Source organism: Myotis yumanensis, unplaced genomic scaffold, assembly GCF_028538775.1.
Source record: "Myotis yumanensis isolate MYYU_CA2020_CCGP unplaced genomic scaffold, mMyoYum1.0.hap1 SCAF_5, whole genome shotgun sequence".
Taxonomy (NCBI): domain Eukaryota; kingdom Metazoa; phylum Chordata; class Mammalia; order Chiroptera; family Vespertilionidae; genus Myotis; species Myotis yumanensis.
This window is the reverse complement of record NW_027223756.1, coordinates 80449413-80572243: the sequence shown is the minus strand read 5'-3', so window position 1 is coordinate 80572243 and position 122831 is coordinate 80449413. Positions and strand designations below refer to the sequence as shown.

General features: G+C 48.9%; 2 protein-coding genes across 5 annotated transcripts; both read left to right on the top strand.

The window, feature by feature from the left end:
• Positions 1 to 1386: 1386 nt before the first annotated feature.
• ACER1 (alkaline ceramidase 1) lies at positions 1387 to 22732 on the top strand. The gene is made up of 6 exons (XM_070413897.1): positions 1387 to 1479; positions 15742 to 15856; positions 15938 to 16079; positions 16788 to 16925; positions 21153 to 21290; positions 21551 to 22732. The coding sequence occupies exons 1-6, from the start codon at positions 1387 to 1389 to the stop codon at positions 21717 to 21719; spliced, it is 795 nt and encodes a 264-aa protein (XP_070269998.1). The 3' UTR covers positions 21720 to 22732.
• Positions 22733 to 29687: 6955 nt separating this feature from the next.
• Positions 29688 to 119370, top strand: MLLT1 (MLLT1 super elongation complex subunit). 4 transcript variants are annotated; one of them, XM_070415932.1, is made up of 12 exons: positions 29688 to 29816; positions 38863 to 39043; positions 47592 to 47674; positions 98075 to 98218; positions 101974 to 102099; positions 105907 to 106458; positions 110822 to 110909; positions 112716 to 112824; positions 115680 to 115779; positions 116071 to 116142; positions 116338 to 116409; positions 116652 to 119370. In XM_070415932.1, exons 1-12 carry the CDS (start codon positions 29805 to 29807, stop codon positions 116778 to 116780), a joined length of 1668 nt encoding a protein of 555 aa, XP_070272033.1. In that variant the 5' UTR covers positions 29688 to 29804; the 3' UTR covers positions 116781 to 119370. The 4 variants fall into 4 exon arrangements, with proteins under 4 accessions (XP_070272033.1, XP_070272034.1, XP_070272035.1 ...); XM_070415933.1 differs by having other exon boundaries at positions 116338 to 116456; positions 116652 to 116738; XM_070415934.1 differs by lacking the exon at positions 101974 to 102099.
• The last annotated feature ends 3461 nt before the right edge of the window (positions 119371 to 122831 follow it).

The following is a 122831-nucleotide window of genomic DNA, read 5'->3' as shown; positions in this document are numbered from 1 at the left end:
GAAAAGAGCCTGGCCCTGGTAAGTAGTTGGTAAAAGTGTGCCCTTATTATTATTATTCTGTAAGGTTGCCTTAAAGTTTAAAGCCAGCTACAATAAGAAAACTTATTACCATTTATCGTGAGGCAAGCTCCAAGCCAGGCAGTGAGCTAAGCCCTTAACCTGTTTTAGTTCTGTGACCTTTGTAATTGTTGGGTCTATCACTATCCTTCCCATATTACAGACCAGCAAACTGAGGCACAGAGAGGTGAATTCAATTACCCAAGGTCACACAGCTTAAGAACTCAGAATTCAAACTCTGGTCTTGTCTGACTCTAAAACCATAGCTTTCCACAGCCACTGGAAGCCAGGACCAAGGACCCCCAAACCTGGTATGCCCAGAACGGAGGGGTCTCCTGGGACACGGGGCTTACAGTGCTGAAACCAGGATAGTCCCCAGCAAACGAGGATGACTGGGGTTTTGAAGGTGGCCCCTGGTGGAATTTGTGACACTGTAGGCATATGAGGTCTTGACTGCCCAAGAAAAGTGACTTCAATCCAGCCCAACCTCAGCCTGGCCAGAGTGGCTCAGTGGTTGAGCGTTGAGCAATGAACAGGGAGGTAATGGTTTGATTCCAGGTCAGGACACATGCGGGCTCGATCCCCAGTGTGGAGTGTGCAGGAGGCAGCCAATCAATGATTCTCATCTCTCTCTCTCTCTCTCTCTCTCTCTCCCTCCCTCCCTCTCTGAAATCAATAAAAATATATAAAAAATCCAGCCCAACCTCTGATGGCACAGACAGGAAAACTGAGGCTCCCAAAGGAGAAATGGTTGGGCAAGGCCACATACGGCAAGGCAGCTGGGCTGGGCGTGCAGCTGTTTGCCTCTGATGCGGGAAACAGCAGCAAGGAGCTTTGATGGCGTGAGGTAGTAAAACCTGATGGTTAAGAGCCTGGGCTCTGGACTCAGCCAGCCTGTTTTCACATCTCGGCGTTACCACCTCGCGTGCCCTCGACAAGTGACTTTGCTCTCTCTGCCTCAGTTTGCTTCTCTGTACAGTGGGGTTAGCAAAGGCACTCATCTCAATGGACTCATGATGATGATGATGATTTTAAATTACGGTTGGGTAAAAACACAGTCCCCACTCTCATTCCAAGGAGGGGCCTGCCATCCCACCCACTCCCTCCCTGCCTAGACGGTGCCAGCCCCTCTGCTTATGCCCAGGGCAGCCGCCACCGCACTGCCAGGCGGCCCTGGTGCAACTGGGGAGCGGCTCAGCAGGTTTTTCCTCCCAGCGTGCTGTGGAGCACCAGGCTGTCCTCTCCCCGCCTCACCTGAGCCCAGCCCTACTAGGCTCGCAGGCTCCTCTCTGCCAGACACAGCCAGCGGGCAGCGGGCGCTGCGTCACCATGCCCAGCATCTTCGCCTACCAGAGCTCCGAGGTGGATTGGTGTGAGAGCAACTTCCAGCATTCGGAGCTGGTGGCTGAGTTCTACAACACGGTGAGGGCCAGTTGGGCAGCAGCACTGGGGGTGGTGTTGGGGGCAGGCAGAGTCTCACCAGACCGGGGTTCAAAGCCTGGCGCCTCCACGTCCTCGCTGGGGAATCCTGTCTGAGCGGTTCGCCTCTCTGGGCCTCGGTTTGCTCCTGTGCCAGGCGGGGAGCACTGGCTGTCATTCATGACTTGCCTTTATTTGGCGTCGGGCTCTGTGGTAGGCTTTGGAAAGGCAGCAGTGACCCAGAAAAGAGGGACTCCAGGCATTCACAGCCCGGGGTGATGGTGCTGTCATGGGGGACACACGGGCAGCTTCCAGGGGTGGGTGCCCAGAGGTGGCCCCTAAAGCCAGCAGGGACAGGAGGGTCAGGGAGAGCTGCCCGAAGGAGGTGACTATGGCTGCTTTATTCTCAGCTGCATCCCCAGCCCAGGGTGACCAACTCATCCTAGTGTGCTGGGGACTGTCCTGGCTTCAGCATTGGAAGTCCCCTGTCCCAGGAGACCTCTCAGTTGCGGGCAGCCCCACACCGGAAGGGCCCCCACATCTTGGATGGTAATGGCATTTGACCAAAGCCTGAAAGATGTGAGCAGCCAAGGAGACGTGCGTCTGTGCTGTCCTTGTGTGGAGTGCTGCGGACAACACAGTGAACGAGGCAGGGTGCTTGCCTTCCTAGAGCTCCTGGGATGGTGGGTAACACATAGTAGGTGGTCACTGAATGGTGAGCAAGGCAATGGCCTTTATCAAGTGCTTCCTGGGTGCCAGGCATCGTATTAAACATTGGACAGGCAGACTCATTTAATCTCCACAGTGACCTGGGAGTTCAGCACCATGTATCGTATAGGGAGTTAATCCCATTCTCCAGGCGAGGAAACGGGCCTTCGGGGAGGTTGAGGATACACCCAGGGCCACCCTGGCTCTTAGAGCCAGATCAGAACTTGGCGGGACTAGGAGAGTTTCTTTGGCAGGTGGGGGAGGGGCGCTCAGCCCCAGGATGGTCACGTTGCTCTGACTCTGTTAGCTTTGACCTCCTTGCTTCTCAGGGCTGGGAGACGGGAGTTTGAGATTCCAGGGTCTTCTGGGTTCTTGTTCCTCCTGGTCAGAGACTCTGCCCTGTCTGGCACTCCGTACCCTCACCTGGAAAATGGGAGGGGCTGACCTTGCTGATCCCTGCAGACGGGAGGAGGGTTTGGGCTTCTGGAACCCTCCTCTCTGCATTCCCTGGCAGTCCCTGCAGCCCAGACTGTTCCCTGGGGAGCCCACCCCACAGAAGGCACCGGAGAGGGCTGGCTGGGTGTGGGCTGCGCCTGGGTCCAGCCGTGCTCTCGTGCAAACGTCTCCTCACGGCATCCTCCTTTAGCCCGTCTCTAAATGCAGAACATTGAGCAACCCGTGGGTACTCGCCGAGGCTGCAGGTCTCAAACGCATTCTGCTCATGACATATCCGAGGAGATTTCTACACCAATATCACCCGGGACTGGCATTTCCAGATTCTTATCAAACAGAAACAGATGTTTCACAAAGCAGTGCTCACCTTTCCCTGGTGGGAGCACACTTGGGTTTTTTACTTCTCTCAGCCAGCCTCTGGCCCTAGCCGGTTTGGCTCAGTGGATAGAGCACAAGCCTGTGGACCGAAGGGTCCCGGGTTCGATTCCAGTCAAGGGCACATACCTCAGTGGCAGGCTCCTCCCCAACCCGAGGCCCTGGTCGGGGCTCTTGCAGGAGACAACCAATCGATATTTTTCTCTCACATCAATATTTTTCTCTGTTTCTCCCTCTCTCTTCCACTCTCTCTAAAAAATCAACGGAAAAATATCCTTGAGTAAGGATTGAAAAAAAAAAGGCTCTGGCAGAAAGGGTAGGGCAGGAGGAACTGAGTTTTATTCTAAAGGGTTTCCCCAAACCTGAGATTCTCAAACCCGTCACTATAGCTAATAAATCAAATAGTTCAGGGGTGAGCAAACTTCTGTTGTAAAGCTGGCTTGTCGATAATTGTGGCTGTGGGGGCCACGTGATCTCTGTAGAAATGACTCAACTCAACCACTGTGGCTGGGAAGCAGCTCCAGGCCAGAGGTTAACAAGTGAGTGTGGCTGCGTGCCCATAAAAGTTTATTTGTGGACGCCCAGATGTGAATTTCATATAATTCTTTTAATTTTTTTACCTTTTAAAAATGTCATTATTATTATGATTATTATTAGCTCATTGACCACACAAGACAAGACAGTGGGCTGAACTTGGCACAGGGGCTGTAGTTCTCCAACCTCTGATATCTATATATATAAAAAGCCAGTGGCCAGAATGACCAAACAACCGGTCACCAGGAGGTGCATTGATGGATCCCACCCGCTGCAGCGCAGTGGAGTCTGGGGTACTGCCCGTGGTGGCATGGCGGAGCCTGGGGTCCCACCGGTGCGGCAGAATCTGGGTCCTGCGGCTTGGGGGCGGGGGCGGGTCTGGGTCCCACGGTGCAGGGGGTCTGGGTCTTGTGCAATTTCGTGCGCTGGCCTCTAGTAGTTACATAAACAACAAACAAACAAAAAACCCCAGTCAAAGAGAGAACAAGATACTTTTCGGTTTTGGCCTCTCAAAAAAAATGAGTTCATTTCACAGTGAGCGTGGCACACTCATCTTTCGCAGCTTCCTGGGGGAAACTAACAACTAACTGTGTTGGGACATGAATTTACAAACAGCCCCCACCCCCCTTGATGCCGACATCGGACCTCTAGGAACTTTAGCCAAAGAGACAACTTGGTGGTGAGATTTGCGTACCAAGTCATCGCTGAGTCATCGTAATTGCAATGAGCAAATGGATACATAAAAAGGGAGCCATAATATTCTCACCACTCTGTGCAGGGCTGAATACATTCTGCCGAAATACTGCGCAACTGTTTGAAAGCATGTTTTTGAGCGAGGTATGTAAATTAAAGACAAAATATGCAGCAGAAATTTTCAAAAATGTGGTCACATGGACTCCACCATGTTCCACTCACGAGTCAGAACGCATAGTTGGAAAACAGTGATCCCTGAAGAATCTTTTGCTTTCTCGCTGCTCTGCTTACAAGGAGCTTTGAGCCCAGCCCCCAGGGCCAGGGTGTGGAAGAAGGAAGCACCGGAGGACTCAGTCCAAGTGCTGGGAGGCTTCAGCGAGGAGGGCACCGAAGAGTTGGGTTTTGAAAGATGAATAGGAGCTTGCCAAGTTGGGTAGGAGCCAGGAATAAGAGAACAGAAGAAAGGAAATGGGTGGACTAGTCCTGGAAGTAAAAGAGGGGCCGGCCAGTTTGGGAAAGGGAAAAGTATGTTTCTGTGGCTAGAATATGGGCAGAGATGAAGATGACTGTTTTGAATACTGGGTTGGAATGTTTGAAATATATTTGTATTCACTGATGGAGTCACTCATTCATTCAACAAAAATGCTGTAAACCACCCTAGCCGGTGTGTTCACAGTGGTTAGAGCCTTGGCCCAAGCACCAAAGTGTTGTGGATTCGATTCCCGGTCAAGGGCATATACCTGGTTGCAGGTTCAATCCACAGCCCAGTGGGGGTGCGTGCAGGAGGCAACCAATTAATGTGTTTCTCTCACATCAGTGTTTCTCTCCATCTCTCTCCCTCCCTCCCTTCCTCCCTCCCTCCCTCCCTCCTTCCTTCCCTCCCCTCCACTCTCTCTCGAAAAAATAAAAAAAATAAAAAATCAATGGAAAAATATTCTCGGATGAGGATTAACAACAACAAACAGCTCTGAACCAACCTGTGCTGGGTGATCCTGGGGTCCTAGAGCGGCTCAATGTCCCAGGATGTGGCAGGGGATTCAGAATTAGAAATGAGTCCCCAGCCCCATGGTTAGTTTGTGGCAAAGGGAGCCATGGGGATGGGGATGAGGCCTCCACTTGCTGAATGGGGAGGGAACCTCAATGCTTAAAGAATGAACCCGGCTGGTGTGGTTCAGTGATGGAGCATCAACCTAATGAACCAGGAGGCCATGGTTCGATTCCCAGTCAGGGCACATGCCTGGGTTGCAGGCTCAATCCTCAGTGGAGGGCGTGCAGAAGGCAGATCATCCATGATTCTCTCTCATCATTGATGTTTCTATATTTCTTTCCCTCTTCCTTCCTCTCTGAAATCAATAAAAATATATTTTAAAAAAAGTGAGTAAATGCTCTCAAGGCATATGGAGCAAAGGGAACAGCATCTGAAAAGGTCTTGAGGTGAGAGAACAGCGGTGGCTTGAACCAGAGCCCAGGCTGCCTGTGGGGGAGGGACGAAGGATGAGAGAAAGGGCTGGTGAAGTTTCCAGGGCTCGCTCAAGAAGGCCTGGCAGAGGAGTGTGTGTTCTGTTGTGAGGACACTGGGCAGCCATGGGTGGCTTTCGGGCATGGGAGAGGCCGTGATGTGGGGCGGCAGGGCACCTGGTCGATTTCACAGACAGCCAGGAGAGCCATAAAGTATATGTAACAGGAACGGGTCAGGAGTGTAGGAGGGGCTGGGGCAGTAGTCAAGGTGTAGGCTGCTCCAGTTTGCACCTGCTTGTTTGGGTTTGGCGGCCTCCAGATGTGGCCTCCTTCTGGGCTGCTGACATCTTAGGAGAGTTTCAAGTAAAGTGGGAAGAAGTTTCAAGGCCTCCCGGCTCCCAGAGGCGGCTGTGCTGCTGAAGTTTTCCTTAGGATCCTGCCAACGCTCCGGAAGCTCTGAATCTCATCCTCTCCTTTCTGAAGGGATCTCCAGAAAACTCCTTCTCAGATGCTTGGATATAAAACAAAGGGTGGTGTGGCTGGTGAGGGACCTGCATAGGCAAAGGCAGGGAGCTGGGAGTGAGTAGGACTGTGGGAGTGGGTGTCAAAGAGAAGGGGGATCAGAGCAGGAAGGGAGTGTAGGGGGGTGTAGACTGCAGTGCCTGCACCCCCAACAGCCGTCCCACCTCCTCTCCCCTGCTGCTGGCCTCTGCCATGTGGTGATTCCAGTCCCTGTCTTCCCTGAATGCTGTGTGACTCAGGCAGGAGACTTGCCCCCTCTCTGAGCCGCTGGCTGTGACTAGGAGGTCCCATGAGCTCTAAACCACACCCGCCCCCCCCTTCTCTGCCTTTTTCCTCATTAACATTCACAACAAAAGCAATTAATTTTGGGCACCTCCGGTCTGCCAGGCCCAGCTTAAACCCACAAGGGCATGGTCCCTGCCCTCAGGGAGGACAGACGCCATTAATTGAATAATTACACACACGAAACTGGTACTCATGCTCATGACACATCCAGGGCCCAGACTTGATAGTTCCCTCTGGACCTCTTCTGTCCTTCCGAAAAACAGGCATTTGTGATCCCCACCCTGCTGGCCTCCTGCGGGGAGGGATCTGATTCAAGGGGACAACAGCCCCTTATATTGCTCATCGTTCAACAATAACTGATTGAGCCAGGCACTGTTTCGGGCTCTGGGGACACAGCGGTGATCAAAGCAGACAATGATGCCTGCCCTCCTGGGGCTGCAGAGCTGGGGGAAGGAGGAGACAGACAATAAACAGAAGTTAAGGGTTCAGAATGGTGGTATGTGCTAGGGAAGGAAAACGCATTCATTCATTTACTCAGCAAATGTTCACTTGGGCACATCTTCAAAGAAGAGACCACGGTGGGGTGCCGACCGTACTTAACTCATGCAACCATGGAGAGGATGAAGCAGGCACTAGACAACCCAGATGTCCATCAGCTCAACTTGGGTAAATGCAATGTGGTCTATCCATGCCACAGACTGTGACTCAGCCATGGAAAGGAGGGACGCGCTGACACTCACTACAATGTGCTGGCCCTTGAACACACGATGCTCAGTGAGAGAAGCCAGACACAAAGGCCACACAGTGTGTGATTCCATTCATGTGACATGCCCAGAACAGGCACATCCAGAGACAGGAAGTGGGTCAGTGGGTGTCAGGGGCTGGGGGAGGAGGATGGGAGTGACTGCTAATGGGAATGGGTATTCTTTTTTTTTTTTTTTTTTTTTTTTAAAATATATTTTATTGATTTTTTTACAGAGAGGAAGGGAGAGAGATAGAGAGTTAGAAACATCGATGGGAGAGAAACATCGATCAGCTGCCTCCTGCACATCCCCCACTGGGGATGTGCCCGCAACCCAGGTACATGCCCTTGACCGGAATCAAACCTGGGACCTTTCAGTCCGCAGGCCGATGCTCTATCCACTGAGCAAAACCGGCTTCGGCGGGAATGGGTATTCTTTTGGGGGGTGATGCAGTGTTCTGAAATTAGATAGTGATAATAACAATCTTGTGAATAGACTAAGGCCCACTGGCTTTACACTTTAAAAGAATGAATTTGATAGTATGTGAATAATAGCTCAATTTAAAAACAGAGATTAAAAAACCTCACAGTCTCTGGTGCATCCTAATTACTAAATAAATCGAAGCTATTATTATTTCAGGTAAACATAATGAATGCAGAGATGCAAAAGTATTGATGTGTTAATTATATCGGATGTTTCTTAATTTTTTAAAAATATATTTTTATTGATTTCAGAGAGGAAGGGAGAGGGCAAGAGAAATAGAAACATCAATGATGAGAGAATCATTGATCGGATGCCTCCTGCACGCCCCCTACTGGGGATCTAGCACACAATCCGGGCATGTGCCCTTGACTGGAATCAAACCTGGGACCGACCCTTAAGTCCACAGGCCAGTGCTCTATCTACTGAGCAAACTGGCTAGGGCTTAATTTTTTAAAAAAATCCTCATCGGAGGATATGTTTTTATTGATTTTTAGAGAGAGAGAAAGAGAGAAACATTGATGTGAAAGAGAAACATGGGTCAGTTGTCTCCTCTATGTACACCAAGCAGGAATCGAACACACAACCTTTTTTGGTGTATGTGACAATACTCCAACCAACTGAGCCACCCAGCCAGCGCTGATGTTTATTAATTTTATTTAATCATCATAATTCCATGAAGTAGGTACTCTTATTCTCCTATTTGGCAGATGGATAAATAAAGGCTCAGAGAGGTTATGTTTCCTTCCCAGGGTTGCACAGCATGAATTGCCAGTGCACGAAAGTTGCAAATGCTAGAAGTCCCATTGTGAAACCCAGGCCACCTGGTCCCAGAGTCTCTCACTTAACCACAGCTCTGCAAGGCCACCCAGTTACTGAGTCATTAACAATTAATTGTGTGCATCTGAATTCCTGCGAGTAAGTCCCAGGCTGGGAGGGATTGTGGCTCGGCTGGTGCTATTGCTCCGGCCCCACCCAGCACCAACATTTGTGCGCACCTGTTAAATGGATGTAGACAGGGTTCTGGACAGGTGACAGTGCCAGGTGGGGGTGGCAGGAGTCTGGCTGTGGCAGGTTAGGACAAGTGGGCGATCTTGGCCACGTTCATTGATTTGATTGATTCAACAAAATTTTCTTGAGTGTCTATTGGGTGCCCAGCGTGCGAGGTGTTGGGAACACAGCTGAGGATAAAACGTGTTTCTTGTCCTCACAGAAGTCACAGTCCAGTGTGTGTGTGGCACAGACAATGAAGGTGATAAGAATGAATCATGGGCTCCTCCAGGGAAACAGTGATTTGCAGAGAAGCTGTTAGTGGGGATGGGGGAGGACAGGGTGGTTGTAGGGGCTGCGGGCTCAGCCCAGGGTGGTTGGGGTAAATGAGAAAGGGGTTCCCCCTCTAAGTTTTCCTGATGCTGAGGCAGGGAGTCAATTCAGGTCAAGCTCTCCCTTCCTCCTTCTCTTCCTTTCCTTCCTGTCCTTTTCCCTCTCTTATTCTCCCACTTCTTTCTTCCTCTCTTCCTTCTTTTCCTCCCTCCCTCCCTTGACCTCTCCTTTCCTTCTTCCATGCCTAAGGTAACCGGCCACATCTATTTACCAGACACCCTGCTGGGGACTGGGTGTCTGGTAAATAAAAGAGCAAACACGCTAGAATACACGCTAGCAACACATTGTGCACAACAGTTACAGCACCCGTGCCAGGCACATGTAGGCATTATTCACATGTATCTTGGCATGTGTTATTATCGAAGTATAGCTCTTTCTCTGCTAGGGGCTGTACCCCCATGTACGCCGGGTATGGGAAGAAGATATGAGTAGTCATAGGCATATAGGAGAGACCAAGCGTGTCAAACTCTCTGCGGGTGGGTGTAGACTAAGTAGCCATTACTAACAAGGAGCCATCAGAGAAAACAGTTCTTCAGAGTAGCCCTAAAAAGCAGCCGTGCACCGGCTGGTCAACAATACATTTTTATACGAACTTAGACAAAAGAGGCTTCTTGCCAAAGAATGATATCAATATTTGGGCTATAGAAAGGTGCGCCTGCGCAGTGCATACAGTAAAACTGCTGTGTTATTTTCCTTTGGCAAGTTGGCCTTGACCATCCGGGGTACCCTGATTGGGGTTCCCACAATTATCATCTACAGACATTTACTGAGCACCTCCTAGGTGTGCCAGGCACTATTCTAGACACTGGAGAAGGGGCGTTGGGGATGGGAGGAGGCATGTCAAAGCAGTGAACAAAACAGCCAAATTCCGGTGGCACTCGGCTGCCTAATCCTCACCGCAGCACTCAGAGGGAGAGGAGGAAGTTGGAGCACAGAATGGCCTTCAAACCCTGACTGGATACCCATTGTGAAGGCAGGGCCTTCGTTTTCAGATACTGCTAAGGTCCTTGAGCACATAGTAGGTACTGGAGGAATAGTTGTTGAGCAAATGGATGGATGGATGGATGGGTGGATGGATGGATGGATGGATGGATGGATGAATGAATGAGAAAGCAACTGCTGGGCCTGGGACCCAGGGAGTTCAGCTCAGGTGTGTCCAGAGCTGAGGGCGGGGCTGGCCCTGGGCACAATCCCAGATTGGTGCCTCTCCTGCCTTGCCGAGTCTGGGTGGGGCCAGTGGTTGGGAAACATGGGGACCCAGCCCCAGAGGGCAGGGAGGAGACCCTGGCATCTGCGATGCTATCAGCGGTTCCAGAGCCAGCTGTCGCTTATTAGTCAGAGGCTCCACCTCATTCCGCACACTGGGCAGCATTTAAAACTCCTGCCTCAGTTCTGCCGGCCTCGGAGTGTGGAGCAGCTACACCACCAATTACCTTGTTATTATCATCTCCCGCAACAACAATAGCAGCGGCCCTTGCTATTTCTTAATAGCAAGGGGAGCCCCCTCTTTATCACCCCACCTGCCTCGTCCTCTTGTCTTGCAAGGCAGGGGCCAATCAAGTTTCAGAGTCTTCTGGAGCTGTGCAACCTCAGGGAAGTCTCTGAGATTTGGTTTTCTCATTGCCAAAGAAGAACTAGAATGCTGGACTTTGGGGTGTGTGCAAGGATTCAAAACAATTTCTGCAAAGGCGTGTGGTCAAACAATGAGAAAGTAACAGTCCTAGCGCCTTCTATCCAGAACTTTCAGATGCAAGACCCTCTGTCAAGTGTTTTCATGCATATGATGGTGATCCACCTGAATCTATCTTGAGGTCTGGTCAACAAGAAATACTGATTGAGTACCTACTACGTCCTGGTCCCTGAGGTTACAATGGGGAGTAGAGATAGAGAAGACACAGACTGTGTAATCAAAGCCAGGCTTAGCAGAAGAGCCAGACAGTTCCAGGGCAGCTGGACAAGTGTTAGGAAGTGGGACAGCAATGAGCACAAAGGAAGGCCACCTAATCCTGCCTTGAGGTGGCAGTCTGCCTACAGGTGGGAAGTCTGTAGGAGAAAGTGATACCCAGGCGACAAATGAAGTAGAAGTTGGCCTGGCAAGGGGTGGTGGTGAGTGGAGAGCAAAGTGTTCCAGGCAGTGGGAACAGCACATGCAAACTCCTGGAGGTGAGAGGTAAGAGTAAGTATGGCTCAGTCGAAGGAACTGAGTTATTCCTTCCACCAGGATTATAAAGTTGAAGGTGGAACAAATAAATGAGTAATGGAGAGAGTTTATAAGCCAAGTTTAAAAGCTTGGATTTTAATTATGGGAGTCACAGATGTGTTTTATTTATTTTATTTTTAGAGTTTAAAGTGACAGATGTATTTTATTTTTTAAAATATATTTTATTGATTTTTTACAGAGAGGAAGGGAGAGGGATAGAGAGTTAGAAACATCGATGAGAGAGAAACATCAATCAGCTGCCTCCTGCACACCTCCTACTGGGGATGTGGCTGAAATCAAGGTACATGCCCTTGACCAGAATCAAACCTGGGACCTTTCAGTCCACAGGCTGATGCTCTATCCACTGAGCCAAACCAGTCAGGGCTGTATTTATTTTTAATTTATCTTAGAGAGAGGAAGAAAGGGGAGGGGAGAGAGAGAGAGAGAGAGAGAGAGAGAGAAACATCACTGTGAGAGAGAAACATAAATGACAGATGTGTTTTAAATGGAGGCTTTAAAATTTCCCGTTTGATATCCATGGCCCCATTTCCCCTTAGACAACCAGCTGCTCCTCCCCTACTGCTTATGGTCTCGATGGATGGTCCATCAAGGTCCTCCCTCTCCCCTGGCCAAGGGTGGGATGTGGCCCAGGCTACACTCTCCAGAATTTGAATCTTGGGCTTGGACATAAGGACTGAACATAATTGTTTTCATTCATGCCCAAAGGTGCCCCCTGAGGAGATTGTCCATTCAAGGGTCAGAGCTGTTCTGGTTTCTGGTTATTCTTGTCTCTGCAATTCCTTTGATTACTGAGCTCCACATAATAAATGAATGAATGAATCAATTAAGTAGGTAATTATACACTCCCCACACACCCACACCCACACACATGTATTTTTTATAATGTAAGTTTACCAGAATCATTTTCTGTTGCTTGCTACCAAAGAAGCCTAGCTAATATACTAATGGTGATAGTTCTGTTGGATGCAAGCAATAGAAAGCTAGCTTAAGCAAAAAACAAAACCAAAGAATCAAACAAACAAACAAAAAAGAGAGAATGCATTGGAAAAATACTGCGATATTTTAGAAAATGGACAGATGAGTTGCTTGGGCGGGCTGGGGCCTAGTGCAGGACGGAAGGATCCAGCAGAAGGGGAAATACTACCCTTGTGTGTTTGTTTTTATTCTCCGCCTCATCTCCTCCTGGTAGCAAGATGGCTCCCATATCTTAAACATCATGACAATATCCCAAGGCCTTGCTAAAGCTGTCAACTGTGCGACTCAATTTTGGTACCTCCCAGGCTCTGTGTCTGCCTCAGGTTTTAAATTCCCAAAAGAGAAAATCTGATTGGCCCTGTTTGGGATAGGTGTCGGCTGCAGTGGGGTGGGATGTCATGACACAGACAAGGCAGGTGTGTATCTGTTCTAGGGTTGCCCTTGTGAACCAGTGTCTGCCCCAGAGGTGTGTGGGACCTTGTCCGTTCATAGGCACAAGAGACCTTGGCATAGAAAACAAGCATGTGGGTGGGACCAAGGGCTTGGAAACCAGTTTGCCAACGCTGGGTCCTCCACTCGTGACCTTTGAGCTGGCTCCACCAAGACCCAAGGAGAGCCGTGGGCTTCCCAGGAATCAGGAGGACGCCTCCCTTGGGAACCTTTATAGGCTCCCAGGCCCTAGGCTCATAGATGGTGACATTGTATCAGGTGAATGAGTTCCCCCCACCCACCACTGTGCTCTGTATTCTTGAGTCATCATCCTCAAGACCAGAGTTCTGAAAAAATAACAGAGCACCCTAGTTAACAGGGCACAGCTCCCTCACTAATATGGGACACAGACGACGGAGAAGACCTTTACAAGAGGAAGAGTTTACCAGGGAGGCAAGGGTGTAGTTGAGCAAGCTAGATGGCTGACCTCAAATTGGCGGGTCAAGAAAACCACAAGAATACTTGTTTCTGAGCTCATGTGAGATACTCACTGTGGCCCCAATCTACCTGGGGGAGACTTTTGAAGTCCTGTGTCAGACTTAGGGATTTTTGAGCCATTGAAATTCTGGTGCAAATATTCTTGTGACCTTAATTGTACTCATAGGCTAGTGCAGTGGTTGGCAAACTGCGGCCCCTTGAGTGTGGCTCTTCCACAAAATACCACGTGCGGGCGCACATGTACAGTGCAATTGAAACTTCGTAGCCACACTCAAGGGGCCAAAGAGCCGCATGTGGCTCGCGAGCCGCAGTTTGCCGACCACTGGGCTAGTGGGGACATTTGGATCAACAGCATGAAGAGGCAGGTGACATTGTGAATATGTCACAGATCCTATATAATAAAAACCTAATATGCTAAGTGTCTGGTTGTCCGGCCATCCAATCAATCAAAGCATAATATGCTAATGACATGCTAAGGCCATGCAACCAGTCGCTATGACATGCACTGACCACCAGGGGGCAGATGTTCAACGCAGGAGCTGCCTCCTGGTGGTCAGTGCACTCCCACAAGGGGAGCGCTGCTCTGCCAGAAGCCAGGCTCATGGCTGCTGAGTGCAGTGGCAATGGCGGAAGCCTCTCCCACCTCCGTGGAAGCGATGAGGATGTCTGATTGCTGGCTCCCCATGGAGAGCGAGCCTAAAGCCATCAGACATCCCCCAAGGGCTGAGGGCCCCCCCCCCCCCCCGCAAGTGCATGAATTTCATGCACTAGGCTTCTAGTGTAGAGATAAAGGGCTAGGGCATTGAAGTTGCATTCTCAAGGCCCCACAATTAGTGAGGTAGCATGAATCCAATTCCATGTTACTTCAATCCTAAAGCCCATGAACTGGAAAGCTTTGGTTTCAAATGAAACACCCAATTAAAAGCAGCTTAAACAGAAAGAACAATATCTTCTTCTTATTATTTAAAGAGAAGTTCTGATGTAAATGGTTCTGGAATAGCTTAACTCAGCAGCTCAACATCATCAGGCCTCTTGGGTCTTTTCATCTTTCTGCTCTGATATCTCTAGAGAAGTGTTGCTCAAAATATTGTCTGGGGACTCCCTGGGGTCCCGCACGCCCTTTCAGAAATTCCTTGAAGTCTAAATTATTTTCATAATAATGTGGAGATATTATTTGCTTTCTTTTCACTTTGATGATCTCACAAAGGATACAATGGAATCTTTCAGTGGCCACATGATGTATGATGGCATCATCTCTCTGATGGCCAAGGGAATGTAGGCTTGTGTAGTAAGATATTTTGAAATATTCTTGGATTCAATTTCTAATATAGTCAGTCTTTTTTAAAAAAAATATATTTTATTGATTTTTTTACAGAGAGGAGGGGAGAGGGATAGAGAGTTAGAAACATCAATGAGAGAGAAATATCAATCAGCTGCCTCTTGCACGCCCCCTGCTGGGGATGTGCCCGCAACCAAGGTGCATGCCCTTGACTGGAATCGAACCTGGGACCTTGAGTCCGCAGGCCGACGCTCTATCCGCTGAGCCAAACCGGATATAGTCAGAGCTAATATAGTCAGTCTTGATAGATGTAACTCCCATAAGCAGAAGGCCTTTGAGGTCCTCAATAATGTTTAAGAATGTAAGAGGGTCTTGAGACCAAAAGGTTTGAGAACTACTCTTCTCAAGTATCTGTTTTTGCTTTCAGCCTAGTTTCCTCATGGTTGCAAAGGAGCTGCCACATCTTAAACATCACAATAACATCCCAAGTCCTTTTCCCTGGGCCTGATTTCAGTAAAGAGGATTTTCCCAGAAGTCCCTCATCAGAACTTCCATCATGTTTCATGGCCAGAATTATATCATACATTTATTCCTCAATAAATACCATTGGCAAGCAATGGGAGTGATCCATTCCTTGGGGCCAAATCCTGCTTCCCTGAAAGCTTGTCCTCCAGATGCTTGAACATAATTCAGGTTTATTTAGCAAGGAAGAAAGGGGGTGCACATAACTTAAGACACAGGTTCAGATGCATTTTGGTCGACAGGAAGTGGAATGCAAGCCTTTAGCTGCTTAATAAGAACTGACCTGAAAGTAATAGATTCATTTACATTCCCATCTCATTTGCCACACCAGGTCACAAGGGCACCGTGTATTGCAAGGAAGCCTGGGAAATGTAGTCTTGAGCTGAGTAGCTGTGTGCCTAGCTAAACTTGGGATACTATTCTTAAAAGGAAAAGGGGGGAGAATGTAGGTAGAATGTTAGTAGATAGCCTTTGCCACACCCATTGAATGAACAAATGAATCCACGGGATAATGGATGGAGTTCTGGATCTACTGATGACCCATTGACTGTAAAGATGAGCTGAAAGACTTGACAAACTCTGGGTTGATTCATTGCCTGAAAGGAGATAGGTGACCAACTGGCTAATGACTGAGGGTTTTAACAGAGGGCCAGTCCTCCTCTGCCTCCTTGTCTGACACCCCCTCCCCATGTCCTCCTCTTCTCCAGTTCAGCAATGTCACCTTCTTCATCTTTGGGCCTCTCATGATGTTCCTGATGCACCCCTATGCCCAGAAACGCTCCCGCTCCATTTATGCCCTCTGTGTCCTCTTCATGGTCATAGGTAGGTGGGGCCTGTGACAGTGGGGCCAGGGGAGTGGGAAGGAACACCTCCTTGACCACCTGCCTTTGTCTCTTGCTCCAGGCCTGTTCTCCATGTACTTCCACATGACGCTCAGCTTCCTGGGCCAACTGCTGGACGAGATCTCTATTCTGTGGTTGCTGGCTGGTGGCTACAGCATATGGATGCCCCGCTGCTACTTTCCCACCTTCCTAGGGGAAAACAGGTGGGATGGGGGCTGGCCCTCTGGTGATTCTGTTAGAGCCCACCTGGGCTCTTGTGTCCTCTCCCTGAGCCCTGTGGTGGCCCTCGAAATCCCTCCCCTGACTACACCAGAACTTTGTCCTGACCCTGCCTGACTTAACTGGGCTCCCAAGCCACCCCTCTAAGTGTACTTGGAACTCTTAGAATTCCTCCCCAGATAGTCTGGGACCTTCTCTAGACCCTATCTGAGCTCACCTGGGGGCGGGGGGTGTCTTAGGACCCATCCCTAAGCTTACCTGGGCCCCTGGGAACTATCCCCTGAGTCTATCAACTGGGTTCCCTGAAATGTTATATAGGATCCTCCCTCTTGACCTGAGATCCCTCTGAAATTCTCTCCTGACCCTACTTGACTCTTCTGAGCCTTCTAAGACCCCTCAGGTGATAGCTTCTGAGACCCTGCATTTATTTCCTTAATCCCACCTGGGCCCTCCCTGAATTCCTTGCCTGACCTCACCTGGGCCCTGGCACCCTTCACTGACTCACCTGGGCCCTGAGATCCTCTGCTGAGCCCACCTGGGAGTTCCAAGACCTGTCTCTGAGCTCAGTTGGGCTCCTTGGAACCCCTCCCCTTTTCTCACCCACCTCTGCCACAAGATCTCCGTGTGACCTGCCGAACCCCCTCCCAAGGACCCTTTCCAGCCACCTCACAGCTGAGCTCTTCTCCCTCCAGGCCCAAGTTTAGCTGCCTGGTTGTCATCGCCACCATGGTCAGCACCTTCCTGTCCTTCCTGAGGCCTACGGTGAACGCCTATGCCCTCAACAGCATCGCCGTGCATATCCTCTACATCGTGTTCCAGGAGTACAAGAAGTGGGTGGTAACTGCAGGCCCCCAGGAGGGTGGCTCCCATCCCCCCTCCAGAGCCACCCTCTCACCCCTCACCCATCTCCCTCCCACCCCCCGCCCCTCACGACCACACACACATACACACTTACAAGGCATAAAGTTCTTTTTGTTGGTGTTTTTTTTTTTTTGGTTAATCCTTATCCAAGGATATTTTTTTCCATTAATTTTTAGACAGAGTGGAAGAGAGGGAGGGAGGGAGGGAGATGGGGAGAAAAACATCTATGTGAGAGAGACACATCAGTTGTTGCCTCCCGTACTCACCCCGAACCTGCCACCCAGATACATGCCCTTGACCAGGAATTGAACCCATGACTCTTCGGTGTTTGATCCAACACTCTAGCCACTGAGCAACACCAGCCAGGGGTAGGCACTGAGTTCTTGTTGACTCCATGTTCAAGATCATCCACAAAGAGGGGGCAGGGCCAGGATTTGGACCTAAGGTTGTCTGACTGCAGAGCTTGTCCTTTTTTCTTATGAATCCCTCAACATGTGTATAACTGGAGATGTTGCATCATAAACCTCCATGTGCCCACTAACCAGCCCCAACAACCATCAACATTTTGCCAACCTGTGTAGTATATTCCCCATCAGATTTCATATCGGGGCACTCATTGACTTTTCAGGATTTCACTCTCCCAAGAAAGAATGATTACTTTTTAAAAAAATGTATTTTTATTGATTTCAGAAAGGAAGGGAGAGGAAGAGATAGAAACATCAATGATGAGAGAGAATCATCCACCAGCTACTTCCTGCACGCCCCCTCCTGGGGATTGAGCCCGCAACCCCTTCATGTGTCCTGACCAGGAGTCAAACCGTGACCTCCTGTTTCATAGGTTGACGCTCAACCACTGAACCACATCGGCTGTGCAAGAATTCTTACTTTTTACACCATACTATGTCTTACTAGGACAGAGAAGCAACTCTCAAATGGGGCCATTTGAGGAGACTTGAATGAAAGGGTAATTTACAAAGGAGAGGGCAGGGTGAAGGGAAATCACTAGGAATCATTTAAAACCCCTGTGCTAATAAGAGTGAGATTCTATGACCATCAGGAGATCTGGGGCGAGGGGTCATGGGAGGGGCTGATGGCAAGAATCTGGAAGGAGAGAGCCCGCAAGGTCTCCTTGGCCAGAGCTGTGACTTCCAGTTGCCGGCTGCAGCCAGCCTGAGCCAACCCCACAGAGAGGGAGCTCTGAAAATAAACCTAACAGGACCCTCCCTCACCCTTTGGTTTCTTGCTGGGGCTCCCTATTGGCCAACCCAACTGGAAGCCCACAGATAAGGAAACTCTGGATTTGGTCCACACAACCCGGCACTGCCCCCTCCAGTCTCCAGGTCATAGGGCAGAGTGAGGAAGGGTCGGGAAATTCTAGAGCAGGGGTCCTCAAACTACGGCCCGCGGGCCACATGCAAATACAAATATTGTATTTGTTCCCATTTTGTTCTTTTACTTCAAAATAAGATATATGCAGTGTGCATAAGAATTTGTTCATAGTTTTTTTTAAACTATAGTCCGGCCCTCCAACGGTCTGAGGGACAGTGAACTGGCCCCCTGTTTAAAAAGTTTGAGGACCCCTGTTCTAGAGGGACAAATGGAGATATGGCACACACCCTTCTAACAAAGTTAATGAGACTTCCTTAAAATAGTATCCAGTACCCAGTTCTCATCGACGTTTGCTCAGTTTCTCAAAGATGCTTCTTACACCTGGTTTTCTTTAAGTCAGGATCCAAACCTTTGGTCTTTATTTCATATCAGTCCCCCACCTCTCCTTTTGCTCATGTCTATTAATAACACCCCTCGGTCATTTGCCTATAGAACATCCACATTCTGGATTTGACTGACTGCTTCCTATGGCATCTTTCAATGTGTTTCCTTATCTTTTGTATTTCCTGCAAATTAATAGTTAGATCTAGATTCAGGTTAACATTTTTCATTTATTGATTTTAGGGAGAGAGAGAAAAACATCGATTTGTTGTTCCACTTATTTATTCATTCATTGGTTGATACTTTTTAAAAAAATATATATTTTGTTGATTTTTAGAGAGAGAGGAAGGAAGAGGGAGAGAGAGAGACATTGATATGAGAGTGAAATATCAATCGGCTGCCTCCTGCACACCCCCTACCTGGGATCGAGCCTGCAACTCAGGCATGTGGTCTGTGCATGGGAGAGACCCAACCAATGGAGGCACACCAGTTAGGGCCGAGGGTTGATTCTTGTATGTGCCCTGACCGGGATTGAACCCACAATCTCAGCCCTCGGGACGATGGTCTAACCAACTGAGCTCCCACTCAGGGCTCAGGTTTACATTTAAAAAAAAAAATTTTATTGATTTTTTACAGAGAGGAAGGGAGAGGGATAGAAAGTTAGAAACATCAATGAGAGAGAACATCAATCAGCTGCCTCCTGCACACTCCCTACTGGGGATGTGCCCACAACCCAGGTACATGCCCCTGACCGGAATCGAACCTGGGACCCGTGAGTCCGCAGGCCGACGCTCTATCCACTGAGCCAAACTGGTCAGGGCAGGTTTACATTTTTTAGGCCAGGATATTTCATGTGCAATGCTGGGTGCTCCTTGTTCCCTCCCATTAGGACTGCCGAATGAGTGGGTACCGCACATTTAGTGCTGTTAAGGTGGATTAGGGGATTTGAATGATGCCACCTGTATTAGAAAGTTTTCCACTGACATGTCACCCAATGACTTCAGCAGCCACTGATGCCCCTGCTTCCATCCGTGATCTCATTAGGGGGTGCAAAAGGGTGGTTTGCAGATTCTATTACTCCCTCTGCATTGATTAGCTGGAGTTCTTCCATCAGAGGCTTTCACGCATCAACCTTGAAATAGAGAGTTTGAACAGAGAAGGCAGGAGAGACCATTGATCCTTTCCCATTATTTCTGAGAGTGATGATTCGGTGCCTTAGCCCTAAGTCTATAGCAGGGCCCAATGAAGTTGGTTTTGTTTCTAAGTTTTGTTGTTATGAAATTAAGGATGTTTACATTTCTGAAGTGTTTTAACCCATTTGGGTCACTTTGCTACATTTTTTACTTTTTATTTGGAAACAATTATGGACTCATAGTGAGTTGCAAAAACAGTACAGAGTCCTATGTACCCTTCCTCCAGCTTCTTCCAGCCCCCGACCCCCCCACCCCCCCTCCACCCTCCGCCGCCAGTGGCAGCATCTTATGTGACCTCAGTACAACTTCCAAAGGAGGAAATTGACAATGGGACAATACTCTTATTGAGATCATGGACTTTATTCAGATCTCACCAGTTCTTACTCATTATGCTTTTCTGTTGTTCAAACTGTCTCATTTTAGGCCAGCGGGCAGGGCCTGTGATTTTAACCACAAAGGAGTTTCTGCCTTATTAATCCCCGATACGCTCTTTGCTAAGGGACACTGGGTTAGCGCTGCCATCAGGGAAACAGATTCTCTTCCTGAGTTGTCCCAGGACATGGCCGTCAGAGAATCACCCTCCCATTCACGGACACACATTCTCACAGCCACCCAGACAAGAATTTTCAAGCACTGACTCACAGATGCACACACACACACACACCCCACACACAAACGCACAAACACAGAAAGACTTGTTGGTTAAGAATTCTGCAATCAGCCTGGCTGGCGTGGCTCAGTGGTTGAGTGCCAACCCATGAACCAGGAGGTCACAGTTTGATTCCTGGTCAGGGCACATGCCTGGGTTTCGGGCTCGATCCCCAGGAGAGGGTGTGCAGGAGGCAGCCAATTGATGATTCGCTCTCATCATTGATGTTTATCTCTCTCTCTTTCTTCCTCTCTCTGAAATTAATAAAAAACATATCTTAAAAAAAGAATATTTCTGCAATCTGACAACCTTGGTTCAGACCCCAGCTCTGCCCCTAGTAACCGTGGGGTGGGGTTGGGGCATAACTTAATCTCATGGGTCTCAGTTTTCTCACCATTCTACGAGATGAGAATATTAGCATTGTTGTGAGGACTAAGTTTCTACCCAAAGGACTTGTTGACTGCACTTGACATCCTGTAAGTGCTCTGCAAACGTTAGTCATAAACACAGATGAGGCCCCTCCCCTTGGCACCCTGGATCTTTCCCTCTTCCCAGCCTCACCTCCTTGGTGGAGGAATTTCCCATCAGCCCCTGCAGACTCCACTCGGAGTCAGGCTCTCTTATCTCCCTTCCGCCCTTCCTAGGACCAATAATAAGGAGCTTCGACATCTCATTGAGGTCTCCGTGGTTTTGTGGGCTTTTGCATTGACCAGCTGGATCAGTGACCGCTTCCTTTGCAGTTTCTGGCAGCAGATTAATTTCTCCTACATGCACAGCATCTGGTAAGCACCTACCCTGTGGGCCGGGGCCCCAGAACCAGAAAAATCTCAGATATCAGAGCGTGGGGCATCAGCCTGGGGACATAAAGTGATGGCACCAATACTGGGTCTTGTGTGTTTGGGGGCGGGGGGCAACTGGTAGCAATCAGGGGGTGAGTTCCAGAAGGTTCCTTTGGATGATCAGGACCCAGGTGGGGCTGGGGACATCCAGCTTGCCCCAGGGACGTTTTGCACCCTCACTACCCTCTCCCTGCTTCCTACAGGCATTTGTTCATCAGCATCACCTTCCCTTATGGCATGGTCACCATGGCCTTGGTGGACGCCAGGTATGAGATGCCAAACCAAACCCTCAAAGTCCGCTACTGGCCTCGGGACACGTGGCCCGTGGGGCTGCCCTACGTGGAAATCAGTGGTGACCACAAGAACTGCTGAAGTCTGCCGGTCTCTGGACTCCCCAACCACCAGCCAACTCACCTGTGTTTTGAGGAGAGAGGCTTAGATCGGGAGTCTGAGAGCACACACAGTTCTTCCTCCAGCTCCCTTTCCTCATCCTCCTTGTCCTGCATGACCCCACTCCAAGGCAGGGGATGGACATCAAGACTTCTCTGAGCAGCAGACTGATGACCCTGCAGGGCTGCCAGGCATAGCTCCCCTTCCTGACCTGCCCTGTTCTCTTTCATCTCCTCCTCATGCTTGTGTTCACTGCCACCCTGTTGTCACACAACCTGGAGGGACTGGATGACCAGCTGCTATGATTACATGGCTTCTACTGGGATGACCTCTACTGGGGCTTGGGCCACATGCAGCTTACTCATAGTGGCAGTCACTACCAGACTCTTTGGACCTGACTTTGGCCTTGCACTGTCCTTGGTACTTAGGGGCCACCCTTAAGAATGGACATGTTTTCCGGTAACCTCATTCCACCCTCACTCATGCATTCAGAGACCTTGCAGGCCTCCACACACGCTCACACATGGACAGTGTGGGCATCCCACTGGTTGACAGCAGAGCAACATGGACACCTGGATGGGCAATCTGGATGCTGTGGGGCACGGAGGGGAACTGGGGTGGCCAGTATAGGCTCTCAAAGCAAGGGGAGAAGGGAATATGTATTTCATTGTGGTTAAGAACACAGGGCGTGGAGTTAGGAGACCTAAGTTTGAATCCTGCTCCACCATTTCCTAGTTGTATCATCTGGGGGAAGTGATTTTTCCTACATCTGAAGTTCAAACCCCTTGTCTATAAAATGGAAATATTCCTTCCTTCATGAAATTTTTGTGTGGATAAAACAAGATAAGGCATGTAAAGTGCTTAGCATGGAGTCTGATAAACAACTATCCATATACTCATCCTTTAATTTATTCATCCATCCATCATCCATTGAATCATTCATTGAAACATCCATTCATCCATCCACTTATCCATTCATCCATCCCCTATTATCTTTCTATCCATTTATTTAACTATCTATCCCTCTCCTCTATTAACCCACCCATTTATATTTAGCCATCCATTTGTCTATTCATTTATCCATCCAAATCATTCAATCACCTTTCTATCCATCCATTTATCCAATTATTTATCCACTAGAGGCCTGGTGCATGAAATTCATGCACGGTGGGGAGGGGGGTGTCCCTCAGCCCAGCCTGCCCCCTCTCATAGTCCAGGAGCCCTCAGGCGCAGGAAGCGACCCAGTGATCAGGGGAAGGCAACACCCCCATCACACCTCTGCTGCTGCCACTGCCTTGGCCAGCCCTGGGCAACTGGGCAGCCACCATCTGAGGCTTGCCTGTGCCTCAATTTGGCCCTGGGAGGCTGGGGGGCTAAGGGGACTAGGGGACTCCCAAGGCAGGCGTGCGGCCGAGGGGACTGGGCACCACCATCTTGTGGCTGGGGGCGCCGCCATCTTTGAGGGTGGGACAGTCAATTAGCATATGCCCTCCTTATTGGCTGTGGGTGCCGCCATCTTTGCGACGGCAAGGGTCAGTTAGCATATTCCCTCTTTATTAGATAGGATTATTCATCTGTCCATATTTAGCCATCCATTTGTCTATTCATTCATCTATCCAAATCATCCCACCATTCTTCAAATCATCCCACCTATTCATTCATTCACTCATTTATCTCTTCAACAAATATACATTTTCTACTATATGTCTTACGCCAGTCCCTGGGGACACAAGACAACAAAGACATACAAAGTCCCTGCCCTAATGAGGAGACACATCCTATGTGATAAAAGGCTAATATGCAAATCGACCAAACGGCAGAATGATAGGTCGCTATGATGCGCACTGACCACCAGGGGGCAGACGCACAATGCAGAAGCTGCCTTTTGGTGTCAGTGTACAGGCACCGCTTAGCCAGAAGCCAGGCTCACAGCTGGCGAGTGCAGCGGCAGTGGCAGGAAGCGGGCCTAAACTGTCAGATGGACATCCCCCGAGGGCTCCTGGACTGTGAGAAGGCACAGGCCAGGCTGAGGGATCTCCCCTCAAATTTTGTGCACCAGGCCTCTAGTGTTAGATAAAAAGACACACCAACAAGGCAATTCCAGGCACTGATGGATCTGCCTAAAAGATAGAGCACAGTGACGTTCTGGAGAACCAGGGCGTGGTGGAGCAGCCCTTTTAAATGGAAAGTGAGTGGTCATTGCACTTTCCAGGTGAGATCAGAATGATGAGAGGAAGCCAATCATAGTGAGATCTGGGAAAGGCCATTCTGGACAGAGGAAACTCCTGGGGGTGGGGATGCACTGGAGCAACTGAAAGGAAGCTGTTGCCAGAGCTTAGTAACCAAAGGAGAGCCCCGAGTAAGAGGTTCTTAACCTGGGGACCCTGCATGGGTTTTTGTACCCATGGACCATTTGATATTCTCTGGAAAAGATGGGTGTCAGGCATGCTAACTGGAACCTAGGAGTGCCTCATTCCAAAAGGAGTTGAGGTGAGCCCATCTAACTCATTGGAGAGATTGGGACATTGAAGACAAAGGGCCACTCATATTTATTGAGTTGCTACCATGTGCTCTATGCCCATGATGCACTTCATTGAATCTAATAATCCCCCCTCCCACACACCACTTCAGACAGAGAGGAATATTCTCATTTTATAGAGGTGGCTCAAAGAGGGCAAGCAACTTGCCAGGGTCACACCTCTTGATATGATCCAGCAATTCCACTCCTAGGTATAATATACCCAACAGAATTAAAAACAGGTATTCAGACAAATGTGTGTACAGAAATGTTTATAGAAACATTATTGATAAGACCCAAAGGGTGGAAAGCAATATAAATGCCCAACAATGGAGAGTGGATAAACCAGATGTGGTGTATCATAACCTGGAATCTATATATATATATAAAGAGCCAGGGTTCGTAATGTCCAAAATGACCGAAGGGATGACCGAACACCAGGCTGTGCGCACAGCAGACTCGGGTGGGCGGGGACTGGCGAGCAGGCTGAACTGCTGACTTCTCGGAGAGAGAGAGAGGCGGGGCTGATCAGCAGATCAGACCCTGCTTCTCTCTCAGGGCCTCTCTAGCAGCCACGCCTCTCTCTCTCTCTGGGCCTCGCCAGCAGACTGGGGCAGCTGCTGATCAGCCCCGCCTCTCTGATCAGGCCCGGAGATAGGCCCGGAGACGCTGACTGGCATGGAAACTGACCAATCAGAACCAAATTTGGGTGAACTGCGAAGAGCCAATGGCTGCCTAGGAGGTGGAGCTTTTGACGCTGACTGGCATAGAAACCAACCAGTCAGAAACTAATCTGGGTGAACTTCGAAGGCAGAACCTAAGGTGGGGGCTGAGGAGCTGTTTAAGGGCAACAGCTATTTGGTGTAAGGTGTAAGAAAGTGGTTCAATTTTTTAATGACCAGTTTGGCGGTATAGTGCATATGGCTGGCTATCAGTCCAGATATAGAGATTATGTATTTTTGTCTGCCAAGAGCATCTCCTCCTGCTGAAAAAGGCTCTCCCTGAACCCCCATTTAAGCAATCCTATCCTATATAATCTATCTATACTAATAAAAGGGTAATATGCTAATTAGACCGGGTTGACTGGCCATCTTCCGGACATCTGACTTCCTTCTGGACAAAACCATGGTGGTGGGGTCAAGGCAGAGGCAGTTAGGGGCGATCAGGACAGCAGGGGAGGGCAGTTGGGGGCAAGATCAGGCCAGCAGGGGGTTAGGGACAATCAGGCCAGCAGGGGAGGGCAGTTGGGGGTGAGATTAGGCCAGCAGGAGAGGGCAATTGGTGAGATCAGGCCTGCAGGGGAGAGCAATTAGGGGTGAGATCATGCCAGCAGGGGAGGGCAACTGGGGGCAAGATCAGGCCAGCAGGGGAGGGCTGTTGGGGGCAAGATCAGGCCAGCAGGGGAGGGCAGTTAGGGGTGATCAGGCAGGCAGAGGCAGTTAGGGGCGATCAGGCTGGCAGGGGAGAACAATTGGGGCAAGATTAGGCTGGTAGGGGAGGGCAGTAAGGGGCGATCAGGTAGGCAGGCAGAGGCAGTTAGGGACAATCAGGCAGGCAGACGAGTGGTTAGGAGCCAGCAGTCCCAGATTGCGAGAGGGATGTCCGACTGCTGGTTTAGGCCTGATCCCTGTGGAATTGGGCCTAAACCAACAGTCAGACATCCCCCAAGGGGTCCCCGATTAGGGATGGTGTAGGCTGGGCTGAGGGACTCCCCCTCCCCCGCATGAATTTTGTGCACCGGGCCACTAGTACTATTTATAATAATAAAAGTGTAATATGCTAATTAGACTGGACATCCTTCTGGATGTCCTTCCTTCCGGACAAAGCTGCAGTGGGCAGGGGCCGTGGCAGGGGCGGCAGAGGCCCCTGGCGGCGGCAGCAGCAGGTGGGGACCAGGGCCAAGGCCCTTGCACAAATTTTGTGCATTGGGCCTCTAGTTTTGCTATATAAAGGAGTGAAACGGCCCTAACAGGTTTGGCTCAGTGGATAGAGCGTTGGCCTGCAGACTGAAAGGTCCCACGTTCGATTCTGGTCAAGGGCATGTACGTTGGTTGCGGGCATATTCCCAGTAGGGGGTGTGGAGGAGGCAGCTGATTGATGTTTCTCTCTCATCAATGTTTCTAACTCTCTATCCCTCTCCCTTCCTCTCTGTAAAAAATCAATAAAATATATTTTTTTTTAAAAAGGAGTGAAACGCTGACACAAACTACAACATGAGTGAACCATGAAAATATGATGCTCAGTGAGAAGCCAGACACAAAAGACCACCTATGGTATGATTCCATTCATATGTCCAGAAATAGACAAATTCATAGAGACAAAAAGCGGATTAGTGGTAGTTAGGCTGAGAGGAGGGAGTGGGGAGTGACTGCTAAAAGGTACAGGATTTCCTTTTGGGGTGAAGAATATGTTTTAGAACTAGATACAGGTGGAGGCTGCACAACATTGTGAATGTTCTAAATGCCACTGAATTGTACACTTCGATATGGTTAATGGTTAGTTTTATGTTATGTGATTTTTACCTCAATTAAGATTTAATAAAGCTCCCAGAGCCATTCTGTACTGGTCTTAGAGCATGGCCCTCCCAACCTCCCCCCCCACCCCCCAAAAAAATCCTGGTAACCAGAGGGATGCAGTCCTTTGATTGGCTAGTGCTTGACTGGCCACATGCTTTCTTGTGGTAAGAGGAGGGGAATTTGGGGGGCGTGAGAGGGTAAGAGCCTCATTCCTCCTTCCTGTTTGAAAGGGGGAGGTGGGGGCTGAAGCCCTCCCTCAAGCCTTATGCCCTTCTTGAGTTGGCATTCTCCTAGAAGGGCTGCAATTTAAAAATTGAGCCTGGCTGGTGTGGCCCAGAGGTTAAGCATCGAATTATGAACCAGGAGATCATGGTTCAATTCCTGGTCAGGGCACTTGCCTGGGTTGCAGGCTTGATCCCCAGTTGGGGGCATGCAGAAAGCAGCAAATCAATGATTCTCTGTCATCTTTGATGTCTCTCTCTCTCTCTTCCTCTCCTTTCCTATCTGACATCAATAAAAAAATATTTTTTTATATATTCATACAAAGGTGCCTCACAGGCTCATATTGGTGCTGGGAAGAGCCCCCAGACCAGGGATTGTTGCCAGGAAAAAGGGAGAATGATACTAAGAGAGAGAAAAATTGCAATGTTTAGTGTACTGCCCTTTTCTGGGGGAAATACCTTGTTGCACATAGTCTGGGTTGGCTCCAAAACCATTCGTAGCTCTCCATGGCCTGTGGGCTAAGGGCCCAAAGCCCCATTGTGACAGTTAAGGTCTGTTCTGAGTTGAAGTTAATCTGAGGTAGGTCTCCAACCAGCCACTGGGCTCTGCTTGGTCATATTCAATATTGCTATGAGTGGCTGTGTGTACATTTGTGGCTGGCAGGAATCTGAGAGGTACAGGGAACATGCTGCATTTAAAAAGAAAAAAAATCTCCGTGGGCTGAACCATCTACACAAGGTGAAAGGGGAGTAAGTGCCAAGTGCTCTCTCTGGCTGCTAATAAACCTGACCGCTAGGGTGCGATAGAGACACAACGTAGTAGTAGGTCTGAGATCAGAAGCTAGACTCCCTGCGTTCAAAATGTTACTTTCTAGCTGTGGGACTTGGGTCCACTTATAGCTCCCTCTATGTATCAATTTCAGCACTTGTAACATCGAGATAACATGTATCAATCATGCCTTCTACCATACGCTCAAATTACTATTTGTTTTATGTTTTTCTTTGCTTACACTGATGTAGATAGGAAACATTGTGTCACTTTTAAGAAGTCATTTGTTACACATCAAAAATAACCATAAAACTAGATACAGTAACAACAAAAAGTGTTATTAAGTGGAGTTCAGTGATATTTAACCCAGTCTGCAAGTTAGTATCCCCGTCTGAACTTTAAAAAAGGTGGCTCTTTGCAACAATTGTAGCTTAAAGGTTCTTCATTGCAAGCTTCCGTAAGAGACAAATTGCTACCTGTCTCATTTTTGTCTCTTTACCTGGAGCAGTGGTTTTGAAAGTTAAGTGTCAGAATCATTTGCAGAACTTGTTAAACCAAACCTCTGGGTGTTGCCACACACGCAGAGTTTCTGATTCCATAAATATAGGGAGGCCAGAATTTTCTAACAAAGTTCCCAGGTGATGCTGAGCATGCTCGTTCAAGGACCACATAGACCCACTGATCAATTTACAACCGGTTATAGGATGTTAAACCATTAAAGTTGTATCAACACTAAAGTAGCTAGTGCTTTTTTCTCAGCATGATCTCCATTTCACTCACCCCAGCACACCCTGCCTTAGTTTAAAAAATATAGTGTTATTATAGCAATCTGATATTCAGAGTTTTTGTCTGGACTTCATGACAATCCAACGTTATTGATTTTTTCCCCATGTTCTTCAGCGCAAAGTACCAGCCATACCACCTAATTAATACTTTGACATTTAAATGAGAAGTGGAAGGAAAAACTCCCACAAATGAACAAACAAAACCCCAAATAAATTTGTAATTATAAAAAGGAATTTAAATAACCGCACAAGGCTCCCCAAATCGCAGGCAGAAGTCCTAATACTAGTAATGTCCGAGAGGCAAGTGGCTTACAAGATCGTGAAAAAGATGGAGGGACGTGTCTATATCCAATCTAAATATAATTTACAAGTAGCTGTGAAATTATAGGATCATAGATAAGTTCAAAATTGTTTTTGGAGGGTTAAATTGAGACCCTCTTGATCATTTTAATGCAGCACAATTTCAAATTTGCATCATCCAAATTAGCATCAACTAGTATCACGCCATACTATGATTGTCCCCATTTTTTTTATTGACCCCATTTTACAGATGTGCAAACTGAGACTTAGGGGGAGAAATCATTTGTCTACGCTTGCCACAGTGCGGATCAAAGATAAGAAAATTAATGGGTTTCAGAGCTCATTCCATCACATAGTAGCGGCACGCGACCAGGAAACAAAAATGTCCCTGGGGCTCCCTCCCCAGAGCTGGAAACCGACACCACATCTCCAGCCTGGGGAGATTCTGGCCCGCGAGGTTCCCGGCACCAGGCAGCGCCCCCCTTCGGGCCACAGTGCGCAGGCGCGGCGCGCCCGTCCCGCCCCCGCCCCCCTCCACGTGCGGCGCACACCTCGCGTTCTCTCCAGCGGACTCGCCTCGCGCCTCCCTCCCCGCCTCCTCCCGCTTCTCCGGTCCTGGCCTCCCATTGGCTGAGGACTTCGTCCCTCCGAGAGCCGCCCGGCCGGCCCGCGCCAGGCCGGAAGACCCGCCCCACGAGCGGCCTTCCATGCTGTTGATTGGCCCAGGCGGCTGTCAGTCGGAGCGGCGGGCCCCGAGTCGGCCGCGGGGGCCCGGGGTCGGTGCGCGACCCGTACTGGCGGTGGTTTCCGGTTCCGCGGGGCTGGCGGGCGGGCGGGCGGTCGGGAACGGCGGCGGCGGCGGCGCCTGACAGACAATGAGGGCGGCGGGGAGGCGCTGAGCGGCGGCAGCGGCGGCGGCGAGCGACGCGGGGCCCGGGGGCGGGGCTGGGCGGCAGCCATGGACAATCAGGTGAGGAGCGGCCGCGCCGCCCCAGCGCAGCCCGCGCCGTCCGCCTGGCCCCCTCCCTCCCTCCCTCCGTCCGGCCGCCCGGCCCTCCTGGGTCCCGGCCTCCCCGCCCCCTCCCGGCGCCCGCCCGCCCCGCTTTGTGCGCGCCTGCCGCTCCCCGAGCCTTTATGTGGGGCAGGGGCGCCCCTCCCCCATCCCCGCCCCGGGCCTGGCTGGAGCGCCTGGGACCCTCCCGAGGATCCGGGCAGGCCTCGCCCAGAGCCTCCCGGGACGCCCCTTGGGACCCCTGTGCGGCCAAGAACCCTCTGGGACGTCCCTCGGGAACGCAGCCCAGAGTCCCCACAAGCGCCCTGAGGGCCGCTCAGGTTCCTCGGATCCAGCCTGTACCCCCTTTCTCCTTTGGGCTGGCCTGAGTCTCCTTTCCCTTCTGGACCCTTGGCCCCGAGTCCCCTCAAGCTCCTTGAGTCCCCAACCTGCTGCCTGTTCTCTCCCTTACACTGTGGCCTGGGTTTGAGTCCCCCCAGAGCCCTGGGACCTTGGTTTGCAGCCGTCTCCTTTCTCGAACCCTAAGCCTTCACACTGCTCATCGTCTTTCAGGCCTGAGCCCTCTCTCCCCTCTGATCCTGCTCCTGCCTCAGCCCGAGTGTCCATCTGTCCTCAAAGCCCGGCCAGGACCCGGGTCTTTGCCCACAAGGACCCAGGCCTGCGTTGAATGACCCCCCTTTGGGTCTGGGGTGGCTTCTTCAGGTGCCTTTGCCTTATCTGCTGCCTCAGTCCCTCTGGTTTCAGGCCCTGCTCACTCCCCGAGTCCCCAGTGCCTTAGGGGCTGACTCTCACCTTCAGACCCTCTTCTCTTACCACCTGGCAGCTTCTGCTCTTGACCTGGAGCCCCCACCCCTCAGGCACCAAATGCCTCTCCCGCAGCTTGGGCCCTCTTTGACCCTAGAACCCTGGTTTACTGTTCCCCACCTTGTCCCCCAACCCAGATCTCTCTCATCAGTGTGGGTCCTCCAGCCTCATTTGACCTCCCTTAACAGACCTGCAGTCTCCCTGGAACCCCTGGGCCTCTCTCTTTACTTTCAGTCTTGCACTGCGTTCCACCATTCCCCAGCCTGATGCGGTGACTCTCCGCCAGTGCCCACCTCCCAGCACACCTCACTTTCCCGTCTTCCCCAGCATCTTCGAGTGTGCACCTGGAGCCTTGCTCCAAGCCCCGGGTGGTTCCCTAACTTCTGTAAACTCTCCCCATGGCCCCCCTCCCTTCCTTCTGGAAACAGCCAGTCCTGTCAGTTCTGGTGAACCTGAGGCCTTTTTGGCCTCTGAGCCCCCCCCCCCCCCCCCCCCCGCCCCCTTCCCCAGCTCTGTGCTTTCTCCTCTTCAGCACCCAGGGCCCCCAGCATAGGATCATTTATTTCTTCATCCTCCACTGCTGTCCCTGGCTTCCAGGGGCGTGAGGCCAGGAAAGGCGTAGTGGGGCTGTGGGGGTGGCAGCTGAAATCTCTGCCATTATCGAGGGCAGGTTGAGGCGTCCCTGGCTGCTGGCGCCACTGAGGCGGCTCTGTCTGGTAAGGCGCTGTGTCTCTGAGGTTTCTGGGGTGTAGGGCAGGAGACCTCTCCCCTGCCCATCCTGGCCGCCCGTGGTGGCACAGGATCGTTGAGGCTTGTGTTTGTGGCACCCTCTCACTATGATTTCCCTTGTGGTTTTGGTGTTACTACCTTTCTTTTCAGAGGGAAGGAAGAGTTTATCACAGTTGAATAGTGGAGCTCTACAGTGTAGTGTGAATTCAGTTCCCTTAAAGGTACAGAGCTTGTTGCCTTCAGTTCATATGGAGTTATAAACAAAACAAGGTATACCTTCAGTGTCCACTTTCAACAAAGCCCACCTCTGGAAAGGGCTTGTTGGGCACTGCATGGGTGTAGAATGTCACTCTTGCTTCTTGCCTGACATGCAGGTTCCCCGGGAAGATGTCTTAGGCCCAAGAGTGTCCATTCCCCCTGGACGGTTGTCATGTATGTAAGTGGAATGGTGAAACTGTGACCGAGTGGACTGGTGAACACACTGGAGAGAGGGAGATCCGTATTGCCCAGCACTGTGGCCACCAGCACCTGTGGCTTGTTAAACAAACCAAAATGAAAAAAAATCAGTGCTTCAGTCACATTTTCAGCGCCCAGTGAGTCTACTGCTGACCTGTCAGCCCCCTCACTGGGCAGCATGGAGAGATGGCAGAAAGGTCCGTTGGACCGTGCTGGTCTAGATCCTTGCAGAAGTATTTGCAAGTGAAACTGGTCCTAAAGGAAAGGATGTGTCACACGTAGACTGATTCTCCATCCTGGTGTGTTTTCATGCAAATTTGGGAGCCTAACCAAGTAGGCAAGTTGGCGGTCAGTGTCCCAGGACGACTTCTGGTGTGTGGTAAAGGCTTTGAATCCCGCAGAGTCTCAGCCTTGCCTTTTTCTCCCAGGATGCCCCAGACCTGTAAGTGCCTCCGCCTGATGAGGAACAACAGGATTTTTCCTGAAGGGCCGCCAGCTTTGGGAGTCTTTGCTTCTCTTTACTTTCCTGTTGTGTTCTCTAGAAGTTTCAACCCAGCTAAGAAAGGCAATTCTGCATTTTGCTCTGGGCACCCAACTTCTCAGCATCAAAATCTTTCCCCATGGGTAGGCAAAGTCTTTGTGGTTCCAAGCCTGTACTTTACACATCCGATGTCTGTGGGATTTGGTTTTTGTGTGTTTTTTAGGGGGGAGAAGGCCATGTACTTTGGGAGTGGGGAGGGGGCAGATCTTTGCTCATTAGGTGTGTGATTTATCTCCAAGGATGGTAGGGAAGGAACAGGCGTGGTTAAAGGCCAAGCAGATGCTGGGAGGATGGGGAAGGGCTGCCTGAGGAACTAGAATGGGTGTCAGTGTCTGGGTGATTCTGTTCTCCAGAGGACCACGGTGTCCTTTCTTCACAGAAGCACTGGGCATGGCACCAAGGGTGGATGGCCAACCCATTGAATCACAGTTGAATTAATACTGATTCTTCAAAAGGTTCTCTCTTGAGTTTGAAATTGGGAACAATTGCTTGTGACCATACTCTGTTGTTCCGGAAGGGGAGGTTTGTTTCTAACGGTGATGGCCCATTTTACAGATGTGTAAATGCAGGCTCAGAGAGGCCCCAAAAGGAGTCAGGCCTTAGTGGCATTCTTAGGTAGGTCTCCTTTACCGAGACCTTGCAGAGAAATGTTTGGAATTGTTCAGAGCACTGACATGAGTGACTGGATTTTCTTCCATCCAGGTCTGAAACTATCGGTTGGAAAGTCAGCATGCCAAGTTTCTGTCCTGAAGTTAACTATGTTGTAAAGTATTGAGGGCAGGGACCCGAGTCCTATTTCCCTTTATGTCCATGTAATACAATTTTGAATAAGCTTTGCTAATTGTTCGTTAAATAAAAGTGACTAGTTATCAGCTCCTTGTAACCAGGCCCACCTACCCTGGCCACAGTTGCCTTTAGTATTGAGTTTGTAGTGTTTAAAAAAAATTCCCCGAACTGCTCCCTAGAGAACTTGGACGACACCCTGCCATCTACATGTCTGCAGGCATCTCCTGCATATGTAATATATACCCTGTCCCAGCCTTCCTGGAGGGCTGGTGAGGGTCTGTCTTCCCAGGAACCTGAAAACTAAGGATTGTAGGTTTATTTGCATATGCACATGGTCTGCACACTTAGAGAGTTTCCAGAGAGCATTCATTGAGCTCCCTCTCATCCCTTTATCATTAACCTTACCCCCCTGGTGAAAGGGACAAGGCTGGACAGAGTCAGAAGAGGGGTGCAGGTGCTGGCTGCTATCCCCCTGTGTACCAGCAGTTAGAAGACTAGTGTCTCATGCAGCTTGGTTCTTTCCCCCCTCTGGGCAGGCTGCCCTCCTCTTGAGAGGATTGTCACTGGGGGCCATCCTTCATTTTCTGTCTTTTTCACATTCATTTGTGGCTGCTTCTGAGAGCCCCCCACTGGGTCTGGAGGGAGTTCTGCGAAGAGTATTTTATTTGGTCTTGTGTCACTGTCACTTCATGTGACCAGTACTTTTTCCCATTTCTTGTAAGTGTGGACCATATTGCCAGCGATCTGCTGGGGCCAGTTAGACCTGGCAAAATCAATCCTGACTGCTGAGGGGAAATGCTCTTGGGTGCTTTATCTTTCTGGGAGGGGAGGGGATTGTCACATCTGTGGGAATTAGATGCTGTAGCCAAACTCCAGGCTTAATTATGCCACTCAGTGAAGTGTGAATTCCCAGAGGAAAGGGCATCTGTTGAGAATTCCCACCAGAAATCAGGGAAAATCTTACAGATAAATTTGTTGCTAAAGAACTGCCTTCTGGGGCCCAGGCTGAGGGCAGGGTTCACAGGGTACAGAAAGGATCCGACAAAGAAAGGTCATTGAAGGAGTGGAGCTGTTGGGACCAGGTTGGCTCTTTCTCTTTGCCAGGTGGAGGTCATTCAAGTCCCCCTCGGGGGTGGGGGGCTCTATGCTCCAGTGAAATTCCTGGAGAGCCAGGATCTGTTTGCCTGGCTTGTAGGACTTAGGAGTTTGGCCTTGTTTTCCAAGTGCCCTCTGCCAGTTGGCCTGGAGAGAGGGCAGTGCCCGCTGAGGCCCTCTGCCCATGGTGAACTGTCCCCAGACGGCCCTTGGAGCCCGTGTGCTGCGCCATCTTCATCCACTGGTCTTTGGGATGAAATATTCCCCTTTGTTCCAGGTTTTTGTTGGGCGAGTGTGTGGCAAAGTGGTCCCCAAGATGCTGGGACATGGCAGTAACTGAAGCTAGGTTAGAACTCCAGAGCCCTACAGGGCCACTTCCAGCCACCCACTCTGGAGGTCCCATAAAGAGCCTCCATGCAGCTGAACAGTGAGGTTCTTCATTCCCAGGCGGGTTTCCCTAACCAACAGTTAACCCCTTTAGCCAGCTACCCTTCCTAGAGAAATAGCTAATTTGCTTCAATTATTTGGTTCTAATGGACAGGGAAGGAGTCCAGGAAGAGTAAGGAAGGGAGGAGCAGAATCCTTGGAAGTGAAATTGGCCTAGCCATACTAGTAAATTATTATGACTTGACAAGTCAGAGTAGTTGGCCAGGGCTCAGCTTCTTGCTTGCCTCCAGTTCAGTGTCGCTTGAATGTCTTACTGAATCAGTGAGTCATATGTATAATAGCCCACAATCTGTGTTATTCCACCATCTTTATTTTTTAGAAGATTCCAGCATTCAGGGAAGTGATCCTCTCCTGAGTGCATCATTGTATTGCAGTTATTGGTACCTTGAACCTGGGGGTGTGGAGGCTGAGTTTATGCCAGCCTCTAGGGCACAGATGCCGCTGCCCAGCAAGCTTTGGACATGGCCTGCCAGCTACAGAGATGACCTACCGCTGCTTCAGAACCTTCCTGTTTGTTTACTTTGGCCTGTGGAGTGTATTTTTGGTGCTTCCATTTTCCCCTTTCTGATGGAACTGTGGCCTCTATTCTTTCACAATAACTGCTTTGCTGATTGTGTGCCCTGGGTAGGAACCCCACATAATCAGAAATGCTGGAAAGGCAGCTGGATTGGTGAATAACAGAATCTGAGGAGGCATCTCATTACGCAGGAGTTAACTCCAAAGAACAAAAAGTTGTTTGCCAGTAAATTATTGTTATGATTGTATGTATTTAGTTCTCCACCAGTAACCCTCCCAACAATCCAGGGATTGTCTCCCGATTTCTCAGTGTAGAAGCAGGTGGGACAGAAAGGCAGAGTTTCTTACACACATGGACATGTAGATGGTGATTACAGCCTTTCGGGATAATGTAAATATTGCTTGGGTTTGTTTATGTTGCATGTTGTCCATGTGCGGCACTGTGCAGACAGATGCATATGGTTGATTTGAGCATTACATGTTTATCCAGATGTGTGGCCCCTTCTCTCTAGCTTTAGGTGAGGTATTTCCACTTGAATAGGCCCAGTAATCCCTCCCACCATCCCAGGAGCATCCCAGCTACCTGGGTCTCAGAGTTATTTGAGCCTCCTTTGCTCTCCTCTGTCCACCCTGAGGTCTTGTGAGTTCTCCCATTTCAGGCTCAACTTAACCTCGTTTTTTAGCCACACCCTCTGGTTGCCTTTATGTGGACTTGTTTCTTTTCTGCCTTCAGCCCCGACTGCACAGATTGCCCAGGCCCTCCTTGCTCGTTTCCAAAGGAGCCCCTCAGGGACTGTCCTGTGTCGGGGGAACTCCTGCCCTGTTTTTACAGCTGTTCATTAAGTTACCCAGAGCTTCTGTTAGGTCTCCTGTATATCGGGACCATCCTTTAATTCTTAACACAGTTCTTATTGGCTCTTCCTCTTGGAAAGCACTACTTAGAACTCATTGATCTAGGAAGGCCTTCTAGTTTGATTCATTAAGTATAGTTGATGCCTCATGTACCGTGATTCCAAGATAGAGGTTAGATTACAGCCGTGGGCAAACTACGGCCCGTGGGCCGGATCCGGCCCGTTTGAAATGAATAAAACTAAAAAAAAAAAGACCGTACCCTTTTATGTAATGATGTTTACTTTGAATTTATATTAGTTCACACAAACACTCCATCCATGCTTTTGTTCCGGCCCTCCGGTCCAGTTTAAGAACCCATTGTGGCCCTCGAGTCAAAAAGTTTACCCACCCCTGGGTTAGAAGGACGGTGGAGATGTAGTCCTGGGGAGGCAGCAGTGAACAGCCCAGGAATTGCAGCAGGACCAGGTGGGCACAGCAGTCGGAAAGGGCTCTGGAGAAAGTAGCACTCAAGCTGGGGTTGAAGGGATGAGTGGAATTCGATCAGCAGGGAAATGAGTAGGACACAGGCTGCAGGCTCGAAGGAGCAGAGACAGACAGGAGTAGACATTCTGCGTGTGTTCTGGGATGCTAGCATCCTACTCAGCTGGATCGGAAGTGGTGTGCATTTTCTGTGTTTCCTCAGTTCCAAGCCTTTCGGGCACACCACAGACTTAGTAGCAGCTTCTTTGTGTGTTTGCATGTGTGGATCTTGGTGGCGCTGGGGGTGTGTGACTTATACATGGACTACACAATACACTCCGACCTCAGAAGGGTTAAAAAGTGAAAAATAATGAGCATCTCAGACTTGAGGAAACACAGGTGGGAGACTGCCAGTGTGCTGAGGCATTTGGACTTCATTCTGAGGGTGTGGGGAGCCGTGGAAAGTTGTGAAACTGAGAGATAGGATCTGTCTGTCTGCCCTGCTTTCATCGCAGAGACTGAGCAGTGAGAAGAAGGTGAAGAGGGAGGGAGGACTGAACGGGTTGCTGAATTCCTGAGAAGAGGCAGGTACAGAGGAACTGTGGCCAAAGGGACACATGTCATCAGTGGGTTGGGTGAAAAAGAGGGTAGACAGTGAACAGGGGGAGATTTCTGGTCAAGGGAGGGCAGGGAAGCCCATCACAGGGGAGCTTTGTTTGGGGAGTGTGGCATCCACGCACCCACGACTTGCTCCTGATTATCTCAGCACTTAGGAGCAAGTGTGCACTTGGCCTCTGCTTCTTTGTATCGTTCCTGCATTTGATACTAGGTGTCAAGCTGTATCTATGGGAGGTCTGGGAGGCTCTTACTGAGGAGATGGCTGTTTACAGTTGGTTCCCTGGCAGTGTTTTGACACCCACCCTCCCCCAAGATGTTGCCAGTGCTTCGAGGTTTTGTGGCTTTGTATCCAGTGGAGTGGAACCAGCATGAGCTGCCTTATGTTTCAGGGCAGAGTGACAGACGTGAGCATAATGAATGGAGCCTGACTACTGGGGCTGCAGGTCCGCCTGGAACCTGTCCCCAGATGGCTTCAACCTCACCCCTCCATTCTCACCATTCTGCTTTTAAAACTGAGCCACCAGCCCTAGCTGGTTTGGCGCAGTGGTTAGAGTGTTGGCCTGCTTAGTCGGTGAGGATTCGATTCTGGTCAAGGACATGTACCTCGGTTGCAGGCTGTATCCCTAGGCTCCAGTTGGGGTGAGTGCGGGAGGCAACCAATCGATGTGTCTCTGTCACATTTATGTTTCTCTCTGTCTCCCCCTCCCTTCCTTCCACTCTCTGAAAATCAATGGAAAAAGAATATCCTCGGGTGAGGATTAACAAAAAAACGGAGCCACCATTTGTGTGGATGACTCGGGTGACTCTGCTGGTCTCTGTTCTCCAGGAGGCATTCTGTAGGACAAGGGAGAATGAAAATGCATTAATTAAGGAGTGTGGGAGGCTTGACCAGGGAGGCAAGCTGCCAGAGTGGCTACAGGAACAGGCCCTTGGGGACGCACACCTGGATTTGAGTCTGGGCCCTGTTCCCTACCAACTGGGCCCCCTTGTGTGTGCTACTTAGCAGCGCACTCTTGGAGCTTTGGGTTTCTCATCTGTAAAAGGAGGTAATCGCACTTCTTTTTTTTTTTTTAATCCTCACTTGAGGATATTTTTTCCATTGATGTTTAGAGAGAGTGAAAGGGAGGGGCGGGGGGAGAGAGAAACATCAATGTGAGACACATTTATTGGTTCCTGAGGTACATCACCTTGACCGGGAATCAAACCCGAGACCCTCGGTCTATAGGCTGGCGCTCTAACCATTTAGCAAACTGGCCAGGGCATAGTCGTACTTCTTGTATCAGTATATTCTGGGAGACCTTAGGGATGTCAACTCTGGACAAGGAGCCATCCCCGAAGAGCCAGTGTTAGAGCAAATAAACAAACCTTTAGTAAGATGCCTTTTGATAGTGAAAAATGCTAAAACATGATGTGACAGAGTGATGGGGATGGTGGTAGGTGGTTTCATATTAGGTGGGCAGTCCAGTCGAGACCTCAGTGACAGGAAGGAGCCTGCCATGGGGAGGCCTAGGGGCGGAGCACATAAGGCAGAGGGAACTGCAGGTGAGGGGGAGGGTAGAGAGGAGCCGTCGCCATGGCTTGGGCTTGCTGAGGGGAGGAGATGTGTAAAACAGGCACACAGTACCTGGTCCTCATGGACAGCTGGCCATCTCCTGCTCTGGGCTTTGTGCTGACCACATGCCCGCCTCTTTCTCCCACCAGTGCACTGTCCAGGTCAAGTTAGAGCTGGGACACCGGGCCCAACTGCGCAAGAAGCCCACCACGGAGGGGTTCACACACGATTGGATGGTGTTCGTCCGCGGCCCCGAGCAATGTGAAATCCAGCACTTCGTGGAGAAGGTGGTCTTTTGGCTGCATGACAGCTTCCCCAAGCCCAAGCGTGGTGAGTGGCCCCTGGCTCCCCCTCCCCTCCCAGCCAGGCAGCCCCACAGGGTCTAGTGCCTACAACAGTTTGTGACAACAGTTTGCGTCACTCCTTGCAAGGCTGGTGTTCACCTTCTCTCCAGGGGTGGCGGGCTCACGCTCTGGGGTTCTGGCTTGCACCCCTCGGCATGCCAGTGAGAAGTTTACCGGCCAGCACTTGGTCCTTCTTTGACCCTGTAAAGGTCCCCCTCCCTCCCTTCTGCTCCTTTGCTCTGGAGTTCATAGTAGGAAAAACCCAAAGGAACTGATGACTGTGTCTCATGTCATTATTTAGACTCAGGCTCTGAGAAGTCTCCAGAGAAAACATAGTCAGTGGCCAGTGGGTGGGAATGGGTGGTTTACACCCACTTGGTGAGTAATCAGGACTTGCTTTTTGGGCCTACATTTGATGAGAGATGCCATTTTAATAACTCATGATACTTGTGAGGGGGGACAAAGCATAAAAGGTGCTCATTTCACCACTATCTTGTTTCTTATGTCTTCCTTTCCTGTGTCACCTCTCAGACTGTTGTTTGATGAGCACAAGTGCCTCATTCTCGCTTTCCACGAAGATTCGGATTTCCTGTGACCTGGCAGTCTGACAGGGCAGAGGGAAGGGGATCAGAGAACACTTCCTGGGGAATTTGACGGGGATCTTAGGAACATAGTTGGTAGCCGTCTTATGAGCTCTGTGGGGCCATGTTTGCTCTTCTCATCATTGAGTCCCCGTTGTGAAGCCTGGCATGTCACAGGGGCCCAATAAATATTTCTGGAATGGATGTGTCGATGAAGGCATGAAGGACTTTTTGCTAGCAAAGTGCTTCAGGGTTGGGGAGCCACTGCTGCACTGCTGATCCCTCTCCTTGCAGGACAGGGTTTAGGTGCCCAGGGCTGAGCCGGAAGCCAGCTTGGACAGACCCTGTGGGGTCTGGGCCTGGGTCAGCAAGTAGCTGACTTACGTTACAGAAGTAGAAACTTCTGGTTAAGAAGGGAAGGCAACCTGAGATTCCTACTGGCATGGTAGTCATTTCTTTTTCTCTGGTTTCTTCTGTCAGCGTTCAGTTGTTTCTTTCCTTCATTTCTCTTTTCCCGAATCTTTTCTCTCCTTTCTCTCTGAGCTGCTTGTAGGAGAGCAGACATGTTACTGACAGCAGATACCTGTAAAGCACCTATTAATAATAATAATAATGATAATAATAATAATAATAATACATGGCACTATCAAGCACTTCCTGCAGGGTCATTTGCTTTATATTTTTATTGATTTCAGAGAGAAAGGGAGAGGGAGAGAGAGATAGAAACATCAATGATGAGAGAGAATCATCGATTGGCTGCCTATTGGGGATCAACCCGCAACCCAGGCATGTGCCCTTGACTGGAATCGAACCTGGGACCCTTCAGTCCACAGGCCAGCCCTCTGCCCACTGACCCAAACCAGCTAAGGCTCCTGCAGGGCCTTGATTCATTCTCCCCATAACTCTCTTTTACAGATGGGGAAACAGCCTCCAGTGGGCCAGGTAAGCTGCCTGTACTTAAAGCAGTGGTTCACACACTGGCCTGGGGGCCTGCGTGGTAGCGCTGCCTGTTTCTTTTGGCACCCGGCCATGCCCATTCACTTGGGAGTCCTCTAGGGCCACTGTTGAGCTTTAACAGCAGAGTAGAAACTGGCTGCCTTTTTCCTGTGAGTTGGGCCCGCCTTGTTTCCCTAGCAGCTTCCACTCTAGCTCTTTCACCATCTCCCTCGCTTGTCCTGTTCCCTTTTCTCCCAGTGGACTCAGGATGATTATATCCATTCACCTTTAAACTATTTCATTTTTGCTCCTACAGGGTCATTAACCAGGCAGCTACTAGAAGTAATATTAATAGTGGTCTGCATTTGCCAAGCACTCACTGGTCTGTGTGCTGTGCTCATGACAGCCCTGCGACATGGTATGTCCCAGAATTCCTGCCAGGTAGATGTGGAAACAGGTTCAGAGAGGCCCTGTATCCCACTTATGGTCATGTGGAAGCAGCATAGTCTCTGAGTTCCAAGCTCCAAGAAAATGGGTGATGAGTGAGGTCCACTTTCTTAGTGTCAGTTAGCGGGTAGAACTTAAATTAGTAGTTGAATGGTGCTTGCCAAGTCTACTCACACTGTGTGAAATAGTAAATGTCTGGTTGGCTATTTATTGTGTTGAACAAAACTTGATTGGATTATACCCTGCCAGTTGTCAATGAAAAATGGAACAGTTTAAAGAGTGAATGAGGCCCTAGCTGGTTTGGCTCAGAGGATAGAGCATTGGCCTGCGTGCTAAAGGGTCCCAGGTTCGATGCGGTCAAGGGCATATACCTTGTTGCAGGCTCCCCCTGGCCAGGGCCCTGATCAGGGTGCATGCAGGAGGCAACCAATCGATGTGTTTCTCTCACACTGATATTTCTCTCTGTCTTTCCCTCTCTCTTCCACTCTTCCTAAAAATCAGTGGAAAAATATCCTTGGGTGAAGATTAAAAAAAAAAAAAGAGTGAATGAATTTCTTACAGGACTCTTGGCTCTGAAATTATACGTTATGTACTTTAAAAGGTATCTTTAAAATTAGATAAATACACATAATAGGAATGTACCAGCTGGGAAGTTTCCATTTCTCAGGCCATCACTGTTCACATTTCCCCAGGGCCAGTCTTTCTAGTTTTTTCCTGATTGCGTTCTTCCTGAATGCCTTAAGTTAGTGGAAGTGAATTGGCTTCTTAATTCTTTTTTTTTAATTTTTTTTATTTTTTGGCTTCTTAATTCTTGATTTCAAATTTAAAAAATATTTATTTACCAGCATGAAAAGTTAGACTTTATACTAAACTCCCAACTCCTTTTATTCACTATCTGCTCTAAATGTTTTATAGTTAAGTGATTCATTTTGTGGTGATTGTCCTTGTGACTTTAAATAATGAGCCTACCTGCTTACCTTTTGGATTCTCCACAAAGGCTCCCTGTCACCCATTTTAAACAAGTCCTCTGGCTGCCAGGTCTAACTCACAGTTTCTTTGTTCAAAACACCTAAATAGCCACATGCTCCTGGCCTTTTTTTCTATTTTATTTTTCTCTTTAGTACCATTTTAACATATTTATATTACTTACCTTGTTCATCTGAGTTGTGTCCTGCTACAGTTGGCTGCTATCTCCTTGGTGCTGAAAGGATTAGGTAGGCGCTGCCAGCTTCTGTCAGTATCTTCTGATTTTCTGCTTAGGAAGAGAAGGACATGAGCACCCCTCTCTTTCCTTGAATCTTAACACCCCTCCTTGACCTTGTTAAAGTTGTTAACTCAAACCGAGACTTTCACTCCAGGATCAGAAATTGACTAAAAGCTGGAAACCAGTAAGAAGTATTGACTTTATTGACTCTGTTCACTGTTGGGCTAGTCAGGATGCCAGGTTTTCATTCATTCTCTCTGAACTCTGGGTCACTCACAGAAGAACACTCAAGGTAATGTCAAGGCAGATGGGTTCTTTCTTTATCATTCTTGGTTAAAATTCAGTCCTGGGTCTTTTGCTTCATGTTTGGACCCTAACTTTTTGAATACCCCTTTGCTTCTCCCTTTTCTCCTGTTGCATTGTGTCTTCATTATACCTCCACTTTTTTCTATCCTCAATCATTTCATTTAGTCAATGGATTTTTCCTGCCCTGAATATTTCATTCTGGTTCTCTCTGTCTTCCTTCCTCTAACAAGGCCTGGCTCCTCTCAAAGCCACCTCTCTAGTCACCCCGCTGGGATGTTCCTTTACTGTTCTCCTGAGTGGATTTATTTGTTACCTTATGTTTTGTTTTGTTTTGTTTTTTTCTGGAGAATTTCACAAGTAATATCCTAAGGGATTGATTACTTAGGACATTTCCCAAGAAAGGTAAGTGGGAAATGAACTTTTTGACTCCTAGTATGTTTGAAAGTACCATTATTCTGCTCTCACACTGGGGTGCTAGTTTGGCTGAGTATAAAATTCTAGTTTGAGAATTACTATCGTTTAGAGCTTTGAAAGTATTTGCTTCATAGTCTTCAGAAAAGTCTGATGCAGTTGGGTTCTTGTTTTATTGTAAATGACCTGTTTTTTCTCTAGAAGCATTTAAGCTACTTTTTAAGATATTGGTTCTGAGGGTTTTTTTGTTTTTGTTTTGTTTTTTTCTGTGATGTCCTTCATTTAGCTCCAGAAAGTTTTCTTTTATCTTTGATTATTTCTTTTCATCTATGTATTTTATCTGTTTTCTCTTTCTAGGATGGTTATTACTTCTCTGTCTAAATATTTTATCTGTAAAATGGAAAGAATTGTATCTGCCTCAAGGTTGTTGTAAGGATTAAATGAATTAATATGTATCAAGTGCTGATAATAGTACCTGGCACACAGTAGGTGCTTTATAAATATTAGCTGCTGTTAGCATTTGTTTGACCTTCTGAATTGTTTCTTCATGTCTCACCTTTTTCTTTTAAGAAACATGTTTTTTTGCTCTACATTCTAGGAAATTTCCTTGGCTTTAGTCTTTGCATGGAATTAAAAAATTATCAGTACTATATTTATACAAAAAGCCCTATCTTATTCCCTTATTTTCTCTTTTAAAATTATTTTTGTTTTGGGGCATATCTTAGACCTGAGGACAATGACTCCAGCTTCTTGTTTTTTAAAAGATTTTAAATTGATTTCTAAAGAGACAGGAAGAGAGATAAGGAGAGATGTGAAAGTGAGAGATGTGAAAGTGAGACATTGAACCAGGGATGAGGCTCAGCCAGGACTTCAAACATTTCTTTAAAATTCTCACCTGAGGACATTTAAAAAAATTTTGATTTGATTTGATTTGATAGGAAGAAAGAAAGAAAGAAAGAAAGAAAGAAAGAAAGAAAGAAAGAAAGAAAGGAAGGAAGGTAGATTGGTTGCCTCCGGTACGCATTCCGATCAGGGATCAAACCTACAACTAGGTATGTGCCCTGACTGGGAATCAAACCCGCAGTGTTTTTCTAAATGAGGAGGGCTTTACTCTGGGTCCAGTTTTTATACTGTAGGCTTTAGCTTCTTCCAGACAGTTGACTCTTCTCCTGAGACATGGAATCACCTGGATTTCCCCATAGGGAAGCTTGAAACTGCTGTGCCTGGGGTGGTGGTGGGTGGCAGGATGATTCCCAGGGCTGTTGTTCAAGTACAGCCTCTATGTTGGCTTCTTTTTTTTTTAATAACTGCTTTAGTAAAATAAAAGTCACACATGATAAAATTTACCCTTTTAATGTGTATAGTTCAGTGCTTTTAGTGTATTCATAAGTTGTGCAATCATCACCACTCTCATTCCAGAACATTTTCATCATCCCACAAGTAAACAAACTTCTTGCCCATCATTAGCAGGCACTCCCTGTCTTCCTCCCTTCCCCTTTCCAGCTTCTCCTGCCCTTTACTGAATCTGTAGGTGCCACACCCCTTGCCTTTTGGGGATCTGGCATCAGTGGGGCTTTTGCCTACCCTGCAGTGCCCCATGGCATGTTCTGGGCCGCAGCTTCCTTTTCCTGTCTCCTTGCCCAGCATGGTCTCATTCACTTTTTTCTTTCCAGAAATTTCTCCATAGTTTACATCACCTCCCTCCCCTTTTTACTGTCTTTTTTTCCTATCAAATTTGTCTCACTTTGGTTTCCGTGGGCATCTGCTTGGTCTCTCTTTTTCCCAATTCTGAAAGGATAGATGTTTTTCAGCCTTGCAGTGCCTGTCATGTGATAGGCCTTTGGAGAGATGTTGAGAAACCCACACGTCTCTTCCTTTAAAAGGTTTGTAGTCTGGTAGAAACATGGAGATCAGATGTGACATATAATCTTTTAAAAAATATTAGAGAGAGAGGAAGGGGGAGGGAGAGAGAAACATCAATGTGAGAGCGAAACATAGTTCGGCTGCCTCCTGCACACCCCCTCTGGGGACTGAACCCACAAACTAGGCATGTGCCCTGACTGGGAAACAAATCAGCAATCTTTTGGTGCATGGAATGACACTCAAACAACTGAGCCACACCAGCCAGGACATAACATGTACTCTTGAAAAGATACTGCCCTCAGCAGAAGTAGGTGACCTGGAAGTCAGAGACTAAGGGAAACTAGGTCAGGCCTCGCAAGGAAGTGGGCCCTGACTTGAACCTTGATGGCGGACGGGAGTTAGACTGGGGTGGGGCTGGAGTTGGGAGCAGAACTGCAGACCACTGCCTTGCCTATGCATTTCATCTGTTCCTCTGCTGTAGGCTATTATGCACTGAAGACAGGCCACCCTTCCTCTCTGCTCTACTTCCATTTCCTCCTTGGATTCAGATTAATTTAACAAGTATTTGGGTGCCTGCCAGGTGCCCACCCCCGTGCTAGACTGCAGGGGCTTATGGTTGGTGGGATTGGGCAGAGCATTAGGCAGCCAGCTTTCATGCAGCTGGGGAGATTCCACTTGCTCTCTCAGTTCTCTTAAACAGGGTCCAGAGGTTCAGAGAGAGGCAGGCCATGACCTGGCCTCCCAGTCCAGTTTAATTCTTGCTCCTGGTCCATCCCTTTACTTTGGTGCAGAACCTGAAGGAGCATGGCATGTGGTTCTCTCAGCAGTATCTGACAGATTCTTGTTGAAAAAATTTTTAAATATATTTTTTATTGTTGATAGTATTACAGCTATTTCCCATTTTTATTGACTGTTTTTGAAAGGTCTGGTCCTGGCCCTGGGCATGTGACAGTAAGTGAAATAGAGCTGATATAAGGATTGAGAAAGGTGGCAGAGTAAACGTGGAAGTCCTGTGATTGAGGGACACAGGATGCTGGAGGCCTGTGGGAGGGAACCATGACCTGGAAATGGGGTTGGGGCTCAGAGCAGGGGTCCTGGAGGAAGTGATCTGAGAGTTTCAGCAGGACTAAATCTTAGGACCTGAGTTTGGGCTGGGAAGAGATGAGGCTGGAGGTGATGCAGTGCCCTGCAGTCCCCCTTGAGGGGCTTGAAGTTGGGGAGCCATCATGGGACAGTCAGGCTTGCAGAGGATGCTCAGGAGTGAGCCTGAGGCAGGATGGCTAGTGAGTCACTGGGTAGTGACCCACACAGAGTGCCAGGCATGGGGGGTGCATTGCAGAGCAGTATGAAGGTGGAGCTCGTAGTGCTTGGCAGAAGTGATCTGTGGAAGAGGGAGAGTCTGGGATTCCTCAGTCCTTGGGTGAGTGGTGGACAGCCTGTGTTCTGAGCTGTGAGACCCTGGAGGAGGTGTGGGTTTGGAGGGTATGAATAGGTGATTTGGGGCAGGCTATATTTGAGGTGCCCATCCAGCATCCATGGAGGATATCCAAGGAACAGGAGGGGATTAGCTGGAATAGAGATTCGGGGCCTAGGTCACCCAAGGCGGCTCCCATCTCTGGGGCCAGCAGGGTTTCCCAGGCCTGAGCCACAAGGCTGTCCCCTGCTCCCCTGGGGTTTGTAGACTGAGGTCCAAACAAGGCTGTCTGATCAGCCCTGCTGTGGAGGGTCACGAATGACTTCAAGCCCACCCTGCTTGCCAGTTTTCTTTGGATAGATGAGATATTTGAGATACATGATATTAGATAGGATATTTGAGAGCTGAAAAAAAGATGTATTTTTTTTAAAAGTCTTAGTGTTTTAATATAAAAGACCATGTTTCATTTTATTCCATATACTGTTTTTCAGCAATTTCTGGCCTACTTAAGAATTATCTGACTGATACAGATATAGGTGCATAAAGGTTTTAACAATTGGCAGGATTTTTCCTGTCTCCCAGTAGTGGTTGCCTCTGGGGACAGAGGGGTGGAGGACAGGGGTGATTTAATCTGTACTGTTAGGATTTTTTTTTTCTTAAAAGTGGGAGAACAATATTTTCATGTTTCTTGCATAATGACAGCATATATGTCAAAACATTGTCAGTACATTCTGCATTCTGGAGGGTGAGATTGTGGGAGACTCTTTTACTTGTACATTGCTGTTCTTCTAGTTTCAACTTAAAAAAAATTCCTGGGGTTAATGAATCTCTCTGTTCACATCACTCAGACAGTTGGGAATGCTTTTGTTAGGTGCTCAAATGGACCCAGGAGAGAATTCCAGCTGAGACCAGGCCATCTCCTCCGGGCATCAGTTCATGTGTTTGAGGAGCAGTGGAGACAGGTAGATGCTGTAGTGTGCACTATCTTCCCTGGGAGACCAGGGACCCACGGGGTCTCCCACTTCATACATGTCATACTGACTGCCCTGAGTCAGTTGAACTTGTGTGACCTGTAGCCAGCACTGGCTGCTCTGCCTTAGCTAGTCTCATGTCCTTTCCCACTCTCCCACCATGGCATATCAGGGTCACCTTTCTTCTGTTCTGCTCCTTTGATTCCCCATGACCTCTTTGGCATGGAATTAGGCACAGCATTCATTACTCACAGGGAAAACTGGCTTGCTGAAAAGCCATGCTCTGGCGGGGCCAGTGAGCCCCAGAGAGGAGGCGCAGAACGTGGTGGGCCTACTGCTGCTGGTGGTGAGGCCTTTGAATGATCAGGAAGCTGACAGATGCCTTTTCCCTTTCTTTTTAGTGTGTAAGGAGCCCCCATACAAAGTGGAGGAGTCGGGTTACGCTGGCTTCATCATGCCCATCGAGGTGCACTTCAAAAACAAGGTAGGATCCCGGAAGTGGCAACAGGAAGCACGCACATTTCACAAAAGAGGAAGTAGAATCAGTGACACAGCGCTGAGGGAATGCTGGGATTACTGTTAGCGGAGATGTCCACATTAAAGTCCTGGTTTTGAAGGGTTTCTGCCTCTCCAGTGGGAGATGGGGGCTGGGAAAATGGGCACCAATGGCAGTTGGGAGTGCAAGTGTTTGTGACCTCTCCGGGATCACCTGAAAGTGCATGCATTCCCTAAGTCAGCAGCGACATTCCATGACGGCTAGATTTGTGGATGGCTAGAGGCTTAGTACTGGACTGTGATTAGTGGCAAAGATCTGGAAATTATCTAAATGTCTGACAGTAGGCGACTGGTTAAGTTATGGTACATCTCCTGAATAGACTCTGATCATCTGGGTGGGGAGAGGGAAGTTTTTAATATTATTGAATGACAAAGCAAGGACTTTTCCTGCCAATATACACAATATAGGAAATAGGAAAAAAGAATTACTGTATACATTAAAAACGTTAACAGGTAATGTGAGTGGTAGGATTATAAGGTGTTTTTCTTTTCCTCCATGTATATTTTATAAACATTTACAGTGAATATATATTGGTAACTATTAGTCCATTTGGGATGGTATAACAAAATACCACAGACTGGGTGGCTTATAAACAACAGAAGTTTATTGCTCACAGTTCTGGAGGCTAGAAGTCCAAGATCAAGTGCCGGCCCCTCTTCCCAGTTACAGACTTCTTTCTGTGTCCTTACATGGAAGAAGGGGTGAGAGCCCTTAGGGCACTAAACCCATTCATGGGGGCTCCACCCTCAGGACAAAATCACCTCCCAGAGGCCCCCACCTCCCAACACCGTCACCTCTGGGGGTTAGGATTTCAACAAGTGAATTTGGGGGGGACAGATTCAGACTATAGTTTTAGGTTTTTTTAAAGCCTAATAATTACAATTAAAGAGCTTTCCTGCAACCTCCTTCTGCTCCTTCTCACAGACACCTTTCCTGGCTTGGAGGTGGTTTGGCCGTGGTTGGGTGCCTTTTCACAAGCGCAGCTGGACTGGCTGCAGGCAGCTCCTCTGTCTTTCAGGAAGGATATCTCCCTGTGAGGCCTGTGGATGCCACCACTTCCTTAATGAGTTCTTTTTTCATGCCTGGCTGTTCTGCAAACCACCTGGTGTCAAGGGCCTCTGGGGAAGGCACTCAGGTGTGCTGCCCCACTGGGAGCTGAGGGACATTTCAGCAAGTGCAGCAAAGTGGGAGTCAACTCTGCAACCATCTGGGGGCCACTTCTCAGAAGCCTGGGCCACCAAGGCTTTCGTGGAAGCAAGGCCTGAGAGTCCAGGTGACCAGCCACCCTTGAGAGCAGAGCCCAACCTGTCTGCGCCAGGAAAAGGCTGTGCCCTAACTTTTCAGCAGGGCGTCTGGAGGAGGTGCAGAGGAGATGCTGCACCCTTTGGGGATTGTCTTCCAAGGACCTGATTAGGGAGGCCAGGCAAGGGCGTGTAGAGGCAGGAGAACTGATGCAGGAGACTCAGTCCTGGTACAGATGTCACCAGCCTCTCCAGCTCCCTGTGGAAAGGGATGATGAAAGTACCGCCTGGGTGGTTCAGGAGACAGTCCATCTGCAGAAAACACCAACAGTCCTATACATTGACACTCTAGGGGCGGGCAGTGATGATGGAATCCTTGAAGCTAGCTAAGCTCATCTCTGGGTTTCAATTCAACTCCTTTGAGGCTTAGAAGCAGTTTTTGGTCCCACAGATCAGCGAGCTTTTGTGTGCCCTTGGGTCACTTGTCTGGCCCCCAACATGCAGTCCTTTCTCTCCCTCCTGGAGGCATGTTTGCAGTCACCTGGGCTCTGGCAGTGTTCACTAGGGTCCTGATGGTGTCCACTCGATTTCCCGCTGTCCCTGTTTCTTTGTGAGGCCCAGGGGTCTGCCGGGAGGCTCCTGTCCTGAGGGGTATGGGGTGCCATGCTGAAGCTGGGCAGTACACAGAGGTGGCCAGTTGGTCTTAGTGCCCCTTCTCCTGGCACAGGGGATCTTTGCTGATCTTCAGATTCTCCAGAGAGAATGGAGAGGTAAGGCAGGTGGTGTTTCTGCTTAGCCAGAACCTTTCCCTGTGGTGGCTTCTGCAGCCTCTTAGTACCTCAGACCTCTCATGTGGATGATGGGGAGGCACCCAGGTTCTCCCTCAAAAGGGGCACCTGGGGAAGTGGTGACTCTTTGGGGCAGCTCCTCTCAATCCTTACCTGAGGAGTGCTTTCCTGGGTTTTGCATCCAGACTTCAGGGCCATTTCTGTACTGAGTCCCTGAGGTGTTCCACCCCTATGTTCCTGTCCCGGTAGGGAAGGGAACAGGTGGGTCTCTGACCATAGGACTTGTCCCTGCTAGGTACAGCGTCCTCACATACACTGGGGCATTGAGGGGCAGAGGACTTCTCCGAGGGTGTCCTGATCTTTCAGATTCTCTGGGCTTGCTTACTTAGGGGTGCTGGGTGTGTGCGTGCGCATGTCTTCCACAGGCAGTGAAGGACCCTGTGCTTCTCTTTAATTGCCTCTTTCCTTTGTGAGGCCCTGAGGTGCTGCTCTTCAGAGGGAGCATGTGTGCATCTTATCACCCTGAGCATCCAGCAGTCATGGCAGCAGCTGGTTTTGGGTTAAGGATTTTTGTTCTGGTCCAGTTTTTTGGTTGTAATTTAATACAGCAGAATTTTCCCATTTTAGGTGTGCTGGGGTCCAACCCCAGCAGGTCCAGGGGTCCCCAAAGATGTGGACGGAGTCGGCGAAGAAGGAATGACATGGAGACAGCGTTCAGTTGATCAGCAGCCTAGCCAGGATCTCTAGCCAAGTTCTGTGTCCATGTTCTCTTGCTAGGTTCTGTCTCTAGGTTCTGTAGTCAGGTTCTGTTGCAAGGTTCTCTAGCCAGGTTCTCCAGCCAGGTTCTTTGCAGGTTCTTTTGCCATGTTCTGTCTAGGTTCTCCAGTGAAGTTCTATAGCCAGGTTCTGTCCAGGATCTTTTGCCATGTTCTCTGGCTAGGTTCTGGTTAGGATCTGACATTTATTGTCTTGTTACATCCGTATTTATACCAGCCGATTTTAATCCTGTCAATTTCTATTACAAAGGTTAGGGTGTTTCTTATCTCCATTCCAGGGAGTAAAGATTATGTAGCTTAACTACCTGCCTGGCACTTAATTAAGGGGTTGTATCCCCTCCCTAACCTCTGGGAAAAATTCCTACCTGGGGAAACAACCTTTCTCGGAGAGGTGACTTTGGTTAAAACACATAGCGCCAAGAAGGGGAGCAAACATATTAAGAACAGTATGCCATATACGCCAGGTCCCTTGAAACAGCAAGGATGGACCGGCTCCCGGCAAATTCCCCCTTTTTTATTTTTTAAATGATAGCGCATGCAAATCAGTGGCCACCTCTCGGGTTGTTTAAGACTCGGAAGAAGACTGGCAAGCAATGACAACAAGCATAGCTATAAACATAGTGGATGGAGTGCACAAGGAGCCTTGTTCTTGTAGAAGGTTGCTGGCTTCTTCAGTCTAGGGATTTCAGCTGTCCTCAAGTCGGGGGTTTGGTTGTCCTTGTTGATCTGGCTAGCGGGCAGCGTCATTGGCGACGGGCTTCCTGAAGCGTCAGCGAGTTGAAGGGCTGCGTCAAAGGGTCCATCAGGGCCGTGCTTGATGGTGGTGTCGGTGTCCGGGAGGAGTCAGCTGTGCCCTCTGGGTTGGACAATATGGATGATACCGGGGAGGAGGAGGATGAGGAGGGGATGGAGAGTGGTGTGACATAAGGTCGGATTAGATGGTCTGGAATCCACACAGGTGAGTCTGCATCCTGTGGAAATATACAAGCATCTCCTCTCCCCCAGGTTAAAAGTACATCAGGTCCCTTCCAGGCTCCTGTAAGTTTTTTCATTTGACGAAATAAGTGAGCTTCTGCTAAATGAAAGTTTCTTTTGCTGATTTACTCAGAGTCCTCGGACTTAGCTGAGAGATTAGCTTCCACTTCTTGCTTTTCTACCATCTGTTGGGCCTCAGTTGTTAACTTCTTCAGCTGACCCCATGTTGGCATCTCAGTCCCTTGCATAGCCTTCCTTTTCTTCTTTTTTCCGCTCTTCTGTCATGGGGCAACTCCAAGTCTTTGGAACGATGAGGCAAGGAGCTTCTCTGGATCCATTGTGGTGATGCACATAATGCATTTACTCAATCCAAGGCAGGCATTAAAAAGAAAAAAAACCCAAATGCTCTCTTGTATCCATTTTAAGAGTAGGATTGGTGCTTTCTGATATTACTGGAGTCCTGATCTATCACCCCAGGGAGAGCTTTCCAATCCTGCACTTTTCCGGGGTGGAAAGGCTGTAGTGGGGTTAAGGATAAGGCTCCTTGGGCCTATCTTCTCCCATGCCTCTACATTTACCTTTCCGGCACCTTTCCTTCCTCAGAAAAGCATGGACATACTTCTTGTATAAAACATTCCGTCTGACTGGATGTAACCTTAACTCCTCTGCTAGCAAGCATATGTGTTAAAAGATCAATACAGAGTCTTTTTTCTTTAGACTCAGTATGGCACATCTTCTCAATCTAAAGATCAATACAGAGTCTTCTTTCTTTGGACTCAGTATGGCACATCTTCTCAATCTAAGTTCTGTACTATCCACCTTCTTACCCTACTTATCCTCTATAGGGGGGTCTGTAGCACCCTGGTGGAGTCCTATCCGTCCCGAGTGTGGGGGTTCTCAATTGGGGGGCTTACCTAGGGGAATCCTTTTCCAGGGGTTCCCAAAGGTGTGGACGGAGTCGGCGAAAACTATCCACCCTCTTCCTACAGTGGAGTCCTATCCATCCTGAGTGCGGGGTTGGGGCTTACCTAGGTGTCCCTGTTCGGGCGCCAATTGTTGGGGTCCAAACCCCAACGGGTCCAGGGATCCCCAAAGGTGTGGACGGAGTTGGCGAAGAAGGAATGACATGGAGACAGCGTTCAGTTGATCAGCAGCCTAGCCAGGATCTCTAGCCAAGTTCTGGTCAGGATCTCCAGCGAAGTTCTGGTTAGGATCTCCAGCCAGGTGCTGTGTCTATGTTCTCTTGCTAGGTTCTCCAGCCAGGTTCTGTCCAGGTTCTCCAGCCAGGTTCAGTCACCAGGTTCTAGTCAGGTTCTCTTGCCATGTTCTGTCTAGGTTCTCCAGCCAAGTTCTGTAGCCAGGTTCTGTCCAGGATCTTTTGCCATGTTCTCTGGCTAGGTTCTGGTTAGGATCTGACGTTTATTGTCTTGTTACATCCGTATTTATACCAGCCGATTTTAATCCTGTCAATTTCTATTACAAAGGTTAGGGTGTTTCTTATCTCCATTCCAGGGAGTAAAGATTATGTAGCTTAACTACCCGCCTGGCACTTAATTAAGGGGTTGTATCCCATCCCTAACCTCAGGGAAAAATCCTCACCTGGGGAAACAACCTTTCTCGGAGAGGTGACTTTGGTTAAAACACATAGCGCCAAGAAGGGGAGCAAACATATTAAGAACAGTATGCCATATACGCCAGGTCCCTTGAAACAGCAAGGATGGACCGGCTCCCGGCATAGGTGTAGGTTTTTCAGATTTCAGCATGTGTTTTTCATTTGAACCCTGTTGTTGGTGGATGACTGGTTTTTCTGTAACAAAAAAAGGTCACGTTCCTAGGTCTACTTGTCTGACCAGTTCCTATAGAGACTGTGTAGCCAGACTGCCACTGTGGGCCTATTCTCAGAATTGCAGCATCTTCTCTCAGGATGTTGGACGCTGTGCTCTGCAGGCTGCTCGCTGGAGTCCTCTATTCCTGATGGTGGTTTTGTCCTCAGAGATGTAAGGCGGACTCTGCGCACACAAGGGGTCTGGGATACAGTGAAGTTACTAAGTGGGTTTTTAGCTTATTGTGCTAAGTGGGTACTTGTCTCCAGACAAGCCCTGGAGCAAGGTGATGTCCCCATTCTATGGAAGAAGAAGCTCCTGGATACTCAGTCACAGGCTCAAGGCCACACAGTAAGTTTCGGAGTTGGGATTTGAACCAGCAGAGTATGTAGTCCTATATGCACACCTGAGACATGCTTGACCTAGAGCAACAGCTGTTCATGGATTCTGGTTTTTGGTGACATCTGGGTGACAGGGACAGTATGATTTTATGTATTGTGTTTTGCAGATGTCTAATTGTGGGTTCCTGCTTTGGAAGTTTTGTAAAGATCAGAGAGTTGTGGAAAGTGAATGGTGGTTCATTGCAAAAGTAGCTTGTACAGGTTTGGAGTAGTGTTGGAAACAGGGTCGTCATGAATGGATCCACTGGTGGTTTTTCTACCCTGATATAGGCAATGGTTGCATTTGGTTTTCAGCCATGACTTAGTCCTTTGCTGTATGTAAGGTAAGTGGATTTTTGAAGTGGAAGTGGCTCTGTGCACAGGTTACTTCTCTGGGCCTCAGTCCCTCCATGAGATGGACTTCCTAATTGTGTCGGCTTCTCAAGGCTGTTAAGAAGATTCACAGAGAGATGGACAGTAAGGTCCTGGGCCCAGTACCCTGCACATATGCATTTCATTAGTTTTGTGCTGTTGTTGCTGCTGAAGTGTTTTTGCCTCTTTCCAGTAAATTTGGGTAAGAGAGGTGAGTGGACAAAGCAGCCTTGGAGGCTTCCAGGCCCAGTGGAGGTTGAGGTCCCAGAGATGAAGAAAGATGACTGGCTTCTCTGGTGAACAGGGTAGCTCTACACCCAGGACAGAAAAGGCGCTTTCGCAGACTCAGGCGGTTTTCTCATGTAAGCGTGAGATGTGTTTAACCACATTAGATCTGAAGGTGGCATCGACTGTGAGATGAAGGAATTCTATTTTACATGATGTTTGGCACTAGAACTTACATAAGGACAACTAATGTTTGACCTGTTGGCAGGATGCTCTTTTAGAGATAACCACTCCTTTGCCCCAAGGGAAAAAAATGAGGGTGGGGCTTTGATTATAAAAATAACATTTGAGCATCATTAAACTGTTTTTACTCTGCTACTTCTGACACCAAGTGAAAGGTTTTGTTTTCCTTCTGAAACCAAAGGCACGCTGCCTTTTCCAGCACCTCTTCTCTAATCCTTTGATTCTCTAGGCACTGGTGGTGTCCAGCAGTTCATTTACTTCTCATGCCATCTGCCTAGAGTTACCGCAGACCCTACAGGGTAAGGGCTCAGCCCAACAGAAATGTCTCCACTTCTACAAATTAAGGGTTCCCATAAACCCCTCCTGAAGTTTTATAATTTGCTAGAACAGCTCACAAAACTCTGATAAGCATTTTACTTACTGTTATCATTTATTATAGGGGATACAATTCAGGAACAGCCAGATGGAAGAGATGAATGGGGCAAGGTATGGTGTAGGGATACAGAGCTTCCAGATACACCACCCTCCCAGCATTGCACATGTTCACCTCCCTGGAAATTCTCCGAACCCTGTTGTTTAGGGGTTTTTATAGAGGCTTCATTATGCAGACACGATTGATTAGATCATTGGCCATTGGTGATTAACTCAATTCCCAGCTCTTCTTCTCTCCCCAGAGGTTGAAGGTGGGGCTGAAAGTTCTGAGCTTCTAATTGAGGCTTAGTCTTTCTGGGGACCAGCCCAGTCCCAAGGCTGTCTAAGGGCCCACCAGAAGCACCTCATTACAACAAACCATGCTCCAGTCATCCCTATCACTCAGGAAATTCCAAGGGTTTATCTCTGTCGCAGAAAATGGAGACAGAGACCAAATACTTTTCTATGAGACCATAATTATAAAAAAAATGATTGAGGTGAAATTCACATAACATAGTTAACCATTTTAAAGTGTACAGTTCATTGGCATTTAGTGCTTCATGATGATGTGCAACCACTGCCTCTGGTTTCAAAATTTTCATCTCCCTATTCTCCCTACTCCCACCTTCTGGCAACCTGTGATCTGCTTTCTGTTCTATGGATTTACCTGTTCTAGACATTTCATGTAAAAATAATCATACAATATGTGTCCTGTTGTGTCTGACTTCTTTTACTTAGTGTAATGTTTCCGAGGTTCAGCCATGTTATAGTATGTATTAGGGCTTCATTCCTGTTTATGGCTGAATAACATTCTGTTGCATAGATACACAGTTGATTCTAATACTCAGAATAGTTATATTCTGTAAAGTCACCAAGTACATGGGGTTAGTGAAAACTGGACTATTGTTACAAGGGGGAATATGGGGTGAGTTTCCTGCAAGCCTCTAGTCCAGCGGTTCTCAACCTGTGGGTCGTGACCCCTTTGGGGGTCGAATGACCCTTTCACAGGGGTCGCCTAAGACCATCGGAAAACACATATATAATTACATATTGTTTTTGTGATTAATCACTATCTTTAATTACGTTTAATTTGTTACAATGAAATTGGGGGTCACCACAACATGAGGAACTGTATTAAAAGATCGTGGCATTAGGAAGGTTGAGAACCACTGCTCTAGTCACGGTGTTTTCATCAATTGGTCAGTGCATAACCTGTGTTGTGTGTGTTTTTGTTTAAAGGCACCTTACTTAATATACATTGTTGATTCATTAACATCGAACTCAGCCAACAGCACTATAATTCATGCTTGAACCAAGCTTATATAAAAAAATGTATTTTCTTTGTAAGTCATGTTACAGCCTTCCTGTGCTTAGGAACTGTTGACAGCACTTCAGCACTATGCTTGGGGCCGTTTCAGCTAGCAAAATCACCAACAAAAAGCACAACAGTAGAAAAAACACTGGCACGAAATATACTAGGACACTTGTTTACAGTCTGAGAGCTGAAATAAGAAGTCTGAGTGGGGAATGAGTTTGTTGGATGACTCAAAGTTTTCACCACAATGTTTATGTCTGTGAGTGTGGAAACCACGAGTGCTGGTTTAGGTTATCAATAAAATTTAGTGGGATCCAGGAATTATGAAGATCAGCTGTACCACCTACTTGCTGCTATGAAAGGTGCTGCTATGAACATATCTGTGCATGTACTAGTATGTGTTTGAGGTCCAGTTTTCAGTTCTTTAGTGTGGATACCTAGGAGTGGAATAGCTGGTTCAGATGATAATTTGCTGCACCATTTCATGTTCCCACCAGCAGTATCTGAGGGTTCCTGTTTTTCTACGTCCTTCTCAGTGCTTGTAATTTTTCTGTTTTTTGTTGTTATAGTCATACTGGTGGGTATGGAGGCTTATCTGTGTTGTAGTGTGTAGCAATGCTTCATTCCTTTTTAAGGCTGAATAATATTCCATGGTGTGGATGCACCACATTTGCATATCCATCCAATTATCCTGGACACTTGGGTTTCTTGCATGTTTTAGATCAGTCGTTCTCAACCTTCCTAATGCCGTGACCCTTTAATACAGTTCCTCATGTTGTGGTGACCCCCAATTTCATTGTTACAAATTGAACATAATTAAAGCATAGTGATTAATCACAAAAACAATATGTAATTACATATGTGTTTTCTGATGGTCTTAGACAACCCCTGTGAAAGGGTCGTTCAATCCCCAAAGGGGTTGCAACCCACAGGTTGAGAACCACTGTTTTCGATACTGTGAATAATGCTGGTATGATCATGAGTAAACAGGTTATTTCCTTGAGACCCCTGCTTTCAATTCTTTTGGGCATATACTGAGAAGTTTATTTGCTAGGTGGTCTGATAAATATATATATATTTTAAAGTAAATCTTTATTGTTCAGATTATTACAGTTGTTCCTCTTTTTTCCCCCCATAGCTCCCCTCCACCCAGTTCCCACCCTACCCTCTGCCCTCCCCCCCCCATCCTCATCCATAGGTGTATGATTTTTGTCTGGTCTCTTCCCACATCTCCCACACACCCCTTTCCCCCCCGAGAATTGTCAGTCCACTCCCTTTCTATGCCCATGATTCTATTATATACACCAGTTTACTCTGTTCATCAGATTTTTTATTCACTTGATTTTTAGATTCACTTGTTGATAGATATGTATTTGTGTTTTTTTAATTTTAATTAAATCTTTATTGTTCAGATTATTACATTAGCTACTCTTTTTTCCCACCATAACTCCCCTCCACCCAGTTCCCACCCCACCCTCCGCCCTCACTCCCCACCCACTGTCCTCATCCATAGGTGCACGATTATTGTCCAATCTCTTCCCTCACCCCCACAGCCCCCCCCCCAGAATAGTCAGTCCATTTCCTTTCTATGTCCCTGATTCTATTACAATCTCCAGTTCAAACTGTTCATCAAATTATTTATTTACTTGATTTTTAGATTCACTTGTTGATAGATGTGTATTTGTTGTTTATAATTTCTATCTTTTTCTTCTTCTTCCTCTTCTTAAAGGATACTTTTCAGCATTTCATAGAATACTGGTTTGGTGGTGATGAACTCCTTTAGCTTTTTCTTATCAGTGAAGCTCTTTATCTGACCTTCAATTCTGAATGATAGCTTTGCTGGGTAAAGTAATCTTGGTTGTAAGTTCTTGGTATTCATCACTTTGAATATTTCTTGCCACTCCCTTCTGGCCTGCATAGTTTCTGTTGAGAAATCAGCTGACAGTCGTATGGGTACTCCCTTGTAGGTAACTGAATTTTTTTCTCTTGATGCTTTTAAGATTTTCTCTTTGTCTTTTGCCCTTGGCATTTTAATTATGATGTGTCTTGGTGTGGTCCTCTTTGGATTCCTTTTGTTTGGGGTTCTCTGCGCTTCCTGGACTTGTAAGTCTATTTCTTTCACCAGGTAGGGGAAGTTTTCTGTCATTATTTCTTCAAATAGGTTTTTAATATCTTGCTGTCTCTCATCTTCTGGCACCCCTATAATTCGGATATTGGGATGCTTGAAGTTGTCCCAGAGGCTCTTTCCACTATCTTCATATTTTTGGATTCTTTTTTCTTTTTTCTTTTTTTTTTTTTTAAATATATTTTATTGATTTTTTACAGAGAGGAAGGGAGAGAGATAGAGAGCTAGAAACATCGATGAGAGAGAAACATCGATCAGCTGCCTCCTGCACATCTCCTACTGGGGATGTGCCCGCAACCCAGGTACATGCCCTTGACCTGAATCGAACCTGGGACCTTTCAGTCCGCAGGCCGATGCTCTATCCACTGAGCCAAACCGGTTTTGGCGTGGATTCTTTTTTCTTTTTGCTTTTCCGGTTGGGTGTTTTTTGCTTCTTGGTATTTCAAATCTTTGACTTGATTCTTGGGATCCTCTTGTCTGCTGTTGGATCTCTGTATATCATTCTTTATTTCAGTCAGTGTATGCTTAATTCCTAGTTGGTCCTTTTTCATATCCTCGAGGGTCTCACTAAATTTATCGGCGGTTTCTAGAAAATTCTTGAAAAACCTTATAACCGTGGTTTTGAACTCTATCCAGTAGTTTGCTTTCCTCCATTTCTGTCATTTGTGATCTGTTTCTTTGTCTCCACATTTTTTATGCTTCTCTGTGTTGATAGAGTGGCTTTCTGTGCTAGGTGTCCTATAGGGCCCAGTGGATCAGCCTCCCCAATTACCTGGGGTGGACACTCTTGGTGCACCCCTTTGTGGGCTTTGTGCACAGTCTTGTTGTAGTTAAGCCTTGATAGTTGTAGGTATCACTGGGAGGAATTGACCTCCAGGCCAATTGGCTGTGAGAATCAGCTGTGTCTACAGTGGGAGAACTTCTGTGCTGAAGACACCCTTATGGGGCAAGACTTGCTTCAGTGGGGCTTTGGTGCTCACTGAGTCTTCCCCCTGAGTGTGTCCCTTATGGATCTGAGGAGTTGTAATCTGGATGGTCCTAATCTGACCACTGGGAACACAGGCTCTTAGATCTCTAAGGAGGTGCTAATTTAGCCTCTGCCTGAGGCTACCCAGCAGGAGCTACGGAGAGATCTGCAGGTTCCTCTTCCTTGTTTGGGTTTTGGAGGTACCCAGATGAGGCCCAGCTGTGAAGCAATGCAAGCTGCTGTGGGGCCTTGGACCTTCTTTTGGATGTTCTGGGTCTTTCTGACCCAGCTGCAGTTTATTAGGTAATTTTAGATCCCAAAGGGCCAGCCCATTCATATGCAAAAGCCTCTGCACACAGGTTGGGTGGGGCGGGGTCTCAGGGAATCAACAGGGTGGAACAAACAGCTATGGCTGATCCTCAGTCCTGCCCTAAGAAGTCCCGGGTCTGAGTGTCCTGGTAATCGCTGCAAGCACCTCTGAGATAAAGCCGCCCTCGAGTTCTGCCCACTGCCAGACAGTCCAGTTTCTCCCCGTATGAGTCTGGGTCCCCAGAGACTCGCCCGGAACTGGAGTCATGGCCGTTGGGAGCTTGTGCCTCCCTCCCGATTGCAAAAGACACCGATTGCAAAAGACACCGGCGTCCTCCGTTGCCAGCCGCTTTCTGCGAGCGCTTGAGCCTCCATACCTCTGCACTTTACTTTGCACCTCCTCTGAGTCTCAGTGTGCTTTTCTCTTTCCTTCTAGTTGTAGAATTTCCACTCAGCCAGCCTTCCTGTGGTTATGGATGATGTCTGTTTTGTTTTTTAGTTGTATTTTTGAAGTGGTTGTGCGAGGCAGCAATTTCAGGTGTTTACCTATGCCGCCATCTTGGTTTCTCTGATAAATCTATTTTTAATTTTTGAGGAACCACAGTGCTGTTTTTCACAGAAGTTGTAATATTTTCCATTGTTACTAACAGTGCACAAGGGGCCTAATTTCTCCACATTCTTGTCAACAATTGTTTTCTCTTTTTTGATACTATCCATAATAATGTGTGAGATAGTATTTCATTGTGGTTTTGATTTACATTTCTTTAATAATTATGGAGCATCTTTTTATTAGTGTGATTATTGGCCCCATTCTTTGGAGAAATATCCATTCAAGTTCTTTGACTGTTTTTGAATTGTTGTTTTTTGGTTATTGAAGAGGAGTTCTCTCCATATTCTAGATATTAATTCGTTATCAGGTATATTTTGTAAATATTTTCTTCCATTTTGCAAGTTGCCTTTTCACTGTTAATCATGTCCTTTGATGCATAAAAGTTTTTAATTTTCATGAAGTTCATTTTGCCTATTTATTTTTCTTGCCTGTGTATTGCTTATGTCATATCCAGGAAATCATTACCAAATTCAGTGTCATGAAGCCTTTGACCTATGTTTTCTTTGAAGAACTTTACAGTTTTAGCTCCTATGGTTAGATGTTTGGTCCATTTTGAGTTAATTTTTGGATATGGTGTTAGGTAAGGGTTGAATTTTTTCCCCCCACAGCTATTGTTATTTATTATATTTTACATTATCCTTGTGATTTTTCTAGATATTAATAATAGCATATCCTAGAAACACTATTTTGAAAACTTAAACAGTTAAAACTTTATTTTTCATAATAATTTAAAATAAAAATGCAATATTTCTATTATGTATATCATGTTATCCATTCTACACATTTAAAAAAATATATATTTTATTGATTTTTTACAGAGAGAAAGGGAGAGGGATAGAGAGTTAGAAACATCGATGAGAGGGAAACATCGATCAGCCGCCTCCTGCACACTCCCCACTGGGGATGTGCCTGCAACCAAGGTACATGCCCCTGACCGGAATCTAACCCGGGACCCTTGAGTCCACAGGCTGACACTCTATCCACTGAGCCAAACCAATCAGGGCACATTCTACACATTTTATAGTGATAAGTATTTACACATACTATACTTTGCAATAGGAAATACTTTTTTGGTCTCCCCTAGAAGGTGCAGATTTCCAAAGCAGAAGTCCTAAACCTCTGAAAGTAGCACTAAAAATAATCTTTCTTTGAAAAAAAAAATATATATATATACACCCTGTATGTATATAATAAAAATATTTGCTGTGTTTTATTTATTTATTTTGGGGGGAGGAAGGTTAAAGAAGTTTCATTTTGCTTCAAAAACTTTCCCAGCTCTAACCAGTTTGGCTCAGTGGATAGAGTGTCAGCCTGTGGACTCAAGGGTCCCAGGTTCGATTCCAGTCAAGGGCATGTACCTTGGTTGCGGGCATGTCCCCGGTAGGAGTGTGCAGGAGGCAGCTGATCAATGTTTCTCTCTCATCGATGTTTCTAACTCTCTATCCCTATCCCTTCCTCTCTGTAAAAAATCAATAAAATATATTTTAAAAAAAACAACTTTCCCAAAGAGCAGTGATTCATTTTTATTATACATCATCATAATGAACACTGTTCTTCTGGCTTTCATAATAGTGTAAATTCAAGGTCATGTGTGTAACATGTATTTTCTTTCTTTTTTTTTTTAAATATATTTTATTGATTTTTTACAGAGAGGAAGGGAGAGGAATAGAGAGTTAGAAACATCGATGAGAGAGAAACACCAATCAGCTGCCTCTTGCACACCCCCTACTGGGGATGTGCCCACAACCAAGGCACACGCCCTTGACCGGAATCGAACCCGGGACCCTTGAGTCCACAGGCCAACGCTCTATCCACTGAGCCAAACCGGTCAGGGCAACATGTATTTTCTGAAATCCAGTGTATTCATTTGGATATATATGGAGTATCCCTTGTGTTCTTATTCTCACATGAGTGTACTAGCACTATGGCTTCAATAATGAATTATGTATTTATTTATATATTATTATTATTTTTTTTACTCATCACTGAGTTTATTCATCGTGACATGTTTCAACCTGAGCAACAAACAAAACATTTCAGAATGCAAATTGAAAAGAAAAAAAAAGAATGCAGAGTGGATCTTGATCCTCATGGCCTTAAGTTTCTTACTGAAGAGGACAGTTAGGCTGAAGTAATTCCACAGAGTCGGTCCCAGTTTTGTTGCAGAATTTCTCCAGGAATGTTTTCAAGATGGTTTTTCCTATACCTGTCGTGTTTTCCGTCTTGGGCACTGTTGTCACCGTAACTCGTACACACTTTACTGAAGGAAACTAGTTTCAGGTCAAGTTCATTTTCCAGCTGTCGAGACTGTTTCCTGACATTTTCCCAGTAATTGCTGGTTTCTGCCGCCATCTTTGTTGTCCGACATCAGTCCAGTAACAAATTTTTTAAAATCATAAATAGAACTTGTGTTTGATTTGGGTCTTGGCTAATTTCTAAGGAACCATTCAGCAATCGTGGTCTCAGATAATTAAATACCCTGTGAAGCTGCAATTAATTAAGGGCCTGCAGATTCTAAGAACCAGGCAACCAACAAGGGCATGAGGGAAAATTCAAATCCTAATGCCAAGTGCTGAGGAAATATCAATAATCTCCTTTTCACTTTTGCAATATATATAAGTATAAAGTAGAGGGAGAGGATAAGAATTATATGAATATCCTATATAATAAAAGGGTAATATGCAAATTGACCCTAATAGCAGAATGACTGGTCACTATGACACACACTGACCACTAGGGGGCAGACGCTCAATGCAGGAGCTGCCCCCTGGTGGTCAGTGTGCTCCCACAGTGGGAGCTCTGCTCAGCCACAAGCCAGGCTGACTGCTGCCAGCACAGTGGTGGTGGTGGGAGCCTCTCCCACCTCCTCAGCAGTGCTAAGGATGTCTGACTGCCAGCTTAGGCCCGATCCCCCGGGGAGCGGGCCTAAGCCAGCAGGTGGACATCCCCCGAGGGGTCCCAGACTGTGAGAGGGCACAGGCCGGGCTGAGGGAACCCCCCCTTACTCCCCCCCCCCCGCCCCGTGCACAAATTTTTGTGCACTGGGCCTCTCGTTGTTAAATAAAAAGTGCTACAGAACTGGGACAATATTTTGTTGTTGTTAAATTTTCCTCTTATTCTAGTTCAGTAAGATGCTTGTAAGGGAGATTAGTTCCATTGTTGCTATTCAGAACTTGTAGAGAGTAAAAGAATGAATCAACTTCCCTGGTTTAAACTTAATAGTCTTAAAACATGTTATTTTGTAACTTGAACATCTATAATAATAAAAGCGTAATATGCTAATTAGACTGGACATCCTTCCAGACGACCTTCTGGATGAAGCCGAAGCTGCGAGGGAAGCCCAGGTCCCGGGTGTAAGAGGGAAGCCGGTGCCAGCAGCCAGGGGAAGGAAGGCCTACTCTTGCATGAATTTCATGCATCAGGCCTCTAGTCCAACGGTTCTCAACCTGTGGGTCAAGACCCCTTTGGGGATCGAACAACCCTTTCATAGGGATCGCCTAAGACCATTGGAAAACACATATATAATTACATACTGTTTTTGTGATTAATCACTAGGCTTTAATTATGTTCAATTTGTAATAATGAAAATACATCCTGCATCAGATATTTACATTATGATTCATAACAGTAGCAAAATTACAGTTATGAAGTAGCAATGAAAATAATTTTATGGTTGGGGGTCACCACAACATGAGGAACTGTATTAAAGGGTCGTGGCATTAGGAAGGTTGAGAACCACTGTGTTATGGCCTTTACTTTGAGGTCTATTTTGTCAGATATAAGTATCGAAACCCCAGCTTTATTCTCATTTCCATTTGCCTGAAAAATTTTTTTCCATCCCTTCACTCTCAGTCTGTGTGAATCCTTTGTTCTGAGGCGGGTCTCTTGCAGACAACAAATATATGGGTCATGTTTTCTTACCATTTAGCTACCCTGTGTCTTTTGATTGGAGCATTTAATCCATTTACATTTAATGTTATTATTGAAAAGTACTTGTTTGTGGTCATTTTTTATTATTAATGTTTGTGTTTCTTCTTGTCTTTCTGTTTCTTCTTTTTACAGCAGTCCCTTTAGCATTTCTTGCATTGCTGTCTTGGTGTTAATAAACTCTGTTAGCCCTTTTTTGTCTGTGAAGCTCCTGATTCCACCTTCAATTTTGAATGATAGCCTTGCTGGGTATAGTATTCTTGGATTCATTCCCTTGCTTTGCATCACTTTGTATATTTCATTCCAATCCCTTTTTTTTTTTTTTTTTTTAAATATATCTTTATTGATTTCAGAGAGGAAGGGAGAGGGAAAGACAGATAGAAACATCAATGATGAGAGAGAATCATTGATTGGCTGCCTCCTGCACATCCCCCACTGGGGATAAAGCCCGAAACCCAGGCATGTGCCCTTGGCTGGAATCGAACCTGGGACCCTTCAGTCCGCAGGCTGACGCTCTATCCACTGAGCCAAACCAGCTAGGGCTCCAATCCCTTCTTGCCTGGTGTGTTTCTGTGGAGAAGTCAGCTGATATTCTAATAGGAGATCCCTTGTAGGTAACTTTCTGTCTCTCTCTTGCAGCCTCTAAGATTCTTACTTTGTCGTTGGTGTTTGCCAATTTAATTATGATGTGTCTTGGTGTTGGTCTTTTGGGGTTCATCTTGTTTGGCACTCTATGTGCTTCTTGGACTTGTGTAGTTTTTTTCTTGCCAGTATCAGGGAAGTTTTCTGTCATTATTTCTTCAAACAGGTTTTCTATTCCTTGCTTCTCCTCCTCTCCTTCTGGTATCCCTTTTAAGCGAATGTTGTTCCGTTTTGCGTTGTCCCAAAGCTCCCTTAGGCTCTCCTCTTGCTTTTTAAGGTTTTTTTTCAGTTGTTTGTGTGTTTTTTTCTTACCTTGTCTTCTAATTCACTGATGCGGCCTTCAGCCTCTTCTAGTCTGCTGTTTCAGCCTTCCATTGTGTTCTTTCCACTGAGCCAAACCGGTTCGGCTTCCATTGTGTTCTTTATTGCAGCTATGTCGTTCTTCATTTCCTCTTGGTTCCTTTTCATGTTGGTGACATTCTCATTCAGCTCCTTATAATTCTCATTGAGTGATGTGTATTTGTCATCCAGCCGTTTGAGCATCCTTATAACCATTACTCTGAATTCTTTCTCTGATAAGTTAGTAGCCTCAATTTCATTTAACTCCCTTTCTGGTGATTCTTCTCTTTCTTTCCTTTGTGGATTGCTTTTTTGTCTTCTCATGTTTTGCTGTAATGTTTTAATTGTAGCTCCGATTGCTTTGCTACCCAGTTTCTTTTGGGTATGGTGCTACTGGTGTGACTTCTCAGGTCTCCTGGGCTTGGTAGTCTAGTGTAGCTCCCTACTTGAGCTATTTGGGTTCTCTTGATGTAGGCCTGTGAACTGGAAAGGCGCAACTGAGGTGTCTAGAAGTCAGCAGCCGTGGAGGGGGGTCTTCCAATTTTTGCTGTCTTGCGCCCTTGGTTGAAATCACATGTGCCCAGCGGGGACTCACAGTGGCACCCAGGAACCGTCTGTTGGGGTGGGGGGGCTCAGGAGGCCTGCGTTCTGGAAAGGTTTGACTGTGGTGTCCAGAGTTCTGTAGTTGTGGGGTGGGCAGACTCAGCTTTTGCTGCTCCCTCTGTGGTTGGATACACGCGATCCCAGCGGCAGTTCACAGGGGCACCTGTAGTGTGTTTGCCAGCAGGGTGTACTGACGCACCCTGAAGGGCCCTGGCACTGAAGCCATGGGATTGCGGTGTCTGTGGTCAGGTATCCCAGAAGAGGGAATTCAGTGTTTCTACAGCCCAGCAGTGCACCCCTGTTTGTTTAAGTGCATGTCCAGCGGGGCTCACAGTGGGGCCCCAGGGCTGCCTGTGGAGTGGTGGTCTTGGGAGACCTGCATGCTGGAAAAGCATGCAACTGTAGTGTCCAGAGTTCTGCAGCTGTGGGGTGGGGAAACTCAGTTTTTGCTGATGCACTTGTGGCGGATAGGCGCGCGTTCCCGGTAGTGGCACACAGGAGCACCCGCAGTGAGTTTGCTAGCGCAGGTGCACTGAAGCACTCTGAAGGGCCCTGGCACGCTTAATCGAGGTGTCTTTGGGCCGGTATCCAAGATGGGTGAATTCAGAATTTCTACTGCCCAGGGAGTGCATCCCTATTTGTCCGAGATCGGACCCAGCGGAGGCTCATTGCAGCTTCCCAAAGTGCCCTGTGGATAGATGGGCTCAGGGGGAATGAGTAACTGTGGCAGTGTCTTTGCAGGACGCTGAGCTCTGACGCACTCTGAGGTGCCCTGGCGCTAAAGGGCCCTGGCGCTGAAGTCGCAACTGGGTGTGTGTGGCAGTTATTCAGGCAGAGGGAATTCAGAATTTCTACTGCGGGGCAGTGCGCCTGTGTCTGTACAAAATCACACCCAGCTGGGGCTTACAGGGACTCCCAAGAGAAGTCTATGGAATGGTGTGCCTCAGAGACCTGCGCTTTGGAGACCTGCCCTTTGGAGACCTGCGCACTGGAGACGCGCGAATGCGTTGTTGGAGGTCTGCCGCTGGGGCGGGGGAGGCTGCACTTACTGTGGTGCTCCTTTGGAGGTGGAGATCCCAGGGTCTGCGAGTCTGCGGGTATGGCTGCAGGATTTTGGCTGGAGTGGCTGCTGGGTCGTGGGCAGTGTCCAAAGCCTGTCTGGGTGGTGGTGCTGATGAGTTCCTAGAAGAGGCCACTCTCTCCTTTAAGATGGCGTGGGCTCCGTACCCGAGTCCGGCAGTCCGGGGAGTGTCCACAGCGGTGGTAGTCTCTTCGTGTCCCAGAGAGCCTGGTCTGCCAGCCTCTGCTGCTCCTGCTGGATTTCACTGTCCCTCACTCACTCACACACACAACACACATATCCACACACTCTCCTTTCATCCCCTCACTCACTCACTTCCTATCCCTCACCTCCGTCCTGCCAGCCGCCATCTTTTTTCTCCCTTAATATTGATTTGTTATTTCTTTCCAATATTCTTGATGAGGGCATCTATCCTGTTTCTGTTTCTTTTTGAGTTCCAGGCAGTCCTCTCTCCACTGGCCTTCCTTTTTGCAATAGGCACATTGATTGACGCCTAGTGGGTCTTTCTCTTTTCATTTTGGGTCCTGTCTCTCCATCTAGTTTCCCCGCACTGTTTCTTAAAAAAAAACGGTGGTCTACTTTAATTTCCTTGTTTTCTGGGCATGGTAAACTTTAAAGGCTATGTCTACCAGCTGGGAGGGATTCATTTCCAACACCCAGTCTAAATGTTGGAGCTTCCTTCTGATATCTAGGGCACTTTGCCCAATAAAAGTCATATTTACCACCCGGACATTTTCTGGGGCCTGTGGGTCAGCATCAGTGTGCTTTTGATAGGCCTGATAGATCCTTTCTAAAACTTCAGAAGGATCTTCATTTGGTTTCTTTTGAACTGCCTGTATCATATTCAAGCTCTTTTGTTTAGGCACCCCTTTCTTCAGCCCTTCCAATATGCACCTTTTGTAATATTCTAGGAAAGCTAGGTCCCTGCTATTCAGGTCCCACTGGGCTCTGTCAAGGGAATTTCCCTGGCTGGGTTGGGGGGGTCCCATTAGGATTCTCTTGATGGAGACAATGAACCTCTTCATTAGCATCATATATAGCTAGCCACCTTTCATCTGCTGTTATCAGGATGTTAAGGAGAGCCTGTACATCTTCCCAGTTTGGATCGTGCGTGGCAAAAATTGAGGTGATAAGATCTGTCATTTTCTCAGGATCATCCCTATATGAGGGGTTGGAAATTTCCCAGTTCAGTAAATCTCAAGTAGAAAATGAAGTATGGGCCCAGTAATGGCCAGTGGACTGGCCTTTCTAGTTTATTTCGCCTATAGGATATTACCTCAAAGGAAATTGTCCTGCTCTGGATAGGGATGCTCCCTGGCCACATTGGGTGCCCTGCAGGTCTTCTAGGGGTAGACCATTCCCTCATCATACAGGGGTGGGGCTGTCACCCCTCTGGGCCCTATTTCAAGGTTATCTAGCAGTGGGGATGGTAGTGGGGTGAAATTTTCCTGCTGCTAATCCTGGGTCCTCCGGGTTCAGGGCATTAAAGAGGCGCATTTCCTCATTTTCCTTTTCTTCCTGTGTCTTTTTATTATGGAGGAGTTTTTATTTTAAATATTTTTATTGATTTTAGAGAGTGGGAGAGAGGAAGAGAGAGAGAAACATCAGTGATGAAAGAGAATCATTAATGGGCTGCCTCTTGCATACCCCCTACTGGGGATCGAGCCAGCAACCCAGGTGTGTGCCTTGACCAAGAATCGAACCAGCCACCTCTTAGTTCATATGTCGACATTCAACTACTGAGCCACACCAGCAGGGCTAGGGGAGGAGTTTTGAAGCCAATTCCCTTCTCTGTATCATTAGTTTGTTCCTTTTCTTTGCCAAATTTTTATTGTTTAAAGAGGTAAACGCCTAGACATAAAGGATTTTGTCCTATTTTCATGGATGTAGGCAAAACAATTCCAACTGTATGATAGTGTAGTAATTTAGGAAATCACTAAGGGGTTATTTTTCTTCATAGTCTAACGCAATGGTCGGCAAACTCATTAGTCAACAGAGCCAAATATCAACAGTACAACGATTGAAATTTATTTTGAGAGCCAATTTTTTTTTTTTTTTTTCAGTTGATCAGCAGCCTAGCCAGGTTCTCTAGCCAGGTTCTAGCCAGGATCTCCAGCCAGGTTCTGTGTTTTATTGTCTTGTTACATCTGTATTTATACCAGTTGATTTTAATCCTATCAATTTCTATTCCAAAGGTTAGGGTGTTTCTTATCTCCATTTCAGGGAGTAAAGATTATGTAGCTTTTCGGAGGGGGAGATGTGGGGGGGTGTTGGGGGTCAATGGGGGGATGAGGACACATTTGCAATGCCTTAACCAATAAAGAAATTAAAAATAAAATAAAAGTAACATATGATTGTTACAAAAAATAATAATAATAATAAAATAAAGTGATTAACTACCCGCCTGGCACTTAGTTAGGGGGTTTTATTCCCTCCCTAACTTCAGGGGAAAATCCCTACCTGGGGAAACAACCTTTCTCGGAGAGGTGACCTTGGTTAAAACACATAGCGCCAAGAAGGGGAGCAAACATATTAAGAACAGTATGCCATATACGCCAGGTCCCTTGAAACATATGCTGTGCAGATGTTTCTTCCCTGCAGCGACTGTGACAAGCAGCAAGGATGGACTGGCTTCCAGCAAATTCCCCCTTTTTTATTTTTTAAATGATAGCGCATGTAAATCAGCGGCCACCTCTCGGATTGGGTTGTTTAAGACTCGGAAGAAGACTGACAAGCAATGATAGCGAGCATAGCTATAAACATAATGGATGGAGTGCACAAGGAGCCTTGTTCCTGTAGAAGGTTGCTGGCCTCTTCAGTCAAGGGATTTCAGCTGTCCTCAAGTCGGTGGTTTGGTTGTCCTTGATGATCTGGCTAGCGGGCGGTGTCATTGGCGACGGGCTTCCCAAAGCGTCAGCGAGTTGAAGGGCTGCGTCAAAGGGTCCATCAGGGCCGCGCTTGATGGTGGTGTCAGTGTCCGGGGAGGAGTCAGCTGTGCCCTCTGGGTCAGCTAAGGGTCCCTGTTTGGGCGCCATCTGTTGGTGTCCAACCTCAGCAGGTTCAGGGGTTCCCAAAGGTGTGGATGGAGTCGGCGAAGAATGAATGACACGGAGACAGTGTTTAGTTGATTAGCAGCCTAGCCAGGTTCTCTAGCCAGGATCTCCAGCCAGGTTCTGTCGAGAGCCAAATTTTTTAAACTTAAACTATATAGGTAGGTACATTGTTATTAACTTAATTAGGGTACTCTTAAGGCTTAGGAAGAGCCACACTCAAGGGACCAAAGAGCCACATGTGGCTCGAGAGCCGCAGTTTGCCGACCACAGGTCTAACGTATACATAGGCCAAGCAGTGTTACAATAGAAAATCAGTTCCTTCTTAGTCATTGGATTATAGCTGTACATGGACCAATCTGCTAAAATTTGGCCCAGTGGGCTCCCTTCAAGAGTCAAAACAGAACAACCCTGATAGTACAAAAGTACCAACCCAAAACCATAACCATAGAAAAACCCCAGATAAAATGGGAACATATGAACAAAACTTAGACCCATAATTCCTTTATTTCAAATGAGCATTCAAAAGCAAGCCCTATGACTTACCTCCTGCCAACCAATGCTGCAAGTGGTCCTGACCCTATCTAAATGGCACCAAGCCAAAGTGGCACAAAGCCTAAGTGGCTCGAAGCCTAAGCGTCAGGATAGCCTAGGATATCCTTACCAACTGGTACCACAAATGGTCCTAACTGGACCCAAGTGGCATGACGCCAGGTGGCACAAAGACCAAGTGGCAGGGATAAAGGACCTCCAGTTTGCATGCTGGTTTGACTTAACCAGTCTTGGAATCCATCTGCTCCCCAGAAACCCATTTCCTTTGACCAGCCAAGTGATTCAGGCAGCTGATGCCTTGAGAAGGAGTTTAGGAAAATACCCCTAGGAAAGCTCATGGCAGTTACTGGGAAGTTCCCACAGTCCTGCTCCCAGGGTGAGCCTGCCACAGGCAGCTGGGACCCCAGCCTGGGTCCTTGCAAACACAGGGTCTGCTGCCTGTTGCAATGAAAGCCAAACTCATGAGACAAGTGCTGGTGCAAAAGGAAAGAGGTTTATTCAGGTGCCACAACCTGGGAGAACTATGGACTCACTTGTCAAAGATCATCTCCCCTCCTTACTGAAGCCCATGGTTCTTATAGGGATAGGGAAGGGAACACTTTCTTAAAAATCCTCACCTGAGAATATGTTTTTTTAGTTTATTTGAGAGAGAAAGAGAAAGAGAATAACATCAATTGGTTGCCTCCCATATGTACCCAGATTTAGGGATGAAACCCACAACCTAGGTATGTGCCCTGACCAGAAATCAAACCCACAACCTTTTGGTGTGTGGGATGACACTCCAACCAACTGAGCCACCTGGCCAGGGCAGGAGGGGAGGGTTTTTTCCCTATTCAATTACCTTGCTAGCTTTCAGCCTGCTCAGGCCCCATCCATATATCTCCCTTTTTTATTAATATGCTTTTATTGGTTTAAGAGTGAGGGAGAGATAGAAACATCAATGATGAGAGAGAATCATCGATAAGCTGCCTCCTGCAGGCTTCCTGTTGGGGATTGAGTCCACAACCCAGGCATGTGCCCTTATCAGGAATCAAATGTGACCTCCTGGTTCATAGGTTGATGCTCAACCACTGAACCACACTGACTAGGCCATTCATCTTTCTAGCTTTTGGCACAGTTGGTCCCTGTCCATTCATCTTTGTAGGTAATAATTTGCTTTTCTCTTGCTACTTTTAAGATTCTCTATTTGTCTTTAATTTTTGTCATTTTAATTATGATGTGTCTGGGCATGGGCCTATTTGGGTTCTTCTTGCTTAGGGTTCTCTATGCCTTCTGTACTTGTGTGACTTTTTGTTTTACCAGGTTAGGGAAGTTTTCAGCCATTATTTCTTCAAACACGTTCTCTATCCCATTTTCCCTTTCTGCCTCTTCTGGCACATCTGCTATTCGAATATTGTTTCATTTCATTTGTCCCACAGCTCCCTTAAGCTGTCCTCCTGTTTTTTAATTGTTTTTTCTTCTTGGTTCTCTGATTGATTTTTTCAACACTGTCTTCTAAGTCAGTGGTCGCCAACCGGTAGTCCATGGACCACTGTTGGTCCATGAGGTCCGAAAGACTGGCAACCGCTGCTCTAATTCACTGATTCAGTCCTGAGCTTCCCCTAATCTGCTATGTGTTCCTTCCAATGTGTTCTTTATTTGTGCTTTATCATTCTTTATTTCTCACTGTTCTTTTTTCATAGTTACTATACCTTTTCTCATGCTGTTGAGCATCTTTACTATCATTCTGAAGTCTGTTTCAGAAGTTTCTTATCTCTGTTTCATTTATCTCTTCTGGAGAATTCTCTTATTCTTTCATTTGTGGGTTCTTTGTTTCCTCATTTTGGCTGCCTGTCTGGGTTTGTGACTATGTATTAGGTAAATCTGCTATGGCTCTCAATCTCAGTGTCAAATGCTGTTTCTGACTAATTAGATCAGGCTAAGACTCAAAGCCTCCAGAGACCACCTCTGGCTGCAGACTGATAAGATTCCTCTTGATCTGCCCTCGGGCAATCATTCACAGGTGTGGCAAGAGTTTTTTTTTCAATAAGGTGGGATAATTGTTTCTGCCTGGAGGCTAATTGTTAATCTCAAGTTTAGTAAGGGTCAAACTGTTTTCCAATAGGGTGGGAAAGATTACCTCCTCAGCATGAGGGAATGGCTCAGCACAGGAAACTGGGGTGTCTGCCTTCTAAGCTCTGACCCTAGAGCCCTTGATCCTGGCTTCTGCTCACCCAGCTCCAGTCCACTCTGCTGTTCCTCTATCAGAGCACAAGATGGGTGGCTCTACAGGGAATTTTATGTGTTGGCCCTTTTGGAGGGTTGAATTTCTAGCTGTTTCTCACTGATAGCTATCCCGCTGCCTTACACAGCCAAATATTAAGTGGGTGCCCTTCTCAGTTCTAGTGCTCTCTGCTGGGGGGCCCAGCTTGGGAATTACACCCCAGAGTTCTCAGTGGCAACCCCCACAGCTGAGATATCTCTCTGGAACTTCAGCTGCTGTCTGTGGGTGCTTAGCCAGCCCTTTCTTGCCTCCGCCTCTCCTAACAGCCTTTATGCAGTCTCCACTTTTGGTCCTTGGTTATCAGGGTTCTCTCCAGTGAGCCTTCTGTGATTATTCCGTAAGTTTTTCTGTATTTTAGTTGTAATTCCAGTTTGGAGTTGGGAGTATGTCTGTGCAGCATCCACTTACTCTGCTGCCATTTTTAATCTGTGTCCATTCATCTTTCTAACTTTTGCTGCAAGAATGTCCTCCATGAGCCATCTTGGCCAATGTGGGAGAATCCCTGGCACACCGACTAGGGCTGCTGCCTGCGGTAACAATTGTATTTAAATGGACTTGTGTTTACTGGTTTAATGTTTGCTCTATTGTTAGAATGTAAGCTCTTGAGAGCACAACTCTGTCAGTTTTGTTCTCTGTGATATTGGCCTTTAGTACAAGAGATGGCACTTGGTAAATATTTGTTGAATGAGTGACTAAATGGATGAACCAAATTGATTTTGGATGGAACAGCTATTGTCTGTCAGGAAACTTTACAACAACCAGTATGTAAGTCAACCCCCACTTTTAAAAAATGAGGTGAAATTCACATTGCATAAAATTATTTTTCATTGAACAATTCAGCGGCATTTTGTGTATATTCACATTCTTGTACAATGACCACCATTCCCACCATTCTCTAGTTTCAAAATATTTTCTTTAGCCCTGGCTGGTTTGGCTCAGTGGATAGAGTGTTGGCCTGCAGACTGAAGTGTCTCGATTCGGTTCTGGTCAAGGGCACATGCCTGGGTTGAGAGCTTGATCCCCAGTAGGAGGCGTGCAGGAGGCAGCCAACCAATGATTCTCATTGATGTTTCCATCTCTCTCCCTCCCTTCCTCTCTGAAATTAATAATATATATTAAAAAAATATTTTCATTACTCCAAAGGAAACTTTGTACCCACTAAGCAATTGTTTCTGACGTGATCTTTTGTGTCTGGCTTCTTTCACTTAGTATAACTGTTTATGAGTTCATCTACACTGTAGAGTGAGTCAGACTTCATTCCCTTTTATGACTGAACTAGTGGCCCGGTGCATGAAATTTGTGCACGGGGGGAGTGGGGGTGTTGCCCCTCAGCCCGGCCTGCACCCTCTCCAATCTGGGACCTCTCGGGGGATGTCCGACTGCTGGCTTAGGCCCGATCCCACAGCAGTCGGACATCCCTCTCACAATCCAGGACTGCTGGCTCCTAACTGCTCACCTGCCTGCCTGCCCAATTGACCCTAACCACTCTACCTGCTGTCCTTCTTGACCCCAACTGCCCCCCTGCCGGCCTTCTCACCCCCAGCTGCCCCCCCAATGCCGCTGGCCTGATCGCCTCCAACTGCCCTCCCCTGCCGGCCTCATGGCCCCCAATTACCCTCCCCGGCCAGCCTCATGGCCCCCCAACTGCTCTCCCCAGCCAGCCTGATTGCCCCCAACTGCCCTCCCTGGCCGGCTTGATCGCCCCCAGCTGCCCTCCCCTGCTGGCCTCATGGCCCCCAACTGCCCTCCCCGGCCGGTCTCCCAGTCTAATTAGCATATTACCCCTTTATTAGTATAGACTAGAGGCCCAGTGCACAAAATTCGTGCACGGGACAGGGTCTCCTCAGCCCAGCCTGCACCCTCTCCAATATGGGACCCCTCGGGGGATGTCCGACTGCCAGTTTAGTCCGGGTCCTGGGGATCCTGGGGATCTGGCCTAAACTGGCAGTCAGACACCCCTCTCAAAATCCAGAACCACTGGCTCCTAACTGCTCACCTGCCTGCCTGCCTGATCGCCCCTAACTGGCCCCCCTGCCAGCCTGATCACCCTAACCACCTCTGCCTGCCGACCTGATCTCCTGTAACTGCCCAATCTGCCAGCCTAGTCGCCCCCAACTGCCCCTCCTGCCAACCTGGTTGACCCCAACTGCCCCCCTCTGCCAGCCAGGTTGCCCCTAACTGCCCCCCCTGCCAGCCTGGTCACCCCCCTCTGCCCTCCCTGCTGGCCTGGTCACCCCTTACTGCCCCTCCTGCTGGCCTGGTTGCCCCACACAGCCTGCTGTTCGGTCGCTTGGTCGTCCCTCACTAACTCCCCTGCCGGCCTTGTCACCCCACTCAGCCTGTTCGGTCATCCATTCGGTTGTTTTGGATGTGACGGCCCATGGCTCTTTTTATACACTGAGTGGCCAGATTATTATGACCACCAGACGTTTGTAGGCAAATTAACTATAATTTCGCGCCGAAGTTGCTAGAGGGCCAGATCATTATAAATGTCTGAATAGCACAACATACCTAAGTATCGTTGCTGATCAAGTTCATCCTATCATGTTGATGGCGTATCCCAATGGAAATGGCTTCTTCCAACAAGACAATGCGCCATGCCACGGTGCTTGTATTGTGCAGGAGTGGTTTCAGGAACATGAGGGAGACTTTACTTTGCTTAGGTGGCCCCCACAATCACCAGATCTCATTCCAATTGAGCATTTGTGGGACGAAGTTAAAAGAGCCATCAGGCAGCTGGTTCCACAACCATCAAATCTCACAGAACTGGACAGTGCTATTCATCAGGCATGGTGTCTCAGATTCCTCGCATCACCTTTCAACATCTTGTGGAGTCAATGCCAAAAAGAATCGCTGCAGTATTGAAGGCAAAAGGTGGCCCAACGAAGTACTTATGGGTGGTCATAATAATCTGGCCGGTCATAATAATCTGGCCACTCAGTGTATATAGATAATGTTCCACTTTATGCATGTATCACAGTCTGTCTATCCATTCATCTATTTTGATGGACACTTGGACTGTTTCCACCTTTTGGCTATTGTGAATCATTTCATACTGTAATGTAGTGTAGATATACATGTACTTGTTTGAGTACCAGTTCCTTTGGGTATATACTTAGGAGTGGAATTGCTGCATCATATGGTAATGCTATGTTTAACATTTTGAGGGACTGCCAAACTGTTTTCCACAATGGTGGTACCACTTTACATATCTACCAGCAGTGTATGAGGGTTCCAGTTTCTCCACATCTTAGCCAACATGTTGTTTCTAGTTTTACTTACTAATTTTTAAAATTATAGACATCTTAGTGTGTATATGAAATGGTATCTCATTGTGGTTTTGATTAGCATTTCCTAGTGATTAATGATGCTGAGCATTTTTTCATGCTTGTTGGCCATGTATATGTCTTCTTTGAAGACATGTCTAGTCCCTTGCCCAAGTTTGAATTTGGGCTTGTCTTTTTGTTGTTGAGTTATAAGAGTTCCTTATATGTTCTGGATAAGTGCCCAATTTTCAATGCCAGCAGTAACACACATTGCTGGGCAGAATGAATGTGTGATGTTAACATCCCTGAGTTAGAAGTTCCAGTTCATTTGGGGGGATCCAGATGGTTGTCCTCTGATCACACGTCTACCCAGAAACCTCTATGTCGGGGGTGGGCAACCTTTTTGTGAGTGCATGCCAAAACCAGCAAAATCTCTGAATCAAAATTCTTCTGCGTGCCAACCCTAATTTTTTGAGAACATGTTACGCCTACTTGATATCTCTTTTTTTTTAAATTTTTAATTAAATCTTTATTGTTCAGACTACATTTGTTCCTCTTCTCCCCCCCACCTCCCCATAACTCCCCTCCTCCCAGTTCCTGCCCCACCCTCCGCCCTCACTCCCCACCCACTGTCCTCATCCATAGGTGCACGATTTTTGTCCAGTCTCTTCCCGCATCTCCCACTCCCCTTTCCCCCCCAAGAATAGTCATTCCCTTCCCTTTCTATGTCCCTGATTCATTATAATCACCAGTTCATTCTGTACATCAGATTGTTTATTCACTTGATTCTTAGATTCACTTGTTGATAGATGCATGTTTGTTGTTCACAATTTGTATCTTTACCTTTTTCTTCTTCTTCCTCTTCTTAAAGGCTATCTTTCAGCATTTCGTATAATACTGGTTTAGTGGTGATGAACTCCTTTAGCTTTTCCTTATCTGTGAAGCTCTTTATCTGACCTTCACTTCTGAATGATAGCTTTGCTGGATAAAGTACTCTTGGTTGTAGGTTCTTGGCATTCATCACTTTGAATATTTCTTGCCATTCCCTTCTGGCCTGCAAAGTTTCTGTTGAGAAATCAGCTGACAGTATGGGTACTCCCTTGTAGGTAATTGACTTTCTTTCTCTTGCTGCTTTTAAGAGTCTCTCTTTGTCTTTTGCTCTTGGCATTTTAATTATGATGTGTCTTGGTGTGGTCCTCTTTGGATTCCTTTTGTTTGGGGTTCTCTGCGCTTCTTGGACCTGTAAGTCCATTTCTTTCACCAGGTAGGGGAAGTTTTCTGTCATTATTTCTTCAAATAGGTTTTCAATATCTTGCTGTCTCTCATCTTCTGGCACCCCTATAATTCTGATATTGGTGCGCTTGAAGCTGTCCCAGAGACTCCTTACACTATCTTCATATTTTCGGATTCTTTTTTCATTTTGCTTTTCCGGTTGGGTGTTTTTTGCTTCTTCGCATTTCAAATCTTTGACTTGATTCTTGCGCTCCTCTGGTCTGCTGTTGGGTGTCTGTATAATATTCTTTATTTCAGTCAGTGAATGCTTAATTTCTAATTGGTTCTTTATCACAACATCGAGGGTCTCATTAGTTTTCTTGAGGCTCTCATCAAGTTTATCGGCAGCTTCTAGCACATTATTGAAAGCCCTCAAAAGTGCGTTTTTTAGCTCTATATCCTCCATTTCTGTCATGTTTTTTTGTCTCCGCATTTTTTATGCTTTCTTGGTGCACCCCCTAGTGGTCTTTGTGCACAGTCTTGTTCTAGTTAAGCCTTGGTTGTTGTAGTTAATACTAGAGGGATTTGACCACCAGGCCGACTGGCTGTGAGAATCAGCTGTGTCTGCCTTGGGAAAACTTCTGTCTTCTGGAGAGGTGCTAATCTAGCCTTTGCCTGAGGCTATCCGGCAAATGGCTCTGCGCAGGGCTTGGGCAGGTCGGGTCGCAGGGGATCAACAGGGCGGGTGGAGGGAGCAGTTATGGCTGCTCTCAGTCTCGTTCCCAGAGGCTCTGTTTCTCAGAACCCCAGCAACCGCTGCAAACCTCTGAGAGAAAGCTGCCCTCACGTTCCGACTGATGCCAGACAATCCCGCTTCTCCCATTTGAGTCTGAGTCCCTAGAGACTTGCCCGGATCTGGACCTCAGAGTCTGAGACTACCTCCTGATTGAAAACGACACCCGCGCCCTCAGCCACCAGCCCGCTCTGCGCGCGCACCTCCGCACCTTTGTATTTTCCACACTGCGCCTCCTCTGAGCCTCGGTATGCTGTTCTCTCTCCTTCTAGTTGAAGAATCTCTCCTCAGCCAGCTTTCCTGTGGTTCTGGGTGATGTCCGTTCTGCTTTTAGTTGTATTTTTGAAGTGGTTGTTTGCGGCAGCAATCTCCGGTGTTTACCTATGCCGCCATCTTGGTTCAGTCTCTACTTGATATCTCTTAAGGTGTATGAATGTGAAGAACATTGAAGAAATAATAAAATTCATGCGAGCGACAAAAACACAGTATATGATGATGAAAAATACATTTATTTGTTAATGTATACATGTACACTGATAGTCCAACAGAAAACTTTATGACTCCATTTGATATTATGAGTGGGACTTTTGCTGCTGCATCACTGATGACAGAGATTTTATATCAGGTTTATATTTTGTGACCTTCAGAGATATGCACGAGCTACTACTTTCATCAGTCAGGCTGCTCCTATTATGAGACTTAACAAAATTCATCACTGAGAACAAAGATTCACAAGCTTATGTGGATGAAAACATGGAGAGTAACACTGTTGCAAAGTTTTTTAAACAGAAAAAATTTTCTGGAATGGCATTCCAAGTCCTCAATAGTTCGTTTTCGACACTTCTCTCTGGTACTCCTGTCTCCAATCGCTTTTTTTCAATGTTTTCCAAGTCAACTCTAAGGTCAATAAATTTCTGCTTCCAAATTGAGCTACTCTGAAATTCAATCAACTGCATTTCAAAGTCAGCCATGTCTATCCATGAAAACATTTGTAAGTTTAGTTCCTCCAGTTTCATGCTGTCTAGAAACCTCATGAATTTTGCTGTCTCTTCCAGTTCTCTGAATTTCACAAATCTTGAGAAGAACTGCTCAATAGTTGACTCAATGATGTTTAAAAACAGCTTTTGAAGGCTTTGACAGTCTGTTCTGTCATCTTTTGGGAGGTCTTTGATATGCCTCTTGAGGTTTGGGAAATATCTAAATCTCTCACCATCCACATCCCTCTTAAAGACTTCCAGTTTCTTTTCAAAAGCCTTTATGTAACCAAACATAACATCAAGTGTCTTGCCAGTTCCTTGTAATTTAACAATTAAGTCATTCAAATGTTCACAAAAATTGTAAATGGAAGATTATAAGAGAGGGTTTCGCGTGCCAGCAAAAGTTACTGGCGTGCCATGTTTGGCACGTGTGCCAGGGGTTGCCCACCCCTGCTCTATGTGCTGTGGCTCAGTTGTTCCTCTAGAACAGTGGTTCTCAACTTTCCTAATGCCACGACCCTTTAATACAGTTCCTCATATTGTGGTAACCCCCAACCCTAAAATTATTTTTGTTGCTTCTTCATAACTGTAATTTTGCTACTGTTATGAATCATAATGTAAGTATCTGATATGCAGGATGTATTTTCATTGTTACAAATTGAACATAATTAAAGCATAGTGATTAATCGCAAAAACAATATGTAATTATATATGTGTTTTCCGATGGTCTTAGGCAACCCCTGTGAAAGGGTCGTTCGACCCCCAAAGGGGTCGCGACCCACAGGTTGAGAACCGCTGCTCTAGAATGTGAACTGGGCATTCATTGGTTGTGGTCTGGGAGATCATGCTAATGCTTCCCCAAGACAAGGCAGTGTGTCCAGGATGAGTGTCCAGGACGAGTAAATTGGTTCCTAGGTATAGTACGACTGATCAAGTGAATGGAGTCGTGCTGAAATGCTTTCTGTATATCTGCTCATTGTCCTGGATTTGGCAAGAAGTATTTGAAGCCCTTCTTTTTTCTTCTTCTTCTTTTTTTTGAAGCCCTTCTTGTTTCAACAGTGACTTACACCCTATATCCTCGCTGTCCACTAGAAATATGCAAGCCACATTTAAAAAGGCCAAAAGATACGGTGAAACTAATCTTAATAACTTATTTAACCCAATATATCCAAAATATTATGATTTCAGCATGTAATCAGTATTTTTTAATTTACCAGCTATTTTACATTCTTTTTTTATACCAAGTCTTTGCAATGGTATATATGTGTGTTACACTTACTGCATATCTCAATTTAACCACTAGGTTTTTATCAGAAAGACTTTATGTATTTAGGTTCCACAAAATTTAGAGTCGGAGAAAGAAGTAGACTCACAGATCTAGATTGTTCCAGATGTACATAAAGATCTTCTAGTAACTCAACCAAGTATGGACTGTTTCATAGTCATGGTTTCTTTCTAACTTTGAATTTTGAAATAATTTTAGAAACACAGAAGAGTTGCAAAGATTATACAGAGTGCCCTTATTCCCTAATGTAAACACTTTATTTGATTACGGCCCGTGGTCAAAATGAAGAAATTAACACTAGTACAATATTGACTGTGAACAAACATTACTTGGACTTCCCCATTTCCTACAAATGTTTGTTCTGTTCTAGAATCCACTCCAGGATCCTCCATTGCATTTAGCTGTCATGTCTGTTTTACCTCCTTCAATCTCGGACAGTTTCTCAGTCTTCCTTTTTCTTTCATGACCTTGATAGTTTTGAAATATGCTAGTCAGACATTTTGTAGAATGCCTCCCACTTTGGGTTTGTCTGGTGTTTTTCTCACGATTAGACTGAGGTTGTAGATTTTATTTTAGTAAGGCAAGCACAGTGCTTAAGAGCCCCTCTCATCACATCAGTGTGGACTGATATTAACTTGATTTATTACTGGGGGTGTTAATCTTGATCTTTAGGTTAAGAAGGTATCTCCCAGGTTTTTCCACTGTAAAATTACTATTTGTCTTTTTCTATATTGTTAGAAGTGAGTCACTCAAGTCCAGCCCACACTCTAGGGGAGAAGTTAATCCCTACATCCAGGTAAACATAGTTAGAACCACCCAGGTAGCTAATATCCATTGGGGGGAGATGGTTTGAGACTGTGCATATCTCCTGTTTATTTTTCACATTTTATCCACTAGTTTAGCATCCATTATTGTTGTTCTGTGATCACTTTTATTTCCGTCATTCCGTCTACATTTATTAATGAGGATTTCCCTGAAAGAAGGAAGGCTGTCTCTTCTTCCCCACTTGTTTATTCAGTCATTTATTTGTATTCATGGATATTTGTGTGTGCTTTTTCCTTTGGATTATAATCCAGTCCTATTGTTATTTATTTTGTTGTTCAAATTATTCTCACTCTGGTGGGCAGGATTTTCCTTAAGTTGGTCCCTGTGCCTTTTCATCATGTTCCCATGGTTTTTTGGGTGCTTCTTCACTTTCTGGCACCAAAGGGTACTTCAGGCTCATCTTAGTTTTCCTCTGCCCCAGCCCTAGAATCAGCCATTTCTCCAAGGAGTCCTGGTCCCTTTTATTGTAGAACTAGAGGCCCGGTGCATGATATTCATGCACTCAAATGGGCCCCTCACCTTGGCCTGTGCCCTCTTGCAGCCTGGAAGCCCTCGGGGGATGTCTGACTGATGGCATTCGGACATCCGTAGCGCTGCTGCGGAGGCAGGAGAAGCTCCCGCCACCGCCACTGCACTCACCAGCCCTGAGCCCAGCTCAGGGCTTCTGGCTGAGTGGCGCTCCCCCTGCAGGAGCGCACTGACCACCAGGGGGCAGCTCCTGCGTTGAGCATCTGCCTCCTGGTGGTCAGTGCGTGTCATAGCGACCGGTTGTTCCACTGTTCGGTCAATTTGCATATTAGCCTTTTATTATAAAGGACTACTGGCCCGGTGCACAAAATTCGTGCATGGGGGCAGGGTTGTCCCTCAGCCCGGCCTGCACCCTCTCCAATCTGGGACCCCTTAGGGGATGTCCGACTGCCAGTTTAGGCCCAGTCCCACTAAACTGGCGGTCGGATATCTCTCTTGCAATCCAGGACTGCTGGCTCCTAACCGCTCACCTGCCTGCCTGCCTGACTGCCCCTAACCACTCTGCCTGCCGGCCTGATCACCCCCAACTGTCCCCCCTTCTAGCCTACTTGCCCCAAACTGCCCCCACCGGCCTGGTCACCGCCAACTGCCCTCCCCTGCTGGCCTGATCACCCCCAACTGCCCTCCCCTGCTGGCCTGATCTCCCCTCACCGCCTTTGCCTCGGTCCTGTCACCATGGCTTTGTCCGGAAGGATATCCGGAAGGTCTCCCAGTCTAATTAGCATGTTACCCTTTTATTAATATAGATGGTATTTGAAAGCCAAGATATGGGAACAAAGTATGTTCATTGCTCCTGGGGTGTCACTGCATTTAATCACCCTCATATGACAGAGGTGGTAAAGGTATGCATATATAATAACTGCCCCCTGTTTATTTCCCTGTCTGTCTGTATATAAAAATAAACATCACTTCAAACTGATGCCTTCAGCTCTAGACCAGCACCGCTGAATTCATTCTGCCATTCCTCCATTGCTTATTTTAAGTTCTTTCTCTGAAAGAAGAAACCAAGCTCTCGTTATTCACAGTATATTTGCTTATTTGTTTAACACTAGTTACCTGGAAAGTAGTTTCAGAATTGCTAACCAGTACTCCTGTGACAAATGATTTGACCAGCTCGAGTGCATGTCATTCTTTTTTCTTTGGCCTTTCAGTGTCTAATTAAAACCCTTCATTACAATGTTATCTGTGACACTTTTCCTCCACCTGTATGGTTGTGGTATGTCATACATTTATATTATAGTTACATGCATTGGTCACAGTTTTTAGCCCATCTTGAGTCCCCTGCCCCCACCCATCTGGTTATTATTATTTTAGTTTGTGTTCAGTGAAATTTCCTCTGGGTTTGACATTCATAGAGTCATGCTGTACCATGACAGTACCGTACAGAACAGTACCATCCCCCCCAAACCCCTTATACAGTCCCTTTGAAGTTAGCTCCTCCTACCACCCTCAGTCCCTTAAAACCACTCATCTGTTTTCCATCCCTGTAATCTTGCCTCTTCCAGAATGTCATATAAATAGACTCACACAACGTACAGTCCTTTGTGTCTAGTTTCTTTCACTGAGCAGGGTACACTTAAGATGCACCCCCATTGTTGGCATGTTCAGAGAGTTCATTTGTCCTTGTCTGTATGCACTGTACTTTATTTGTTTGCTGGGGAAGGACACCTGGGTGCTTCCTCATGTTGGTCATTATGAGTGAAGTTGTCCTAAACATTTGCATACAGATATTTTATGAATGTAAGTTTGCAGATAATACCAGGGAGTGGGATTGTTGGGTCTTACAGGACAGGTATATTTAACTTTATAAGAAACTGCCCGACAGTTTTCTTAAGTGGCTATACCCCTTTACATCATCCCCAGCAGAAGTGGGTTCTAGATGCTCTTGCCCTAGCAGGTTTGGTTAAGTGGATAGAGTGTTGGTCTGTGGACCAAAGGGTCCCGGGTTCGATTCCGGTCAAGGGCATGTACCTTAGTTGCAGATTCCAGGCCCTGTGTGGGACACACAGCGTGTGTGGAACAACCAATAGATGTGTTTCTCACATTGGTGTTTCTCTCTGTCTCTCCCTCTCCCTTCCACTCTTTCTAAAAAAATCAATAGAAAAAATGTCCTCGGGTAAGGATTAAAAAATAAAAAAATGGATGCTCTTGCATTCCAATCAACATGTATAAGGTTGTTTTCTTTTGCCTTTCTAATGAGTATGTAGTGGTATCTCCCTCTTAAAAAAAGTTTTTATTGATTTCAGAGAGAGAACCATTGATCTGCTGCCTCCTGCACGCCCCCTACTGGGGATCGAGCCGGCAACTGGGCATGTGCCCTGACCAGGAATTGAACCATGACCTTCTGGTTCATAGGTCAACACTCAACTACTGAGCCACACTGGCCAGGCTGTATATCTCTTTTAAAAAAATAACTTTAGCCCTAACCAGTTTGGCTCAGTGGACTCAGGGGTCCCAGAGCGTTGGCCAGTGGACTCAGGGGTCCCAGGTTTGAGTCCGGTCAAGGGCATGTATCTTGGTTGTGGGCACATACCCAGTAGGGAGTGTGCAGGAGGCAGCTGATCGATGTTTCTCTCTCATCGATGTTTCTCTATCCCTCTCCTTTCTTCTCTGTAAAAAAATCAATAAAATATATTAAAAAAATAACTTTATTGAGATATAATTTATATTCCATATAATTAATCCATTTAAAGTATACATTTCATTGTTTTTTATTATATTCAGATTTGTACAACCATCACCACTAATTCTAGAATGTTTTCATCACCCTAAAAGAAGCCCTGCCCCCGCCCCCGCACCCTTCCTCCCCATGCATGAATTTCGTGCACTGGGCCTCTAGTTTCATATAAATGGAATCAAATGCTATGGGCCTTTTTTGATTGGCTTTTATTTAGTGTAATGTGTGGTGTTTTTTTTTTTTTAATAAATATGTTTTTATTGATTGTTTTAGAGAGAAAGAGAGAGGAAGTGAATGAGAGAGAAACATGGATGGGCTGTCTCTTGCACACCCCCTACTGGGGATCAACTTGGCAACCTGGGCATGCACCCTGACCAGGACAGCGCTCCTGGTGCCTGAGACAATGCTCAGCCAACCGAGCCACACTGGCCAGAACTGGTGTAATGTTTTTAAGGTTCATTCACATTGTGGTATGTGTCAATACTTCACTTCTTTATGGATGAATGTATTTTATAGACCACATATTATGTATTTATTCATCAATTGATGGGCATTTGATTTGTTTCCACCTCTTAGCTATTTTGTGTATAAGTTTTTTGTGCATGTGGATATATGTTTTCATTTCTCTTGGGCATATATTGAGAAGTGGAATTGCTGGGTCTTTTGGTAATCCTGTGATTAACTGAGAAACTTCCATACTGTTTTCCACAATGGCTGCACCATTTTTCATTCCCACCAGTTATGTACGAGTGTCCCAGTTTCTCCACAGTTTTTCATCCACACTTTCTGTCTTTCTGATTATAGCAATCCTGGTGTATGAGTAGTGTCATTAGGTTTTGATTTACATTTCCTTGAGGGCTGATGACGCTGAGCATCTTTGCAAGGTTTTTGTTTATTGTTTCTTTGGTGAAATGCCTTTTCAGAATTTTTGCCTTTAAAAAACATTGGATTAGTTTTCTTACTGTTCGAGTTTTATTTTTTAAAGTTCTTTATCTAGTATCTGATTTGCAGATATTTTCTCCAAGTCTGTGGCTTGTCTTTTCATTTTCTCAACAGTTTCTTTTGCCCAGCAAGAGTTTTGAATTTCGATAATACAATTTACCATTGTTTTTTCTTTTATGGCTTGTTTTTTTGGTGTTGTATCTAAAAATCCTTTGCCAGACCCCACCCAGGCCCATAAATTTGTTTGCTCTCCACTGGGAGCTCACACCAAAACAGCTGTGTAAAGAGGCAGAAGGAAATTGTGATGGGAAGATGGTTTCTAGTAGGGGGATGCCACTGTCTTTGATTCTTTGCAGATGAGAGTTTTTTAGAAAAATTGGTTTATTTACAGTGAAGAGGAGGAGTGGCTTTTCTTCTTACCTTTGCTGCAGTTTTGTTGATTGGTTCAGGTAGCAGATATTTACTGAGTTTAGGACAGTGATGGCGAACCTATGACACGCGTGTCAGAGGTGACACGCGAACTCATTTTTTTGGTTGATTTTTCTTTGTTAAATGGTATTTAAATATATAAAATAAATATCAAAAATACAAGTCTTTGTTTTACTATGGTTGCAAATATCAAAAAATTTCTATATGTGACACGGCACCAGAGTTAAGTTAGGATTATTCAAAATGCTGGCACGCCGAGCTCAAAAGGTTCGCCATCACTGGCCTAGGACACACTGGGAATCAAATTGCACACGGTCCCATGTCTTGTGAGCTCCCAGACCAACAGGGGTAAGAGGTACTAATCAGGCAGTAATGAACATGGCTACATCAGAACAAGTCATCCGTGCACTGAAGCAGCAGTGATGGACGCTGCAAGTATTACGGGGTCCCAGTTAGAAAGGGTTGGGGGGTATTGGCCAAGATTTCCCTTAGGAATCGAGGTTTACTCAGAGACTTGTGTGTGGGGAAAAGTCATCTGGGCACTGAGGACGCAGCAGACCTCCTTCCAGGTGAAAGCTGCGGAGTGTGAAGGTGAAGAGTCAGGCACATCAGGGCTTGAAAGGGGCAGGGGAGCGGCAGGTGAGGTTGGCAGAGCCACTCATCACCAGCATTGGGGAGTAATCAGAGTTAAGGTGGGAAATGACATGATCATGCTTTTTAAAAAGACCTTTTAGCCTATGTGTGGTGAGGGGATGTGCTGTTAGACTCTCAATAAAGGGTTGATTCCTTTGATCCCTCTGGACTCATCTATCTCTTTGGGCATAAGATCTTGTGGTCACGGCTTCAGAATCCCAAGCCAGGCGCCCTCTCCTGCCTGTCCCAGAGTGTTTTGTGGTAGCACAGCCACATTACAAAGCAGACCTGGACCAGCCTTTCCGGGAAGTAATTCAGTGGCTGCCAAATAGGAAGTACTTGACTGAGTTCTGGTGTCTGTTAGGAAGCAGGGTCGGTGTCGGGGGTGGGGGCCTTTGGAGTGGACCTGGAGGGCTTGGTGATGGTTGTGAGCAGGTGTGAGGCAGCTCATCTAATTTTGCTTTTTCAAATTAAAGATACAGTGGGGCCTTGACTTAGAGTTTAATTCGTTCCGAGACCGAACTCGTTAAGGAGCTCGTTAACTCAAATTACTCTATCAACTCAGTGCAAAAAATCGGCGGAGAGACAGCTGGTATCTCAAAAAACTCGTTAGTCGGGACACTCATAAGTCAAGGCCCCACTGTACTTGCTCCTTAGTTGTGAGTTTCTGGCTTGTGATTGGCAACACTGAGAGGAGAAAAGAGAATCAGTCATAGGATGGGAACTGAAGAAATCTGCTCTGATGTTGTCATGCCCACTTCTGGCTAGCAGTGCCACCTGTGCCTGTGGATGTTTGTTAGGGCAGGAATGCTGGCCTGGGTATGTTTTGGTATCAAACCCGCAGCTCGACCATTCCCTGCAGCTGACCTTAACCCCATTTCCTCTGGTCTGCAACTTCCTTCATTTCGGATGTACTGTCAATCTAATAACACACTTTGGACAAGAAATAAACATACCAAGTGTGCACACTGACTTTAAGAGATAGCCCAATATTCAGAAAAGGTAAAATGTGAAGAAGTTTAGTTGGGTTATTTGCCGCTAATATTAGACATCCTCCCTGCCCTCCACCCGCCTCCCACAACAAGCTATTGTTGGCAGGGAGCTCTAACCTTCACTAACTTCCCATGGCTTTACTCAGAGGCTGCTGTCCAAAGTCCCAGAAAGGATATTTTGGTACATTTTATTAGGAAGTTTGTGTGGGTTTTGTCTGAAAGGGTTTTGTAAAATAGCACTGGTTTCTCAGCCTCAAGCCCTCTGTTGCAGCCTCTTGAACACATCCTTGCTGACTTGTGCCTGGCAAGGGGTGGCAGCTGTGTAGGCGGTATGGCAGGCCGGGCTACGTGATGTGGTAGGTTCCAGGGCCACCAAATCCTCCATCCCTTCCCACCCTCTAGAATGGAAGTGGCTCTGTGCTGTAAAAACCAATTTATGTTGGGCCTGGGTGGGCTTTACCCTCGGTTTAAATTGACTTGGTATGTGAGAACTGGTCTCAAGTGATGAAGTGGGAACCCAGATTACCCCGGTTCAGCATGCCCCTCTGCTGTCACCATTGTCTGGTCCCCTCACCCTGGGTCCGTGGGTGGAGGAGCTGCGGGCCCTGCCCCAAGGAGCCTGCATAGGGACAATCAGCTGGTTGAGTGGCTGAGAGGGCCTGCTCTCACTGGTGAATTGCCGAGGAGCCAGAACAGAAGGGACATTGTGCGAGGAGACCCAGGGAAAGGTTAGGGGGCTGCCGAGTTGTGACGAGCCACATGAATGCGGCCACCTGTGTGGCTTGGTTTGTCTTTCCCTGGAGCATCTTTCTGTTTCTTGATGTGGGACCCTAAAAGTATCTGTATTTTCAAGAGGGCAGTCAGTGTCTGGAGCTGCCTCAAAGAGAAGTGTCTTGAAAGAGCGCATGTGTGTGAGAGGAGGCGCAGCCTGACCCATGCTGATTGATCACTGGCACCCCGCCCGGGAGAGCCGGGTCCACCCCTACTCCTGCCTGCTCCGTTAAGGAGTCAACTTCCCTGAGAACTTCTCCCCTGACTGATCTATGTGTTTTCCTATAAAGATGGGAATCACATAATTGATTCATCGCTAAGTGAGGGAGGGATGTAGTTGAGTAGAGGTGGGGCAGGGAGTAATGTGGGGGTGCTTGGCACTATCATCCCAGCTCCTCACTTTTGTGGGCGTCAAAGCTGCAGGTTCAGACAGCCTCAGCTTGGGATTTGAGAGATGTTGTCCCATGTTTTGCATAACTGGCTCTTTGCATCCTACCGTAGGATATAGGAGTGGTGATCTCTCTTAGACTGGGCAGGGGGAGTGAGGTTCAGGAGCAGACTAATGATTCTCTGGTCCCCTTGGCTTTGAGCTTCATGATCTCATCCTGGGGACATCATATTCTTTCTTCCCTTTTTTCTGTTTTGGTCCAGGTTTCTTTGTCAGAGTGCCAGTTCATGTGTGTATTTATATTTATATTCTCACTCTTTCTGGTGTTATAATGGGGATGAATCATTGAATGAAGACTCCAGATAATAGAAGATTGCTTTCAGCATAAAAGTATTCATCTGTTTTCATGACACAAGGTCTTTAAAATAAAATGTAGTGTGTGCCTTTCTGCCTTCTTATTTTAATTTCTAATTGCTTAACAGTACATGAATGTATTCAGGTTACCATAAATCCAAGTAACACTGAATCATGCAGAGTAGAAAAAGGATTTTTCCTTTTCTATCCCTTTACACCCCCTAATCATTTTGATCTCTCAAGAAGTGAAGGGGTGTCTGTCATCCAGAATGGTTCCGTTTTACACTGTATCGAAGTAAAGTCTTTTGGCAGCAGTGGAATTCCAGTTGGACTCACAGTTGTGCCGTTAGCTTCCCCTCATCAGTAGCAGCTTGTCTTGGAGCTCTTTTCATGTCCGTGTGTAATGATGACCAGCAATTTTGAGCACTCATATGTGGGTGGGCTCTGTTCTTTCCACTTGGCACGTGAAGAAGCTGAGGCACAAATAGATGATGTAACCTACTCAAGGTGACTCCGTAAGTGCAAGAGCACCCTTAGCTCCAGAGTCTGCCCCTCTGTCACCGTTTTGTTCAGAATTCAAAGGTAGAACAAGAAAATGTTCCTTGCACCCTTGACCTCTAGAGACAGCCCCTTCTTTCAGTGGTTTTCCCCTCACCGTGCCCGCAGTGCTTTGGTGACTATTCTTACTGTACCTGGTCCTAGTCGGCTCTGAGGCTTCCCCTGGCCTTCCTGGCAGGTCATTCAGATGTGGTAAGAGCCCAGACTGATGCTGCCCATGCCGTCCTGCCAGCTAGAGTTAGTTTTTTCTCCTTTCTTTTCTCATGCACCCAGAACCCTATGGGTGGTTTTATTTTCTACTTTCACTGAGGCTCGAGGAGATGAACCAGCGAGACGGTGGCAGAGCTGCTTCGGCATCCAGGAGGTCTCAGACCCTAAAACCCACAGTTTTCAGCTCACATTGCACTGTTTTCTTAGGCTTTTTGAAGCTTTTTCTTCTAACTACAAAGAATTGGAGTCCTGTCTCCAGCTCACTTCCTTAAAGTAACCACTATGAGCATTAGTTGTAAATCCTCCCAGAAACATGTTGTTCTGTGGCATGTGTGTGCATGTGGGCACATTTTTAACCTAAAGAGCTCTGGACTCTCCTGTGTCAGCTCATATAACTCTACCTCATTCTTTGTGACATCTGCAGAGCTCTTCCCTCAGCTAGACCAACTGTGATTCCCCCAACTTCCCTATTAAGAATTTTTCCTGTTGCTTTTCTAGATCTCTCACTACTGCAGTGCTGCCTGGTGACCCTCCTCAAACATTTGTTCATGAGTGCTTAGCATCGAATCCTGAAAGTGGAATTTCAGGATTGGTGGGGTTTGGTTTGGGACATTTTTTCCGTGTTTCTTCCCTTACTGTCTACCTGGTGGTGAGCAGTTCTCTCTTGCTGCCCTGGAGCATTCGGCTTTGGCTCACCGTGTGGATCAGGGCTGCATCCATAGGAAGATGTCAGGGGCCAAGACACATGTACTCACAGGTCTGGCCTTCATTTGTTCCCTGTGTACTTGATAAGTGATTAAATGCCACTAAACCTCAGTTTCCTCTCCTGATGGATGGTGAGAATTTGTGAGGTTGAAATTTGTGCTAGGTAAACTCTGTACCACAGTGCCTAGCCCAGCCGTGGGCAAACTACGGCCCGCGGGCCGCCCGTTTGAAATGAATAAAACTAAAAAAAAAAAGACCGTACCCTTTTATGTAATGATGTTTACTTTGAATTTATATTAGTTCACACAAACACTCCATCCATGCTTTTGTTCCGGCCCTCCGGTCCAGTTTAAGAACCCATTGTGGCCCTCGAGTCAAAAAGTTTGCCCACCCCTGGCCTAGCCCTAGGGAGGATTGGCTAAGTGGTGCTGGTAGTGGGCAGGTGGCCAAGAAGGACTTGAGACAGAGGGTTCCACTGGGCCTCGCCTGAGCTCTGTGATGGGATGGGCGCTTGCCCTGTCTGTGCCTTCATCCCTTTCCAAGATAGTCACAGCAGGTAGTAGGTAGGTACTAGATGCAGCACCTTGAGAAAGGCTGGGGGTGGAGCCAAGCATATATATTAAGTTTATTTAATGTAGAAAACGTAAAAATGCATACAGAGGTATTCACAGCCTCTGCTGCACCACCATCACTCTCTAAGGCCAGCACAGTCTCTAGCTTGGCAAACTCCAGCTGAAGGAGGAAGTAAGAAAGTCTCTCTACCCTGGCTCTTACAAAGCAGTCTGCCTGCTAATCAACCAGTGGTAAAGTACCAAAGGAAGCAACTGGCTACAAAAGTCGCTAACAAGAGTACACCCTCTGCTGGAGGAGTGAAGAAACCTCATTGTTACAGGCCTGGTCTGGTACCTTGGAGCTCAGTAAAATTGGATGTATTCACAAGTCCACTGAACTAATGATTTGCAAACTTCCCTTCCAGCATCTGGTGTGAGAAAGTGTTCATAACTTCAAAACAGTCTGTGTTTCCAGAGCACAGCTATTGGTGCTTTGCAGGAGGCAAGTGAGGCCTATCTGGTTGGCTTTTTTTAAGATACCAACCTGTGTGCTATCCATGCAAATGTGTAACAATTATGCCAAAAGAGATCCAGCTAGAATGCCACATATGTGGAGAATGTGCTTAAGAATCCATGATGATGCCCTACTGGTTTGGCTTAGTGCATAGAGCTTTGGCCTGTAGACTGAAGGTTCGAGGTTCCATTCCAGTCAAGGGCACATGCCCAGATTGCAGGCTCAGTCCCCAGTAGGGGCATGCAGGAGGCAGCCAATCAGTGATTCTCTCTCATCATTGATGTTTCTATCTCCCTCTCCTTTCCTCTCTGAAATCAACTTTTTAAAAAAGAATCCATTATGATGGGAAATATTTCATTCTTTAAAACAAATTTCTCTTTCTGTTATTGGTAGTTCTGAACATTAGATATTTTTTCCCCAGGGGGTCAAAAGATGCCTCAGTAAATAGACGGCAAGTGTAAACTACAGGACAGAAATTGGGTATTGGCCGTTTTTCCATTTTCATTTGTGTGTGAATTTTCAAAATATAAATACAGAGACATAAAGCATTAATGCAAATCAAAATGTTTCTGTGAAAATTTTCAGTAGTTCAACTTTATAACAGTTATAAATAAACCTATTAAACTTTTCTGGATAATGCCAGCATTTGGATTTTTTAAAAACAAGTTAATATCTAATTGCTGGCAACTAAATGATGTTTGTAGCATTTAAAAACTTTTTTATTGCGTTTCTTAGGGTGACATTGGCTAATAAAATTATATAGGTTTCAGGTGTACAATTCTATAATACATCATCTGTATATTGTATTGTGTGGTGTCCCATTTTTATCAGTAGATTCCATCCATTCACTATACTTTTCTGAGTTGTCCTACATGCAAGTATTTTTTTTTTTGTTTGTTAATCCTCACCAGAAGATATTTTTTCATTGATTTTTTTCTTTGAGAGAGTGAAAGGGAGGGGGAGAGATAGAAAAAGAGAAACATTGATGTGAGAGAGATTGATGTTTCTATATCTCCCTCTCTCTCTCCCTTTCTGAAATCAATAAAGATATATTTTAAAATAAAAAGCCAAGTCACCCTGGCTGGTTCGCTTAGTGGTTAGAACAGCGGTTCTCAACCTGTGTGTCACGACCCCTTTGGGGTCGAACGACCCTTTTACAGGGGTTGCCTATGACCATCGGAAAACACATATTGTTTTTGTGATTAATCACTGTGCTTTAATTATGTTCAATTTGTAACAATGAAAATACATCCTGCATATCAGATATTTACATTATGATTCATAACAGTAGCAAAATTACAGTTATGAAGTAGCAACGAAAATAATTTTATGGTTGGGGGTCACCACAACATGAACTGTATTAAAGGGTCGCGGCATTAGGAAGGTTGAGAACCACTGGTTTAGAGCATCAACCCACACATGGAAGGGTCGTGGATTCGATTCCCAGTCAAGGGCACAAACCTGGTTGCAGGTTCAATCCCTGGCCCTGGTCAGGGTGTGTGCGGGAGGCAGCCAATCGATGTGTCTCTCTCAGATTGATGTTTCTCTCTCTCTCTCCTTCTTCCCTCCCTTCCACTTTCTCTAAAAAATCAATGGGAAAAAATCCTTTGATGAAGATTAACAAAAAATAAAAATAAAAATAAAAATCTATTATTGGTCCTATGGGGATGTTGCTGGCAGAAGCCCTGTAAACTAATGATTATATCCCAGGGCTCTGATCAGATTCAGGTTTGACTTTTTTTTTTAAAGCCCAGCATATATGAACCCAGGGCAGCCGTGGGCAAACTACGGCCTGCGGGCCGGATGCGGCCCGTTTGAAATGAATAAAACTAAAAAAAAAAAAGACTGTACCCTTTTATGTAATGATGTTTACTTTGAATTTATATTAGTTCACACAAACACTCCATCCATGCTTTTGTTCCGGCCCTCCGGTCCAGTTTAAGATGGCCCTCGAGTCAAAAAGTTTGCCCACCCCTGACCCAGGGCCTGTCGTAAAGGAAAGTCAAACAGGCCCCAGGTACAGGTGTGGGCAGGGTTAAGATGGTGAGGAGACAGCCCCAGGGTTCCTGAGGAGCCAGGCTTCTGAACTGCCAGCAGTCTGAGGTTACTCTTTCATTTCACCCAGGGTTGGGTAGTAAACCCAGGGGTCCTCCAGGGTCAGCCCTGCTAGCTGCACAAGGGGCAGGGCCCTGGAGACAGCCCCAGGGAATAGAAGGGGGTTCTGAGGTGGTGGAGAGAGCAGCATTGAGAGCTCCCAGCCAGCCCCGTTTGCCTTGATGTGCCCCGTGCCAGGGCTTGCCTGGCCTGTGCGAGCTCTCATGGTCTGGACTCCCCACACACTGAGGACAGGTGCACACACACTGGCTTTGGTAGCTAGCACCAGTTTAGCGAGTTCCTCCGCATCTTAGTTTGCTGAGGTCAGAGAGAGATGCTGGCCTGTAGCCAGTGGCCTGGGAAGTGGGTGGCTGCCCACAGCCTGGTCTGAAAGCAGTTGAGGCAGGCCTCAGCTGCCTTTGCTGAAAGTGTGGCATGTGTAGGGCTCTGGCTGGACTAAGGATGTTTCTCTGGGAGTGCCGGCCCCTCTGGCAGTCTTTGGAGTTTCTTGGCTTATAGAAGCGTCACCCTGGTTTCTGCCTTTATCTTCACAAGGTCTTCTTCCTCTGTGTGAGCCTGTGTCCAAATTTCTCCCTTTTATAAGGACAACAGTCATATTGGATTAAGACCCATCCTATTGCCCTGGCTGGGGTGGCCCAGTTGGCTGGGCGTCATCCCATGCACCAATGGGTTGAAGGTTTGATTCCCAGTTAGGGCACATGCCTGGGTTGCCTGCGTTGCCTGCTTGACCCCTAGTGGGTGACTTGCAGAAGGCAGCTTATTGATGTTTCTCACTCTCTCTCTCTAAAAAAAAAAAAAAAATCAATTAAAATATTTTTTAAAAAATACACTTTGAATGTGGCCATTCCTCACTGAGTATTCTGCTGCCTCTCTGGGGTGCTGTGGTGTTGCCTATGTCTCAACTTTCTCTGGAGGATGGTTTCCCAGGGGCTGCCCTCCTGGAAGTTCCCAGGCTTCTCCGGCTTGTCCAGAGGGAGCTCCGGTCAGCCTTTCTCAGGGTGCTTTGAGCCACACCTCAGCTGCAGGGCACACGCTGGTCTCTCAGCGAGGACTCTTCCTGGCCCTGATGCTGTCCCCAGCTTTGCCCTGCACCGCCCATCTCTGGGGAGTCATACAGAACTCTTCCTGGTCTCTTGTTTTGAGCTGTTGCCTTGACCTGTTTGGTTTGTGTGGGCAGGAAATCCTCCTAAGGGATTCCAGAGAATACTGCCTGCCCATAGTGAATTTTGGCTCCCCACTGACCAGCCACGTGGCACCGGGCAGATTACTGCCCCTGTTTCAGTTTCTTCATCTGTGAAATGGGGACAGTAAGAGCACCTGTTTTGGGCTGTGAAACATTCATACAAAATAAGTGGTTGGAAAATGCTGGCCACTGTAAATGCTCCACGACGTGATGTTATATAGTATATAGTCCGTGTCATGTCAGTATCACTGTTGTGTGGTGACTCTTCACCTTCAGACCCCAAGTATTCCCATCACTGCTGTGAACACATGGCAGGTACCCATTAAGTTTTTGTAGGGTAAATGAGTTTGTGGGCACATTGAACAGACACAGGTGCTTGGTCACTGCCAGACTCATCGGAAACAAAAAGGCTCCCTTTGTCCATAATGCTCACAGTTCATTGGACTGGGTGGACAGAAAACAGACCTTGATTAGTCCTACTTAGGAGGGTGAATCGCACACTGTGATTGGGGACAATGGTCTGAGAAGGCTTGTCAAGGGATGAGTGCCATCCAGGGGAGAGCTGGATTGGGAAATAGAAGATGGAGGCGTGGCCTGAGATGACTGATTGCACTGGCTGTGGTGACGGTTTGGCCTTTGCTCAAGGCTCAGAGGGAGGCCATTGGCAGGTTTTGAAGAAGTGGGTTGGGAGTGAGCCAAGAGATGGTTTCAACTTTGTGGATTAAAGGGGGGCCATAGTGGAAGCAGCTGGACAACCAGCTGGAGGTGATGGGTGGTCCAGGGAGATGAGGAGCCAGGAAGAGGTTGGACCTACCACGAAGCCAGAAGGTAAAGCTGTGGCTGAGCATGAGGTCAGCCAGGGAAGGCAAAAAGGAGAGGACGGTCTGCTTCTGAGCCTTGGGGTGCTCCTGCATTTGGCAGAGCCATAGAATACCCTTTTCCAGTGTCCTTTTCTTGGTTAATCCTCACCCAAGGATATTTTTCTCATTAATTTTTAGAGAGGGAGGGGGGGGAGAGAGAGGAAAAAAAAAACATCGATGTGAGAGAGACACACTGATTGGTTCTCTCCCTAGCATACCCTGACCAGGGCCAGCACTCTATTCACTGCGCCACACCAGCCAGAGGGATCCACACATTGTGTCTGTTCATCTGTAGATTCTCCCTCTACCATTTTTTTTCTTTGTAGTTTGTTGAGGAAACTGGGTCATTTTCCTGTAGGTTTGATATTGGCTTTTTGCTGCTTCAGTCCCTGTGGCGTTCATTTAGCACGACCACCCTGCTTTGTGTGTTCTGTGTCGCTTTGAGCTTGAGTCTGGTGAGATCTGCCTGGGAAGGTGGCACCAATCTCATCTGGTGGTCTGTGTGTGTGATGTGGGCAACAAATGACAGCAGCACCTGAATTACTGACTCGAGGGGTTATGGAACCGTGATGGGTCAGTCCTTATCCACACAGGAGCTGGAACATAACTGTGCAGCTCGCCTCTCATCTTCTGTGTGGTTACGCTATGGAGAGGCAGGACAGGTGCTTGAGTTTTCCTCCCCTTCATTTGCCAGTTTCAAACCCTGCTCCCAGTCATGCTGTCCTGAAGGCTGGGTATTGTTTTTCCCCCAGAACATGGATCTGGGTTTGTTATTCCTGAGCCTAACCTTTGGACCTCTCCACCCCAGGATGCAACACCCTCCAGTGACAGCCAAGGCCCTTCTTTCCAGTCACCTGCTGTCACTCCTCTCCATCTTCCCCTTTCAGCTTGCCATGTGACTCTCAGGGCTCTCAGAGAGGATGCTGTCCCCACCTCCTAGACCCTTTTTGACTTCACCAACTCAGCCATTCTCCAAGCTTGTCACAGGGCCCAGGAGGTGTTCTTGGCCCCTCCCCTCCCCCCTAATGAGGGGTCAGGCCCTTCTCAATTTCATTCTTTTGGCAAATACGGGGTACCTCCCCTGGGCCAGCACCTGGGGGTGGGGGGTGGGTGGGAGTGTAAGACAGGAATCCCCAGAGCTCCTGCCTCCACGAGCTTCCCAGTTTGGTGGGGAGACATGCCCTTTGTGACAAGTGCATTCCTAAGGGTGGGCATGGGGTAGTGCTGACAGGGGGGCACCTGCCATGGTTAGGGGCATAACAGTGGCTTACTACAGAGCATCTTTCTCCTCCTTGGCAAGACGTTGGGAGACAACTGATGACCTTGGGCCAATGGCTCCGTGGTGTCAAGGCTGTCTACCTGAGACTCTCCTGGCTTTCTCTGCAGTCCTCCCGTGGTTGACACCACACCGCCAGGCATTGCCCACAAGGTTGTCAGGAAGAAAAGAGGTGCCGAGGCTTTCCCCCTGCACATTACAGTACTTTTGATTTGGGAAGGAATCTACCCACAAGTCCACTCCCGGTCTCTGGATTTGCCTGTTCTGGACATTTCATATAAATGGAATCACACTGTGTGGCCTTGTGTGTCTGGATTCTCTCACTGAGTATCATGTTTTCATGGTTCATCCACATTGTAGCAAGTGTCAGAGCTTTACTCCTTTTTATGGCTGAGTAATATTCCATTGTCTGGATGGACCACTTTGTATTTATCTGTTCACCCATCAGTGGACGAACACTGGGTTGTTTCCAGTTTGGGCTGTTGTGAATCATGCTGCTATAGACATAGATGTCAAGTTTTTGTGTGGATATAGGTTTTCATTTATCATAGGTATATACCTAGGAGAGATATATGGGTGATCTAATAGGTATTCTATTTTAACATTTTCCCAGATAGTTTTCCAAAGTGATGGCACCATTTTCCATCCTCACTAGCAATGCACAGGGATCCGGTTTTTCCTCACCAACATTTATTTTCTGGTTGTTGTTGTTTTTAACAATTGCCATCCCAGTGGTCTGATTTTGATTTGCAATTTCCTAATGATTAGTGACTTTGAACATCTTTTTAGGTGCTTATTGGCAATTTATATATCTTTGGAGAAATTTCCCTTCTGGGTAAGGGGTGGGGTAGTAGAATCATGGACCTCAGAGCCTGCGATCAGGTCTCAGCACTGTCACTTAGCAGCTGTATGTCTCTGAGCCTTGGTTTCTCCATTTGTTGGCCAGTACTGAGAGGGCTCAAGGGGTAGTGTGTGCATAGGGGCTGTACAAGACATCAGCAAGAATATTTCCATTAACCCTCCAAAAGCATCATTCTTAATGATTTCTGCTTCTGTTGTGGAGACTGCTTTGCTGGGTCCTCTGCAAAGATGAGTTAGTTCATTTTGGGTAACTGGGTAGATGAGAAGTAGGCACACAGAGAGATGTGGAGGCCAAGCAAAGAAAAAAGATAGGCAGGCTGGCACTGGGGAGCAGGCGTTCACCTCTGTCCTGTAGCTGTGTCTCGTCCATCATCTGAAACATACTTCCTTGTTTTCTTTATTTAAGGAGGAGCCACGGAAGGTTTGTTTCACCTATGACCTGTTCCTGAACCTGGAGGGCAACCCGCCTGTAAACCACCTGCGCTGTGAGAAGCTTACCTTCAACAACCCCACCGTTGAGTTCCGGTACAAGCTCCTGATGGCTGGCGGGGTGAGTGTGCCAGAGCAGGTGGGCCCTGCCCCTGCTCGAACGGATGCATCTTCTCTGTCATGGATCCATCTCTACTCCCTGAACTGGGAACTTGGTGCTGGGGGCACCTTGGGATCTCTCAGGCATGTCTCTTCAGCCTGTGGCTGGGCACCTGATACTCAGAGGGGCAGGTTGCACAGGTAGCACCTGGCAGCACTGGATAGGACCCAGGTATCCCGAGTCTGTGCTGGGATGTTGTCAGCTGGGAATAACTAGTTGCTAGTTATCCCTGTAGCTTCCTGGTTGGCTGTGATTAATTAGCATCTTCTTCCATAAAGTAGGGGGAGGGTGGGGGAAGGAATGGGTGTGAGACCAGCCTGTCAGTGTGGCGAGGCGCTGGAGCCAACTTTTAACCGGATTGGCAAGGCTGTGCTGGAGCCCCATCACCTGGGGAAATAGCAGTGGCTCTCTGCAGGGTCCTTGGTGATGCATGCCACCTGGCAGTTCTGTCCTTGTGAGGCCAGATGAAGGTGTCAGCTCTCAGAACCTAGGTCTCTAGTGAATCGTGTGGCCAGCGATCTTGGTATGATGGCAGAGTGCCAGGAGCATGTGTCAGCTCTTGGAGAATGGGGGTGGGGTGCTTGGTACTGATGGATGATTGGCTGTGGAGGAGGCAAGACGCTTGGCTGCAGGCTGGACTGTGTGTGCCGAGGGAGGTGGCAGGCTGAGGACACAGGATATCCCAAAGCCACCTGTTAGTGAACATTTGCCTTGCTGCCAGCGGTGCCTGCAGTGGAGGATTCAGGTCCAGGTCATGAGAGAATGTGTGTATGTGTGTGTGTGGCAGGCCCACCTCCCCAGTGAATACAAGGAGTTTGGGCTGAATTTCTTTGGGCCTAGGGAGAAGTCCTTTTCTCTTCATTTAATTTAGTTGTTGTCTTTTATTTAAAAAAATGAAAGGAGTTATTTATTTATTGCAGAAAATTTGAGTAACTTCTTCCACGTTCCTAACAAAAGATTAGTCTGGGATTTGGACCTAGCATGTGATTGCTAATGGAGTTTAGTAACAGAACAGGGGGCATTGGAATATATTGACACAGACACTTGTCTGGAAGTTTGCCTGGGAGTTCTAAAAGAACCAAGGAAGTGGGGAGGAGTTTCCAGGTTCAGCATCCTCTTCAGCTCTGCCTCTCTACCTTATTTTCCAAAGTATTTCCCTGAGGTGTTACGCAAAGGTTCTAAAGTCACATCTCAGGGAGACAGACACTCAGACAGTCAGCATTCCATGGGCCTCTTAGAGCTCCAGGACCAAGGGACCGTCCCCCTGCATCAGGTTTTCTTTGCTCTGAAAAGATGAAGGCTTACTATGCATCATCTAACCCTATAAAACGGGAGGGGCAGGGGAGGAGGAGGAGGAGGCATGAGGCATTGAGGGAGAGAGGTTGGGATGGCAGGTCCGCCTTGCAGTTTGGGAAGGGCCAGCCCAGGAGAGAGGAAGGGAGAGGAGGCCCTTGGGTGCAGGTGTGGTGGTCTCTGGGGGCACTTTTCATCCTTGGTGAGGGCTGCCCAGAGAGCTGGTTGTCTGGTTAGGAACTTTCTTTCTTGCCCTTTGGGGCTTGCTCTGGGCTGATAGCAGAACAGTGTTCTCGGGTCTTAGGAGCAGCCTGGGAGCTTTATGGGACAGTTGCTCCCGAGACCTGAGTTGTGGCCCTTGTGTTAGCCAGTCTGGAGCTCTGAGAGTTCCCATTGGGGCTGGCATTTACCATCTGGTGTCAAATGATCACAGACCCATCTGTGTTGACATTTGCTAGAAGAACTGGAGGACCATGCGATCTGTAAGTTGATGAAAACTGCTTTCTGTATCGCCCCTCTGGGGGCACATGAGTTCTGTAATTCCTCACATGAGGTTCACATACTTCCTCAGTGGTGACCAGAGTGGCTTGACCACTTTTCTAGACGGTCAGAGGCCAGTCCTGCTTGTCCCCTCAGCATCGTATCTCATCCTTTGCCCCATCAGCTGCGAGGGCCTGTATTTCCATAGAGTGAGATGCGTCCTCATGAAGCCCTGTCCTGCAGGTGGAAGTAGATTTATTTATTCACTTAACTTTTTTTTTTCTGAAAGATTGTTAAAGAAGGAGAGAAAGATGCAAGGCCTTCACTACATTGTCTTGGCATAGCATCAGGATAGGATATTCCTGTGAAGGAGAGAAGAGAAATGAAAACAAAGGAAAAAAGCACCGTCTTCAAGGGAATGGACTCAGACCTCTGAGGGGACCTGTCTGTTCTCTGGGTTAGGCTGTCGCTTCTCTAACCTTGTGCATTGTCCTTGCTGGCCTTAGAGTGTGGTTATTTCCCAAGACCTGGTGATCCTCAGCCATGCTGGCCAGGGTCAGGCAGGTTCTGGGCGCTGTGTTATAGTGAGACGGGCTCTGATGAGCAACTCAGCCTTGGGCCTCACTGCCTCAGAGTCAGGGGTGGGGGCTGGAGTGGCACGAAAGGCTCTGCTGCCCTCCTTTCAACCCGGTGTCCCCATGACCATGACTGGGCATTATATCAGCCTCCTCAGATGAAAGGTTGAGCTTGTCAAGAATCCTAGGTGCTCAAGGTTATTAAAGCTAAATTAATTCTTTCTTTCTTTCTTTCTTTCTTTCTTTCTTTCTTTTCTTTCTCTCTCTCTCTCTCTCTCTCTCTCTCTCTCTCTCTCTCCCTCTCCCTCTCCCTCTCTCCCTCCCTTCCTCCCTTCCTCCTCCTCCTCCTCCTCCTCCTCCTCCTCCTCCTCCTCCTCCTCCTCCTCCTTCTTCTTCTTCTTCTTCTTCTTCTTCTTCTCTCTCTCTCTCTCTCTCTCTCTCTCTCTCTCTCTCTCTCTCTCTCTTTCTTTTCTTTCTTTTCTTTCTTTCTGTGATCTTTATTCTTTTGTTCTGTTTTGTTGCTATCTGGAAGGCTCCCTCTGAGTGGTAGTGTGAACTTCCAGTGTCTATGTTTTGAGAACTTGCCCTCGGGTTTTCTCTCCCTTCAGCAGGTGCCACAGGAGCCTCACTGGACCTGGGCAGGTGTTGCCAGGAGCACCTCTTGGCAGGAGCCCAGATCCTTCCTCCTCCTAGTAGTTAACAAAGGCAGAGCTCATGTCCCTCTCCTGCAGGCTCCAGCGAGGTGGCTTTGGCAGAGAACTAGGCCTGCCCCCGTGCAATTTCCTCTTGCCTTGGCTTCGCTGCTCGCTCCCTGTTTCAGTCAACTTTATTCACCTGAGAGTGGAGGAGTGAGGCTCCCCCAGGAGATGCAGGACCCGGTGAAGTCATGACACACACGTCCCACAGAATTTGCTTTCTCCGCCACATGCCTTCCCAGAGGGGTGTCTGCCTGGCTTCTCACCTTTATGCTTCTGGTCTTTCTTAACTGCAGCATGCAGGCCGCTTTGGCCACAGCTGCCTCCTTGTGCTTCTCACACAAATTGCCAGTCTTGGTGCCAGTCTTTTAGCATGGTGCCCTCCTCCCCGAGACTGTGCCAACTGTACCTGGACCCAGCCATCCTGGGACCCTGCTTCTCTTTGCTCTCCACCACGAGCCTGCTTCGCTCTGAGCACTCAGCAGCCAGACCTTCACAGAGGAAATGCCGTGGACTCTTTGGGAAAGTGACGCTCAGGCTCTCCCTGGCTCCCCCCCAGAAGGAAGCTTGGACACCTCTAGCTGCACTCCCGCAAGCCAACTTCCTCTTACCCATCGGATTTCCAGCTTGCCTCCTTGCTCATTGATAACATCTGTCTCTTCTTTATCACTAGGTGATGGTAATGCCCGAAGGAGCAGAAACGGTGTCCAGGCCCAGTCCTGACTACCCCATGTTACCCACAATTCCACTCTCTGCCTTCTCTGACCCCAAGAAGACCAAACCATCCCACGGCTCCAAGGTTAGTGAGGTGGAAGGCCCAGTCACATGGGAGCACTGGGGCCCAGCAGAGGGTCCTGGGCTCAGGGTGCTCCCTCTGCAGAGCTGGGCTCGGTCCCTTGGCATCTTTCTCTTGGAGCGCTCTGTGCTCCCTGTGGCTGCTCTCTGCCACTTAGTCAGAAGGGTCAGCCCCTCCTGGGGTGCATAGAACAGCCTGGTAATCACAGGCTCTTCACCCTGTTCCTCTTGAGGCCAGAGAGCTTGCCCTGTCCTCCCCCCTCCCTCAGAGTCAGTGGGCTTAGGACCACTCAGACAGAACCCCAAGCTAGTCTCACATGGTTGGGAGCCATGGACAGAGTGTCCACTGCAGCTACCACTGTCTACCTTCTCAGGTCTCCTGAGTGCAGCCAGGACACTTCGTCCATCAGGGCTGGTGCTTTCTCCGGGGCCTGTTCCAGGTTTGGCTTCTGTCTTTGGCAAACCTCCACAGAGAAAGCTTACTTGGGGGAAGAGCCAGGTAGAATCATGTGGGTGAGCGAGCTGATTTTCCCTAAGAAGAAACGCTTTATCATCCTCTCTCAGCCCCATCAGGTGAGTGGCACTCTGTCTTCCTGAGACCACTCCCTGAATCGTCCCAGAGTGGCTGCCAGAGCCCTTCTGGTGGTGTCATGATGTACACATAAACTCCTGAGTGTTCGTCCCGTTCCCCCGCAGCCGCCTACACAGCTCCGTGTCCCGGAGGCCAGGCTTCATCTGGCTCTCAGGGCAGCTGCTTGTCTTTCTGCCACCGACCCCACAAGTTTATCCACTTCTCAACTTTGCATTTTTCTTGTTTCACTCATCTGTTGGCTGTTGTGGGCCTGGGGCATCCCACATGGGACAGCTTGAACTCTCAGGCCAAATTACAGTCTTATTCATCAGCAATGCTGGAAGAGAGCGACATTACCCAGACAGAGTCTTTCTGGCACTTTCCCCAGGCCAGTGAGTCTCTGAAATCCTCATCCGACTTAAGCCCTTAAGTATGGAGCGCAGTCTGAAGGTCGTCCCCATGCCAACCTTCTGACCCATCTTTCCTGAGCCTCATGGACATCAAATGGAAGAGAACTTCTTTCTAGAGATCTTGGCAGTTTCTCTCTTAGCCACTCAGTTGTGTGGAAGTCCATGCAACCTAGGAAGGATAGAAATTGTCATTTCTTCTGTATGTGTCATTTGTGAGTCAACCAAAACCTCATGAAGAGATGCCCTGCAGGTAGTGAGGACACTCTGGTGGCCAGTGGAGTTGCATCTGTTGGAGTTGCTCATGTCTTCTCTCACTGGAATGTCTTTGTGACCACCCCCAGGAGTTCCCAGGCCAGATGGGCATATCTGCTAGGCTCAGAGGCCTGTAGGCAGGGTCCCTGGTCTCCACCCCTCCGTGTCCCAGAAACTTTCTTCAGCCACATGGGTGGTGTATTTTAGGAGGCTCTTCTGTGGGTTTCTCAGGCAGCACAAGGCAGATTCTTCTCTGCTGCAAGCCCCTGTTCCTCTTGAGGCCAGAGGAGGAACCTGTTGTCCTCCCTTCTGAGCCGTTAGCCTCACCTGCTCTTCTAGGAGGGTAGAACCTGTGTGCCAACCTCTTCCTCCAGATGAGGACCTCCCTTTGGGTACTGGCTGTACCACCCAGATTGGTTCTCTGCTGCCTAGACCCAAAGAGTCTGATTGCCAGGTCTCATGCTCCAGGCAGAGGAGACTGAGAGGGAAGGGCTTGGTCATGCAGGGCCTTGCTTGTCAGGGTCCCCAACCTGGAGGCCGCTGGAGAGTCTGGCTTTTGGAGCCCTAGGCAGATTGGTCACTGGTGATCTGTCCCCACCTCATGTCTCCTCAGAGGGTAGCATGGAAGACACGAGTTGGAGCCTCCGGGCAGAGGGTGGGGCTCCTGAAGGCTCCTTTTCGAGGATGGTATTCCTTTTATTCCCCACCTCACAGCACCCCTGGATTTTCATATCTGTAGCTTCTCCCTGTCTGAAATCAGACAGTTGGCCTGGATGACCTTTCTCTAAAACTTGGTTCTTAGACATTTTGCTTCATTGATGGCTTTGAGAACGTGACTGTGAACGATCACATTACTCTCGGAACTCCGTGTGGTTTCAGGGAGCCTGCTGTGCAGACCCCCAGGTAAAGAGCCACTGCTAGGAAGGCCCTACTTGCTGGGCAGACCCTGGGCGGCAGTGGAGGCTTGTCCGACCCCAGGTCTGGGGGACCCGGTGGGAACTGTGCTGAGGCCTTTGACAGATGTTTATTGGGTGTGCTTTTGCCCTGCCTGTTCGGGCTGGGGCCGACTCCTATAGCCTGGGGTGTGTATAGATATTTTGAGAAGAGGCTGGAATCACATATGAGGTCTGCATCTTGCTTCCCTCCTCAGGGGAGTCGATTGTTGGAGAGAGGAGTCCCCAGGGACTGACCCCATTCCACACACCAGCCCCAAAGGAGATGCCCCTTTAGATGGTCAGCTGGGGCTTGTGTTATGAGTACCCCTTCCCACTGCCCTGGAGATAGAAGAGCCAGGTCCAGGGCACAGGGGCTGATGTTTCTCCAGGGAGGCAGCAGGAGCCTATGACCACACAAGGCTGTCCCTGAACCTTTGACACTGATGTGGGTTATGGATTTGCAAGAAGACAGTGAACAAGTAGATCTGAGGTGGTCAAGGCTGTGCCACCTGTCCTTGTAGCTCTTTATTGTGAGAGTCTGTCAGGTGGGCTGGGAGAGCAGGAAGTAGAGGCCCTGCTGCTGGGCATTTAGCTGGCTCACCCATCCTCTTAGCACATAGGGTGAGCTGGTAAAGTGTGGCTGCCTCGGGTGGTGCATGCCACCCTCAGGGTCTGGCTGCTGTTGATTTCCTGGTGAGCTTTGATCTGGAGAGCCGCTGAGCCCAACTGTGCACCTGCTGACTGAGATGGGGGCAGAGCCCTTGGCAGCTGGGCACCTGTTCAGCAACCCTGGACATGAGGGGTGTTGAAGGGGTTTGACAGGCAGGAAGCAAACAAGGTGTCAGGCAAGGCTTCTACCCAAAGGGTACGCTAGCTGTGTGGGGGGTGGCTGCAGCCCCCATGATTGAGTGCTTGCTGTCAGCCAGGCCCCTGCACCATCACTGGCATGGTAGGAAGTGTGGGCGCACAGGGTTGGTGTCCCCTGGCCCAGCTTTCCCAGCAGCCTGGAGCAGGGCTGCTTTCTGCCTCTGTCCTAGCCAGAGTTCCATGACCTGGCTGATCCACCCTGAACCCTCTGAGTTTCCCAGGAACTGTATACATTATAGAAAAGCTGTCCAGGTGGTTTCAATTCTGTCAGGATTTGTTGGTCCTGCACAGCGCCCTGAACCCAGCAGCCACTCAATAAGTGCTGACTGTGGATCAAAGAACCATTATGCCTGGCAGGTCGCGCTGGTTTGGGGCGACCAGGCAGGAGGTTTAGTGGTAGGGATAGAAAGGGGCCTGTCTGCTAGCGCCCCCAGTGGGAGCTGCAAGGTGTCTGAGCTGGAGGGGGTCTGTGTATCTGTCTTTCTCTGCCTGACTCACTGTGCTGTTCTTGAATCCCTCAGGGAATGTCAGTTCAATTCAGAGGGGAGTCTTAGCCTGCAGTCACCTGGGACCTGCTGACACTTCCTAGTAGTTAAAAGGGACAGCTCCATTTAAAATTCTCACCTGCTGCCTTACTTCTTTGCTTTTTGGAAGATTTTCTCTAGCTGAGCCTGAATCCAGGTGGATTATACTTTGTAAGGGTTAGGGGCAGTGGAGCAGGGCGGCCTGAGATGCCGTTTGACTGTGTCTTTCTCCCTTCCCACCCGACATTTCAGGACGCCAGCAGGGAGAGCGGCAAGGCCTGCAAGGCCCATAAGACAGCCAAGGAGCACCGGGAGCGGCCCCGCAAAGACTCGGAGAGCAAAGGCCCCTCCAAGGAGCCAGAGCGTGAGCAGGCCCGGAGTGCCAAGGACGCCTCACGGAAGCTGGTTGAGGGCCGGCCACCCAAGGAGGAGAAGGCCCCGCCACCCAAGGCTGCATTTAAGGAGCCTAAGATGGCCCTGAAGGAGACCAAACTGGAGAGCCTGTCCCCCAAGGGTGGTCCCCCACCACCACCACCATCTAAGTCTTCCAGCAAGCGGCCAGCTACCACTGACTCACCCAAGCCCAGTGCCAAAAAGCAGAAGAAGAGCAGCTCCAAGGGGTCCAGGAGCGCCCCTAGCACTTCGCCCCGCACCTCATCCTCCTTCTCGGACAAAAAGTCGGCCAAGGACAAGGGCAGCACCAAAGTGGAGAAGATCAAGGCTGAGAATGAGCCCCGGGAGATAAAAAAGCCCCCAGAGGTGGAGGAGTCCAACTCGGAGGACGAGGCCTCCTTCAAGACAGAGGTAGGGTGCCCCTTTCCCCATCAATCCCTATCCTCTTTTCTGGCTCTTTGAATCCCCTGTCCTTATCAGCTTTTCTGGCTTTTTGCCATTGAAAGCCTTGCTAGCCCAAAGGTTAGATGAGGAGATTGGGATCTCAGCCCCAGAGCTCCCACTTGCTCCTTGTAGCTTTGGGCATACCTGAGCACCTCACTAAGCCTCAGTTTCCCCTTCTGTCAAGGATGATAAAGCCTAACTGTGAGGTCTCTGTGGAAATGGTGCTTAGGAAGGATGGTTTTGGTGGAACATGATAGTCTGGTACCTGGGTTCCGAGCTCTTTACCGTGGGAGCCCCTTGCATGGCCCAGGGTCTTGGTGGCCAGTTGGGGATCAGGGTGGGTGATTGTGTCTTACTGTTGTCCTTTCCCCGGCCACCACATGGTTGGTCTGGAAGCTTAATGCTGGCTCCATTCCCAGATGGCCAGTGGAGTCTGAGGGCCCACCACCCCTACCACCCATCCGCTGCTGCTCATGCAGCATAGACACAAGGATCTTGAATCAGCAAGACTTGTCTTCTAAGCATGGGCCAGTACCCCTCTCGCTGTGAGAGGCTCTGGGCTCCTGCAACAGTGTTTCCAGGTGGTTCTCTGAAGATGGCTGTGAGAGACCCCTTGAATCCCAGAGGAGCACATAGCCAGACTGCTGACTGGGTGGCCAGACCTCACTGGGGCCTTGGGAGGTAATAGCATCTCTGAGATTGTGTTTGGCATCTGGTGTTCCGAGAACAGGTGCCTGGGTGATGGTCGAATGGATGAATGGGTGGATAAATGAGGAGTGACCCCCTTACCTGAGGCACCGCCCCCATGACTGGTGACCTGTGCTGTTTCCAGATCTCCATTCACTCCCAGAGGCTGAAGTCTGCCTGCAGCATTGCTGCTGGGGCTCCACTGGGGCTTTGAAAGTGGCTCCGGAGATGAAGCTAGATCTGTTTTGTGTCAGCAACACCATGTCATCAGCATGTGGCTTCCAGGGGTACTCCGTTGGAGGCAACAGCATTGGGGGTGACGATTTGGTCCATGGGTAACTGTACCCACTGGCTTAGGGACATGGGGCCAATCATGCTGCACACCCAGCGCTCCTCACAGCCAGGAAACAATGAGCCTAAGGTGGCAGGACTTGGAACATCTCTTATTTAGAAGCTTCCTGGCCATTCAGGGCCATTTCAGTATCCTGCTCAGCTGCTGCAGGTTCTTTGGGTGCTCAACAGCACCCTGGTCTATCATCTGTCATCTGTCTGCTCAGCATCTGGAGCTCTGGGCAGGTGCCTTTCCCTCTTTCCCATCCTAGATGCTTCCAGGTGAGACCTTTTTGTACCCAAGGCTGGTGTATTTTCATTGGGTAAGAGATGGAGGCCGCCCCTGATGTCCCAGGTATCCATGCTGATGCGTGGCTGTGATCACTGGGGTGCTATGTGGGAAGCCTTCTCCCCCCAGCACTGCTGCTGAGAGTGGGCTGAATGTCTGGTATCTATGGCCTGCGGGGGGGGGGGGGGGGGGGTCTCTCCTGGCTGGAGCAGTGCATCCCAGCCCTGAGAGACTTCTGAATGACAAGCCTTAGCCACTCAAGGTCCATGCAGGTATGAGACCTGGGCCACCAACAGGGTGCCCAGGGCTCTCTAAGGCTGTGGGACAGTGACTCAGTGACATTTCCCAACCCTAGGATCTTGGTGAGGCACAGATACCTATGGTGGAGGAGTGAGACAGCCTTCCATAGCCGGGTCTCCCAGCCTCTCCCGACCATCCCAGGCTACCCACCCTGGAGGCAGGTGGGGCACCACCACTGGAGAGCTCTGACATTGCAGGGAACCTGAGTTGCCGCCTCCTGCTTAGCCAAGAGGGGGTTGAGGGGCTCCTTGTCTGAGTCCCTGGGCCAAGCCCCCAGCTCCTCCAACTGCTTCTCTGTGGTCTCTTTGGCCCGCAGGGTCCTTTTCAGTTAGGGGCCAGGAGTGCTGAGAGCCCGCTGGCCCCTCTGTCCCCTGCTGGACATGGCATGTGGCTGAGCAGCGGCACTCATCAGCAGCACTCATGACTCCTTGTGGGCTTTCAGATGCACACCTCTAGGCCCTTTGGGCTGAAATTATTTCTGCCCCTTGGATTTGTGTGGAAAGAAAAGGGGCAGTGCATCTGAGGTCGGCGGACTTGCTTGCCACCCCCCACCCCACACAGGTGCTGGAGCCACCTCTCATGGCTCCTACTTCCCCAGCCTGCAGCCCTGAGCCTACACACTGGCTGGCCGCCACCTGGGTCCAACTCCTGCCTTGGCCCTGCTTTTTGTGTCAGCCTTACAGAACCTGCTGCTCATGCCCTCTGCCCAGGGGGTCTGTCCAAATTCTCTGCCCCAGATGGCAGAGGCACAATGGGCATTGGCCGTCATGTGGGGCAGCAAGGCAGCTTTTAAAGAAAATATATTTTTTTAATGATTTCAGAGATAGAAACATCAATGATGAGAGATTCATTGATTGGCTGCCTCCTGCATGCCCCACACTAGGGATCAAGCCCACAACCCAGGCATGTGCCCTGACCAGGAATCAAACCATGACCTCCTCGTTCATAGGTTGATGCTTACCCACTGAGCCACTCTGGCTGGGCTGCAAGGCAGCTTTTACAGATGGGGGAAACTGAGGCTTAAAGCCAGGGTGGCCTTGCCCAGTTGGTGTCAAACCCAGGGTCAGAACCAGGACCCCTGAACCAGAATAAGAACTCAGGTCTGAATGCTAGAGGGCCACTTGTCCACAGACCCATTGCTGAGATTTGGGGGTGTCACACTGGTCTGTCACAGTGGGCAGTGGTTGATGGTAATCTAGGATTCTCCGATGTGAAGGCATGTGTGTGTGTGTCGGGGGGGGGGGGGGGGGGGGCGGGCTGTTAGCAGATGCCTGGAGCAGGTGGTTTAGGCCAAGGTAAACTCTAAAGAAGAGGCCCCTTAACTCTTCAAGTGACAGTGTTCTGTCCCTAGGTGGCCTGATTACTCTCTGGGTCTATTGAGTGAGCAAAGACTTGTGCCTTCCTAGGTCCCCTCTGTACCCTGGGAGCTGCCCTCAGCCCTCAGCACCCAGACCATCAGGAGGGACTTTCCTGATCCCTTGGGGGTCCGGGACTCCTTTCCTAGGATCTCCTCTCACATGACACATGCCAGGACTAAGCAAATGCTGTTAGGTGCCTCTGCCTGTTTCCTGGTCCCTTCTCTTGAAACGGGGAGGTGCCCAGAGGTGGCTGGTCCCAGCGCTCAAGGTGTTCCGTTCCTCCAGATGGTCCTCCCCAAAGCAAGAGGGTCAGACAAGCCCCAGCCCGAGGGCAGGCTTGCTAGGGGTGAGGCAGCCTCCCAGGTGTGTGGGGTGCTCTGGGCCAGGGTAGACTCTTGGAGCTGTGAACTTTGCCCTTCTGCCCTTCAGAGTCTCTGCCATAGACCCATGGCTTGCTGTGTTATGTGCACCTTCAGAACTGCCTGTTGGCAGAAACTAAGACCCCTGTTCTAGCTTAGTGCTCCATGCAGCAAGGCCAGAGGCCCCTTCCCTGAAGGGATCTGAAGTGACCAGTTCCTTTACACCCAGGGAGGTGCAGTCCCCAGTCATCTTACCCCATGTGTCCTAGGGCCTAGGGTGGAAGGTTGCAGGAAGAAGTGGGGGATGTGACCTGGTTGAGTACACCCTGTCCCCTACTGCTTGTCACGTGGCACATTCATCATTACCTCAGGGCACGTGGTGGGTGATGGCAGCACGTGGCAGGGAGACAAGCAGACAGCTTTTTGTCATCACTCAGCCTCGGGACTGGCTGTGAGGAAACAAGGGGCAGAATGAGAGCTGGGTCTCTGCAGTCACCGTTCCTGTTCCAGATCTTTCCTCTGTTCCCTGTGGCGCCACAGCGCCCATCGCCAGCTCTTGCCCTCATAGGAGGAAGGCAGGGCCCACAAACAGATGTGCTCCCCACCCCCCCAGCCCCCTTTCATGGACAGCTTGGTTCCCTGTCCTCCTGCTGAGGTGCATGGGAAAACCAGTGACTTGTTGAGAGCTTCTCCTGGAACTACTAGAAATTTAAAGATCCTCAGTGAGAAAAGATGGGCCATTGCATTTGAAATGCAAACTGGTGGTGTCCTGGGGCTGGGTGCCTACGGACTCAGGAAGCCATGTTCTCAGGAGTGTGTGCAGGGGTCCTCCTGTGTGCCTTGAGCCTGGCACCTTTGTCACCTTTTGAGTGCGTATCTGGGGAAAGACTCAGCTGGGTGTCATTGCTGCCAGGGCGCATTTCTTGTCCACTCCTTTCCCTTGGACTGAAAGGTTATTCTTGTCTTCTCTCCCCACTGTCCCACCCTACCCCCGTTTTGGGGTGAAGTCCGCCCAGTCGAGCCCATCCAACTCCAGCTCCAGCTCTGACTCCAGTTCAGATTCGGATTTTGAGCCATCTCAGAACCACAGTCAAGGTGGGTGATACAAAGGAAAGACAGGATGTTTCTGTGGCTTACTGCTGTGGGGGCAGCCTCTGACTCCACCTGGCTGGTGGGGTTCTAGGTTTGTTATCCAATCACAGGGACTTACAGGCAGTTTCCCGTAACTTCTATGGGGGCTCACTCCATGCCTGAGCTTCAGCTGCTGCCACTGTCAGAAAAACCCACTGGTGCCTTACCCCCAGGGAGGGGGTGATGAGGAGGGCCTAGAGTGAGGGGGAAGGTGGAAATGATGGGGAGGCTTGGATGAGGGAAGTGAGGGATGGAGGGCAGGGCAAGGGCCTGAGCTGAACACCCTGGGCATTTCTTCAGTATACTACTGCTTACCCAGACTGGGCTCCCAGATATCCACATTTGTAGCTTGTAGAACTTCAGGGAGTGTATAAAAAGAAAAGCAGAAACAGTTCACCTGAATGCCAGCCAGGTGTGGGATATATCACTCCTGGTGACCTTCCCCTGAGCCTCAGGACACACTGTCTGTATGATGAGGGCTTGGCGATGTGCTGATGAGGTGCTGGTGCTTGCGGGCCAGTGGAGAGCAGCCCCTTTCTGATTTGGGCCCTACCCATAGCCAGACACCCTCCTCGCCAGCTCTCCCAGAGGGAGGCAGGCATCAGTTCCTTTGCCAGCCCTTCCACACTGTCCCATTAGAGGACGGCTCCTGGATGAGGGCAGGAATGCTCTGCTCCTGCAGTGGGTCTGGCTGGCACTCAGCAGTCTGCATTTCTGCCCTTTCCCTGCAGGACCCCTGGGAATGGAGAGGCTTTTGTGGGGGGAGAGGGCATAAAGCCCACTTGGCTGTCCCAGATCAGGGAGGGCCTTTCTCAGGTGCCTGGCCACTCCCAGCCTGCGGGACACAGGTGTGAGAGGGGGCATGGAATCCGCCAGCCCTGCCGACCCTGCTACTCACCCGCAAACCGGAAGCATTTCTTCTGGTGGATTGGGCCGACAGTCTCCTCCCCCACAGCCTGGAGTCCTTTTTCTTGGGTTGCAGAAAGCTGGAGGAGGAGAGTGTATTGGGAGAGAGGCGGGTATTTCTGACCTGGAATGTAGATGTGCAGTCTCTGAGGGGGCGTGGGGGATGGGGTGCAGGAAGTGCACACTCTCTCCAAGGGTTCTTATCTATGGGGAAGGGAGGGGGAATCTGCTGAAGTGGGATCATGTGACCAAGGTAATTGAGGGCTTTGTGTCCCTCTGTTGCCTTGGTAACAGGAATATAAACCAAAGATGCCTCTGTCGGGGACTGGAACCAGGTGCTCTGGAGAAAGGGGAGGACGGTGGGCTGGGAACAGCGGAGGGGGTTGCTGAGGCACTGGGCAGGCCTGAGTAGGGGCACAGGCTGGTGAGGCATCCTGTGGCCCCAGGCTCTGGCTGCCTTGCCCTCCCAGCAAGGCTGGCTGGTCCCGGCTCCGGGCAAAGGCTCTGATCTCAGCACTGGGAGCAGAAGAGGGGTGCTCTTTGGCTTTGGCAATGGAAGGGCCTTGTGATTCTGCCTCGGGCCAGGGTCCAGAGGCCTGCGAGCAGGGACAGGAAGGTAGGGGTATGGGGAAGCCAGAGGGTCCTTTAGGTAGAGGGTAGTCTTGGGGACAGTCCTTGGAGATGAGTGGCAGGCCCCACATGGCCAGAAGGACTTCTACGTGGGTTTGTGTGGGTGCATTTTGGGGATTGTGGTGTCAATAAGCTCATGTGGCCCTGGAAGTGGAGGGGACCCTGCAGGGACCCAGACAGAGCCCTAAACCCCTTCTTCTTTATCTCTCCTCCCTTCCTTGCCACCCTCCCCAGGACCCCTGCGCTCCATGGTGGAGGACCTGCAATCTGAGGAGTCCGACGAGGATGACTCTTCATCAGGCGAGGAGGCTGCCGGCAAGACAAATGCAGGGAGGGATTCCAGGTGCCCGGGCCAGTTGGGGTAGGGGGGTAGGTGGGGGACCCTGGCAGCTCTACTGGGCTTGTGGGGCCTTGAGGAGGTGAGGCGAGGACAGAAGTATTCCTGGGGCGCATGCAGAGGAAGCATCAGAGCCTACTGGACAGTGCTCTTGCCTAGGGCTCACACAGTCTCTCCTGTTATCTAAAGTGGAGGGATCTTAGGTGGCTTCCTTCCTCCTGTCATAGAAAGGTGTGGGCTACCTGGCGGGAAGGGGTGGGATGTTGAGGGGGAGAAGTCCAGGCACCATTTGAGAAGTGGGGAAAGGCTGTGCCCAGTAGCCCTAGGGCCAGTCCTGCTCTGAAGCAGGAGTTGGGGTTGGAGTGGGAGGTAGGCTAGTTCCTCTGTTCTCGGGTCTTGAGATCTTTTCCCCCTTCCCTACGTGTGTGGCATAGGTGAGGACAGACTCTGAGAAATGTCCTGTGGACACCCCCAGACCCTTAGAGCGCGTCCTTTAAGGATGGCTATGCATTCTCAGCCTCTTGCCCAGAGCAAATGCCAACCTTGATTCCAGGCCCAAGGAAGGGCCAGACTCAGGGGTCAGGAGCCCAGTCGGGCCCAGATTCAGCACCTCCTCCAGGGCTCAGCAACTCATTAAGCCAGGCCAGTCACCCGGTCTACACCCACCAGCACAGGGACGCCTAACAGGTGATTGCAGGTAGTCTGTGTCAGCCTAGCTCAGGGGTCCTCAAACTTTTTAAACAGGGGGCCAGTTCACTGTCCCTCAGACCGTTGGCGGGCCGGACTATAGTTTAAAAAAAAACTATGAACAAATTCCTATGCACACTGCACATATCTTATTTTGAAGTAAAAAAAACAAAACGGGAACAAATACAATATTTGTATTTGATGTGGCCCGTGGGCCGTAGTTTGAGGACCCCTGGTCTAGCTGATTAAGCTCATCATCCTGAGAATGTGGCTATGGAGGCTTTGTGGCGACTTAGCTGGGGAGGGGCCCAAGGAGACTGCCTGTCTCCCAGGACAGGATTAATGGCCGCAGCTCCTGCCTCTTTGTGCTGACAGCATTCGGTGTGGACTCCTGCTGGACACCAGGTGCAGTGGTGCAGGGACCAACTGTGTGGAAGCACGTTGAGTGTCCTTTTGCAGGGCAGACATGGAAGGCCTGGGTGGGGCTTCCCTGGACGCCGAGGGAGCCAGACATCTATTTTCAGGGAAGGGGCCACACAGACCTCGAATTGGCACTGCAGCTGGTTGGGAGGAGCTAGCCAAGTCCCATTCCATCCTGTTCTGCTCCCTGGGGAGGCCCACAGTCTGCATGGCCTCCAGCTGCCCCTGGTGGACCCTGGGAAGAGGGGGACACGAGGGGATGTCCAGGGCAGTGGGGCCAAGCCTGGGTCTGGCTGATGTGGTAGTGTCACCTGGGCATCAAGGAGTCACCACCTGCCTTCCCCACTGGAATGATTCAACTGGGAAGTGGGGGAGAGAGAGGTCTGGGTTTCAGGGGAGCAGGGGCCCCGAGGCCTGCTGCTTACAGTGGGAGAAGTGTACCCAAGTAAATGGACAGCCTTGACCTTGGGAGGAATAAGACAGGAGCCCCTGAAGCCCAGGCTCCGTGCTGCGTTCCTGGCACTGCTTTCACAGTGAGGTGTCTTAGGTAGAAGGTGGCAGGCAGGGCTTCCGGTGCTGCAGATATGGAGGAGCAGTTTCAGGCTCCTCTGTGCTGGATCAAGCCCACAATGTCTGTGAGGGACTGGGATCCCAGTGGGAGCCTCTCCCCAGGGAGGCCCCCAGAGGAGCAGGCCATTCCCAGCTAGGGGACGGGGCTGGAGAGGAATTTGCTCCCTCTACAGCCCCTCGCTGTGCTGTGAGAAATTCTGGAAAAAGCTGAAAGGACTGAACCAACTTGTGCTATCTAGACTGAGACCATGAGAGAGAATTAGGACTCTAAAACAGCCGTGGGCAAACTACGGCCCGCGGGCCGGATCCGGCCCGTTTGAAATGAATAAAACTAAAAAAAAAAAAAGACCGTACCCGTTTATGTAATGACGTTTACTTTGAATTTATATTAGTTCACACAAACACTCCATCCATGCTTTTGTTCCGGCCCTCCGGTCCAGTTTAAGAACCCATTGTGGCCCTCGAGTCAAAAAGTTTGCCCCCCCCTGCTCTAAAGAGAGGCTTTCCAGTTCCAGCCAGCCTGGGCGTTTGCACTTTTAACTGCACCCTTGCCTCCTGAGATAGTGGTGACCATTTGTCGCTGCGCGTCCACTCCTCCCCTGTGCGCCCCTCCCGGGACCTTTACAGGTGCGGAAATGGAGGCGGACGTTGAGGACTCGCCCAGGGCCCTGCCTCCCAGGAGGTTTGAGGTTGAGCCACCTCCAGACACATTGTGTTCAGGGCTCCAAGGGCTCCACCCAGATGGGAACACCTCGATGTCACCGAGGAAGGCTGGCATCCAAAGCGCTCAGGCTAAGGTGGAAACGGCGTTCCCTTCGGTGCACGTGCAGGCTGCCCCTGGCCGCAGGAGTAGCAGGGGACACGCGAAGGAGCAGAGCCCAGCACCATGCCCCATCCTTCCAGCTGCAGGGTATCCGTCTGGTGCCGGCCCCGGGAGACCTGCCTCATGGGGACGTGCCTCTTAGCGTGCACACCTGTGGCTCTGGGCTCTTTGCCCTTTGAAGGTGGCTTCGGCACATTCTTTTTTAAGTCTGTAGTGGCTGCCTAGAGCCAAGTGAGGTTTAGGGGCAGCACTCTTTGCCCACAGGGAGGGGTGTCCCATTGTCAGGTGAGTCTGAGTCAGGCACAGGTCTTGCAGCAGCAGGGTGGCGGAGGCCTGACAGAGCATCGTCTTCCTTGTTCAGGTTGAGCTTCAGTGATAGCGACAGTGACAACAGTGCTGACTCCTGCCTCCCCAGCCGAGAGCCCCCTGCCCCCAAGAAGCCACCCCCTCCCAACAGCAAGGTGAGTCCAGAGGGCACTGGTGGGCAGGTTGCCATCACGTTCTAGAGGCAGGGCTGAGGGCCGGGCCATTATTGGTCCTGGGCCTGGGGTTGTCCATGGGTCCCAGGCAGAGAGAGGCTTTGCTCACCCCCAGGTCCCAGAGGTGTGTCTGCTCCCCATGATGGGCTTCCCTTAGAGTTGGAGGTCAGAGGAAGGAGGGCAGGTGGGCCTGGGGAGGTGGGAGAGCCTTTGGGGGGCTGCGGGAGAGGCATGGGTAAGAGCTGAGAGCACAGACCCGGGTTTGTCCTGCAGGCATCAGGCCGGAGGAGCCCCGAATCCTGCAGCAAGTCTGAGAAGATCCTCAAGAGGGGCACCTATGACAAGGTGGAGGGCTCGGGTGGGGTGGGGGTAATCCCGGGGCTCCACAACTGGATGGGTCAGCCCAGGTGTGCTGAGGTGCTGGCCTCAGCAGCATCAGACCAACCTCTGTCCCGGGTCCCCAGCTGTGATGGGCTTCCTCAGGGCTGGGCAGTTGGAATGGCTGAGGCCACCTGCTGAGTGCCTGTTTGCCACCCCTAGGCCTACACAGATGAACTGGTGGAGCTGCACCGGAGGCTGATGGCCCTGCGGGAGCGCAACGTGCTGCAGCAGGTACTAGGACGGAGCCCGCCCTGCCCTCGGTTCTGCTGAGGACACAGGTTATCACACATGAGTCCCTGGGACAGGGGGTGCCTGTAAGGCCTGCAGGCTGCTAGAACCCCTGGCTGCATCCCCAAGGAGCCTCCTTCTTCTCCTCCTTCTCTTCCTCCTCTTCCTTGGGGGTCTGCTGGAGGGTGGGGGACACCCCAGCCCAACTTCCTATCTCCTGAAGCCACCTTGCCACCTCCTTCCAGATTGTGAACCTCATCGAGGAGACCGGCCACTTCAATGTCACCAATACCACCTTTGACTTTGACCTTTTCTCCCTGGATGAGACCACCGTGCGTAAGCTGCAGAGCTACCTGGAGGCCGTGGCCACATGACCCTGGGCCAGATGCCGGGCCCCTATCATCGGGGTCCCGGGAGGCCACATCCGGACCCCGCCTGCCTTTCTCTCTCTCGACTCACTCGCCCGCAGCACTGCCTTAGTGACCGCCCTGTCCTCGGCCCTCACGGCCAGCTGCACTTTCCTCGTTGGCTCCCGGCCTGCCCTCCCCACCAGCTCACCGGGAGCCCTGGGGCCGAGGGGGCCCAGCGGGCGCTGCTGCTGCTCCCTGATATTCAGGGGCCGTCACCTGGGTTCCCCTTGTGTTGAAGGCAGCGCTGGGCCTCATTCCTGTATAGGGGAAGAAATGTGCCCGGCGGTGGGAGCCCTGCTCCGTGGTGGGATGTGGGGCCTGGTGTCACTGGCCAGGCCTCTCCAAATGGTTCAGACACACCGCACCCCAGGACCTCAGAGGGTCCAGCTGCTCCAGGCCAGGCCTTGGCTCGTCCTCCATGTGAGCCGGATGCAGCCCCTCTCTTGGCTCTCACTGTGCTGGGACTCCATGCTGTATAGTTGTCTCTCTATTATGTATGTACGTATGCACTGTAGGTACCAGAGCGGTTTCCGGGTGTGCATTTCTGTGGCAGCAGTGCACGTGGGGGGTGGGGGTAAGGTGGGACTTTAGGTTAAGATGTCTCCACTGGTCTTGTCATTGGACTAGAGGCCGAGCCGGAGTGCCCACTGGCTTTCTCCAAGCGCAGGGAGGATCCCCCTCAGTGGTACCAGGGCGCCTCATCCTCCTCCTGGGACTCAAAAGGCACAGTCCGGGCCTGTGAACACTACGATGGAGCAGTAGGTCCTCAGGCGCCTAGTCAGACTGACAGCCGTCACCAGGAGCAGACCTCCCAGCTCCAGCCAGCTGCAGGCCACCACTTGTAACGGTGCCCCGGGCCTCGGCCTCTCCTTTCTTCCATAGGATCCTCTTCCTCCTCTCTGTTATCGAGTCTTCAAACTTTGAAAAAAATGAGCTTTTGCCAAATAAGACGTGATAGTTTGTGGAGTATTTTTAAGGAGCGTGAGGACTCAGAGCCAGCTCCTCTTGCCTGGGCCCCGCCGGTGGCAGGCCCCCCCGGGCACTCCTGTCTCTCTCCGTTTGGGCTTAGCCCTCCGACACCTGCCGTTCACACTCGTCCAGAGTCCCGAGACTCAATTCCTCGAAGGCCTGAGATTCTCCAAGGTCCAGGCCGGTTCCTCCTCCCTCTGGCCCACCTTCCAGGGTCAGAATGCCCTTGTGGAGTCAGCCCACCTTGGGTGGGGATCCTGATAGGCTGTTTGCTCAGCCTCTGTTCTCCCAGACCTTGACTCAAGACTCCTCCAGTTCCCCCAACTTTTGCCCTAAACAACAGGTGGGGAAAAGGACTCGGGGTCCAGAGACGGGCTCACCTCTCTCCAGCCCACTGTCAGCCCCTCTCCCCGGTTCCCGAGTTCTGATGTGGGTGACCCTTCCCTGTGACCCCTGATCCTCATGTCTGTGCTCCGATTCCGTCTGTCAGGCAGACCTTGAACACTCCGGGTGATCCCCACCTCCAAGGCTTCCACGAATTCCAGCCTTCCTGGTGAGGCCCCAGAACTCTCGGGGAAGCCCGAGAACTTTACAGGAAACCATCGTGACTCCTCGCCGTTCACTCAGATTCTCTCCTGACCCCACTGCCTTGAGGCATTGAGAAGAGGGCAGGCCTGCGTGGCAGGCCCCGTGCTGTCACCGTCCCCTTCTCCTGCCAGGCCAGCAATACTCCAACGTGGGCGCCATTCTTCTCTGGAAACTCCAAGACATTGGACGGAGGAACTGGCTGACGTGGGCTGCTCGAAAGGCAGCAGCTCCCTGGCCCTCTGCAGAGGCTGCCAGGGGTCACAGGCAGGAGCCTCCGCTCAAGGGCACTGGTCCTTCTCTATGAGGATCTGCTGGGAAGGGCTGCAGGCTTCACACGGCTGCCAAGACAGCCTTCTGCTTTGGAGCCTGGCTCTCTGGCTCACCCTCGGTGTCAGCAGCATCTGGCCCTTTCTGCTGTTTCCGGGGCCTTTGGAAGCACCGACCCATTTCTCAGTTACCTCCTCTGGCCAGAAGGCCTCCAGTGCTGTCCTCTGGAGCTGCTCTGGGCCCAGTGCTGGCCCGTGACCACCTGATGGACATGCCAGGCAGCCAGGGCTCTGACCATAGCATTCCCAGCTGCTCCCCTACTTACCCCCCAGCTGCCTGGCAGCTGGGCCCAAAAGGGCTCTGGGGACGCTTCCATAGGAAGGGGCAGGCACTTTGTGATTGCCGCGTGTTTAGTGTTAAGCCCCCTGCCCCCAGTGCGAATCTGTGTTTTGCTGTCTCCTGAACAAAATGTAAACCAACACCTGAAAGCAAAGGTATCGAATACCTTTCTTACCCGTAAGGGTTTTTACCAAGATTGTGTCTCACTAGGAACTAGGACACTTATCAGCCTGAGACCAACTCCTGGATAAAAGGAATAAGGAGAATTGTGTTTGTAATAAGTTACAGGATTGTTTCTGTCCTGGATTTTAAACTTTTTTTGTTAAATTGTGAAATTATGGAGGAATTTTATAGGAAAAAAAAGTGAAATAAAGTCAGATGGGAAAGCAGACCTATGAGTCTGTTTGGTTCCTCCTGTTTTGGAGTTGGTGGGTGGGGGAGACACCAAATACCTTGGTGCCCTTTGTCACCTCTTCCTGTTCTAGTGCCAGGAAGAGCTGAGAGGGTTGGGGCCAAGCCTGGGAGGCAGCAGGAGGGAGCAGGCGAGTATGAGCAGGTTGGCCTCCTGGAGGACTAGAGATAGTGCCACCAGAAATCCAGGAGCGACAAGATGGCAGAGAACTTGGTCTGGGTCTTGCTGTTGATGTTGTGTTCTTTCCTTGGATGCTGGCAGCAAGGTTTGGGTTTAAAAAAGCAAGCCTGACTCCAGAAGATGGATGGATGGATGGGAATATGGAAGGGTGGGTGGGTGGGTGGATAGGTGGATGATAGAAAGCTAGACAGAGGGGAAATGTGGGCAAAGACACCCTTTGCTGGATGCTGGGCTGCCACCTGCTAGTGTGTGTATGGTGTGTTTTGCCCGGCTCTGTCCCGTTGGGGCATGCAGGAGGCAGCCATGGTCTCGGGGTCTCATCGTAAAGGATGTCAGACAGCTAGTGGATGGGCTCGAGCTGCTGGCAGAAGTGATGGCGTCACTGTCATTTGTCCTGCGGCTCCTGTCTGCATCGATCTGGCATGTTGTTTCGGGATGAGGGGACAGGTAGCTCCTGAACCACCTACCAGCAACCTCAAGCCCAGCTCCCTGGGCCGGGAGTTCACCCTCATCAATCATGTCACTCTCGCCTTGCCTCTGGGGCCCAGGAGCCCCATCTCCAGGGTTCAGAGGAGAAAACGACAAAGGCTCATCTGTGAGAGACTTGCCACCTAGAGGCCAGGTGGCCAGACTCAGGTCCATCTGCCAGCCCCCGCAACAGGCCTGCCCCCACCTCCGGTAGCCAGTTGCCTCTCCCAGCCTCCATTTCCCCAGGACAACAGCCCCCATCACAGACAGCCCTGAGGTGCCTTCCGCATGAGCAGGGCACACGGGGACGGCGTCCTGGCCCACCAGCACGACGTGGTGAACACTGGGGTTACTACTTCACCCGCTGCTCAGCGGGGTTCGGGTTGTGTCTGGAAATCTTTGTCACATTGGCTCTTGTGGAGGCACGGGACAGAGGATACTGTCCCAGGGCAGCGCCCTTTGCAGGGGCTCCCGAAGCCCCTCGCTGCCCAGAGATACCAGAAATGAGCCAAAGCAGACAAAGGCACCCCCTCCTCCAAGCTGGACGTCAGCCCTGCCTCTTCCTCGTGGTGAGCACGACCGGGACCACTGTCCACGCTGCCCTGCCAGGCGGGCCAGAGGCAGAGAGGCTCCGGCCCTGTCCTGCTCAGCCCTGGCATTGCCCAGACGGCGAGAGTTTGTCAGTGTTCAGGAAGCCCGGGTCCCCGTGTGCATCCAGCCCTGGAGATCAGCCTTCTCCTGGGTGGTCTCCTCGGGGAGGTGCCCCACGAAGATGTTCCAGCTCCAAGTGTGGGTGCTGGGGAGAGATCCCCACAGCTGGGGGCAGTGGGCAGGGAGGGGCCCGGCCAGATGCAGAGCCCTCTTCTCCCGTCCACACAACTGCAGATCCTAGGCCTTCTTAGTCTGTTGGCTCCTAGAGTCCCTCCGATCCAAAGAAGGGGGCAGACAGGAAAGGAAACAGGGCGTGGACTCCCAGGGAGGGGGAGCCTGGTTAACCCCAACTCATGGGCACATGGGTGCCCCACACCAGCCCTGCCACCGGGAGACCACAGATGAGCACATGGGGGCAAGGCAAGCCATGGATACACTTGACACCTTTGGGGCAGAACTGGTGGTTGAAGGCGTCTGGGCAGAGTAGTGAGAACAGTTAATACAACACAGGTGAGAACGAGGGGTCTACCACTCTGCTTATCTCCATGGAAATGGGAGCTTCCTAGCAAGGTACCTGGACAGCAATCCGCACCTGGCTCCCCGCCCCCCCCCCCCGCCCCCCAAGGATGGAGACACCGGGTGGGGCCTCAGAGCTGGTCCCGCCAACACCCAGGACACACCCCCTGCATGGACTGAATTGTGTCTCCCCAAACTCCCATGTGAAGCCCTAACCCCCAGTGAGATGGCATTTGGAGGTGATTCGGTTTAGATGAAATCCTGAGGATGGGGTCCTTACAATGGGCTAGGTGCCCTTTAAGGAGACAGAGAGTGGGAGGACACAGGGAGGAGGCGTGGCTGCTCCCCACCAGGAAGAGGACCTCATGGGGAACTGGACCGGCGGCAGGCACCTTGATCCCAGACCTCCAGCCCCCAGAACTGTGAGACACACTTCTGTGGCTTACGCCCCCCAGTCTGGTATTTTGTGTCCAGTCCACGCTAAGAACTACTTCTGAGGGCAGGGACCAGGCTCGTCTGGCTGCCCAGCCCCTAGCACAGTACGAGCTCCACATTCCCACTCAGATACGCCCTGAAGGAATGAACAAATGGCCTAAGGGATGAATGGGACACTGAGTGGCTTCTTATGTGGCTGGTTTCCCATTTGCTAACCCCACTGACCTGGAGCTGTGTGGTCTTGTGTGGATCGATCTGTTCTGGGAGCGGAGAGGGCCGCCTGGCCGCTTAGCCCCTAGGCCCCACGCAGGAGGGATGTCTGACCTGGGTTCTCGGCTGTAGCCCCAGCACCCGGGACACTGCCAGCGGGCGGTGACCACTCAGAACGCATCCCACGTAGAACGGGCTTCCTAGAAAGCACCGCTGGTCTCAGGATGGAGACTGAGTGCCAGCACCCGCCAGGCACACGGGCCAGGTCACTCTGCTTCCTGCAGCCTGCCTGCCCCTTTCCCTCTGCCCGTCTGCATGGGGGTGGGGGAGGGGGTGGGGGGTTAAGGAGACCCCAAGGTGAGAAAGTGCTTTGTGATTGGCTCCTTGTCCTGTCTCTGCTGAAAGATGCAATCTCCCCAAAGCTAACATGGCTCTAAGGATGGTGACAGACGCTCCTTGACCAAACGCTGCTCAGGCTCCTCTGAGCTGTCTTCACTGGGGCTTCACTGGTCTAGAAGAACTGCAGGCTGTCAGCACAAACTACTTTATCCCCCGCGCGCGAACACACACACACACACACACACACACACACACACACACACGAGGCCTGAGCCAACACCAGCACAAGGCCACATTCCCAGGGTGATCCCACCCCTTAAGTTCCTGCCTGAGAAAGCTCAGTGCTGCCAGGAGAGTTTAGTATTAGTTCCAACCAAACAAAACCTGGGCTGGCCCGATGGGCCCCAGACCCCTCCTAGAGCAGCTGCTTTACAGTTTGCAGTGATAAGCACTTCCTCTGCCCTTTGAGATGCAAAGCTCAACCCCACCCCCACCCACCCCCCACCCCAGAACTGCCTCCTCAGGGGCCTGAGAGGGCGGCTGTGTGTGCTGAGCTGCCCTCCTCCCAGGTCACGACAGAGCTCCTTGCTCTAACCCACACCACGGTCACAAACACCAGATGAGCGCTAGTTAATGAACCC

What these genes read in the sequence shown, in the direction of transcription:
- ACER1 (XM_070413897.1), top strand. Translation starts at nt 1,387, where the DNA reads ATGCCCAGCATCTTCGCCTACCAGAGCTCCGAGGTGGATTGGTGTGAG. An exon ending in TGGCTGAGTTCTACAACACG is followed by an intron (nt 1,480 to 15,741) that starts GTGAGGGCCAGT and finishes CCTCTTCTCCAG; the next exon opens with TTCAGCAATGTCACCTTCTT. An exon ending in TCCTACATGCACAGCATCTG is followed by an intron (nt 21,291 to 21,550) that starts GTAAGCACCTAC and finishes TGCTTCCTACAG; the next exon opens with GCATTTGTTCATCAGCATCA.
- MLLT1 (XM_070415932.1), top strand. An exon ending in CTTCCCCAAGCCCAAGCGTG is followed by an intron (nt 39,044 to 47,591) that starts GTGAGTGGCCCC and finishes CTTTCTTTTTAG; the next exon opens with TGTGTAAGGAGCCCCCATAC. An exon ending in AACCATCCCACGGCTCCAAG is followed by an intron (nt 102,100 to 105,906) that starts GTTAGTGAGGTG and finishes CCGACATTTCAG; the next exon opens with GACGCCAGCAGGGAGAGCGG.